Genomic DNA, 144,179 nt, shown 5'->3' with positions numbered 1-144,179 from the left:
ATTTGGAGTTAGTGGGCCACTAAAGGAATATAATAAACACATAGTGGGGCAGGTGTACATCCATTATCCAAGGCAGAAACTTCATCTTCTCCATTGTACCAAAGTTGCCGTGAATGAAGGGAGAGGAAACTCCATGGACATTTTCATGCAAGCTTGATCCATCCTTCCATTTCAACTCCAAACACTTGAGTTCCTTCATTAAAGTTTGTCTACTCATCACAAGGAAGAGTTTGATACCAAATTTAAGAAGTTTAAGAAAGGTTTAACAAGCTCCAACCATAAGGTAAGTTAGCATTTTTGAAGATTTCTTTGATAAACTTTGTATACATGTTATGGGTGTTGGTTTTGTGAAGGAAATTTTTAAGTTTGAAGAGTATTGAGATATCCATTTTTGGGCAGCCATGTAATCATGTATTGATGAAGTAATTGTACATATATTTGATGAGAATTATGTTAGTTATGATGATTTAATAAACCTAGTGAATTACTTCATATTTATATGGTGATTTTGGCACTTGGATGGGAATTGATGAATTGTAGGACAATTTGGTGTTGAAGAAGATTTTCGGCAGCTTGGGGACACTTGAATAAATGTATGTATTCATGGAAGTGTTGGCAGAATATTGACATAGAAGGATTGATGGATATGTATATGAACTTGTTGTGTAAAGTATATGCAAAAATTTGTAATGGTTAGGTGTGTATGTGATTGTACTTAGAACTTGTAAATTGAGTGTTAATTGGTGTATTGAGGATAATTGTAATCTGCCCAAAATGATGTTAATGTAAAGGGGAATGTGTTTTTGGTAATGTACCAAAACAGATTTGGTAGGGAAGTAAACATATTGCAAGGTAAATGTGTGTAATTGATGTGTGTTAAGCAAAGTAACCAAGGGCAGTGTACATTTTAGCTAATAAGTTTAAATGTGTAACCTCAATTGGTATGAGACCAATTGGAGGTGAAAATAGGCACAAAATGTGCCAACTTTCATTGAGAAAACATACCAAAATTCTGCTTGCAAGGTGACCTAAAAAAATGACCAATTCGGATTAGGTGCAATTAGGACCTGAAAAATGACCAATTGGGCAGCAGTGAGTGTTTAGGCCATAACTCACTCAAACCAGGTCCAATTGACCTGAAATTTTAACCATGAATAGTTAAGACCCATACCTACAAGTCTTATGAAGACACCAAAGCCCAGAAATGACCATAAGCAAGTCAAAAAGCTTGCACAAGTTCGGGTCAAAAAACTGGCCGAACCAGAATTGACCAATTTGACCTAAAATTGACCTAAAATGGTACCAATTGACCAGCAATAGTATAATGACCATAACTCGGTCTACTTAACTCGGATTGACCTGAAATTTTGCCCCGCGTGCAATAAGACCTAGATCTACAAGTTTGTAGTTTCGACCGAGACCCGAAAACCGAGGAAATTAGATCGTCCGGTTAGGTCAAACCAGTTGTCGGAATCCAAAGAATTTGCATTAAAATGCACTAAGCAAGGAAATGACTTTGGTAAAACATACCAAACCTAAAACCCTATCAAATGTGACATATTAACGACACTAAAACCTAATTTACCTAAAACGCAATGAGGGTCGGTATATTAGGTGATTAAGTGAAAAATTGAGTTCAGTGCATTATTTATCAAACATTATCGTTAGAGACAATTTAATTTAGTACTGAAACACTTCAAATTGTGTTTCTCAGTTACTAAAGACTCAGGAAAAGAGAAGGAAACACTGAGTCCAGACCAGGGAGACAGTCATCAGAGGTTTGTGCACAACAACTGTTTCTTTTGAATTATTTTCAATTGAAATAAATATTGACTATTTGTATATTATTGTTTTAAATTGTGTAAATGAGTTTGATGGACACTTATTGATTTAGAAATATTGTGAATGATTTGAAACTGTGAAAAATTGTTTGAATGACATTGATTGATACTTATTGATTAAAAAGCATTGTAAATGGTTTGAAATTGTGGGAAAATTAGTTTAGTGTGATTTGTGAAAATCGAAGTTAATTATGAATTGTGTTGCCATTTTGTGAATGAAATTATGACTTTGGAAATTTATTGGATTCTCACGAATCATTTGAATAAAATGTTTGGAATTGATTTTGTGTTCACACTTAGCATGACAGTATCGTATCATTCCTTCTCCAATTATGGGGTTGTGATCGTTTATTTCCTTCTCCATTTATGGAGTCGTGATCGTTTATTTTTCCTCTCTCGGTTTACGGTTGAGGTGATCGGATGAGTACTCATTATATAGCTAGCTCCCCTTCCTCATTGATTTCGATTAGTGAGGTTGTGATTGCTTTGTCGTGGTGTACAACACGGCATTGATCGGAAATTTGTGTCATGGCTTAAGTTGTGAATGAATTGGCAACACTGTATTCTTAAATTATTCGACTAAATTGCATTATTATGTATTGTGAGATTGTGAAATTGATTTAAACTCTCATTGACATATACTGTCTTTTGAATTCAAACATGATCTGACTTATGGAAAATTTTTGTGATATTGACAAATGGAGTTTAAATTCTTGTTGACATTTATTGTCTTGAATTTAACTATGATTTTAAGTATCCATTATTTACATGACTTATGAATTGTGATTTAAATTGTATTTGGTTAATGTTGCGCACCACTGAGACATTGTCTCAGCGATAGCTTTTAATTGTCGCCGCAGTAGAGAGACAGGCAGCAGACTAGGGCCGCATATACCTCCAATGAGAGATTTTTCTGTATAATGAGTATACCAATATTTTGCATTTTGTAATCAGAATGTATGACACTGTATGTACATATTGTTTTTGGTTTTGAGCAGTTGTAAATTAAATTGTACATTGAAGTTGTAAATTAATTATGAGTGTTTTGGATTGTAAAAGTTGTATTATATTTCCTTATCTCAGCTTTTGAAAAATCACTATGGAATTGAGTTGATAAATTGTTGTGTTGAGAAATGTGTTGGAATTGAGATTTGAAAATATATTGAAGTGCCTTTTACAGAGTTTTCTCAAGAACAGCTTTGTCCAAAATACGATGGCACTCTGCCAAAATTTTCTGAAAATTCCAAATAAATCAAATGAGTTAGTTGTTTCACTTCAATTCACCAAAGTTTTTAACACCTGTAAATAGTGCTCACCACGGTAAAAGAAGTAAGAAAAGTTTTTAAAATCCCTTGTAGTATATTTAATGGGTTATCAGTAGACGGAGTTGGTAATTCATTAGGTATACTACGGGATCATGTTATGCCTTACAGAGGGGTAGGGTGTGACAGAATAGGCGCTCGAAAAAAAATATTTTTGGAGTTTTAGTGCAATCAGACCTGACTTCCAGTTTGCCAACGAAAAAGTAGGAGCAGTGGTAAAGCATTTAGCAAACAAGAAAATTAGCAAACAGATTAGTATGCCACTGTGATCAAATTCTGCAGAATACTGTTCATATCTGATATGACCCAGAATTTTTCAAATTGCACCAGAAATATCAGAATGCATTTTTAACACTACAAATCAACATTTATCACTTCATTTTCATATAGAAACATGAGAATGCATCAAAACTTAATCAAGAGCATCAATCATACCAAGTTCTCTTCTTATTTTGCAGAAAATTTCCTCATTAAGTGGCTTTGTAAAAATATCAGCAAGCTGTTTTTCAGAAGGGACAAATTCAATTTGAATATCACCATTTTAAACATGATCCCTAATAAAATGATGTCTAATTTCAATATGCTTACTTCTAAAGTGTTGAACAGGATTTTTTGATAGGTTTATAGCACTAGTATTGTCACATCTTATGGGAATGTGATCAAATTTAATTTCAAAGTCTTCAAGCTATTGTTTCATCCACAAAATCTGTGCAACACAACTTCCAGTTGCAATATATTCAGCTTCTACAGTAGAAAGTGCAACAGAAGTTTGCTTTTTACTGTGCCATGAAACTAATGCATGACCTAGAAATTGACAAGTTCCAGAAGTGCTTTTTCTGTCCAATCTACTACCAGCAAAATCTGAATCACTATAACCAATAAGATCAAATGATTCACATTTTGGATACCATAAACCAATGTTGTGAGTGCCAATGAGGTATTTAAAAATTCTTTTAACAGCTATAAGATGAGATTCTTTTGGACATGATTGAAATCTTGCACATAAACATACACTAAAATGAATATCTGGTCTAGATGCTGTCAAGTAGAGTAAAGAACCAATCATACCTCTATAAAGTTTGTTATCTACCTCTTTACCTTTTTCGTCTTTCTCCAATTTAATTGTTGAGCTCATGGGAGTTCCAATACTTTTCATATCTTCCATTTTGAACTTCTTTAGCATATCCTTTATGTACTTGGACTGATTTATAAAAATTTCATCTCTCATTTGTTTAATTTGCAATCCAAGGAAGAAAGTAAGTTCACCCATCATACTCATTTCAAATTCACTTTTCATCATGTTGGAAAATTTCTTACAAAGAGAATGGTTAGTAGCACCAAAAATAATATCATCTACATAGATTTGCATAATAAGCATGTCTTTTTCTAGTTTTTAAATGAAAAGAGTAGTATCCACTTTTCCTCTTTTAAAATCATTTTGAAGCAAAAATTTACTAAGTCTCTCATACCATGCTCTAGGAGCTTGCTTTAATCCATAGAGAGCTTTAGTAAGCTTGTAAACATGATTTGGAAAGTGAGGGTCTTCAAAACCAGGACGTTGAGCTACATAAACTTCTTCATCAATATATCCATTTAAGAATGCACTTTTAACATCCATTTGATAAAGCATGAAATTCTTAAAACATGCAAATGCACACAACATTCTAATAGCTTCAATTCTAGCAACCGGAGTAAAGGTTTCATCAAAATCAATACCTTCCTCTTGGTTGTATCCTTGAGCTACTAGTCTAGCTTTATTTCTAATTACATGCCCTTTTTCATCCATCTTATTCCTAAATACCCATTTAGTTCCAATAACAGAATGCTTTTTAGGTTTAGGACCAAGTGTCCACACTTTGTTTCTTTCAAATTGATTTAATTCCTCTTGCATAGCAAAAAGCCAATTTTCATCATTTTGAGCATCATCATATGTTTTGGGTTCAAATTGAGAAACAAAAGCAACATTACTAAAATATCTTCTAAGTTGAGCTCTTGTCATCATTCTTTGTGATGGACTATCAAGAATGTCATCTTTGGAATGATTTCTATGGTACCTCCATTCTTGTGGAATATCTTGATGTTGAGGTTCCTCAATTTGTAGTTCTTCCACACTTGGTTGGGAGTCTTCTTGAATTTCAATATTTGTGGAGCAAGGGAGTTCTTCTTCTTTGTCATTTTGATCATCCTCCACTGGTTCTTTTGATTCAAGTTCATCATTATTCGAATTCTTTGAGTTTAGAATCTGCTCAATTTCATCATCACAAGAATCTTTCCTTTGCAAGGAAGTGTTAGCATCATCAAAAAGTATATGCATTGATTCTTCCATGGTCAATGTTTTTCTATTGAAAATCCTATATGCTTTGCTATTTGTTAAATAGCCTAGAAATATTCCTTCACAAGATTTAGCATCAAATTTCTTGAGATTGCTGTCTTTGTTATTCAAAATGTAACATTTGCAGCCAAAGACATGAAAATATGCAATATTGGGTTTTCTTCCTTTCGCATCAAATTTCTTGAGATTGCTGTCTTTGTTATTCAAAATGTAACATTTGCAGCCAAAGACATGAAAATATGCAATATTGGGTTTTCTTCCTTTCCATAGTTCATAAGGAGTTTTCTTTATAATAGCTCTAATAGAAACTCTGTTCAGAATATAGCATCTTTGTATTTACTGATTCACTTGAAATATTTTGGTAAACTGCTTTTCATTCAAAGATTGTTCTTGCCATTTCTTGCAAAGATCTATTTTTCCTTTCAACAACTCCATTTTGTTGTGGAGTTCTAAGAGCTGAAAATGTATGATAAATACCATTTTGAGAGCAGAAATTTTCAAACAAATTATTTTCAAATTCTTTTCCATGATCACTCCTCAAATATGTAATACAATATCCTTTTTCATTTTGAGTTCTTTTGCAAAAAGCTTCAAATATATCAAAGGTTTCATCTTTATGAGCAAGAAAGAAAGTCCATGTGAATCTTGAAAAATCATCAACAATAACAAATGTATATGCCTTGCCTCCTAGACTTCTAGGTGTGATTGGACCAAAAAGATCAAGATGTAATAATTCCAATGGTCTAGATGTAGTTACAACATTTTTGGATTTAAAAGATGATTTTGTTTGCTTACCAAGTGCACAAGCTTTACATTGAAATTCTTTTTCAAAACTTAGCTTTGGAAGTCCTCTAACAAGGTTCCTTCTAGAAAGTTTAGCAAGTGTACTCATGCTAGCATGTCCTAATTTTCTATGTCATAACCATGCACTATCATCTGAAGTCATAAAGCATGTTTCACAATTTTCTTCAAGACTTGTTAAATCAAGTAGGTAAATATTATCTATTCTAGCACCAGCAAACATAACATTATTTCCATGAATCTCACAATGTGTAGAAGTAAAAATGACTTTAAAACCATTATCACAAAGTTGACTAACACTTAAAAGATTGTACTTTAATCCTTGAACTAATGCAACATTCTCAATGCAAGGATTTTTACCAATAGTTCCACATCCAATAATTTTAGCTTTACTTTTATCACCAAATTTGACATAACCTTCTTCTCTTAACGTAAGAGAGAAAAACTTGCCTTTATTTCCTGTCATGTGCCTAGAGCAGCCACTATCAATGTACCAATGTTCTGTTTCTAACATACTCCTTAGGCAGACCTAAAATAAGTTAACTGTTCTTAGGTACCCAAGCAACTTTGGGTCCTTGAGTGTTAGTAACATTAGGTAGGGTTCCTTTAGGCACCCATACTTTCTTTGTCTTAAAGGTTCCTTTCCTAATAGGACAAGCATTGATCATATGACCATTATGATTACAATAAAAGCATGTAATACTTGGTTGAGAAAAGGATGTAGCTTTAACAAAAAATTGTTTGTATTTTCCATACTTCATAAATCCATCATAACCAATTCTAGATTTTTCATTTGTGGATCTTTGATTCCCAAGAAATATATCAAGTGTTTCTTTTCCTTTTGTAAATTTAGTTAAATCTCTTGTCAAAGATTCAACTTTTGCCTCAAGAATTCTGTTTTTCTCAAGAAGTTGTTCACACACTTCTTTTGATCTTTGTAGCTCATCATTAACTTCCTTAAATAATTTCATTTGAGATTTGTAAAATTCATTTTCCTTTGAAGCCATACTCAAGGAAATATTTTCTGATTTTAAAGCACTATTTTCATGAACCAAAATTTTGCATTTCTTTTTAAAAGTTCTATATTTATCATATGTCTTCACAAATGCAAGTTCTAATTCATCAACATTAGAAAGTTCAAGATTTACCTCATTTTCACTATCTTCAATGTGTGAGCTTTCACCTTTTTCTTCAATTGCCATCATACAAGTGTTTGCAGCTTCTTTGTCACTTGTTTCATCATTTGATGGAGAGTCACTATCACTCCATGTTGCCGCCATTGCCTTTTTGCTTTTGTCCTTTCTAAACTTGTTTTTCTTCTTCAATGTAGGACACTTTGGCTTAATGTGGCCTGGTTTGTTACACTTATAACAAACTATTTCACTTGGATGATTTGGAGTCTTTGGAGCATATTTCTTTGTGAACTTCTTGTATTTGCTTCCACCTTTTCTAAATGCTCTTTTGAATCTTTTGACTATCATAACCATATCTTCATCATCATCACTTGAAGCACTTAAATCATCACTTGAACTAACTTTAAGAGCAACACTTTTCTTTTTCTCATCTACCTTTTCGGATATAAAAGTTATACCTTTCTTTTTCTTTTGATCACCTTCTTTCTCATCTTTCTTATAGATCATCTCATGTGCAATGAGAGAACCAATTAGCTCATCATAGGTGTATTTTCTGAAATCCTTGGTGTCTTAAATAACAGTAGTCTTTGCTTCCCACGTCTTTGGAAGAGACCTCAGAATTTTCTTTATAAGCTCTTGTTCCTCAAATCTCTTTCCAAGAGCTTTAAGTAGATTGACAAGATCTCAGAACTGGTACTCATCTCAAAGAATAGTTTCACTGTGTTTCATCTCAAACAACTCATAATCACGGATGAGGAGGTTTGCTTTTGACTCTTTCACCACATCAGTTCCTTCATATGTGACTTCTAGTTTGTCCCAAATTTCTTTTGCAGTTTGACATCCTGAAATACGATTATACTCATTAATATCAAGAGCACAATGAAGAATGTTAATAGCCTTGGCATTTGTAGAAATTTTCTTCCAATCATTATCATCAAATTCAACTTCAGCTTTAGGAATTTGTACCGTTCCTTCACTGGTTTTGTCGACACTATATTTTGGCCGATCCCCAGAATCAATAAATCTTGAAACCGATCCCCAGAATTAATAAACTTTGAAACCGATTCCCAGCACTAAATTTTCCTTTGCCAGCCAACTACATTTCCGACCTCTCTTTGCCATATTACCGATCTCTCTTCACAGAGAATTGAATCAATGCTAAGCCCTCGTATCATCTAAAGTCTTGCCAAGTCGCTCACCAATCTCTCAAGCCAATTGTCAAATTTCCTAACCGGTCGATTACATTCCCGATCTCTCCTGTCAAACAAAATTGAATCAATACTAGATCTTTATGTCACTGGTCTTGTTGCCGATCTCTCATTTTAAGTTTAGGAATAATTAAGATTCCAATCCGATGTAATGATGATCTCGATTTTAAGTGGGTTCACCAAATTTCCAATTTTAATTAAGTCCCGATTAACGTTGATTCCCTATCGATCTCATGCTCATTATGTTTTCCGATCTCTCACACTTAGGTTAATAATCTCTTTCAGTTACTTCGATATACTCAGACAATCAAGTGTTAAGTAATTTAGAGATTTTCCGATTACAATCATTCATTGAACAAAAGAGGCATTCCATTTCATTTCAAAAAAAATTGTATAAGTCATTCAGCTGAAGGATCACCCCCAGTCTGATCTACATTTTGTCCGTCTTCTCCCTCACCCTCCTCCTCACTATCCTCACCCTCGCCTCCGAGAGCCAGGTCGGCCATCCAAGAGAAGTCCTCCTCTGGGTAACGCTTCTGGAGCTCGGCCAAGAGATCCTTGTGAGCATTCACGTAAGCACTGGCTATTCCTGTCACCATCTCTTCATCTTTTGCCTTAAGCTCCTCGGTAAGATGAGCGACTGAGCTTTCGTTGGCCGGAGCGCTGGACTTCTCCAAGAGCATGATCCTCTCACCGAACATGAGTCTGTTCGGCCAGCTTATCCTCATAGTACTTCATCCTCCCCTCAATTTGAGATATGTAATCTTGAGCGGATGAGAGTTGGGATCGGAGGGATGCCACTTCTTGACCCTTCTTCTCGACCTCCTTACCCAAGCGGTGCGCCTTTTCCCAAATTATGTGCTGGTTCACCAGGCACTCTACATTCAGACTCATGGATCGGGTCAGGATGTCGTCAAGATTGTCCGGAGACAGTCTGTCCCGATCCTCCCGAAGGCAGATGGAAGACCCCAAGACTTTGGCAAAATCGGGGTTCTCGAAACGATCTGGTTGTTCTCCAGAGAAGCGATCAACACTTGGGCGCCACGAGAAGGGGGCCTCGCAGGAGGTCGAGAACGACCCCCTTCTGTGCTTGGAGCAACTGGAGGAGGTGGAGGTGGCTCTTCCCGTTGAGGAGGAGATCGGTGGCCCCGAAGGTCGGGCGGGCCTCCTGCGTCTCCCGAGTTCATGGCCGGGTGTTTGAAGCGAAGGCGAACGCTTCATCTCTTTCACCTTCCGGGAAATCTCTCTTTCTTTCTTCCGCTTCCTGGAACCTTCACCACCCGCCATACCTGCACAAAAAAGAGGTCAGTGAGATCGCTAAGGTCCAAAGATCTGAGAAATAGAAAATACCGATGCCAAGATCAGAGAGCTGAAGCCCGCGATTTTCGCCCGTGATCAACTCCATCGTCCAATGATGCAGCTCGGCAGTCACCGCATCTAAACAGGAGTACTTTTGAGTGGCAGCTTGATTCTTCAGTTCCATCACTACTAGGCTCTCCTCCTTGTTCAGGGTAATACGCTTCGGAATCAAGGGCCCCTAGTGCCACCAGCTACGGGGGAAGTCCTCAAAGCAGGTCGGATTTTTGCTCCTCAGAATGAAGAAGCGATTCTTCCAATTCTTAAGGGAGGAGGGCAGATCGGTAAAGAGCCCACAATGAGGCTTCGCCTGAAAGAACCAGTGCTCGTTGTCCTTTCGACAAGTTAGCCTATGCAGTTCGGCGAACACCTTAGCCGTAGGTCTGATTCCCTTAGCTCGGCACAGGCCTCGGAAGGCTATCAAGATCCGCCACGAGTTAGGGTGAATTTGGGCAATGCACAGTCGGTGAAATTTTAGGACCTCCTTGAAGAAGTCGTCCAGAGGGAACCGAAGACCGGCCTTTAATTGTTCCTCGTATACCATCACCATGTCATTCTCTTCAAAGGAGTGATCGGCTCGGTGATCGCCGTGACACCGGATAAGCTCATATGAATCGGGCTCAATGTTGTACTCCTGGCTAAACGATTGCAGATCGGATTCTTGCAAGATCGACGACAGCTCGTCCATAGGAAGATTCTCCCTTCCCGAAGAAGGTGCATGCCTTGATGTGCGATCCGCGCCCAAGCTGGAACGGAGACCCTAGGAGGTTCTGGTTATGCGCTCGGCCCGACCACCTCTTCTTCATCCGACGACCACGAAAACTGAATGGAAGGAGGGCTCGTCGCTCTCTGACCTTCGGCGCCGCTCATTTTTAAGGAAAACAAAGAACTTAAAGCTAAAAGAAGGATTAAATCCCTTACCGGAGCTTGAACGGAGTCGGAAGAGCTTGAAAATCGGGAGAGTTTTGGAATTGCTTGCGAGAGACAGAAAATGGCATAAGTAAGAAACTGGCTAACCCCTACCCCTATTTATACTCGTCCGAGCATTTAATGCTCACGATGTCCCAGGCAATGCATCGGTTAACGGGATTCGCCAGCTGTTCTAACACTTCTCTCAAATTCCATAGAGAGAACGGCTAATTAGAGATCGGCATATTAAGATAAATGTTTCGAATTGCGGATCAGTTAAGGGTTGTTCAGTTGGGAACCAGATCGGATAAACACATCAGAGATCGGAAAATAATCGATGCAATAATAATAAGATGATAATTGACTTTTATTTCCAAAAGATCGGATTACATCATTTGGGCGATCTCTAGGGATCGGAATAATAGAGATCGGAAGATGGGAGATCAGCATAAGAGATTGGAATAGGAGCGTGGGAGAGATCGGAAGGCAAAAAGAATAAGACAAATCCCAAATAACCGTCGTCAGAATCAGAGCCGAGGTAGTTAAAGCGTGGCAGACGAGATCTCCACCGCACGCCTAAGAATCGCCCGCAATGCTGACAGGTGCCAGGGCATGTCATGACAGTCCTGTATATCCCAATCTCCACCGTTGATCTCACTTGTAAGGACGAACCCGGAGCCCTTGGATCAAGGGAGGAGACGACAAGACCAGCACCTTTTGCTCTTAGCCCTCAGATAGCTCCGGACAAAAGGATTTGAGAGCGTCAGATTGAAAGAAGAAAAGGACAAATATTATGAAGAATAATCTCAGCCGTTCATTTTTGGTTCTCTTTAATTCTCAAGCATCCGATCATGTCCTTCAAAATCCAGACCCTCCATCTCCCTCAAAATAAATCCTGACCCTTCATGGGGAGCACCCGATTCCTATAAATACCTGCCTGAAAACTGTTCAAAGGGACGGGCAAAAAAAAAGAGAGGTAGTTACTATAGCGGAAGAACTCTGAAACTTGATTCAGTTCGTTACTCTGCTACTTTGAAGTTTTGATTAGAAAGACTTTTGAAACTAGTTTTCGGAAGTGTTTTCTTGAAAAGGGATTCTGAATACTGGAACTCTATATTTCCAGTTTGTTCATTATCTTGTCACACTCTCACTTTCAGCCCTTTATCATCTCTGTTTTCATTCCCATTGTCCAAGCTCAACTTCATTCCACTCGGTTATTATTGCATTTTAGCTAAGCACCCTTCAGTTCACGACGAACATCAGCCCTCAGGCTAATCAATCCGCTGTCTTATCACTATTTGTCACCCCGTAGTTATTTCAATAGATTTGGCTCCTTACAGGTAAGAGCTCATATTGCCGTTTTATTAAGTGTTTACGTTTATTTTTCGCATTTTCTTTGTTCTTCTTATGTATGCGATTTTCTCTAAGTTCATTTTGTGCCAAAGAACCCCAAAGAATGTTACTCTCGAGTTATTTCTTTAGTGATCAGTCCATCATTTTATTAATCTTCATCATTTCTGAATGCAAGTTTTCTAGCTCCTAGCAGCGTGTAAATGGTTGGGTAAAACGTAGGTAACTGCAACTTAAGGGTCTCTTTTAAAAGAGAGAGCCTGAATAACACGTTAGGAAAATAGTCAAACTATTAGGCTGACGTAAATGGCAATTCGGCAAGATGCCATAAAGTGGAATAAAACCAAAGTAAACGAAACAGAATAGATCGGACATTAATAGGTATTGGTAAGGTGACTACATGGAAGGTTAGTAAATCAAGTCTAGTATCCCCCGTTTAGTCACAAGGTATCAAGAAGCCTTATCCCCAGCATCTTCGAATGCCAGAATCCTTAGCTTTAGGCTCTTATGACATGTAGCTGAAATTAAAATTCGGAAGATCGGAAAAGTCGCTTTCAGGCTCCTGTTAATCTAAAAGAGATCGGAGGAGAGTTCTTATCCGATTTTCAGTTCAAAATTTTAATAAGTACTTAAAAGAGATCGGAGGAGAGTTCTTATCCGTTTCTCGATCTAAAATTTCCATAAACATTTAAAAGAGATCGGAGGAGAGTTCTTATCCGATTCTCAGCTCAAAATTTTAATAAGTACTTAAAAGAGATCGGAGGAGAGTTCTTATCCGTTTCTCGATCTAAAATTTCCATAAACATTTAAAAAAGATCGGAGGAGAGTTCTTATCCGATCTCCGAGCTAAAATTTTAATAAATATTTAAAAGAGATCGGAGGAGAGTTCTTATCCGATTCTCACACCAGATCTTAACCTGTACGCAAAATAATCCCAAAACCAAAAATGATATGCGACATCAATTCACTGAGGTTGTCTCATTTACTTATGTATCTGGGTGATCCGAATTTAGTGAAAAATTAAAATTTCCTTTTGACAAAAGGATTAACATGTCCATTCTAGCCCTCCTAACTAACGCAAAGTTAAATCTACTTACCCTTATTAAGGGACGTGGTGGGGTGCCTAACACCTTCCCCACCCGTTTAAGGGCCCCGAACCTAGAATCTCTGTCTTGAAGTGGTTTCATTTCAATCTATTTTCACAAATGGTTTTCTTTAGTTTCCCTCAAAACTAAGGTGGCGACTCCTCACTCTTTCCCACTTCGGTGAGGGTTCGTTCAAGCGACCGTGAAACTCCTTGCGACAGGTTTTACAAGGAATATAAGCACCATCTTTAATTATTCTCCAAGCATCAATGTCAACAGATTGTATAAAGTTTCTCATTCTAGTTTTCTAAAAGGAGTAATTTGTGCCATTAAAAAGTGGTGGTCTAGTGATGGAATAACCTTCAGCTAAGGGGGCAGGTATACCAGCAGAGTTTCTAGATGAACTAGCCATGTGTATGGATCACTCTAAGGGTTTAATCCTCAAGCAAGAGAGACAAGCTCTGATACCAAATTGATGTCCCAAAATATACCCAAGAAGGGGGTGAATTGGACTTTAAAAAACAATTTTCGATTCTTGCTCAAAACCTTTGAAAATTGCAGCTAGGTTCAACTCAATTGACTAATGTGAAATATGAACAATACAGCTCTATTAACAAGTTGATTCAAAGATAGGCTATATGCAATCAGTATACTGATCTAACAAATTATATCAACATTCAGCAGAGATATCAGTAATCTGGATAAGTTTTTAACACAGCAACCAGAGCAGTATACCAGATATACTAACTGACAGCAGATTAAATAACAAGCTGATTAAATCAGATATCAGCAGATTTAGCAGTAAAAGCAGATTTAGCAGTAAACTGATTTTCTCAGATTGCAGCAATATTACCAGCAAACAATATCAACTTTCATATCAACAAAAGCATATCAATCATAAAGTTAAAATGCATAAATGTAAAGAGCAAGGGTTGAGAAAATGAACACTGAAATTTTTATAGTGGTTCGGCTTCAACTAGCCTACATCCACTCTCTCAAAGATCCCACTTTGAGTCTTCACTTCACTATTCTTCTCTTTTAAAGGCAAGAGACAAAAGCCCTTTACAAATCTTCTCACCAAAGCTTTTACAAGTAGCTTCACACTTCTACCAAGTGTTTTCCCAAACACTTTTCACAACCAAGATTCAATAGGTGCTTGAATGACCTCTCATAAATGATAATAAGGTGTTTAAAACTCACTCTCACTCAATACAACAGAATCTATAAAGAAGAGTTGAGTAAATAAGCCAATGAAGAGCAATAAAACACTTTGAGCACTTTGAATGAAAGCTTTTATGATTGTGAACAGTAGAGGGACTTTCATTAAGTGCAAAATGGCCAAAGGTAGGTGTATTTATAGCTTTGGAACGTTTTTTACCGTTGGAGAACTCATTTGAACGTTACATATACGAATTTCAAGAAAATAGCCGTTATTTTATCGTTTTCTGTGATGTTGTGCAGAGTTGAGACAGTTAGCATACTTGAGAAAATAGCAAACCAGTTAGCATACTAAAATAAGTAGCAAACCAGTTAGCATACCAGGAAAACTTTTCTGCATAGCTTTCAAAGCTATAAAACTTTACACCAAATCATAGTCAAATACTTTTTAGGCCAAAAATGATATTTAAAAGAAAAATCTTTTGAGGGATTGAAAATAAGCATCATTGACTTTTACTCCTCAATTCTTTTCACAAGTAATCCTAAAAATAAAACTTAACTTCTATACTATATGTACCTTCAATTCTGATTTTCAATGTAGCCTTGGAAGGTAACATTTTCTTCTTTTATCTCCTTTGATTCGTCCTGTGTTATCCTTAGAATGTCATCCTTTCTTCAGAAGCACAAATCCATCATGAAATCCTTGTGTCCTTTTTCTTTGAGATACACAACACTTAAAACAATGTTAGTTCGATTCTAGTTGAGTTTTGGTATCATCAAAATCTATGCTCCTTTGAGCTTGTGGGGTCAACATAAAACTTTTCTTACTTCTTTTTACAGTGGTGAGCACTATTGATAGGTGTTAAAAAAAATTTTAACTGAAGTGAAACCAAATAACACATTTGAAGTATTAATAATTTCTGTAAAAATTTTTGCAGAGTGTCATCTATATTTTAAATAAAACAGTTCTTCAAAAACCTGTAAAAAGCACTTCAAATATATAATTCCTCAATCCCAAACTCCAACAATTTGTTCAACACAATAAATTTCTCAAACATTATCAACACAGTTCAACAACCAATTTCCCAGTGTTTCCAAAAACCGAGATAAAAGAAATATATCACAATATTTACAAGCCAAATTAATTTACAAATTTAGTTTATAATTTTAATTTACAACTGCTCAAAACCAAGAATAATATATACATACAGTGAACATACATTACAATACAAAATGCAAAAATATGGTATACTCAATATACCTGATGAACTCTCAATATAGCATTAGCAGCCTAGTCTACTGCCTGTCAATCTGTCTACCTGCGACAACAATGAAAAGCTACCGCTGAGTTAAATTTACTCAGTGGTGCACAATAACAATTTGAAATGCGATATATAAATCTTTTATTAACAATTCACAAATCAAATAATTCACAATTTCATTTCATAATTTACAAAGTTCATATAACACAAATTTGATCAAATAACTGAATAACACAGTTTTGCCAATTAATAACACAATTTGATCAAATAACTGAATAACACAGTTTTGCCCATCAATAACACAATTTAATCAAATAACTGAATAACAAAGTGTTGCCAATTGATAACACAATTTAGGCCATGACATAATTTTTTCCGCAGATGTCGTGTTGTACACCACTACAAGACACACTCACCCCAATAATCGAAATCAATGAGGGAGGAAGCTAGATAATAATGAGTACTCATCCACACTCACCTCAGACTGGCAAGTCAAAGAGAGAGGAATATAATCACACTCACTCCATAAATGGAGGAGGAAATAGTAACATTGTCATGCCAAGTGTAAATCAAAATAATTCTAAATCATAATATTTCATACAAACCACAAATCACATTTTATCTCAAAATTTCCATTTGCAAAGTAGGCAACACAATATTTTCCAAATAATATTTCCAAAGCCAAAACAATAAAAAACTATTCATAACTCATTTCTCCAAATAAATTTTCTAGTAAAAGCAGTGAATATAAAAAGTATTGTGCACAGATACAATTTAAAACTATAATGTTCAAATAAATTTTTAAGTAGAAAATAAGAAATCAAAATTATTGTGCACAAACACAATTTAAAATAATAACATACAAATAATCATAGTTTATTTCAATTGAAAAATTCAAAAGAAATAACTATTATGCACAAACCTCTGATATATGCCTCTTGGCCCTGACTCAGTGTTCCTTATGCTTCTCAATATCATTTTCAATTGAAACACACAATTTAAAGTGTTTCAATACTCAATTAATTTGTTTCTAATAATAAAATCTAATATTTAAATTTTCTTGATACTATTCTCTTCAATTCATTTCATTAGTCAACCTATAATATTGACCCTTAATGCACTCTAAGTGAGTCAATTCTAATGTTACCAATATATCATATTTAATAGCCTTTTAGTGTTGGTACATGTTATCAAATTCATTTTCAAGTATATTGCATTTTATTGCAATTTGTCGAATTTCAATATACTAATTTGACCTAGTCGGATAACCTAGTTCCCTCGGTTTTTGGGTTTCGGTCCAAACTACAAACTTGTAGGTCTATGTCTTATTGCACGTGGGGCAAAATTTCTGGTCATTCTGAGTTATGTAGACCAAGTTATGGTCAATTTACCAATGCTGGACAGAATGTACTAAAATGGTAACTTTAGGTCATTTTTAGGTCACTTTTGGTTCGGCCAGTTTTGGTACCCAAACTTGTGCAAGCTATTTGACTTGCTTATGATCATTTCTGGGTGTTGGTGTTTTCATAAGAATTGTAGATATATGTCTAAACTATTCATGGTAAAAATTCAGGTCAATTGGACCTATTTTGAGTGAGTTATGGCCAAAATACCAACTGCTGCCCAAATGGTCAATTTTCAGGCTTTTAAAGTATTAATCCGGATTTGGTCATTTTTTAAGTCATCTTCTAGGCAGAATTTTGGTAAGCTTCCTTCATAAAAGTTGGCACATTTTGTGCCTAGTTTCACCTCCAATTGATCTCATACCAATTGGAGCCACACACTTAAGGTTCTAAGCTAAAACATACACTGCCCTATTACACATTGTTCATCATTCATCTATTACACATCTCATGCTTACTAAGTTAACTCTTCCATGTCATTTCTGTTTTGTACCTTACTATTAACACATTTAACAACACATTTTTGGTCATTTTGGCAGCTTATAACCATTCTCAATATGCATACTATAACCCAGAATTTTCCAAGTCCAATTACAATAATTAAACACATGAATGCACCTCATTTACATGTCCAAATTTAAACCTTTATACACACATACATGCTGTCATCCATAACAATATAATTCAACAATATAATTCCATAAACCAAACCATGAAACGATACATTTTGATTTTCTTCATAAGGCTGTCACAAGTTTACACATACCCATCAATTTCCACTTTTACTTTTCAAGCTTACAATTCAAACCTTACACATGGAATTCAACTTCAATACAATTAAACATTTAAATCATCATTCAAACCACTATTTACATGCAAGAATAAGCTGTTCTTATTGAGGTTCCATGGCTTCCAAAATGTACATTTCCACTAATTCATCAAACTTCAAAAATTTTTCCAAAAATCAACTACCCACAACATCCACTTAAAGTTTAATGAAGAAAGGGAGAGGAAATGAGCACTTACTTAATTTGAAGCTTGTTAAAAACTCATCAAAACCCTTCCTTCTTACTGCCAATCTCTTTACGAAGTTGTGTAGGCAAGCTTTAATGAAGAAGTTGAGGTGAAATGAGGGCTTGAATGGAGGTGTATGGTGGTTGTTCATGTTTCGGCCATGGAGTTTCCATGGAGTTCCATTCGGCCATTGTTTTGAGAGGTTGAAGATGAATTCATCTTCTGTCCCAAATGGCTTTTACATCTGTCCACTTAAAGGTTTATTTAATCCCATAGTGCTCCACTAATCATCCTAAGCATTATAATAATCAACTTTAGTTAATTTTAATTACATCCCTTAGATTTCCTTCATTTATTCTATGTAATTGACTTCTAATTTTTATGGCATTTCCTAAGTGCAATATCATTTATTTTTAATAGATATTTAGGTCAAAAGGCAACTCGGGCTGTCAATTGACCACAATGCCCCTATTCAGGTTGCATTCCCAATTTTTCGGTAACACCGAGTTTTGTCGTTTTCTCGATTTCTCGTTTTTCTTTGTACTAATTAATTAATTTTTCTTTGATATTTCTAATGATATTTATACTTCAATAGATGTTTATTTAAGTCTAAAAAATATTTTTCAGGGTTCCCCGCAGTCCAGGGCTAGTCAACGGTCCTCACCGTAACTTCTCGGTGCGGTCACCCATAGCTACAGTTTTTGGCTCATTTAACTTGGTTACATTTCATTGCTATTATTTTTCCTTTATTTTTTTTTGTATTTTCCTTTCTTATATTTCATTATTTTATGTCTCTTCACTAACATTTAGATGTAGTTCTAGGCATCTTAGCTGTCCGGATAGACACTGGTCACCGGAATAGTAGAACGCACTACCGAATATAGGGGTGTTACAATTTTGCACCTAGAGTTGACTTTTGACCTAAATGTCCATAAAAATGAATGATATTAAAATTTTAAAAATCCCATGAAAACATGAAACTATATGTAATTTAATTAAAGAAAAATGAGGGGAATTATTTAAAATCTTAAAATTTAATTATTATAATTAATAAATTAATGTTAGTGGGGGTATATAAAGGCATAAGTAGACAAAATCCATCCACTAACTCATCTTCTTCATTTCATTCTCTCTTGGTCGAAATCTTGTTCTCTCATTTCCTCCACGAATGTTCTTCATGCAAGCTCTAAATCCTTCCATTCTCACCCTAATCCTCAGAAGTTCCTTCATTAAAGTTAGTCCTCACACCTTGGGAAGTCTATAGGCAGCAAAAGAAAGGAGAAATCTTGAAGTTTTACAAGCTTGAGAAATTCTTGATTAAAGGTTAGTGCATAATTTCTCTTCCTTTCTTAGTTACATCTTGAATTGAAGTTGAATTGAGTTGATATGCTAAGAAAATTTAAGAAAATGATGAGGAATGGTGAACCCTAGAATTCAGCAGCCTTGAGAAGCATGGGATATTGATAATTTCATGCATGTAAAAGGTGATTTGTGACGTTGATGAATGAGTTATATGTTGAGGGATGAAGTTCATGCATTAGAAATTTGATTGAATATGTATTATTGACCTTGACAATTTGAATTACGGTTTTGAACTAATTATTGGAGACTTTGTGTAATTTGCTAGAATTTGATTGTATTGAGATGAATTGATGATGTTAGAAGTGCCATGAATGCCAAATTGTAGTTCAGGAGTTGGAGGAATGAAATTGGAATTGTAAATTTCTTTGTAGGTTGAGAATTGTTGAATCTAGTTTGTGTTTTGAGCCATAACCGAAATTGTGTTGCTCCAATTGGTATGAGGCTAATTGGAGATGAAACTAGACCTAAAATGCTCCATTTTTTATGCAAAAAGCATACCCAAATTCTATCCATAAAGTGACCTAACTGTTGCCCCAATTTGGCTGACCATATAAGGAACCCAGAAAATTGACCAAATGAATAGTTTGATCATAACTCCCACTAGACAGGTCCAAATGACCTGAATTTTATACCATTGGAAAGCTTAAACATAGGGTTTCAACTTTCATGAAGACCACAGAGCCCAGAAATGCCTTAAACCAAACTAAATTATTGGCCTAAGTTAGGTCATAAAACTATCCAGAACCATACTGCCCAGAAAATGCTAGAATTAGGCTTACTTAACCAGTTTTGGCAAAGAGGCCATAACTTGGTCTACAAAAATCCAAATGCAATGAAATAGTAGAAAAATGTCCACAAGACATCAATCTACAATAATGGTATTTTGACCAAAACCCAGAAATCAAGGGAACTAGGTCAATTGGCTAGATCAATTTAGTATGCAAATTTTAGAAATTGCCTAAGTGACCATTTGACTCTAAAACAGTCTTTTAGTCATATCTCTCACTAGGAAACTCTAATTGGGATGAGCCATATTGTTATGGTAACCTGAGAAATAGAGCTCCAGCTTTATTTTAGACACTATTCTCAAATTATAAATGTAAGAATCCCAAAAGTTGAGCCAAAGCTACGGACCTAAACTAGGATCCTATTGGTATAGGGTACTTGAGTCCAGGCTAGTGATTTGGCTATAAGTAATTCTACAAGACTTGAAAAATTGCAATCCAAAATTTTAAGTGACCATAAGATATAGGGCAACAAACTCTATGCAGAATACTAAGCCTAAAAGTGACTGCAACATGTCCATTTAAATTGGTAAAGTGTAACTCTAAAATCTTCCTAGTTAAGGAGCCAGAATTAGGAAATGAACCAGTTATGGTTAATTGACCATAACTTAAGTTTCAGAAATCCAAATGACATGATTTAAAAAGGGAAAACAAGATAAGACATAGAAGAACAACTTCCATGAAGGAAGTATGGCCAAACAGTGGCCACAAAGTGATCAAATTGGTAGGTAAAGTTAAGACATGAAAACTGAACCTAAAGAAAGGTTCACAAGACAAACTATTTTATGAAAGGGTTTTAACCCTAATATGTTGCTAAACACTGAATTACATGAAATAGATATGTGAGATCCACTTTCCCACTACAAAGTGAGATGAAATTTCTAATAAGTAATTATTAATGCTTAATTGTCCAAAATAAACATAGGCTTATATGTATAGTTTGGATTGATTGGTATACCAATTAGGGACTACAGATAGCAGTATTGCCTATATGAATAATCATTGACCGATAAAATATATCTGATATGATTGTTCTACAGGCTTTATGCCTGTCCGTTGGCCATTGTGCCTAATTTTATTTTTGGCTTTAAAAGCCTGGCCACTGGCCTTATGCCTGACATGATAGATGTATATTGGATAGACATACGGCTGTCTAACTAGTATACTCCCGTGTATCCAGCCTTATAGTCTATTATAGGTTACTTGGGTATTAATATGATTTTAAAAGACTGAGAATGAAACAAATGAATAGATAAGATACTGATAATTAATTTATTTTTAAAGTGCAATAAAAAGTGCAATAAAAATACAGTTGACGTAGAGTTATGAAATTCCGCCTAGAATTATTAATTTTAATTACTCATTTATTTTTCTTTAAAGTTATGCACCATTAAGCAATTTACTTAGTGCGTTAGTTTTTCTTCGCGTAGGTACTGGAGACCAGACACAAATACAGCAGCAGCCGCAGCTGTAACACCCCTATATGCATAGTCTTGTGCATTTCACTGTTTCGATGACTGGTGTCTGTCTAGACAATTAATAGGATTAGAACCACATTTAAGTCACTTAGAAAAATCCTGAATAAAAATTAATAGTGATTACCAAAAGGTAAAATACAAATAAGAAAAAAAAAGTATAAAAGATTAAATGAGCCGGGGGTCACAGCGATGGGTGACCGTACCGAGAAGTGACTGCGAGGCAATTGTAGCCCTAATTTCGTACAGGGCATTGTGACACTGCAGTCCTAAGAATTATTGTGAAGCTAGTGGAAATGAGAAAATTACAGAACAGAGTTGAGAAGTAGGTCAAATAATTAGATCAGAGTTCCGAAAGAAATACAGTATTATTGGTAAACTGGATTAGATCGGTGAGGGGCAAATTGGTCAATTCACTCTTAGAGGTGACTCATAGCCTAATTGTCCAATTTCTTTTGCTCTCACGTTACCCATCAGACCATACTACTCCTCTTCTTCTTTTTCCTCTCCTATTGCTCTTTTTCTTCTTCCTCTTAAATTTTTGCAGTCTGCCATTTCATCGTAGTCTACCATTTCGCACGAAAGCCCAAATCACTCACCAAATGACAAGAAAGCCACTCAACCCTATAGAGAGGAGACCAAGTCGATGAGCTACTTTGCTCTTGATGCAACCTGTGGCCATGCAAACCATCCCTAGCCATCATCGCATCACATCGTGGTATAAGCTGAGTATCTGGGGATGAACATCCATTTATTGGCTTAAAATTTAATCAATTGATTAATGGGTTTATGTAACTTTATTGATTTTCTTGTGGATTTTGTTCGTATATATGTTTATAGATTTTTTATGGATGGTTGATTCTGATTGAGGAACAATTTTTGGTTCTATGACTTTTAATTTTTGGCTCTGTGTTTTTTGTTGGATTTTATTTTTTTATTTTTGTACTTTTTATTTTTTGCCTTTTCCAACTCTCTGCATTACAAATTCAAATGAGTTTGAATTTGATTGAAGCTTTTTGTATTTGGAGCTTTATTTAGGCGTTGGATCCCATGGACGTAACTTGTAAACATTGAAGATTTTTAATTGGATTGAGTTAATCTACTTTGGAATATGGGAATGAGAATTCTCTCTTCTTTGTTGTGTTTGCTATATTTTTGGCTTTCATCAGCATGGTTGAGAAACTGCGTTAGGGTTGGGTATATAGATATGCTCCAGCCATGTGAAACCATAAATGGCTGAACAAAAATTGAGATTAGAAGAAGAGCCGATCTTCCAAACCAATTTGCTTCAATTCTTTTATAATTTGGTTCAGTTTAATTTTATTTTTTTAGTGAAGTTCAGTTTTTTACTTTTTTTCATTTCAGATGAATGCTCACATTAGATAAAAGTGAGGTGTTAAAATATGTTTTCAGCCAAAATAAATTTCTAATTCTATTATATTTAAAATGACTTAATATTCAATTAATATTTAATTTCAACGGTATACTTTGTTAAATTTGTTTTAGTGTTATTTTAACCTTTAAACTAAATTATCACAAAGTTTCCATTTAAACTCAAAATGGTCCTGCCCCTTTGTTGAGCAGCACACACCATCAACAAGAAACATTTAAAATATTTAAAATATTATTTTTATACTTCATACATTTAATTAAAATTGAAAAATTATAATTATAAAAATGTCATTTTTATTTTTTTATATAATTAATTAAAAAAATATAATTAATTAACATTAAAATGATATAAAAAAAACGCGCACTAATGTAATGCGTGATTTCAATTGCTTCATTTTTAGATTAAATTGAATTTAAATAAATTTTTTTACTCTAATTTAGTTTAAAAATTAAAAATAAGTTAAATTGAACGCTGTATCAAGGCAAAACCATTCAAATCTAATCCAGATGAATCTGCTTTTATCGTTTATTTTTTATGTTTTGTTTCTCAAAGTCAAAGCTAAATGCTTTCATTCTCACTACACAAATTGGTGGTATCAACACCACCATTAACCAACTACTGGAATTTGCATCCGCGCTCTCCAAGAAATGGCTCCTTTGCTTTCCCTGATGTTAGTAAATGTAGTGGAAGTGATCCCAATACAACATTTACTTTTCCTTTAATTACATCACCTCTCTCAAAACACAAGACTTGCTCAAATGTTCACTCTCTCCTGCCGGCTTTTTCCTCGGATTCTATCCAACAAGAAGCGGAAGAAGAAGATGAAGAATATCATGTGCTGACGGCAGTGAGAAGCAAGCATAATGACATCATAATCGTGGACACGCCTAAAGCCAGGATGTTGCTCCTTGATTCTACTCGTAAGTTTCTAATTTAGACCCTTTTGCTTTTCTTATCTTATTCAATCTTTTTTTGTATCGGTTCACACTTCCTTCTTCCTCCTATCTCTAATTTTGGTAAAAAAAGGCATTACTTTGCTTATATATGCTAATTATATTGCAGATAATGTTCATAGCATTCTTAATAAGGGTCAGAAATGGACTGGGTCGTATTGGGTATGTAAAATTTCTTCTTGTTTTCATTTTTAATTCTCGTTAGCATTTACTTTCTTTTTCTCATGTTTCTCTCTTTTCTTGTTATGCTTAGTGTCCTGATGTTTCTTGGAGATAACCCCCATCCATACAATTCCTCTATGTTGACATGGTTTTTGAGTGCAGTTTTGCTATCCCAATTGACAAAAACATTCTATAATAGTGAAGTTAATTGAGATCGGGTTAAAGACTTCTGTGTATTGGTTTTTCAGTTTTTCAAAAAATTCCGAAAACATACCTAGTTTTCTAGGTTCTCATTAAATTGGAATAGTGGAAATTAAAAAGGGTTTGTAGCAGTGGCTTGTAGGAGTCCTTGCAAAGGACTCTAATATCATTCTTCTAAAAGATGCTTATCCTTTTCTCAAACTTTCTCTATAAGTGCATAATGTTGCTTGAACATTTCTTTGCCATATCAGCTGCTAAATGAGTGGTAAATTTGGATGGATTAGTAACCTAGTTGCTGTCCAATTGACATAACACTGAAAAAAAAATACTAATGACTAACCAAATTACCCTGTGATTGCCATTACTTTGTCATCCCCATTTGTGTAAAAGGAAGGTTATGTTAGAGATTATATATCAATAGAGCTCTCCTCATGGATGACATTTTAAATATATGCCAAGGAGCAAATGTATGATTTATGCTGTGCCATCTGCTGTTGAAATCAAACATTTTCAAACTATTTCACTGCTTCTTGCTCCTTTTTCCCTTCTTCATGCAGGATGAATTTGCTAGTCTACCAGCTGTCATACCAAAAGGTCCTATTGCAATCTTGGGCCTGGTATTTCGCTTCATCTTGCTATAGTTTTGAGGTCTTCTTGAATTTATGATACAATTATAAACAAACCAAACAAATGAGCTCATGCAATTGAAATCTTTAATTATCTAGGGTGGTGGTACTGCTGCACATTTGATGCTTGACTTGTGGCCTTCATTACAGCTTGAAGGCTGGGAGATTGATCCAGTTGTAAGAGACATTAAATATCATTCTCTGACAAATCATTATTTAACTTTTGGATAGCTTTTTTTCTTTCATCATGATTTGCTGTGTTCCCGGTTAAGAATAAAGTTAACATTTTCCCTTAGTTCTCTCAGACTATTTGTTACCTTGCTCACAAACGTCTTGTTAGCTTTGGAAATTTGGTAGCCACAGAGGCCAATGCTGAAAAATCAGTAGTTAATGCATGCTTTAGCAGCAATGCAAGGTTACACTTCCTCAAATTCTGCTTGATTTATTTGGTCAAGCAGAACTAGTTTCCATCAACTTTTTCCCCTATGTTGCAAAAAATTTCCTCCAGATTATTTTCAGCAACACAACTGTTAGTTGTCTTTCAATCATATAATGACTTCTTTCTTATGAAAGCTCTGCATGATTTGTACATTTCAGTTGATTGATAAAGCAAGACAATATTTTGGGCTATCTGATCTTGAGAAGCATAATATGGCTGGTGGCATATTGGATATTCATATTGGGGATGCCCTTCGCCCCTCAGAAAATGATTCTGGAAGATATGCTGGTGAGTGGTCCATATGGTTTCATGTAGGAATGCCCTCTCCATTCATGTTTATAGAGGTTCTTATTTTTTTCAAAGATCATATGTGAAAGTAAACTTTCCTTCAGGCAAACTGCTCTTGGGAGTACCTAAGGGCAGGATTTGGGGGTGGGGCTGAGCTAACTGTAAGAGAATCAACTAATTAAGGAGGGTAAGAAAAATCCGGCATCAAATTTCAGACCTGGATTGCCGTATCTTCTGTTGAAGTTAGTTAGCCACTTAGCCTTTCAAAATGCTTAAACTAAATTCATTAAAAAAAGTTCGCTCTTTCCTCCCGTTTATCTATGTTTAATTTTATAAAAAAAATACATAAACTAATTGAAATTTCACAATTCTAGCATATGACTGGCTTGAATCATGGCAATCAGGAAGAGAGATGACGTGTCAATAAAATGAAAGAAAAAAAATGCAAAATGCTCCTCCAACTAATGTTCTTCCTCCGTTAAAACGATTACAAAACTCTACAACAAAATTCAGCCTTGTTTTTTCACTAGTCCCCCATTCTCCATCATCACTTGAAAACAACATCCTAATTCTAGCCCTCTGTAGTCTCTTCCCTGTCTTCTTCTTCATCTTCCCCAGCCACCAACTCTATCTCTCTTCTCTTTTTGTCTTCCTCTTGCATGGCCACCAGCCATTTAGTAAACACTGCCAACAAAAGCTGCTATTGCTCGATCCCAACACAAAACCCGGTCACAATTTTAATTTTTAAGAATCTAAACACAAACAAAATAAAAATTGAAGAAACTTAACTGATTGCAAAGGTAATTCCTCTATTCCTGAAGTCTAATTGTCAAAATGAAGATCCCATCAAACTTCTGAATATTAAATGGATGGTTGCAATTTCTGCAGACAATAGTATTTGCATATGTAAACAAAAATAGAAAAATGAAAATAGAAGAGGCAAGTTAAACCCATAAATCAAATAAGGTAAAAAAAAAAGAGCTAATCACCTTAAGATTAGCGTACAGCCATACGACCGGCTATATTATATGGTAGTGAGTGTTGGGCACTGAAAGAGTCGTATGCGTCTAAGATAAGAGTTGCAGAGATGAGAATGTTAAGGTGGATGAGTGGCCATACTAAACTAGATAAAGTCCGTAATGAGAGTATTACAGAGAAGGTAGGAGTGTTGCCAATTGAAGATAAGTTAAGAGAAGGGAGATTGAGGTGGTTTGGTCATGTGAAGCGTAGACATACGGAGGCTCCAGTTAGATAAGTAGAGCACATTAGGTTAGAGGATAGAAAGAAAAAAAGGGGTAGACCTAAATTGACTTGGAGGAGAGTAGTACAACATAATCTAGAAGTATTACACATTTCTGAGGATTTAACCTAAAATCGTTTAGAGTGGAGAAAGTGAATCCATATAGCCGACCCCAAATTTTTGGGATAAAGGCTTAGTTGAGTTGAGTTGAGTTGTGTTAGGGTCTCATTAGTAAGTGCTACAAGATCTCATACATTGGAACCTGTGGTTATGGACCCGAATCGATTAGTATGGAACATATTATTTTCCAAGTGAAATCCCCTAGTATATGAAAGAGTAAAACGGTTCTTTCATTATTGTGGAATAAGAAGCCTTCATATCTTAATGCATGTATTTAATTTATTTGGTGCTATTAGAGCGAGATCCACTTTTTGGAGAATATCAGTCAAAGCAATAATAAGAATATTTCTTGTGAAAAATCTTTCACAATCCCTGGAGAGATAGTTCACTAATAGTCTAAGGAATAAGTAATTCGACTCATTCACATCCAGATCATGAATGTGTGGAATTCATATTATGCAAGGAGATATTGCTTTTGCTAATTCAAATTGAAGGGTGATATAAAATCGGTTTATTTTCGGCATCATATTCATAGTTTGCACATTCATCCTAGCTAGAAACTCTAGCTTCGTATCAAAGTCATGGTTGATATCTGTAGAAATCTTAAATCTATTTTTCATTCATTTTAATTGAGTATACATAGGTATTTATATACAGAGTTCCTCTACACTAATTAGGAGACCTAACTCAATAGGAATTCTTATATGACTAGGTAAGCTCATTATATAAGACTCTACAAGGTTTACTCAAAATACTCCCTCTCATGTTGGAGTATAAATGTTAATCATGCCCAAGTTGTTACAAATGCAGTCAACCCAAGCTCTATTCAGAGCCTTTATAAAAATATCTTCTAATTGCTTTCTAGTTTTGACATGTCTTGTTAAGATGATTTTCTAGTGAATTTTTTTCACGATCAAAGTGACAATCAATTTCAATATGCGCAGTCCGTTCATGAAACACAAAATTCGATGCAATATAGAGAGAAGCTTGATTATCACACCATAGTTGTGCTGGCAAAGAAGTTTTAAGGCTAATTTCATTTAATAACTAAAGTATCCACATGATCTCACATACTGATGAAGGAGCGGAAGCATGAAAATTGTTAGATTAGAACATTGAATTCAAAAATTTTCTTCTAGGATCTCATGCATCATGCAATATTCATTATGTACTTAATTGATTTCGATGTTCAATTGCATATTAAAACATTTTTAATATGTATTAGGATCTACATTTGTCATTTAAGATTTTTGAATTAACAAATTAATTCATTAGAGCCCTAGATTAATACAAGAGTATGTGCACTAACATTTTGATGCACTGTAGATGCGATTGGTACCTTTGGGAAGCACCTAGAACCCCAAATGTTGTCCCTCTAGCTTGTCCACACCAAGATCACCAATGACAGCCCCTAAACTAGCTTCTCAAGCTTTGCCAACCAATTAGAAATTAGGGATTTGCCTTTAGAGAGGTTGTAGATGTATATAGGACACTAGAAACAATTTCTATCAATTTTAATTCAAGAGAATATGGGCAATTCTCTTTGAATTGATGAGAGAAGAAGAACAAGAAGAGAGGAGAGCTTTTGGGTGGCGGCACCTCTTTAGAAAAATCAGAATGTATTTCTTATTCTTTCATTCTTTCCCTTTTATAATTAGGTTATCACTTAAAACCCTTGCCTCATGTCATCACCTGATTGCATCTTAATTTTAATTGACCTAATCACATTAAGCCAACTGTCAAAGCTAGATTTAATTTTGACTTTGATCATCTTGCATGATAGGAAGACAAATGACAAACCAGATGCCACATGTCACCCTATGAAATGACCAAATTACCCTTGTGTTGTAATTTTGAGTTCTCAACCCAAAATAATTATTTCTCCTCTTCTAATCAATTTATATCAAATATAAATTAATTAATTAATCTCTATTAATTAATTTCTCATAATTAAATTCATATTTAAACATTTTAAATATAAATTTAACTTAAACTATACATCTAATAACCTAAATTTGGTTTCAAGCCATGCTAGGGACTTTGCAATCTAATTGCAAACTAAACCTATTTAATTAATCAATTTTTAACTAATTAATTAAATCACATTTAACTTGGTGATTACTTCTGTGTGTGTGTGACTCACTAGGTTCATCATTAATTGGCAATGAGATATGATATTAACTCTTAATATCATCAGAACTTTTTCTTACCATAAATAATTTCTCTAAATCATTTTAAGCATCTCATAGACTATGGTTAACAACTAGCATAGCATGCTATGGCCACCAAATCAGTAATAAGGAATACCTTAAATGAATCTATAATCATATGTTACCATGCACTAGAATCTCTCTGTTACAAAATCCCAATTCGAGCTGGAGTCATGGTTTATGTCAAACCCCATTTGTTATGAATATTATGTTCTCTTTTAATTTCAATTCTTGATTAAAAAGATTTTCTTATCAGAAATTCTTTTCTGATTAAATCTGTCTGTCCTGGCCAGAAACTTGAAATATCAAGAACAATTAAGTGAACATAGGATTTTATCCCTATTTACTTAGGATAACAGATTTCATCTTTATTAACACCTATCTCCATATATAATTAGTAGGAGCCAACACATGCCCATATACCCATACATAGTACAAGTATGAATCAAACTCAAACCACCTATATACAAGATAACTGTGTTATCTCAGGTCTAAAGATTATATGCACTGATATGATTTATGACAATGCATTGACAAGAGTAAACTCCATGTGCTTGTCATAAGTATCGCTGGTTCGGCCTGCTTATTATGCATAAGTGCCTATCATGTTTGTTATATGGCATGAGACTCACCATTCCATCTTATTTACATCTCATATAAATGAAAAAACATGATTACAATCTTTCTGGATAAGTCATGTCCTTATTGTGAAGTATCCTTGATTGTGAATTAATTTATGATATTTTGTACTAGAATTACTGTCACTCATATTCTTAACAACTTAAGAATAGAGTTTCTAATAAAATATCAATGGACTTTTTCTATTACACATAAATATGTTATGTAAACAGAAAAGTGAAAATGCCTTTTTATTAATAAAACATGTACAAGATACATACTGAATGTTATGCTCTAGGGTATACTACTAACAATTTTTCACTAGCACTAGAGCCATTCATTACAATATCTTAGACCCATCTTCTCAAGATGTCGGTCTAGCTGAGCTTGTGACATAGTCTTAGTAAATGGATCAGCTGGATTTTCAGCTGATGCTATTTTCTGCATGGCTACATCACCTTGCCCAACTATCTCTCTGATAATGTGGTAGCGCCTTTCTATGTGTTTGGATTTCTGGTGAGACCGGGGTTCCTTAGCTTGTATGACTGCTCCATTGTTGTCACAGTGGAGTGGAACTGCTGACTCAATGGAAGGAACTACTGCAAGTTCTGTCACAAACTTCTTTATCCAAACAGCTTCCTTTGCAGCATCTGATGCAGTAATATACTCAGCCTCTGTAGTGGAATCTGCAGTCATACTCTGTTTGCAAATCTTCTAACTGATTGCACCTCCATTACAAATGAACACATACCCAGAGGTAGACTTTCTATCATCGATATCTGATTGGAAATCAGAATCAGTATAACTATCCAATTGTAAGTCATCACCTCCATAAATCAAGAATAAATCCTTAATTCTTCTCAAGTACTTAAGGATATTTTTGACAGCTATCCAATGTTCCAAACCTGAATTGGATTGAAACCTGCTAGTCAAACTAATAGCATATGTGATATCCAGCTTAGCACACAACATTGCATACATCAAACTTTCAATAGCTGAAGTATATGGAATTCTGGCCATTTTATCTCTTTCTTCAGGTGTCTTTGGAGACATCTCTTTAGAAAGTTGGATACCATGTCTCACTGGTAACAATCCTCTCTTGGAATCAAGCATGTTAAACCTCTTTAACACCTTTTCCAAGTATAGACTTTGGGATAAACTAATTTTTGCTCTATCTCTATAAATGCGAATCCCAAGAATATAGGTTGTCTCCCCTAAGTCTTTCATGGAGAATGTATTTGACAACCATACCTTTACAGTTGTCAACATACCTATGTCATTACCCATAACAAAATGTCATCCACATATAAGACAAGGAATGTGATAGCACTATCAATAACATTCTTATATACACATGGCTCATCCTCATTTTTGATAAAACTAAATGACTTAATGGCTTCATCAAAACGGATGTTCTAACTCCTCGAAGCTTGTTTCAACTTATAAATGGATCGCTTTAGCTTTGCATACCTTGGAACCATTTTAGGATTCAAAACTCCTAGGTTGTTCCATGAAAATGTTTTCTTTAATGTATCCATTGAGAAAAGCTGTTTTGACATCCATCTGCCAAATCTCATAATCATAGTATGCAGCTATTCCTAATAGAATCCTAATTAATTTAAGCATGGCAACAGGCGAAAAAGTCTCCTCATAGTCGATTCCTTGCCTTTGGTGAAATCCTTTCGCTACTAGCCTTGCTTTATGGGTCTCTACCTTTCCATCAGAACCAATTTTCTTCTTGAAAACCCATTTATTTCCTATAGGTACAATACCTTCAGGTGCTTCAACAAGATCTTAAACTTGATTCTTATACATGAAATCAATTTCGAATTTCATATCATCAATCCATTTTGAAGAGTCTATATCTGATATAGCTTTTTCATAGGTAAGTGGATCATCCCCATGATCTACTTCTTCATAAGTAAACAACTCTTGTTCTTCTTCATGAAGGAAACCATATCTCACTGGTGGGTGAGATATCCTGGTTGATCTGTGAGGAATAGATGTAGATGTTTCATCAATAGGTGTAGGTTGACTAGATGGATCTATATTCATCTGATCTGTGGGTTGGTCAGAATTCTCCAATTCTAACTCTATTTGTCTTCCTTTGCCTCCTTCTTGAACAAACTGTTATTCAAGAAATGTGGCATCTCTACTTACCACAACCTTTTGTGATGTAGGCAAATAAAAATAATATCCAAAGCTCTCTTTTGGATATCCAACAAATCAACCTTTTTCTGATCTGGTTTCTAATTTATCAGTGTTTAGCCTTTTGATATAAGCTGGACAACCCCAAATCTTAACATGCTTAAGACTTGGTTTTCTTTCACGCTATATCTCATGAGGTGTGGAAGATATTGATTTTAATGGAATCCTATTCAGAATATGCAAAGCTGATTCTAATGCAAATCCCCAAAAGGAGATTGGCATATCAGTATAGCTCATCATACTACGTACCATATCTAATAGGGTACGATTTCTCCTTTCAGATATACCATTCAGCTGTGGTGTTCCTGGAGGAGTCAGCTGGGAAATAATGCCATGCTCTTTCAAGTATTCATCAAATTCAGTACTCAAGTATTCACCCCCATGATCTGATCGAAGAGCTTTAATACTTTTTCCTATTTGATTTTCTACTTCAAATTTAAATTCTTTGAACTTTTCAAAGCATTCATGTTTGTAGTTCATCAAATACAAATACCAAAACCTTGATTTATTATCAGTAAAGGTAATAAAGTAATGAAAACCACCTCTAGCCATTTCTTTAAATGGACCACATACATCACTATGTATTAGCTCCAAAATATTTTTAGCTCTTAGTCCTTGTCCAACAAAGGGTGATCTAGTCATTTTGCCTTGAAGGCAGGATTCACAAGTTGGAGTAGGTTCAGAACCCAATGATGATAAAATCTCCATTTTCTCCAGTTTTGCAATCCTATCTTCTGCAACATGACCTAATCTTAAGTGTCAAATTTATTTTGAACTTGAGTTGATTTTCACCATGGCATTGCATTCTTTTAGATTGCTTGCATTCATTCTGTGTTTATCATTATTATCCAAATAATAAAGACTATGATGCATATAATCTGAGCCAACATATTTATTTCTAAAATAAATATTGCAAACATCATCTGTGAACTGAAATTCATAGCCATTTATAGTCAAACTAGATATAGAAATGATATTCTTTGTAGAAAGAGATGATTCTTATTGATTTCAATTAATCTTTACATGGGTATATATATACAATTGATTCCTATAATTGTGTTCTACTAATTAGGAAGAAATCCTAAATAAGAAATCCTAAATAGGAATACAGAATACAAAATATACAGAAAAATAATATAGTGATTGACTTTCCATAACATAGTGATTGACTTTCCATAACACTCCCCCTCAAGTTGGAGCATAGATGTTAATCATGCCCAACTTGTTATAAATGTAGTCAATCCTAGCTCCATTCAGAGCTTTTGTGAAAATATCTCCTAACTGCTCTCTAGTTTTGATGTGTCCTGTTGAGATGATCTATTGTTGAATCTTTTCACGAATAAAGTGACAATCAATCTCAATATGTTTGGTTCGCTCATGAAACACCGGATTAGAAGCAATATGAAGAGCAGCTTGATTATCACACCACAATTTCACAGGCAGGGAGGTCTTAAAACCTATCTCATCTAGTAATTGAAGTATCCACATTACCTCACATACTGATTGTGCCATCGCTCTGTATTCGGATTCAGCACTAGATCGAGAAACTATACTCTGCTTCTTGCTTCTCCAAGACACCAAATTTCCTCCAATAAAAACGCAATATCCAGTAATTGACCTCCTGTCAACCTTAGATCCAGCCCAGTCGGCATCTGAAAAACATTCAACATTCAAATGCCCATGATTACTATATAGCAAACCTCTTCCTGGAGCGCCCTTCAGATAACACAAGATTTGTTCCAAGGCTTCCCAATGAGCAACAGTTAGGGAAGACATAAACTGACTTACCACACTAACGGCATAAGCAATGTCAGGACAAGTGACTGTAAGGTAGTTCAATTTTCCTACCAATCTCCTGTATCTCTCTGGATCTTCAAACAACTCACTATCCTCGCTACTTGATTGTAAAGTTAGAATCATTGGTGCGCTACAAGGCTTAGCACCTAATTTTCCTGTCTCTGTCAATAGATCGAGGACATATTTTCTTCGAGACAAGAAAATACCCTTCTTACTTCTCATAACTTCGATACCCAAGAAATACTTTAACAATCCCAAGTCTTTGGCCTGAAACTGAGTTTGGAGGAAGGTTTTAAGAGATGAAATACCTGCAGAGTCACTCCCAGTGATGACAATGTCATCCACATAGACTACCAAGAGAATTAGACCAGCCTCAGATTGCCTATAAAATACTGAGTGATCACACTTACTCTTTTGCATACCAAATTCTGCATCGCTTCACTGAATCTCCCAAACCATGCCCTAGGACTTTGTTTCAAGCCATAAAGAAACTTTCGAAGCCTACAAACTTTACCCAACTCCCCCTGAGCAACAAACCCAGGTGGTTACTCCATATACACCTCCTCCTGAAGATCACCATGAAGGAAAGCATTCTTAATATCCAATTGCTGCAGGGGCCAATCATATGTAGCTGCTAAAGAGATAAACAAGCGAATAGAAGTAAGTTTAGCTACAGGAGAAAAAGTATCAGAGTAATCAACCCCATATGTCTGAGCATATCCTTTTGCTACAAGGCGTGCTTTTAACCTAGCCACGTAACCATCAGATTTACTCATCAGATATACCCATTTACAACCAATAGCTTTCTTACCAGTGGGTAAAGGCAATAGTTCCCATGTACCATTAGCATCTAAAGCCTCCATTTCCTCTTTCATAGCATCACACCAGCCAGGATGAGACAGTGCCTCATTAATAGTATTAGGGATAGTGACAGAGTCTAAAGAAGTAACAAAACACCGAGAACAAGAAGACAATTGATTATAAGAAACAAAAGAAGAGATAGGGTAAGTACATGAACGTTTACCTTTACGAAGAGCAATGGGTAAGTCTAGATCAGAATCATGATCAGTATGAGGTACAGAATCTCCCAACGAAGTAGCTGGTGGAGGATCTGAGTCAGGAATCTCCAATCTCCTGGAATAAACATGAACAACGGGAGGTCGAGTAGGTCTAGAGACAGAAGGAACAGGCTGTGGGAGAGTACTAGACATTGGTTGGACAGTATATATTAAGAGATCATCCTCCTACCCCTGACTCTTATACACAGATGATGGAGGAAAAAATGGAGTGGACTAAAAAAATGTGACATCTGCAGAAACAAAATAACGATTAAGAGTAGGAGAGAAACAACGGTACCCTTTTTGGAGCCGGGAGTACCCAAGGAAGACACATTTGAGATTTTGGATCCAATTTAGTAACCTGTGGACGAACATCACGCACAAAACAGGTACAACAAAAAATACGGGGTTCAATAGGGAACAAAGATTTTGTAGGAAACAAAGTAGTATAAGGAATATCCCCATTAAGGACAGAAGACGGCATACGATTGATCAAAAAACATGCCGTGGAAACTGCATCCGCCCAAAAGTGTTTAGGTACTTTCATCTGAAAAAGAAGAGCATGAGTTACCTCAAGAAGATGACGATTTTTTCTTTCGGCCACGCCATTTTGGGATGGGGTATCCACACAGGAAGACTGATGAAGAATGCTATTTTGTGTCATATAAGGCTGAAATTGTGCTGAAAAGTATTCTTTGGCATTGTCACTTTCTTAATATGCGCACAGAAATATTAAATTGAGTTTTGATTTCATTACAAAAGGCACAAAAGATAGAAAATAACTCAGAACGATTTTTCATTAAATATAACCAGGTAACACGAGAGTAATCATCAACAAAAGTAACAAAATAACGAAATCCAGTTTTAGATGTAACAAAACAAGGACCCCAAACATCAGAATGAACTACCTCAAAAGGAGATGAAGCCTGTTTATTGACTCTAAACACAGAAGACAAACGATGATGTTTTGCAAACTGACACGATTCACATTCTAGTACTGATAAAGACTGAAATTGAGGACACAGCTTCTTCATGGTAGACAAAGAAGGATGACCCAATCTACAATGAGCTTCAAGAGGTGTTAAGGTACTGGAGCAAACAAGCGACCGCGGTACATAATTTTTCAGAATGTAGAGACCACCTGACTCGCGTCCTCTACCAATAATCTGCTTCGTCGTAAGATCCTGAAACAAACACTGGTCAAGAAAAAAGGAAACAGAACAATTTAAGGTACGAGTAAGTTTACTAACAGAAAGTAGATTAAAAGAGAATTTTGGTAGACACAAAACAGAAGACAAAGAAATTGACGAAGTCGTGTTCGTAGTTCCAGAACCCATGACACAAGAAGTAGAACCATCAGCTAAAGTAACAGTAGAGGAAGTGAGATTAGACTGAAAAACAGATAGAAGACTAGAATTACCTGTCATGTGATGCATCGTGCAGAATCAATAACCCATTTGGATGAAGAAGACACAAGGCATGTAGTAGATTTACCTGACTCAGCGATCGCAGTGACAGGGGAACTGGTAGGCTTTAGAGATGCCTGATATTGGAAAAATTGTGCAAAATCCTCTGCAGATACCAAAATAGTTTTCTCAGAGGAAGATACTGTAGAATTCTCTGCTACTATATTTGCCATCTGTGATCGCTGATTTTTTCTCTGAAGTTGCAGACAATTATATTTTGTATGGCCAGGCTCATGGCAATAATAACAAATGACTCCTCTTGAGTCCTGATTAGAACTAGCCTCTCCATTACGATTACTTACATTTGCTGTAATTCCTCTTCTACTTCCTCTTCTATTACCCTGTTGTCCATTTGGATTACGGCTAATAAGAGCACTACTGACAGGTTGTGAAGATTGAGTACTCTCTGTACGAAGGACCCGTGTGAACGTTTCATGCAAAGAGGAAATCTCAGTACTGGAGAGAATATGAGATTTAGTAGTCTCATACTCTGAAGGAAGGCCTGCAAGAAAACTCATAATAGCCAGTTGCTCCCGTTGGGCCTGCTGAACTTTCACATTGGGACTAAAAGGCAACAATACATTAAGTTCCTCATATACCCGTTTAAAATCCATAAAATAAGCCGTGAGAGACTTATCCTCTTTCTCAGCACGGTAGAATGCCTTACAAACATCATAAATACGGGAGATATTCCCTTTACGAATCTGAGAAAATCTAAGTAATCCATCAATTCCTTAACAAATTCACAGTGATTAATTAAACTAATTATCTCACTATGAATCGAGTTCCGAAGCTGCAAAAACAATCGAGCATTCTCCCTTAGCCAAGTTTGTCGTGTATCATCAGTGGGTGGATCTTTAGTAAGGTGATCATCCTTATCAATGCTACGCAAATAGACCCTAACAGTCTTATTCCACTCCAGGTAATTCGAACCATTAAGTTTGTGTTCCGTGATCTTAGTCATCACCGGAATCACATCAGAAATAATATTCTTATTGTCTGCCATTTGTTGAGACAAAGAAAACTAACCGAAACGCTAATCCAAAGTGCTTATAGCAGCAAAATAACCCAAAATCACAAATCAAGCAAATACCGAAATAGGATCTGAGAGCCAAACCTCAGAAGTCCTTTAATGGTTTCTTTGGATCGCAACAAAGACACGGTGGTGGAATGAGGGGGTTGAGACGACGCCGGCAATGTTGATCGGAGTTGAAACGGCCGGTCGGCGACCAAGGTCTCTCCTGAGCTGGGTAGTGAGAACAAATAGTCAGCCTAGATTGATGATTTGCTCTGATACCATGTAGAAAGAGATGATTCTTATTGATTTCAATTAATCTGTACATGGGTATATATATACAATTGATTCCTATAATTGTGTTCTACTAATTAGGAAGAAATCCTAAATAGGAATACAGAATACAAAATATACAGAAAAATAATATAGTAATTGACTTTCCATAACATAGTGATTGACTTTCCATAACATTCTTAAAGTATCAGGTATATATAAAATATTATTCAAACACAAAATATGTCCAGACAGTAAAAAGATTTAAATCCTATGGCTAAAGCTTCAACAGTTGAGCCATCGCCAATCCGGAGTCTAACATCTCGAGAACGTAAGCTGCTACTGTTTGCTAGTTCCTGCATATCATAAGAAATGTGAGAATTGGTACCAGTATCTAAAATCCAAGCTGTAGATAAACTATGAGCATCATCAACATCTAAATAACAAGATATAGACATACCTTCTGAAGGTGTATCCTTCTTGTCTTTCAGAGAAGCAAGATACTCTGGGCAGTTCCTTTTCCAGTGCCCATCATTCTGGCAATGGAAACACTTTCCTTTGCCTCCATCAGCTTTGGTCTTCCCTTTCTGTTTAGCTATCTTCTTGGAAGGACCAGGAATTTGAGGTTTCTTTTTCTTATTGCCCTTCTTCTTGTTGGACTTTCCAGCAGAAGAAGATGCAATCAAAGCTACCTCTTTTCCTTTATTGTCCGGTATATTCTTTTGGGCAATAACCAGCATGTTAAGTAGACCAGCCGAGGTGTATTTCTGCTCAGTCATATGGAAATTTATCACAAAATTTCCAAATGACTCAGAAAGGGACGAAAGGATCAAATCCGTCTGTGGTTGGAAATCCATGTTAAAGTCAAGATGTTCCAGCTGCTCAATAAGCCGAATCATCTTATGGACATGATCTCAACATTTGGTCCCTCGGACATCCTCATTCGAAATAGCTGCCTAGATATCTCATACCTGGCATTCTTGCTATGCTCACCATACAACTCTTGCAGGTGAAGGAGGATCTCACTTGCATATGTTGCTTTTGTAACTCATTACTCGTAGAAGCAAGCATGTAACACTTGGCTCTCATATCATGCTCCTTCCACTTGTCCAAAGTATCATGTTCCTCTTGAGTGGCCTCTGGAGGTAAGGGATCAGGAACGTTTGAGTCTAGAACATATCCTATATGTTCAAGGTTCAGGATAAGTTTCAAATTTCTTAGCCAATCAGAAAGATTAGGTCTTGTCAACCTATTGTGATCAAGTATGCTCGCAAGGATATTAAATGGTGGTGGTGGTGGTTGTGGTGTGCTCATTATTATCAGAAAATTAACTGCAGAAAATAACCAGATTAATTAGTAAATGTATCATGTATTTAATCAAAATGATTATAGTCTTTTAATCAAATTGGTTCTCCCACTAAGTTTGCGAATCCTACACTTCCAAAGTAGGAAACGGAAATCTTAATTGGATTGATTTCTAGTGGTGATTGAATTCTTATAGTCTTATTGATATCCTCAGGCACATTCATTATTGGAATTACAATAAACTGTAAGTGAGCAACTCTTTGACCATCACATCTCATGTGAGGTTCAATCATTTACCTAGCCTCTAATGTTCAAATTCTCAAGCACATCTATTATTGACTTATCTTGCATTAATTAAGTTGATCCCATTGAGCTAGTAAAAATGCAAATAATTTTAATTTCCTCAGACACATCCATTATTGGTCACCAAACCATTATGTATTTACAACATCTTATGCTTAACAATTATTCTTAAGAAAATCTCTTAAATTAATTGCATCATATGCAAGTATTTAAAATTTCTTAAAATAATTGCCTCAATGAAGGGCCCATGATATAATTATTTTAATTATACCATTTCCAACGTAATCATTTGTTTGGAAGATTTTGTGGTCAGTTTAATTACTATTATGGTCTCACTTTGCGCATTATCCAATTAGCATGCATATATCATATACTTGCATACAGTCCCATACATCTCATGCATACATAGATGAACAATAATTATGGTATGATCATGGTCTTTCTAAGGGATTCAATTCTGAGCCACCAAGAATTGAATCAGGGTATTCGTAGGTGCATTTCATTCATTCATTTTACAAGAGTTGCTGAAGAAGTACGTAATCAACACTTGATCTTGAATTTCTCCCACTGGTCCCACCAATGCTCTTGACCTCCTTGATCTTGATCTTGTTGCAATCCAATTACACAGTAATCCTTGGCATACCAAGGCAAATTTACAAGAATATGGACTTTAAAGTCCTCAAATAAATGAAATTACAATCCAAAAATATTACAACCTTTATAATACATGCCACCAAAATAAATTAATTAATTTACAACAAAAAAAAATAAAAGAAATAAATCCAATCACATTGGTCTTTTATTGTCTATGATCATCCATCATGCATATTACTATTTAACAATTAAATAAAACATACATACTAAAATTAAATTGAATATCTCATATTCAACTAAAAAATTCAGATTTGAATCTCATTCAACCAAATTTAAAAATTCAAATTTGAATCTCATTCAAAACAAAATTAAAAATTCAGATTTGAATCTCATTCAAACAAATTTAAAAATTCATATTTGAATCTCATTCAAACAAATTTAAAAATTCATATTTGAATCTCATTCAAACAAATTTAAAAATTCATATTTGAATCAAAATTTAATTGTGTGATGAAAACTCCTACTTAAACATTTTAGTTAGTCAGAGGATGGGCCTTAGATCATATAACAATTGCACATTCAATGCCCATATACCTTGCGCACCATTGTGGTGCTCAAACCATGCGCACCATGGAGCACATACATGTTGCCACCTCACTCTTCTATGCAATCAGCAATGAATCAATCAACTTTTGATCAAATCAGATATTAAACAATTTAAATGGCAAATATAGTGGCTCTGATACCAATTGAAGGAACGGAAGCATGAAAATTGTTAGATTAGAACATTGAATTTTAAAATTTTCTTCTAGGGTCTCATGCATCATGCAATATTCATTATGTACTTAATTGATTTCAATGTTCAATTGCATATTAAAACACTTTTAATATGTATTAGGATCTACATTTACCATTTAAGATTTTTGAATTAACAAATTAATTCATTAGAGCCCTAGATTAATATAAGAGTATGTGCATTAACCTTTTGATGCACTGTAGATGCGATTGGTACTTTGGGAAGCACCTAGGACCCCAAATGTTATCCCTCTAGCTTGTCCACACCAAGATCACCAATGACAGCCCCTAAACCAGCTTCTCAAGCCTTGCCAACCAATTAGAAATTAGGGATTTGCCTTTAGAAAGGTTGTTGATGTATAGAGGACACTAGAAATAATTTCTAGCAATTTTAATTCAAGAGAATATGGGCAATTCTCTTTGAATTGATGAGAGAAGAAGAATAAGAAGAGAGGAGAGCTTTTGGGTAGCGGCACCTCTTTAGAAAAATCAGAATGTATTTCTTATTCTTTTATTCTTTCCCTTTTATAATTAGGTTATCACTTAAAACCCTTGTCACATGTCATCATCTGATTGCATCTTAATTTTAATTGACCTAATCACATTAAGCCAAGTGTCAAAGCTAGATTTAATTTTGACTTTGATTATCTTGCATGATTGGAAGACAAATGACAAACCATGATGCCATGTGTCACCATCTCATGTGCCACATGTCACCCTATGAAATGACTAAATTACCCTTGTGTTGTAATTTTGAGTTTTCAACCCAAAATAATTATTTCTCATCTTCTAATTAATTTATATCAAATATAAATTAATTAATCTCTATTAATTAATTTCTCATAATTAAATTCATATTTAAACACTTTAAATATAAATTTAACTTATACTATACATCCAATAACCTAGATTTGATTTCAAGCCATGCTAGGGACTTTGCAATCTAATTGCAAACTAAACCTATTTAATTAATCAATTAAATTCTTTAACTAATTAATTAAATCACATTTAACTTGGTGATTAATTGTGTATGTGTGTGACTCACTAGACTCATCACTAATTGACAATGAGATATGATATCACTAATTGGCAATGAGATATGATATTAACTCTTAATATCATCAGAACTCTTTCTTACTATAAATGATTTCTCTAAGTCATTTTAGGCATCTCATAGGCCATGGTTAACACCTAACATAGCATGCTATGGCCACCCAATCAGTAATAAGGAATACGTTTAATGAACCTATAATCATATGCCATGCACTAGAATCTCTATGTTACAAAATCCCAATTCGAGCTGGAGTCATGGTTTATGTCAAACCCCATTTGCTATGAATATTATGTTCTCTTTTAATTCCAATTCTTGATTAAAAAGATTTTCTCATCAGAAACTCTTTTCTGATTAAATCTGTCTGTCCTGGCCAAGAACTTGAAATATCAAGAACAATTAAATGAACATAGGATTTTATTCTTATTTACTTAGGATAACAGATTCCATCTTGATCAACACCTACCTCCATATATAATTAGTAGGGGCCAACACATGCCCATATACCCATACACAGTACAAGTATGAAAGCAGTATCAAACTCAAACCACCTATATACAAGATAACTGTGCTATCTCAGGTCTAAAGATTATATGCACTGATATGATTTATGACAATGCATTGACAAGAGTAAACTCCATGTGCTTGTCATAAGTGTCGCTGGTTCGGCCTACTTATCATGCATAAGTGCTTATTATGTTTGTTATATGGCATGAGACTCACCATTCCATCTTATTTATGTCTCATATAAATAACTTGGGAACAAACATGATTACAATCTTTCTGAATAAGTCATGTCCTTATTGTGAAGTATCCTCGATTGTGAACCAATTTATGATACTTTGTGCTAGAAATACTGTCACTCATATTCTTAACAACTCAAGAATAGAATTTCTAACAAAATATCAATGGATCTTTTCTATTACACATAAATATATTATGTAAACAGAAAAGTGAAAATGCCTTTTTATTAATAAAACATGTACAAGATACATACTAAATGATATGTTCTAAGGCATAATACTAACAACTGATTGATCCATAGCTCTATATTTTGATTCAGCACTAGATTGACAAACTATGCTCTACTTCTTACTTCTCCAAGACACTAAATTACCTCCAACAAAGACAAAATACACGGGTAGTTGACGTTCTATCAGCCTTAGACCCTGCCCAGTTTGCATATGAAAAATACTCATCATCCAAATACTTATGATTACTATATAATAAGCCTTGCCCTTGAGCTCCCTTTAAATAACTCAATATTTGTCCTAAAGCTTCCTGATGAGCAACAGTTGGGGAAGACATAAACTGACTCACTACACTAACTAAATATGCAATATCAAGATGTGTTACTGTAAGGTAGTTTAATTTATCTACCAACCTTTTATAGTTTTCTGGATCTTCAAAAAACTTACCATCCTCTGTTACAAGTTGCAAATTTGGGGTCATCTGCAAGACTTAACACCTAATTTTTCCATTTCTGCTAAAAAGTCAAGAATATATTTTCGCTGAGATAGGAAGTTACCTTTCGTACTCTTCATAACTTTAATACCTAAGAAATATTTTAGTAGGCCCAAGTCTTTTGTTTGAAATTGGGTTTGAAGGAAGTTTTTAAGGGATTAAATACCTGTATAGTCACTCCTAGTGATGACAATATCATCCACATATACTGCCAGCAAAATTAGGCCAGCTTTAGGTTGCTTTTAGAATACTGAATGATCGCACTTACTCTATCGCATGCCAAACTCTTGTACTGCTTCACTGAATCTCCCAATCCAAGCTTGAGGGCTTTGTTTTAGGTCATAAAGAGATTCCAAAGTTTACTTTACCTAACTCCCTTTAAGCAATAAACTTAGGTGGTTGCTCCATATACACCTCATCCTGAAGATCACCATGAGGGAAATCATTCTTGATATCTAACCGGTACAAAGACCAATCATATGTGGCTGCTAGAGAGATAAACAATCAAACAGGAGTCAATTTAGCTATAAGAGAAAAAGTGACAGAGTAATCAACTCCATATAACTGAGCATATCTTTTGGCTATAAGACAGGCTTTTAATCTAGCAACAGAACCATTAGGATTCATTTTTATTATAAACACCCATTTGTAAACCAATAGCTTTCTTCCCAGTAGGCAAAGACACCAGTTTTCATCTACCATTAATATCTAAAGCTTCTATTTCTTTTTCATAGCAGCACACCAACCAAGATGAGCTAATATCTCAACAACAGTTTTAGGAATAGAGGTAGAGTCTAAATAGCTAATAAAACCTTGAAAAGAAGAAGACAAATGATCATTAGAAACAAAAGAGGAAATAGGGTAAGTGCATGTACGTTTACTTTTATGAAGAGTAATAGGAAGATCTGAGTCAGATTCAGGATCAGTGGTGGGATCAGGATCTTTGGACGAAGAAGCTAGTGGAGGGTCTGAGTTAGTATTCTCCACTCTCTTGGAATAAACATGAATAACTATAGGTCGAACTATTGTCCGTGCAGGAGGAACTTGAGACTGGGGAGACTGAGGAGAGCTAGACATTAGTTGAAAGGTATATATTAAGAGATAATCTTTCTCTCTCTGACTTCCATGCATAGAGGTTTTTAGAAAAAAATGAAGTAGACTCAAAAAACGTAATATCTTCAGACACAACATAATGATTAAGAGTTGGAGAAAAATACCTATACCATTTTTGGAGCTGAGAGTAACCAAGAAAGACACACTTAAGAGATTTTGGATCTAATTTGGTGATCTGTGTACAGGCATCTCACACAAAACAAGTATAACAAAAAAATACAGGGTTCAACAGGAAACAAAGATTTAGAAGGAAACAAAACAGTATAAGGAATGTCTCCATCAAGAACGGAAGATGGCATATGATTGACCTAAAAACATGCCGTATAAACCACATTAGCCTAAAACTGTTTAGGGACCTTCATTTGGAAAAGGAGAGCTCGAGTTGTCTCAAGAAGATGCTGATTTTTTTTTTCAGCCACACCATTTTGAGATAGTGTATCAATACAAGAGGATTGATAAAAATGCCATTTTGTGTTATATAAGACTAAAAGCTTCCTGAAAAATACTCTGGCATTATCACTTCTCAAACATGCAAAAACATTAAACTGGGTTTGAATTTTAGTATAAAAAGCACAAAAGATAGAAAATAATTCAGAACGATTCTTCATTAAATATAATCAAGTAACACGAGAGTAATCATCAATACAAGTGACAAAATACCTAAATCCAGTTTTAGAAGTAATGGAATAAGGATCTCAGAAATCAAAATGAACTAACTCAAAAGGGCACGAAGCCCATTTATTGACTCTAGATATAGAAGGTAAGTGATGGTGCTTAGCAAATTAACATGACTCACACTCTAGGATTGACAAAGGCCAAAATTGAGGCATAACTTCTTCAAGATAGCCAAAGAGGAATGGCCCAGTCAACAATGAACTTTGGCAGGAGTTAAGACACTAGAGCAAGCAAGAGTTCGTGGTACATGTTTATCTAGGATGTAGAGACCTCCAAACTCATATTTTCATTACCAATAATCTGCTTCGTTATAAGATTTTAAAAAAAACAATAATCAGGAACAAAAAAAACAAAAAATGTAAAGCACGAGCAAGTTTACTAACAGAACGCAAATTAAAAGAAAATTTATGTAGACATAAAACAGATGACAGAAATAGATGATGTTAGGTTTACAGTACCAGAACCCATGACACAAGAAGTAGAACCAAAAGCTAAAGTGACAATAGAGATAGAGGTGGGATGAGACTGAAAAGCAGATAAAAGACTAGAATTACCTGCTATATAATCTGTAGCACTAGAATCAATGACCCATTTGGATGAGAGAAACACAAGGCATTTAATAGATTTACCTGACTCAACAATAGCAGTGATAAGAGAACTGGAGGACTTTAGAGATGTTTGATATTGGGAAACTGCGCATATTCTTCTACAGATTTTAAGACAGTTTTCTCAGAGGGGTAAGAAATTGTAGACTCATCTACTGCCACATTTGCCATCTGAGACCGCTGATTTTTCCTCTGAAGTTTCAGATAATTGTATTTTGTATGACCAGGTTTATGGCAGTAATAACAAACCCTTTGAGTCCTAATTAGAACTAACTTCACCATTACGCTAATTACTTCTATTGCTTGGATTTCCTCCTTTGCTACTCTGTTGTTCATTTGTATTTCGACTAGTAGTTTGTGGAGATTGGGTACTTTTTGTATGAAGGACAAGTGTAAATGTATCATACAAAGAGGAAATCTCAGAACTATATAGGGTTTGAGATTTAATAGTCTCATATTCTGAAGGGAGATCTGAAGAAAACTTATAATAGCTATTTGCTACTGTTGAGCTTGCTAAACTTTCACATCAGCATTAAAAGGCAACAAAATATTAAGCTCTTCATATACGCTCTTAAACTCCATAAAATAAGCCGTGAAAGACCTATCCTGTTTCTCAGTACAGTATAATGCCTTGCACACATCTTAAATACATAAAATATTTTCTTTACCAAAATACAAAAAATCTAAGTAATGCATCAATTCATTAACGAATTTACAATGATTAATTAAATTGATTACTTCACTATGAATCGAATTCCAAAGTTGTAAAAACAATCGAGCATCCTCTCTGAGCCAAGCTTGCCTTGTATCATCAGTAGGAGGATCATTAGTAAGGTGATCATCCTTATCAGTGCTTACAAATAAACTCTAACAGTCTTACTCCAATCTAGATTTTAATTTGATCCATTAAGTTTGTTTTCCGTAATTTTAGTCATTACCGGAATCATGTAAGAAATAATAGCCTTAGAGTTCGCCATTGGATGAAATTAATAAAACTCTATCAATAGAAAAGAAAGGCACAACCAAATACGCCCAACTCCAGCCAATAACACAAGTATCACTGCGCAATCTTTACTCAAGGTAAATCAGTACTTAGAAAATAAAGAAAAGCTTGGAAATGGAACCTAGAATTGTTCAAACAAAGGCTGCCCGAAAGTAGTTCTTGGAAACAAACCTTGGAGCACCTAAAAATGCCCCAGATCAAGCAATAACCCTCTGAATACAATAAAGGCGATGCTAGAAGGAGTTGGAGTCCCAAATGACGGCAGACGCATCATCACTCACTGATGCGTGGAATAATGGCAAAAAAGTAGGATTCGCGCATGTGGGCCACAGGCGACACTTCTGGTCACTGAACTTGGTGGGTGGAGTCGCTGACGGCTTCTCGTCCTTCCTGGGTAGGCGGTGTGATCTAGAAGTCACCCTAATGTTGTGACCTAATACCACAGTCGTGACATTTAAGAAACAAACTCTCAAAGTTTTCTTAAAACAAAGAACTAATCTATAAATTCAATTTTCTTTTAACCTACAAGGCTCTGATACCATGTAGAAATCTTAAATCTATTGTTCATTCCTTTTAATTGAGTGTACACAAGTATTTATATACCGAGTTCTTCTACACTAATTTGGAGACTTAACTCAATAAGAATCCTTATATGACTAGGTAAACTCATTATATAGGACTCTACAAGGTTGACTTATAGCAATATCGTTACTCACATCAATATCTTCACTATGTTCAATCTTGTCACTATTATCAATAAGAAAACCCTTAAGCTTGTTATCTGTGAACTTGTTTAGAAATACTGTAATTAAAGGAAGATATGAGTGTGTCACTAGATATTTAGCTAAATAGGATCATCCAGTTCCTATAGAACCTATCACTAAAGTATCCTTAGAGGAGGGATAGAGCTAAGTAGCAAAAAGGGTTGTCCACAAGATGGGAAATAAAAACTATTTAGCCCACATAAGGTTATATTGGGAGGCGATTCAAAATCATTTTGCCTTTTTAGTTAGTTTAGGTAGTTCTTGAAAAAAAGATAGTGAAAAATATTTACCAAAGTTGAGACTAGAAGGAATGTATAAATGAATGCTTCCACAAATTCAATCATTGTTTATAATTATAGCTTTCATGCCTATTTATTTTGAATCATCTTTTGAATAAAAAAAGAACAAGATTAAAAGCGGCGATTCAATTAAGATGTCTCCACTACCTTATATCAAATTGCAAAAAGAAAATAGAGGTTGTTATGGAAAGTCAATCACTATATTATTTCTTTGTATATTCTGTATTCCTATTTAGGATTTCTTATTTAGGATTTCTTCCTAATTAGTAGAATACAATTATAGGAATCAATTGTATATATATACCCATGTACAGATTAATTGAAATTAAGGAGAATCATCTCTTTCTACATGGTATTAAAGCAGGTCATCTATTTAGGGTGACTATTTGTTCTCACCACCCAGCACAGGAGAGACCTTGGCCTCCGATCGGCCGTTTCGACTCCGATCAACATCTCCGGCATCGCCTCAACCCCCTCATTCCACCACTGTGTGCTGTTGCCTGATCCAGTATACCATTAAAGGACTTCTGAGGTTTGGCTCTCAGATCCTATTTTGGTATTTGTTTGATTTGTGATTTTGGGTTATTTTGCTGCTGTAAACACTTTGGATTAGCATTTCGGTTAGTTTTCTTTGTCTCAACAAATGACAGACAATAAGAATGTTATTTCTGATGTGATTCCGGTGATGACTAAGATCACGGAATACAAACTTAATGGTTTGAATTACCTGGAGTGGAATAAGACTGTTAGGGTCTATTTCCGTAGCATTGATAAGGATGATCACCTTACTAAAGATCCACCTACGGATGATACACGACAAACTTGGCAAAGGGAAGATGCTCGGTTGTTTTTGCAGTTTCGGAACTTGATTCACAGTGAGGTAATTAGTTTAATTAATCACTGTGAATTTGTTAAGGAATTGATGGATTACTTAGATTTTCTGTATTTTGGTAAAAGGAATATCTCCCGTATTTATGATATTTGTAAGGTATTCTACCGAGTTGAGAAAGAGGATAAGTTTCTCACGGCTTATTTTATGGATTTTAAAGGGGTATATGAGGAATTTAATGTATTGTTGCCTTTTAATCCTGATGTGAAAGTTCAGCAAGCCCAACGGGAGCAACTGGCTGTTATAAATTTTCTTGCAGGCCTTCCTTCAGAGTATGAGACTGCTAAATCTCAGATTCTCTCCAGTTCTGAGATTTTCTCTTTGCATGAAACGTTCACACGGGTTCTTCGTACAGAGAGTACCCAATCTTCACAGCCTGCCAGTAGTGCTCTTATTAGCCGTAATCCAAATGGACAACAGGATAATAGAAGAGGAAGTAGAGTAGGAATTACAGGCAACAGAAGTAATCAGCGTAATGGAGAGGCTAGTTCTAATCAGGACTCAAGAGGAGTCATTTGTTATTATTGCCATGAGCCTGGCCATACAAAATATAATTGTCTGCAACTTCAGATGAAAAATCAACGATCACAGATGACAAATATGGCAGCAGAGGATTCTACAATATCTTCCTCTGAGAAAACTAATTTGGTATCTGCAGAGGATTTTGCACAGTTTTCTCAGTATCAGGCATCTCTAAAGCCTACTAGTTCCCCTGTCACTGCGATCGCCGAGTCAGGTAAATCCACTACATGCCTTGTGTCATCCTTATCCAAATGGGTTATTGATTCTGGTGCGACAATCACATGATAGGTAATTCTAGTCTTCTATCTGCTTTTCAGTCTAATCTCACTTCCTCTACTGTTATTTTAGTTGATGGTTCTACTTTTTGTGTCATGGGTTCTGGAACTGCGAATCCGACTTCGTCAATTTCTTTGTTATCTGTTTTGTGTCTATCAAAATTCTCTTTTTATCTATTTTCTATTAGTAAACTTACTCGTACCTTAAATTGCTCTGTTTCCTTTTTTTTCCTTACTAGTGTTTATTTCAGGATCTTACGACGAAGTAGATTATTGGTAGAGGACGTGAGTCAGGTGGTCACTACATTCTGGAAAATCATGTACTGCAGTCGCTTGTTTGCTCCAGTACCTTAGCACCTCTTGAAGCTCATTGTAGATTGGGTCATCCTTCTTTGTCTACTATGAAAAAGCAATGTCCTCAGTTTCAGTCTTTATCAGTACTAGAATGTGAGTCGTGTTAGTTTGCAAAACATCATCGTTTGCCTTCTGTGTCTAGAGTCAATAAACGGACTTCATCCCCTTTTGAGTTAGTTCATTCTGATGTTTGGGGTCCTTGTTCTGTTACTTCTAAAACTGGATTTCGTTATTTTGTTACTTTTGTTGATGATTACTCTCATGTTACCTGGTTATATTTAATGAAGAATCGTTCTGAGTTATTTTCTATCTTTTGTGCCTTTTGTAATGAAATCAAAACTCAATTTAATATTTCTGTGCGCATATTAAGAAGTGACAATGCCAAAGAATACTTTTCAGCACAATTTCAGTCTTATATGATACAAAATGGCATTCTTCATCAGTCTTCCTGTGTGGATACCCCATCCCAAAATGGCGCGGCCGAAAGAAAAAATCGGTATCTTCTTGAGGTAACTCGTGTTCTTCTTTTTCAGATGAAAGTTCCTAAACACTTTTGGGCGGATGCAGTTTCTACTGCATGTTTTTTGATCAATCGTATGCCGTCTTATGTCCTTAATGGGGATATTCCTTATGCTGCTTTGTTTCCTACGAAATCTTTGTTCCCTGTTGAACCCCATATTTTTTGTTGTACCTGTTTTGTGCGTGATGTTCGTCCACAGGCTACTATAATGGATCTAAAGTCTCTCAAATGTGTCTTCCTTGGGTACTCCAGGCTGCAAAAAGGGTACCGCTGTTTCTCTCCTACTCTTAATCGTTATCTTGTTTCTGCAGACGTCACATTTTTTGAGTTCACTCCATTTTTTCCTCAATCATCTGTGTATGAGAGTCAGGGGGAGGAGGATGATCTCTTAATATATATTGTCCAACCAATGTCTAGTCCTCTCGAAAAGCCTATTCCTTCTGTCTCTAGACCTACTCGACCTCCCGTTGTTCATGTTTATTCCAGGAGATTGGAGATTCCTGACTCAGATTCTCCACCAGCTACTTCGCTGGGAGATCTTGTTCTTGGTGTTTGATTACTTCTTTAAACTATCTTCCTATCCCTAATACTGTTGGTGAGGCACTGTCTCATCTTGGCTGGTGTGCTGCTATGAAAGAGGAAATTGAGGCTTTAGATGCTAATGGTACATGGGAACTTTTGCCTTTGCTTACTGGTAAGAAAGCTATTAGTTACAAATGGATATTTATAGTAAAGGTAAATCCTGATGGTTCTGTGGCTAGGTTAAAAGTACGCATTGTAGCAAAAGGATATGCTCAGACATATGGGGTTGATTACTCTGACACTTTTTCCCCTGCAGCTAAACTTACTTCTATTTGCTTGTTTATCTCTTTAGCAGCTACATATGATTGCCCCTGCATCAATTGGATATCAAGAATGCTTTCCTTCATGGTGATCTTCAGGAGGAGGTGTATATGGAGCAATCACCTGGGTTTATTGCTCAGGGGGAGTTGGGTAAAGTTTGTAGGCTTCGGAAGTCTCTTTATGGCTTGAAACAAAGTCCTAGGGCCTGGTTTGGGAGATTCAGTAAAGCAGTAGAGGAATTTGGTATGCAAAAGAGTAAGTGTGATCACTCAGTATTTTATAGGCAATCTGAGGCTGGTCTAATTCTTCTGGCAGTCTATGTGGATGACATTGTCATAACTGGGAGTGACTCTACAGGTATTTCATCTCTTAAAACCTTCCTCCAAACCCAGTTTCGAACCAAAGACTTGGGATTGTTAAAGTATCTCTTGGGTATTGTAGAAAGAGATGATTCTCATTGATATCAATTAATCTGTACATGGGTATTTATATACAATTGATTCCTATAATTGTGTTATACTAATTAGGAAGAAATCCTAAATAAGAAATCCTAAATAGGAATACAGAATACAAAATATACACAGAAATAATATAATGATTGACTTTCCATAACACTCCCCCTCAAGTTGGAGCATAGATGTTAATCATGCCCAACTTGTTACAAATGTAGTCAATCCTAGCTCCATTCAGAGCTTTTGTGAAAATATCTCCTAATCGCTCTCCGCTTTGATATGTCTGTTGAGATGATCTGTTGTTGAATCTTTTCACGAACAAAGTGACAATCAATCTCAATATGTTTGGTCCGCTCATGAAATACCGGATTAGAAGCAATATGGAGAGACTTGATTATCACACCACAATTTCGCAGTGGAGGGTCTTAAAACTGTCTCATCTAGTAATTGAAATATCCACATTACCTCACATACCGATTGTGCCATGGCTCAGATTCGGATTCAGCACTAGATCGAGAAACTACACTCGCTTCTTGCTTTTCCAAGACACCAAATTTCTCCAACAAAACGCAATATCCAAAGAGTTGACCTCCTATCAACCTTAGATCCAAATTTCGGCATCGAAAAACATTCAACATTCAAATGCCCATGATTACCATATAACAAACCTCTTCCCCGAGCTCCTTCGATAGCACAAGATTTGTCCCAAGGCTTCCCAATGAGCAACAGCTTGGGGAAGACATAAACCGACTTACCACACTAACGGCATAAGCAATGTCGACGAGTGACAAGAAGGTAGTTCAATTTTCCTACCAATCTCAGATTCTCTGGATCTTCAAACAACTCACTATCCTCGCTAACATTTGTAAATTTGGAGTCATTGGTGCACTACAAGGCTTAGCACCTAATTTTCCTGTCACAATAGATCGATGACATATTTTCTTTGAGACAAGAAAATACCCTTCTTACTTCTCATAACTTCAATACCTAAAAATACTTTAATAATCCCAAGTCTTTGGTCCAAACTGGTTTGGAGGAAGGTTTTAAGAGATGAAATACTGCAGAGTCACTCCGTGATGATAATGTCATCCACATAGACTACCAGAGAATTAAACCACCTCGATTGCTTATAAAATACCGAGTGATCACACTTACTCTTTTGCATACCAAATTCTGCATCGCTTCACCGAATCTCCCAAACCAGGCCCTAGGACTTTGTTTCAAGCCATAAAGAGACTTTCAAGCCTACAAACTTTACCCAACTCCCCGAGCAACAAACCTGTGGTTGCTCCATATACACCTCCTCCGAAGATCACCATGAAGGAAAGCATTCTTGATATCCAATTTGTGCAGGCCAATCATATGTAGTCTAAAGAGATAAACAAGCGAATGTAGTAAGTTTAGCTACAGGAGAAAAAGTGTCGAGTAATCAACCCCATATGTCCGAGCATATCCTTTTGCTACAAGGCGTGCTTTTAACCTAGCCACGTAACCATCAGATTTACTCATCAGAAATACCCATTTGCAACCAATAGCTTTCTTACCAAGGCAAGGCAACAGCTCCCATGTACCATTAGCATCTAAAGCCTCCATTTCTCTTTCATAGCAAAGACACCACCAGGATGAGACAAAGGCCTCACCAATGATTAGGGATAGAAACAGAGTCTAAAGAAGTAACAAAACACCGAGAACAAGAAGACAATTGATTATAAGAAACAAAAAAGAGATAGGGTAAGTACATGAACGTTTACCTTTACGAAGAGCAATGGGTAAATCTAGATCGAATCATGATCGATGAGGTATAGGATCTCCCAACGAAGTAGCCGTGGAGGATCCGAGTCGAATCTCCAATCTCCTGGAATAAACATGAACAACGGAGGCCGAGTAGGTCTAGAGACGTAAGAAACAGCCGTGAGAGAGGACTAGATATTGGTTGGACAAGATATATTAAGATATCATCCTCCTCCCCGACTCTCATACACAGATGATTGAGAAAAAATGGAGTGGACTCAAAAATGTGACATCTGCAGAAACAAGATAACGATTAAGAGTAGAAGAGAAACAATGTACCCTTTTGAATCGGAGTACCCAAGGAAGACACATTTGAGAGACTTTGATCCAATTTAGTAACTGTGACGAACATCACGCATAAAACAAGTACAACCAAAAATACGGGGTTCAACAGAAACAAATATTTTGTAGGGAACAAAGCAAGATAAGGAATATCCCCATTAAGGACAGAAGACGGCATACGATTGATCAAAAAACATGCCGTAGAAACTGCATCCGCCCAAAAGTGTTTAGGAACTTTCATCTGAAAAAGAAGAGCACGAGTTACCTCAAGAAGATGCCGATTTTTTCTTTCGGCCACGCCATTTTGGGATGGGGTATCCACACAGGAAGACTGATGAAGAATGCCATTTTGTGTCATGTAAGACAAATTGTCTTTGAAAAATATTCTTTAGCATTGTCACTTCTTAATATGCGCACAGAAATATTAAATTGAGTTTTGATTTCATTACAAAAGGCACAAAAGATAGAAAACAACTCAGAACGATTCTTCATTAAATATAACCAAGTAACACGAGAGTAATCATCAACAAAAGTAACAAAATAACGAAATCCAGTTTTAGAAGTAATGAACAAGGACCCCAAACATCGAATGAACTAACTCAAAAGGATGAAGCCCGTTTATTGACTCTAGACACGTAAGGCAAACGATGATGTTTTGCAAACCGACACGACTCACATTCTAGTAATCGATAAAGATCAAATCGAGGACACAACTTCTTCATGGTAGACAAAGAAGGATGACCCAATCTACAATGAGCTTCAAGAGGTGTTACTGATCGAGCAAACAAGCGATCATGTACATGATTTTCCGAATGTAGAGACCACGACTCACGCCCTCTACCAATAATCCGCCGTCGTAAGATCCTCAAACAAACAATGATCGGAAAAAGGAAATAGAACAATTTAAGGTATGAGTAAGTTTACTAATGTAAAGTAGATTAAAAGAGAAATTTGGTAGACACAAAATGATGACAAAGAAATTGACGAAGTCGGATTCGCAGCCTAACCCATGACACAAGAAGTAGAACCATCAGCTAAAGTAATGAGAGGAAGTGGGATTAGATGAAAAGAAGATAGAAGACTAGAATTACTCGTCATGTGATCTGCTGCACCGTAATCAATAACCCATTTGGATGAGGAAGACACAAGGCATGTAGTGGATTTACTCGACTCTGATCGCAGTGATAGGGAACCGGTAGGCTTTAGAGATGCTCGACGATCTTGGAAAACTGCAAAATCCTCTGCAGATACCAAAACAGTTTTCTCAGAGGAAGATACTGTAGAATCCTCTGCTGTCATATTTGCCATATGTGATCGCTGATTTTTCCTTTGAAGTTGCGGACAATTATATTTTGTATGGCTGTGCTCATGACAATAATAACAAATGACTCCTCTTGAGTCCTCGATTAGAACTAACCTCTCCATTACGCTGACATTGCTGTTCGTAATTCCTCCTCTACTTCCTCTTCTATTACCACGTTGTCCATTTGGATTACGGCTAATAAGAGCACTACTTGTGTTTGTGAAGATTGGGTACTCTGCACGAAGGACCCGTGTGAATGTTTCATGCAAAGAGGAAATCTCGTAATCGAAAGAATCGAGATTTAGTAGTCTCATACTCAAGGAAGGCACGCAAGAAAACTCATAACAACGCTTGCTCGTTGGGCTCACTGAACTTTCACATCGTAATCGAAAGGCAACAATACATTAAGTTCCTCATATACCCGTTTAAAATCCATAAAATAATCCTTGAGAGACTTATTCTCTTTCTCAAAGACTAGAATGCCTTACAAACATCATAAATACGAGATATTCCCTTTACCAGAATACAGAAAATCTAAGTAATCCATCAATTCCTTAACAAATTCACAGTGATTAATTAAACTAATTACCTCACTGTGAATCGAGTTCCGAAGCTGCAAAAACAACCGAGCATCCTCCCTTAGCCAAGTTAGATATGTATCATCAGTAGGTGGATCTTTAGTAAGGTGATCATCCTTTTCAATGCTACGCAAATAGACCCTAACAGTCTTACTCCACTCCAGGTAATTCGAACCATTAAGTTTGTGTTCCGTGATCTTAGTCATCATCGGAATCACATCAGAAATAACATTCTTATTGTCTGCCATTTGTTGAGACAAAGAAAACTAACCGAAACGCTAATCCAAAGTGCTAACAGCAACAAAATAATCCAAAATCACAAATCAAGTAAATACCGAAATAGGATCTGAGAGCCAAACCTCAGAAGCCCTTTAATGGTGTACTGAATCAGGCAACAGCACACAGTGGTGGAATGAGGGGATTGAGGCGACGCTGGCAATATTGATCGGAGTCGAAACGGCCGGTCGGCGGCCAAGGTCTCTCCTGAGCTGGGTGGTGAGAACAAATAGTCACCCTAGATGGCCTGCTCTGATACCATGTAGAAAGAGATGATTCTCATTGATATCAATTAATCTGTACATGGGTATTTATATACAATTGATTCCTATAATTGTGTTATACTAATTAGGAAGAAATCCTAAATAAGAAATCCTAAATAGGAATACAGAATACAAAATATACACAGAAATAATATAATGATTGACTTTCCATAACAGGTATTAAAGTTATGAGAAGTAAGAATGGTATTTTCTTGTCTCAAAGAAAATATGTCCTCGATTTATTGACAGAGACTGGAAAATTAGGTGTTAAGCCTTGTAGTGCACCAATGACTCCAAATTTACAACTGTTAGCAGGAGATAGTGAGTTGTTTGAAGATCCAGAGAGATACAGGAGATTGGTAAGAAAATTGAACTACCTTACAGTCACTCGTCCCGACATTGCTTATACCGTTAGTGTGGTAAGTCAGTTTATATCTTCCCCAACTATTGCCCATTGGAAAGCCTTGGGACAAATCTTGTGATTTCCGAAGGGCGCTCTAGGAAGAGGTTTGTTATATGGTAATCATGGGCATTTAAATGTTGAATTTTTTTCAGATGCTGATTGGGCTGAATCTAAGGTTGATAAGAGGTCAACTACTGGATATTGTGTTTTTGTTGGAGGAAATTTGGTGTCTTGGAGAAGCAAGAAGCAGAGTGTAGTTTCTCAATCTAGTGCTAAATACAGAGCCATGGCACAATCAGTATGTGAGGTAATGTGGATACTTTAATTACTAGATGAGACAGGTTTTAAGACCTCCCTACCTGCGAAATTGTGGTGTGATAATCAAGCTGCTCTCCATATTGCTTCTAATCCAGTGTTTCATGAGCGGACCAAACATATTGAGATTGATTGTCACTTTGTTCGTGAAAAGATTCAACAACAGATCATCTCAATAGGATACATCAAAACTGGAGAGCAGTTAGGAGATATTTTCACAAAAGCTCTGAATGGAGCTAGAATTGACTACATTTGTAACAAGTTGGGCATGATTAACATCTATGCTCCAACTTGAGGAGGAGTGTTATGGAAAGTCAATCACTCTATTATTTATTTGTATATTCTGTATTCCTATTTAGGATTTCTTCCTAATTAGTAGAACACAATTATAGAAATCAATTGTATATATATACCCATATACAAATTAATTGAATTAAGGAGAATCATCTCTTTCTACAGAGGTAAAAAATAAGAAATGAAATATTGTATATGACTACTTGTCTTCTTGTAATTGGATCTCCAAGTTCTTGGGATACTTAAGAAGGTAGGGCATTTCCCGTTTTTATAGGAACTTCTGTACAAAAAATAATGGTATTTCTAATTATAGCTCCTCTACCATATGTATATGCTTTTCAATTAGGGTCGTATTTTATGTTTACGATAGTGTGTGCCTCTCACTTGAGGAAGCAAAGGCAATCAGACTAGGCAGCAGAGGTTGCCAACCATCCTTATAAGTCTCTCAATATTTTGGTAGGTGTAAGCAAAAATCATAATGGCCTTAGCCATATTGGATCATGTATATGTAATCCATAATCATAGTTATTAAAGGCTCAAGGCACACCAAGGTGCCAAGGACTTTGGAGCCTAGGCGCAAGGAACGCGTTTGAGCGAGGCAATGCACAAAAGTAAAAAAAATCATAAAAATAAATTATATATACACTATAAATTTAATTTATATGATGTTTTATGTGTAATTAATATTTGTTTCATTATTTATTTTTATTTTATTATTAAACCACAATTAAATTATATATATGAATGAAAATTATCATTAAAATGCATTACATTAATTTATTTTTTATTCAAAAAAAAATTAAAATGATCATTTTAATTTTCAATTGCATTATAATTTTACTTTTTACTATATATTTAATTCAATAATACCTTACTAAATATAAATTAATATTATTTAAATTGAATTCATTATTTAAATTGAATTCTATAAATTTGTTATGAATAATTATGTATTCAATAGAAAAGTAATTTATATTTAATATTTAATTTTTGAAAAATAAAATTAAAAATACATGCAAAAATAACTAGTAACCATTAGCCCTTTTAAAGTAATATCAATCCATTTAAACCATACGCCTATTAAAAAAGCCCATGCCCATTACCATCTAACCTGTTATTACTAATAATAAGTTGCAATGAAAGACACCCAACATCACTTTATTGGGAGAAGAGAAACTGGGTATGTCTCTTCTTCTCCTCGTGCATCTTCTTCTTCTTCTTCTTCTTCTAATTTTTTTTTCCCGTTGCTCTTTGTTGCAAAGGAGCTAATTTCACTAGGGTGCACCTAGCCCCTTGATGCGCCTGGGTGCACCTTTGCAACATCACCTGCCTAGAGGGGTTTCTAGGTGCAACCCCCTGAGCCTTGAGTGCCTAGCGCCAAAGGTGCCTTTAACAATTATGTCCATAACTAACCTTGTATCACTATTCTATATTTAATCACATGTTATTCACGAATTAAACATAAAAACCGCAGTCTAGATGTACCTAGAATGCAGAAATTTTTCATAGAAAATATTGAGAAAGGAATCAACAAGAAATATACCTCGATTGCACCAAGATCATACCACATATTTGCACCATTTTTCTATTGCCGTAAATCTCAAGAGTTAAACCAGCCGAAAACCAATCCAAAACACTGCTGAATTTCCATTCCAATGCTGCCAAGCAGTCAAGGTTGATGATAACTCATTATCTTTTTGTATATATATGTGACGTGTAGGAAAGTTTCTTTTAACTTCCTGCACACTTCTACTTTTAAGAGAATTCTTATTCTCTTTTAGGAGGCAGCTGGATCATAATTCTTAAGAATTACGGGTTTGGGACTAATGCACAATGTGGGCTCTAAGCCCATCTTTGGAGGCCCATTTTATTTCCTTCAGTAGGAAACAACATCCCTAATATGTCTTTTGTTTTGGCGGGATACACCTTAATTCCATACCAATAAATTGAAGGGAAACAAAGAAGTAAAACTCACTTGACTATCCATAAAGCTTAAAGAGGAGATTAGAATTTTAGAGAGAGAATTGAGACGGAAAATTAGAAAACAAGAAAAGAATTTGAAAAGGAGAACAAATCAATCAAAAAGCTCATAGAAGTGGAAATGGTTATGTATGAGAGGATGTGTTATGGAAAGTCAATCACTATATTATTTCTCTGTATATTCTGTATTCTGTATTCCTATTTAAGATTTCTTATTTAGGATTTTTTCCTAATTAGTAGAACACAATTATAGGAATCAATTGTACATATATACCCATGTACAGATTAATTGAAATTAAGGAGAATCATCTCTTTCTACATGGTATCAGAGTAGGTCATCTATATAGGGTGACTATTTGTTCTCACCACCTAGCTCAGGAGAGACCTTGGCCGCCGACCGGCCGTCCCCTCTGATCCAGTCGTCGGAATTCAAGCGCGTGAGGCTCACGCGCCGAACTCAGGTTCTCGCCGTTTCTTCAATTGTCGGCCCGTGGAGGCGCGTCTGCCAGCCGTTTTGACTCCAATCAGCATCACCGGCGTCACCTCAACCCCCTCATTCCCCCACTGTGCTCTGTTGCCTGATCCAGTACACCATTAAAGGACTTCTGAGGTTTGGCTCTCAGATCCTATTTCGGTATTTGCTTGATTTGTGATTTTGGGTTATTTTGCAGCTGTAAGCACTTTGGATTAGCGTTTCGGTTAGTTTTCTTTGTCTTAACAAATGGCAGACAATAAGAATGTTTATTTTTGATGTGATTCCAGTGATGACTAAGATCACGGAACACAAACTTAATAGTTCGAATTACCTAGAGTGGAGTAAGACTGTTAGGTCTATTTGCGTAGCATTGATAAGGATGATCACCTTAATAAAGATCCACTTACTGATGATACACGACAAACTTGGCTAAGGGAGGATGTTCGGTTGTTTTTGCAGCTTCGGAACTCGATTCACAGTGAGGTAATTAGTTTAATTAATTACTGTGAATTTGTTACGGAATTGATGGATTACTTAGATTTTTTGTATTCTGGTGAAGGGAATATCTCCCGTATTTATGATGTTTGTAAGGCATTCTACCGTGCTGAGAAAGAGCATAAGTCTCTCACGGCTTATTTTATGGATTTGAAAGGGGTATATGAGGAACTTAATGTATTGTTACCTTTTAGTTCTGATGTGAAAGTTCAGCAGGCTCAACGGGAGCAAATGACTGTTATGAGTTTTATTGCAAGCCTTCCTTTAGAGTATGAGACTGCTAAATCACAGATTTTCTCCAGTTTTGAGATTTCCTTTTTGCATGAAATGTTCACACGGGTCATTCGTACTCTTATTACCCGTAATCCAAATGGACAACAGGGTAATAGAAGAGGAAGTAGAGGAGGAATTACAGGTAATAGAGGTAATCAGCGTAATGGGGAGGCTAGTTCTAATTAGGACTCAAGAGGAGTCATTTGTTATTATTGCTATGAGCTTGGCCATACAAAATATAATTGTCCGTAACTTCAGAGGAAAAATCAGCGATCACAGATGGCAAATATGGCAGCAGAGGATTCTACAGTATCTTCCTCTGAGAAAACTGTTTTGGTATCTGTAGAGGATTTTGCATAGTTTTCCCAGTATCAGGCATCTCTAAAGCCTACCAGTTCCCTTGTCATTGCGATCGCTGAGTCAGGTAAATCCACTACATGCCTTGTGTCTTCCTCATCCAAATGAGTTATTGATTCTGGTGCGACAGATCGCATGATAGATAATTCTAGTCTTCTATCTGCTTTTTAGTCTAATCTGGTGCGACAGATCACATAACAGGTAATTCTAGTCTTCTATCTGCTTTTTAGTCTAATCTCATTTCCTTTACTGTTACTTTAGCTAATGGTTCTACTTCTTGTGTCATGGGTTCTGGAACTACGAACCCGACTTCGTCAATTTCTTTGTTATCTGTTTTGTGTCTACCAAAATTCTCTTTTAATCTACTTTCTGTTAGTAAACTTACTCGTACCTTAAATTGTTCTGTTTCCTTTTTTCCTGATCAGTATTTGTTTCAGGATCTTACGATGAAGCAGGTTATTGGTAGAGGAGTCAGGTGGTCTCTACATTCTGGAAAATCATGTACCACAATCGCTTGTTTGCTTCAGTACCTTAACACCTCTTGAAGCTCATTGTAGATTGGGCCATCCTTTTTTGTCTACCATGAAGAAGCTGTGTCCCCAGTTTTAGTCTTTATCAGTACTAGAATGTGAGTCGTGTTAGTTTGCAAAATTTCATCGTTTGTCTTCTATGTCTAGAGTCAATAAACGGGCTTCATCCCCTTTTGAGTTAGTTCATTCTAATGTTTGGGGTCCCAGTTCTGTTATTTCTAAAGCTGGATTTCGTTATTTTGTTACTTTTGTTGATGATTATTCTCGTGTTACCTGGTTATATTTAATGAAGAATCGTTCTGAGTTATTTTCAATCATTTGTCCCTTTTGTAATGATATCAAAACTCAATTTAATATTTCTGTGCGCATATTAAGAAGTAACAATGCCAAAGAATATTTTTCAGCACAATTTCAGTCTTATATGACACAAAATGGCATTCTTTATCAGTCTTCCTGTATTGATACCCCATCCCAAAATGGCGTGGCCGAAAGAAAAAATCGGCATCTTCTTAAGGTAACTCGTGCTCTTCTTTTTTATATGAAAGTTCCTAAACACTTTTGGACGGATCTAGTTTCTACGGTATATTTTTTTATCAATCGTATGCCGTCTTCTGTCCTTAATGGGGATATTCCTTATACTGCTTTGTTTTCTACAAAATCTTTATTCCTTGCTGAACCTCGTTTTTTTTGTTGTACCTGTTTTGTGCGTGATGTTCGTCCACAGGTTACTAAATTAGATCCGAAGTCTCTCAAATGTGTCTTCTTGGGTACTCTCAGCTCCAAAAAGGGTACCGCTGTTTCTTGTTATCTTATTTCTACAGATGTCACATTTTTTGAGTCCACTCCATTCTTTCCTCAATCATCTGTGTATGAGAGTCAAAGGGAGGAGGATGATCTCTTAATATATACTGTCCAACCAATGTCTAGTCCTCTCCTACAGCCTGTTCCTTCTGTCTCTAGACCTACTTGACCTTCCGTTGTTCATGTTTATTCCAGGAGATTGGAGATTCCGGACTCAGATCCTCCACTAGCTACTTCGTTGGGAGATCCTGTACCTCATACTGATCATAATTCTGACCTAGACTTACCCATTGCTTTTCGTAAAGGTAAGCGTTCATGCACTTACCCTATCTCTTCTTTTATTTCTTATAATAAATTGTCTTCTTGTTCTCGGGTATTTTGTTACTTCTTTTGACTCTGTTCCTATCCCTAATACTGTTGGTAAGATACTGTTTCATCCTGGCTGGTGTGCTGCTATGAAAGAGGAAATGAAGGCTTTAGATGCTAATGGTACGAGGGAACTGTTGCCTTTGCCCATTGGTAAGAAAGCTATTGGTTGCAAATGGGTATTTACAGTAAAGGTAAATCTTGATAGTTCTGTGGCTAGGTTAAAAGCACGCCTTGTGGCAAAAGGATATGCTCAGACATATGGGATTGATTACTCTGACACTTTTTTTCTTGTAGCTAAACTTACTTCTGGTTGCTTGTTTATTTCTTTAGCAGCTACATATGATTGGCCCCTGCAGCAATTGGATATCAAGAATGCTTTCCTTCATGGTGATCTTCAGGAGGAGGTGTATATGGAGTAACCACTTGGGTTTGTTGCTCAGGGGGAGTTGGGTAAGGTTTTTAGGCTTCGGAAGTTTCTTTATGGCTTGAAACAAAGTCTTGGGGTATGGTTTGGGAGATTCAGTAAAGCAGTACAGGAATTTGGTATGTACAGGAGTAAGTGTGATCACTCAGTATTTTATAGGCAATCTGAGGCTAATCTAATTCTCCTGGTAATTTATGTGGATGACATTGTCATCACTGGAAGTTACGCTGCAGGTATTTCATCTTTTAAAACCTTCCTCCAAACCCAGTTTCAGACCAAAGACTTGGGATTGTTAAAGTATTTCTTAGGTATTGAAGCTATGAGAAGTAAGAAGGGTATTTTCTTAACTCAAAGAAAATATGTCCTTGATCTATTGACAGAGACAGGAAAATTAGGTGCTAAGCCTTGCAGTGCACTAATGACTCTAAATTTACAACTGTTAGCAGGGGATAGTGAGTTATTTGAAGATCTAGAGAGATACAGAAGATTGGTAGGAAAATTGAACTACCTTACTGTCACTCTTCCTGACATTACTTATGCCGTTAGTGTGGTAAGTCAGTTTATGTCTTCCCCAACTGTTACTCATTGGGAAGTCTTGGGACAAATCTTGTGTTATCTGAAGGGCGCTCCAAGAAGAGGATTGTTATATAGTAATCATGGGCATTTGAATGTTGAATGTTTTTCAAATGCCGACTGGGCTGGATCCAAAGGTTGACAGGAGGTTAACTACTGGATATTGCGTTTTTGTTGGAGGAAATTTGGTGTCTTGGAAAAGCAAGAAGCAGAGTGTAATTTCTCGATCTAGTGTTGAATCAGAATACAGAGCCATGGCACAATCAGTATGTGAGGTAATGTGGATACTTCAATTACTAGATGAGACAGGTTTTAAGACCTCCTTGCCTACGAAATTGTGGTGTGATAATCAAGCTGCTCTCTATATTGTTTCTAATCTGGTGTTTCATGAACAGACCAAACATATTGAGATTGATTGTCACTTTGTTCGTAAAAAGATTCAACAATAGATCATCTCAACAGGGCACATCGAAATTGGAGAGCAATTAGGAGATATTTTCACAAAAGCTCTGAATGGAGCTAGGATTGACTACATTTGTAACAAGTTGGGCATGATTAACATATATGCTCCAACTTGAGGGGGAGTGTTATGGAAAGTCAATCACTATATTATTTCTCTGTATATTCTGTATTCTGTATTCTTATTTAGGATTTCTTATTTAGGATTTCTGTCTAATTAGTAGAACACAATTATAGAAATCAATTGTATGTATATACCCATGTACAGATTAATTGAAATTAAAGAGAATTATCTCTTTCTACAGGATGGAAATTGAAAACAAGGCGGAAAAATTGAGTAAAGAAGCAAGAGGAGGGAGGGAAAGGTGAGATGTTGAAATCGAAAGGAAAAAGAAAGGAGAGGAAAAATTGTGTTTTGTTTATGCTAGTGTTCACAAGGATGGCCACCACCACCACCACCACCATGGACATAATTGATAAGGAAGCCATTTTCTTTCCCTTGAAGGAGGGAGAGTTGCAGAGAAGTGGGGTTTGGCTATGTTCCCAGTCCCCCTGTCCTGTATGGCTCTACCCAGCCAGATGCACAACCCTAGCAACGCCCATCAAAAACTCAACAAAATTTCAACAAAACCCAACAAACGTTCAACCAAACAAACCGTAAAACAAATTATAGGAGAACAGGAGAATTGAAACTAAAGAAAAAATCCCAACAAATCAGGGAATGGAAACAAATGTTCAAATAAAACCAAAAATAGATGAGTTGCAAATTACCTATAAATAACAAATCACAAATCCTAAGAATATTTCAACAAACTTTAAACATATTCGATGAGCACAACGGCATTAGGGAGATGTGGAAACATCAAAGTTCAACAAATTTAAATATCCTTCCGACGATTAGGAGATTTGGAAACATCGGATTTTACCTCTTCGTTGATTGGAAACATCGATGATTGGAGACTAGAGAGAAGAACTCAATGCAAGGAGCCAACAATGAAGAAGAATTTGGTGCAAGGAACCAACGATGGCGAGATTTGGTGCATTTGGAAACATCAAGTTAAAGAAAGAGTTGAAGAACTCTGTGAGCACAAGAAAGAGGAGGCATAGTGGTGAAGAAGTAGCAGCATTAGGGAAGACATCTGAGCTCTAAGAGGTTAAAAAAAATAGAGAGGAATATATAAGAGCTCAAAATGACATAGCATAGGAATTTCAATTCGTTGTGTTTTTCTTTGATTTTTATGAAAATAATCAAACCGAACCGAATTGAATAACTGAATTTTTATGAAATCATTAATTGAACCGAACCAATTGGCCTGAATAACCAAACAATATCATTTCGATTTTTTGGTTAAGCCATAAAGTGCTCGCTCATCAGTACCATTCTAGGTTGCAATGATCTTACCCGGTCATGCTAGGATTGTAAAATTTCTGTTAATTCATGTACTTTATTGATAAAATTTAAAGTTCAAGATAAAATTTTGAATAGCGCTAAAGTTTTTTCTTTTTTTTTTTTTGGACATTAGGCCTATAAAGAATTAGATACATGAATTCTCTTAGTTTCTTATTACAAAAAATTTTAAAAATTTCTAATTTATTTTACTAACTTCGGTTAACAATTACTTTCCAGGCATTGTCATTGACTTGTTCTATGAAGGAAAGGTTTTGGCACAGTTACAAGAGGTATCTTCTTAGTTAAAGTACTAGTGCCAATATTTGCAACTTAATTTTTGCACTTTAATAATTTAGTTTATGATTTTTATCCTTTTTTAAAAAAAAAATTGTTCTTGAAAAGGTCTTGCTTTTGAATTCATATCTTTAATTGCCTGTGAGTATACTAGATTTTTCTAGTCAAGTTTTTATTGGTTCTTAGTGGTATGTGCTTTTGTAATATGACTTAAAATATGGCCCTTAAAATATAAAAATGAATAAAATTTATTGCATAAAATATTTCTTACCATGTGAAACTTGAAGTTGTATTTCATTGAGAAGTATGCTTTCCCACCATATGTTTGTATATTGAGGATTAACAAGTGTCTTAACCTATAATGCCAATTGGATCTTCTCTTGTTTTCTTCTTTAGAAAGAGAAAAACAAGGATTTCTAGTATGTGTTGATGGCATTGAAAGAGAAGAATGGATAGGTTGCCAACATGAAGTGGTTGAAATGTAAGTGTGGAAACATGTATTTGGAGAGAATTTTTGCGTGTATTTCATTATGAATTAATCCTTTACACATCTCCTACTTATCTAAATATATTAGTCCTAGAATAGGAAAATAATTACAATAGGTAATTAAAATACGAAACAAAACTGTGCACAATCATTCCCTAATTGTCTGGGATTCCAACATTTTCTCCAAAGTTGGTTCATAAATATTGCACATACTCAACTTGCATACTAGAATATGAAACAATTTGCTACTTATACACTTAGCAAACACGTCAGCTAACTGTTCCTTTGAAGTCAAATGTGAAACACTTAAAGAACCTTCCATTATTTTCTCCTTTATGAAATGTTGATCAATCTCTATACGTTTGGTCCAATCATGCTAAGTTGGATTGTACACTATGCTAAAGAAGAAGAGAAGAACAGAAAATAGAAAACAATTGGAGAATTGTAGAGCTTGATTTTTCCCTTCAAGTTGATTGGGGTATATACTTGTGTACAAGAAACTAAAAAGGTAGAAATAAAGATTATAGCCCTTAATTACAGCCATAATTACTGTGCATGATTCTAGCCCTAATTATACACAATCACTACAAATCTGGTCTATTTACAGTAAGTATCTCAACACTCCCCTCAAGCTGAAGCGTATATATCATATGCTTCAAGCTTGCTACAAATGTATTCAATTCGAGGATTTCTAAGAGATTTAGTTAGAATATTTGCCAACTGATCATTTGAATTGACAAAACTGTTGACAATACATCCAAACTCAATCTTCTGTCTAATGAAGTGACAATCCACCTCTATATGTTTAGCTCTTTTGTGGAAAAATGGGTTAGAGGCAATATGCAGGGTAGCTTGATTGTCACATATCATTTTCATTTGTTTAACCTCCCTATACTTCAATTGTTGAAGGAGTTTCTTCAACCAGATGAGTTCACATGTTGCTAAAGCTATGTCCCGATATTTTACTTCTACACTTGATATGGCACTACATCCTGCTTTTTTACTTTTTCAGGATATTAGATTTGCGCCAATTATTATACAATATCCAGAAGTAGATCGTCTATCTGATGAGGAACTTGCCCAGTCTGCATCTGAATATCCAACAATTTGTGAGCGACCTTTATCTTCATATAACAAACCTTGTCCTGGAGCTCTGTTGATGTAGTTGAGAATACGAATAACTGCATCCCAATGGCTACTGCATGGTGCCTGGAGAAACTGACTAACCACACTCACAGCAAAAGAAATGTTTGGTTGTGTGATTATAAGATAGTTGATTTTACCAACCAGTCTTCTATATCTTTCAAGATCTTCTAATGGCTTCCCCTGTCCAGGAACAAGTTTGACACTTAGGTCCATGGGAGTGTCTACATGTCTACAGTCTAACATCCTTGTCTCCTCCAATATATCCAAAGCATATTTTCTTTTAGAAATAGCAATACTTGTCTTTGATTGTGCCACTTCTATTCCCAAAAAATATTTCAACTTCCTAAGTCTTTAGTCTAAAAGTTACAAAACAAATGCTGTTTGAGTTGGGAAATTCCATCATGATTATTTCCTATGATGAAAATATCGTCAACATAAACCACCAAATAAATACATTTGCCATGACCATCATGCTGGAAAAATACTGAATGATCGGCATCACTCCGAGTCATTCCAAACTGTTTAACCACAACACTAAACCAACCAAACCATGCTCTCAGAAACTATTTTAGACCATATAGAGACCGTTTAAGATGACATACCAGGCCAGACTCCCCCTGAGCAACAAATCCTGGTGGTTGCTCCATGTATACTTCTTCAGCTACCTTACCATGTAAAAAAGCAATCTTAATGTCTAGCTGATGAAGGGTCCAGTGTTGGATTGCAGCTAAGGAAATGAGAAAACGAGCAGATGCAATCTTGGCTACTAGAGAGAAGGTATCACGATAATCAAGCCCATATATCTGTGTCTACCCTTTAGTAACTAACTTGTCAATTTTGCTATCAAGTCCCACCTTAACTGTATAAACCCATTTACATCCAACAGTAGATTTGCCCTGTGTTAGTGGCACCAAATCCTAAGTTCCATTATTATGGAGAGCAGTTATCTCCTCAACCATTGTAGCACTACCCTAGATGGTCCAATGCTTCTCTAATAGTCTTTGGGATAGGAGCATTAGGCACATTGGAGATAAAAGCATAGCAGGAGGGAGACAAATGGTGATACCGCAAAATATTATAAATTGAAGAAGGATTACTAGATGATCTAAGAAATTTTTTGAAGGGCAATAAGAGGGATTCTTGCTTTTACTAGTGGCATGACCGGTGTTGGCAATGGTGGAACAAGAGATGAACCACCAGGAGCTGCTTCTGTACCTGTATCATATGAAGGAATATTGGGGATATTAGCAGCAGGATGAGGATGACGAGAGTAGACTTGGAGAGGAGGTGGGTTGACTTGAGGTGGTGGAATAGTAGGAATTGGCAAGGCATTAGGAATGAGATTTCTGTCTGCTATGTTGAATGAAAAGTAGGGAGACATTTCAAAGAATGTTACATCTGTTGAGACAAAATATCTGTTTGTAGTTGGATCATAACATTTATAACCTTTTTGAAGATGAGAATATCCTAAAAAGATACACTTCACTGATTTATGTTGGAGTTTGTCTTTTTCAGGAGTGCGATCATGAACAAAACACATACATCCAAACACACGCAGGATCAGTTGATGGGAATTCTAGTATGCAAACTACACTGAGTGAGGACTTTGATGTTGCAAAACAAGAGAGGGCATTATGTTAATCAAATAACAAGCAATAAGAATAGCATCCCCCAAAAACGTAGAGAAACATTATGATGTACGAATAAAGTTCCAGTAGTTTCAGTAAGATACCTATTTTTTCGCCTGGCGACCCCATTTTGTTGAGGGGTATAAGTACAAGAAGTTTGATGAGAAATGCCCTGAGAAGACAAGAAATGAGTAAAACGAGAAGAGAGATATCCTCTTGCATTGTTACTACGTAAAACTTTTATTTAAACACCAAACTGATTACGAATTTTAAAACAAAAATTTTGAAAGATAGAGAATAATTCATAATGATTATTTATTAAAAATAACCAAGTACAATGAGAATAATCATCAATAAATGTAACAAAATAATGAAATCCCAAAGTTGAACTGACATGACCTGGACTCCAAATGTCTAAATAAACAATGTCAAACATAGAGGTAGTCCTATTATTAACTCGCTTTGGAAAGGAAGCACAAATTTGTTTTCCAAGTTGACACGACTTACATTCTAAAGAAGACAAAGTAGAAAAACTAGGAGTTATTTTCTATAACTTACCAAGACTTGGATGGCCTAGACGACTGTGAATAAGATTAGGAGAAGTGGAAGCAAAAGCAGCTGGAGGATTTTGAGTTGAGAGATGGTACAGTCCTTGTGACTCATGTCCTGCTTCAATCATCTTCCCCGAACCTCGGTCCTATACAACAATAGTGTCAGCAGTAAAGGTAATAGAACAATTAAGGTTTTTACCAATAATGCAGGGATTGGACCAACACTCTCTCTCAAGTTGGTTCATGTATATCACTCATGCCCAACTTGTACATTAGAGGATGAAACATTTTATTGCTCAATCCTTTAGTGAACATGTTGGCCAATTGTTCCTTAGAGGCCACATGAGAGACATTCAATGATCCCTCTATAATTTTTTTCTTTTATGAGTTGTCGGTAAATTTTTCTATGCTTTGTCCGATCATGCTTTACTGGATTATGAACAATACTGGTAGGAGCTTTGTTATCACAAAACAAAAATAAACCATTTGTTTCTAACAGTTTCATCTCTTCCATTAACTTTCGTAACATAATAATTCACAGATGCCTTGAACCATGGCTCTGTATGCAGCTTTTGCACTGGATCTAGCGGTCATATTTTGTTTCGTGCTTCTCTAAGTGATCAGGTTACTACTAATAAAAGTAAAATAACTTGTAGTTGACCTCCTATCATCAACTAATTCAGCCTAATATGCATTTGTAAATACCTTTATCTAAAGGTGTCCATGTTTAGAGAAAAGAAGTCCTTTTCCAATGACATATTTCAGATATCTCAAAATGCGAAGAACAACATCTAGATGAGATTAAGGGTCATGAATATATTGACTTACCAGACTTGCTACATAATCTATGTCTGGTCTAGTGTGTGAAAGGTAGATCAATCTGCCAACCAATCTCTGATATCTCCCTAAATCCACTGACTCTCCAACTCCAGCTTGCAATCTATGATTTGCTTAAATAGGGGACTCTATTGGTTTACAGCCTAGCATACCCTTTTCTTCCAGAAGATCCAATATATATTTTCTTTGAGAAAAAGATCTCTTTATCTGATCTGATAGCCTCTATTCTAGGAAAGTACCTGTTGAGATTTAGAGAAAATTGAAGAATTTCTTGATGTATTTCAATGTGTTACAATGATTCAAATTTATTCACAAAGGCTAGAGCCTTAATAGGAAATAAAATAAAAGCTAATAAATATAAATATCCCTAATATTACTAATTTACATTCTAATTTATAGCTAATGCACTAATTAAGGGATTCTAACACTCCCCCTCAAGTTGATTCATGTATGTTACACATGCCCAACTTGCAAACTAGGGTATGAAACACCTTACAACTTAACCCTCTGGTCTTCTCATCCTCAAACCCTGGAGGAATTTCTATGTACACTTCTTCTTCCAAGTCACCATGTAGAAAGGCATTTTTAACATCAAACTGCTGCAAATCTCACTCAAGATTTGCTGCTCATGACAATAGAATTCTGATGGTATTCATTTTTGCAACAGGAGCAAAAGTCTCTCAGTAATCTACTCCGTACATCTGTGTGAAGCCTTTTGCCACCAGTCTGGCCTTATACCTCTCAATTGAACCATCTGCTCTATGTTTCACATTAAACACCCACTTGCATCCAACTGGCTTCTTTTGCAGTGGGAGAGTAACCATTTTCTATGTCTCATTCTTTGCCAAATCTTTCATCTCCTCCACCATAGTTGCCTTCCATTTTGGATCGAAACAAGCTTTCTTCCAATCCTGTGGGATAGAGACAAAGGAAACAGATAGTAGAAAGGCTCTGTAGGATGGAGACAGAGAATTATAGGAGATGAAATTAGAAATGGGATGTTTAGTACAGGTCCTAACACCTTTTCGAAGAGCAATAGGAATATTAAGATCATTATCAGAAGAAGGAAGAACAGACAGAGAATCAAAATTAGACTCATCAAGAGCCAAAGGAGATTCATCACATACCTCAAGATGTCCAGGAATTGAATCCAAGGATTCTGGTAGATCAACAATCTCCTGCTCGATAGCTATATCTGTCTTGTTTCGCCAAGTATATGTTCTCAAATCTAGCCGTTTTAGTCTTTCTCGAGATTTAGGTGATTCTCCCTGAGTATCATTGTTAGGTATAGGCTCTAAACCCAGATTCTCCCCTTGAAATTGAAGGTTAGGAGAGGATGAGGATAAAGGAAAATACACCTCTTCCTTCTTATGCTCTCCTTGAAGAGGTGGATGGAAATAAGATTCAGATTTCTAAACGTAATGTCCATACTCACAAAATATTTCCGTGAAGGACGATGATAACACCTATAGTCATTCTGAGGACTAGAATAACCAACAAAAAGACATTTCAGGGCTCGAGGTTCTAATTTCCCACTATTAAGCTTATGAACTGTTATGGAAAGTCAATCACTATGTTATGGAAAGTCAATCACTATATTATTTCTCTGTATATTTTGTATTCTGTATTCCTATTTATGATTTCTTATTTATGATTTCTTCCTAATTAGTAGAACACAATTATAGGAATCAATTGTATATATATACCCATGTACAGATTAATTGATATCAATGAGAATCATCTCTTTCTACATGGTATCAGAGCAGGTCATCAATCTAGGGTGACTATTTGTTCTCACTACCCAGCTCAGGAGAGACCTTGGCCGCCGACCGGCCGTTTCAACCCCGATCAACATCGCCGGTGTCATCTCAACCACCTCAAGTATAACCATTAAAGGACTTCTGAGGTTTGGCTCTCAGATCCTATTTCGGTATTTTCTTGATTTATGATTTTGGGTTATTTTGCTGCTATAAGCACTTTGGATTAGCGTTTCGGTTAGTTTTCTTTGTCTCAACAAATGGCAGACAATAAGTATGTTATTTCTGATGTGATTCCGGTGATGACTAAGATCACGGAACACAAACTTAATGGTTCGAATTACCTGGAGTGGAGTAAAACTGTTAGGGTCTATTTGCGTAGCATTGATAAGGATGATTACCTTACTAAAGATCCACCCACTGATAATACACGACAAACTTGGCTAAGGGAGGATGCTCGGTTATTTTTGCAGCTTCGGAACTCGATTCATAGTGAGGTAATTAGTTTAATTAATCACTGTGAATTTGTTAAGGAATTGATGGATTACTTAGATTTTCTCAGATTCAGTAAAGGGAATATCTCCGTATTTATGATGTTTGTAAGGCATTCTACCGTCTTTGAGAAAGAGGATAAGTCTCTCACGGCTTATTTTATGGATTTTAAACGTATATGAGGAACTTAATGTATTGTTGCCTTTTAGTCACGATGTGAAAGTTCAAAGAGCCCAACGGGAGCAACGGTCGTTATGAGTTTTCTTGCGTGTCTTCCTTGAGTATGAGATCGCTAAATCTCGATTCTCTCCGCTCGAGATTTCCTCTTTGCATAAAACGTTCACACGGGTTCTTCGAACAGAGAGTACTCAATCTTCACAGCCTGCCAGTAGTGCTCTTATTAGTCGTAATCCAAATGGACAACAGGGTAATAGAAGAGGAAGTAGAGGAGGAATTACAGGCAACAGAAGTAATCAGCGTAATGGAGAGGCTAGTTCTAATCAGGACTCAAGAGGAGTCATTTGTTATTATTGCCATGAGCCTGGCCATACAAAATATAATTGTCCGCAACTTCAGAGAAAAAATCAGCGATCATAGATGGCAAATATGGCAGCAGAGAATTCTACAGTATCTTCTTCTGAGAAAACTATTTTGGTATCTGCAGAGGATTTTGCACAATTTTCCCAGTATCAGGCATCTCTAAAGCCTACGGTTCACATCGCGATCACGAGTCGTAAATCCACAACATGCCTTGAGTCTTCTTCATCCAAATGGGTTATTGATTCAGTGCATGCATCACATGACAGGTAATTCTAGTATTCTATCTGCTTTTCAGTCTAATCTCACTTCCTCTACTGTTACTTTAGCTGATGGTTCTACTTCTTGTGTCATGGGTTCTGGAACTGCGAACCCGACTTCGTCAATTTCTTTGTCTTCTGTTTTGTGTCTACCAAAATTCTCTTTTAATCTACTTTCTGTTAGTAAACTTACTCGTACCTTAAATTGTTCTGTTTCCTTTTTTCCTGACCAGTGTTTGTTTCAGGATCTTACGACGAAGCAGATTATTGGTAGAGGATGCGAGTCAGGTGGTCTCTACATTCTGGAAAATCATGTACCGCGGTCGCTTGTTTGCTCTAGTACCTTAACACCTCTTGAAGCTCATTGTAGATTGGGTCATCCTTCTTTGTCTACCATGAAGAAGTTGTGTCCTCAATTTCAGTCTTTATCAGTACTAGAATGTGAGTCGTGTCAGTTTGCAAAACATCATCGTTTGCCTTCTGTGTCTAGAGTCAATAAATGGGCTTCATCTCCTTTTGAGTTAGTTCATTCTGATGTTTGGGGTCCTTGTTCTGTTACATCTAAAACTGGATTTCGTTATTTTGTTACTTTTGTTGATGATTACTCTCGTGTTATCTGGTTATATTTAATGAAGAATCGTTCTGAGTTGTTTTCTATCTTTTGTGCCTTTTGTAATGAAATCAAAACTCAATTTAATATTTCTGTGCGCATATTAAGAAGTGACAATGCCAAAGAATACTTTTCAGCACAATTTCAGCCTTATATGACACAAAATGGCATTCTTCATCAGTCTTCCTGTGTGGATACCCCATCCCAAAATGGCGTAGCCGAAAGAAAAAATCATCATCTTCTTGAGGTAACTCGTGCTCTTCTTTTTCAGATGAAAGTACCTAAACACTTTTGGGCGGATGCAGTTTCTACGGCATGTTTTTTGATCAATCGTATGCCGTCTTCTGTCCTTAATGGGGATATTCCTTATACTGCTTTGTTTCCTACAAAATCTTTGTTCCCTATTGAACTCCGTATTTTTGGTTGTACCTGTTTTGTGTGTGATGTTCGTCCACAGGTTACTAAATTGGATCCAAAATCTCTCAAATGTGTCTTTCTTGGGTACTCCCGGCTTCAAAAAGGGTACCGTTGTTTCTCTCCTACTCTTAATCGTTATCTTATTTCTGCAGATGTCACATTTTTTGAGTCCACTCCATTTTTTCCTCCATCATCTGTGTATGAGAATCAGGGGGAGGAGGATGATCTCTTAATATATACTGTCCAACCAATGTCTAGTCCTCTCCCACAGCCTGTTCCTTCTGTCTCTAGACCTACTCGACCTCCCGTTGTTCATGTTTATTCCAGGAGATTGGAGATTCCTGACTCAGATCCTCCACCAGCTACTTCGTTGGGAGATCCTATACCTCATACTAATCATGATTCTGATCTAGACTTACCCATTGCTCTTCGTAAAGGTAAACGTTCATGTACTTACCCTATCTCTTCTTTTGTTTCTTATAATCAATTGTCTCCTTGTTCTCGGTGTTTTGTTACTTCTTTAGACTCTGTTCCTATCCCTAATACTGTTGATGAGGCACCTGTCTCATCCCGGGCCGGTGTGATGCTATGAAAGAGGAAATGGAGGCTTTAGATGCTAATGGTACATGGGAACTATTGCCTTTGCCCACTGGTAAGAAAGCTATTGGTTGCAAATGGGTATATACAGTAAAGGTAAATCCCGATGGTTCTGTGGCTAGGTTAAAAGCACGCCTTGTAGCAAAAGGATATGCTCAGACATATGGGGTTAATTACTCTGATACTTTTTCTCCTGTAGCTAAACTTACTTCTATTCGCTTGTTTATCTCTTTAGCAGCTACATATGATTGGCCCCTGCATCAATTGGATATCAAGAATGCTTTCCTTCATGGTGATCTTCAGGAGGAGGTGTATATGGAGCAACCACCTGGGTTTGTTGCTCAGGGGGAGTTGGATAAAGTTTGTAGGCTTCGGAAGTCTCTTTATGGCTTGAAACAAAGTCCTAGGGCATGGTTTGGGAGATTCAGTGAAGCAGTACAGGAATTTGGTATGCAAAAGAGTAAGTGTGATCACTCAGTATTTTATAGGCAATCTGAGGCTGGTCTAATTCTCTTGGCAGTCTATGTGAATGACATTGTCATCACTGGGAGTGACTCTGCAGGTATTTCATCTCTTAAAACCTTCCTCCAAACTCAGTTTCAGACCAAAGATTTGGGATTGTTAAAGTATTTCTTGGGTATCGAAGTTATGAGAAGTAAGAAGGGTATTTTCTTGTCTCAAAGAAAATATGTCCTCGATCTATTGACATAGACAGGAAAATTAGGTGCTAAGCCTTGTAGCGCATCAATGACTCCAACTTTACAATTGTTAGTAGGGGATAGTGAGTTGTTTGAAGATCCAGAGAGATACAGGAGATTGGTAGGAAAATTGAACTACCTTACTGTCACTCGTCCTGACATTGCTTATGCCGTTAGTGTGGTAAGTCAGTTTATGTCTTCCCCAACTGTTGCTCATTGGGAAGCCTTGGAACAAATCTTGTGTTATCGAGGAAGAGGTTTGCTATATAGTAATCATGGGCATTTGAATGTTGAATGTTTTTCAGATGCCGATTGGGCTGGATCTAAGGTTGACAGGAGGTCAACTATTGGATATTGCGTTTTTATTGGAGGAAATTTGGTGTCTTGGAGAAGCAAGAAGCAAAGTGTAGTTTCTCGTTCTAGTGCTGAATCCGAATACAGAGCCATGGCACAATCAGTATGTGAGGTAATGTGGATACTTCAATTACTAGATGAGACAGGTTTTAAGACCTCCCTGCCTGTGAAATTGTGGTGTGATAATCAAGCTGCTCTTCATATTGCTTCTAATCCGGTGTTTCATGAGTGGACCAAACATATTGAGATTGATTGTCACTTTATTCGTGAAAAGATTCAACAACAGATTATCTCAACAGGACACATCAAAACTGGAGAGCAGTTAGGAGATATTTTCACAAAATCTCTGAATGGAGCTAGGATTGACTACATTTGTAACAAGTTTGGCATGATTAACATCTATGCTCCAATTTGAGGGGGAGTGTTATGGAAAGTCAATCACTATGTTATGGAAAGTCAATCACTATATTATTTCTCTGTATATTTTGTATTCTGTATTCCTATTTAGGATTTCTTATTTAGGATTTCTTCCTAATTAGTAGAACACAATTATAGGAATCAATTGTATATATATACCCATGTACAGATTAATTGATATCAATGAGAATCATCTCTTTCTACATGAACAAAGCAAACACAACCAAATACCTTTGGAGGAACGGTATATGAATTTTTACGCTGTAAAACCTCTAAAGGACTCTTAAACTCCAATATCCGAAGAGGCATCCTGTTAATAAGATATGCAGCAGAAAGAATAGCATCCCCTCAGTAAGGTTTAGGAACATTCATGGTAAACAAAAGAGACCTAGCAACCTCAAGTAAGTGTTTATTTTTTCTCTCAGATACCACTTTTTGTGAACTAGTATTAACACAAGTCTGATATAAAATCCCATGTGTCTTCAAATACTCCTGAACGACTCTATTCATATATTCTGTACCATTATCAGTTTTCAATATTTTAACATGAGTATCAAAATGTGTTCTAATCATTTTATGGGACTGCTGGAAACAAGAGAAAACTTCATTTTTCCCTCTCATCAAATATACCCAAGTTAACCTACTTCAACAATCAATAAAGGTCACAAACCATCTGTAACTCGATAAAGACACAGTATGAGTAGGCCCCCATACATCAGAATGGATAGTCATAAAAGGAACTGAAGCCTTATATTTATTGCAGGATAAGACTGTCTAGTATGTTTAGCAAACGCACAGGCATCACATACTAACAATTCAATTTTACATTATTTAAACAAAAAATGATGAAGTTTTTCTAACACAGTAAATGAAGAATTTCCTAGTCTCCTATGCCACATGATAATTTGTTCCTCAGCACCCATAGATTGCCCTAACATGGCCTAGCCAACATAATCATTAAAAAAAAATAGCCCATCTTGCAGTCTACCACTGTCAATTATTCTCCCTATCGTCAATTCCTGAAATACACGGTGAGTTGGGAAAAATTTAATTTTGTAGTTTAGAGCTTTTGTGATTGAACTGACAGACAAGAGGTTAATAGGAAAGCTAAGCACATGTAAAACAAAACTAAGATTTACATTAGGAGTGCATTTAAGAGAACCTGTTTCAAAAATACTAGATAAGGATCCATCCGCAGTGCGGACTTTTTCTTTTCCTGAACATGGAGAATAGGATATGAATTTATTTGAAGAGCTTGTCATATGCTTGTTTGCTCCAAAATCTATAACCCAAAAGGAATTATTAAGATTGGCAAGAAAAACATTACCTGAATTGACGAAGTTAGAAGAGGCAACTGTGGTGGATTGTGATTCAAGTTGTGATAGCAAACGCCTTAAGAGTATGTATCTCTTCATTGGAAAACATCCCAATGGTGGTAGTATCTTTAAATAGATTCACAGCCTCGGATTTATTAGTTTGTGGTCTAGTAGGGCTCATTCTTTTTCCTCCATGCCCTTTAGTGGGGCATCCATGTAATTTCCAACGGTGTTCCTTAGTATGTTGGTTTTAGTCACAATGTAGTTGATCCTTATCTAATGAACTCTGTGAATGTTCACGTGAGGAATTAGCAACTAGCCCTGCCTTATTAACAGATATAGAATGAATCATTGCACTTCTCCTACTCTCTTCCTGCTGAATATAAGAGTATGTCTGTCTTAAGGTAGGTAAAGGATCCTTCCCAAGCACTTGAACCCTAATTTGATCATATTCCACATTCAACCCAGCAAGAAAATCATAGATCCGCTCTTTCTCTACCAACTTTTGAAATTTAACTGCATCATCAGGATATGAGGCCTGAAAGTCCTGGTAAAAATCCAATTTCTGCCATAGACCACTCAATTCTGCATAATATTAAGCAATAGTTAGCTCACCCTGTTTCATATCATGAACTTTATTTCGAAACTCATACACTTGTGCATCGTTCCCAACTTGAGAATAGGTCTGAGAAACTGCACTCCAAATAGCCACTGCACTATTCAACAGTAAATATCCATGAGCTATATGTGGTTGCATGGAATTGATAAGCCATGACATGATAAAAGAATTTTCTGACTCCCACTGACTGTAGGTAAAAGCAAACTTTTCTGGTTTTTGCTTATTTTTAGTAAGATAACCCTGCAACCCTATAGTTTGAATAAAAAGGAGACACGATCTAGACCATGCAAGGTAATTTGTCCCATCAAGCTTTACGGGGCTAATAATTAATGAGGGATTTTTAGTTATAGTAGTCATTTTCTCTTCAACTATTAAATTTTTTGCATTAGACATGATTCAGAGAACTGATTAAAAGAAATAGTAGGGAAAAAAACAAATACCCAAAAACAAAATTGCAAACCAATAGATAGGAAGGGGTTGAGCAGAGGCGCGGTACATTAGGAATGTTGTCGGAAACAAGTGCAACCGAAAAATTGACAAGAAACAAGCTCACGAGCCGGCGCGTATACATGAGGCGAAAACCTTCTGTCAGTGCGTGAGATCACGCGCCTCACCGGATGGCTGCGAGACTCCAGGCAAGGACCCACGATGAGGTTCTCTTCCTTCTTAGAGGGGCGGTGATAACTACCTTTCTTGACAGACCCGGTTTCAAGGCTTACCTACACAAACTCTAACTATTTCTCACTGTTCTCTCTCTGCGAAAAAAAAAAATTTGCCAGATAAAATGGCTAAGGCTCTAATACCATGTTGAGATTTAGAGAGAATTAAAGAATTTCTTGATGTATTTCAATGTGTTACAATGATTCAAATTTATACACAAAGACTTGAGTCTTAATAGGAAAGAAAATAAAAGCTAATAAATACAAATATTCCTAATATCACTAATTTACATTCTAATTTACAGCTAATGCACTAATTAAGGGATTCTAATAGTACCTTAGTCTCCTCAAGTTTTTAATTTCAAATCTTGTGCTAGGCATTTCTTTAACTGGGCAATTTCTTCTTTATCATCCCCTGTCACTACTATATCATCTACATAAAAAATAAGTAATGTGATCTTACCTCTACAATGTTTTATAAACAGAGTGTGATCAACATTACTCTGATAGAATTCAAAGGAGATCATTGCTTTGGTGAATCTATTAAACCATGCCTTAGGAGACTACTTTAGACCATACAGGGCCTTTTTTAATCTGCAAAACCTTCCCTCTAGTTTTCTCATCATCAAACCTTGGAGGTATCTCCATATATACTTCTTCCTTTAAGTCTCCATGTAAGAAAACATTCTTGACATCAAATTGTTGTAAATCCCAGTTAAGATTTGCTGCACACAATAATAGAATCCTGATGGTATTCATTTTTGTAACAGGAACAAAGGTTTCCTGATAGTCCATCCCATATGTCTGTATGAAACACTTTGCTATCAATCTAGCTTTATATCTCTCAATTGAGTCATTTGCTTTATGCTTTACAATGAACACCCATTTGCATTAACAAGATCTCATGTCCCATTTTTTGCCAAAGCCTTCATCTTCTCAATTATTGCAGACTTCCATTTTGAATCAAGGTATGCTTTCTTCTAATCCTGTGGGATAGAAACAGAAGAAACATACAAGATAAAGGCTTTATACAATGGGGATAATGAGTTATAAGACATAAAATTAGAGATGGGATGTTTGGTACAAGCTCTGACCCCTTTTCTTAGGGCAATAAAAATATCAAGATCATAATTAGAATTATCAAGAAAAGGAGAAGACTCATTACATATCTCAGGATGTCCAAGCTCTGAATCCAAGGTTTCTGATTGATTAGGAGTATTATGCTCAATGGCCTCATCCATTTTATTCCCGATGAGTGTAGGTTCTCAGATCCAACCTATTCAATCTCTTTATAGGTTGAGGTGATTTTTTTTGAAACATACTAAGGTGAATCCTCTTGAACATCATTATTCTCTTCTTGAGGGATTAGGAGGAAAGAAGATGAGGCTGGAAGAAACACCTCTTCTCTCTTAGTCTCCTACTGTAAAGGTGTTTGAAAATATGGTTCAGATTCCCTAAAAATGACATCCATGCTCACAAAATATTTCCTGAAAGGTGGGTGATAACATTTGTACTCTTTTTGAGTACTAGAATACCTCACAAAAACACACTAAAGAGTCTAATTTCCCAACATTTGTCTTATGAACAAAACACACACAACCAAATACTTTGGGTGGAACAGTATAAGAGTTTTTTTCCTAGCAAAACTTTCAAAGGACTTTTAAAATTTACGGTTCTAAGAGGCATCCCATTAATCAAATATGCTACAAACAGAATAGCATCTCCCCAATAAGATGTAGGAAGGGTCATAGTGAATATAAGAGCCTGAGGTACCTCAAGTAAATGTCTATTTTTCCTTTCAAATACTCCATTTTGTATACTAGTATTAACATCACTAGTATGATATAAGATGCCATGTGATTCCAAATAATCTTGAAACACTATATTCATATATTTTGTACCATTATTAGTTCTTAGAATTTTTACTTGGGCAAATTGAGTACAAATTATCTTATGGAATTGTTGGAAACAATAAAACACCTCGCCTTTTGTTTTTATTAAGTAAACCCATGTTAATCTAGTGCAACAATCAATGAAAGTAACAAACCATCGATACCTGGATAAAGATACAATTTGGGTAGCTCCCCACACATCAAATAAATAGTCATAAACGAATCAAGGCTTTATTACTTATTGAAGGATAAGACTGTCTTGTGTGTTTAGCTAGTTCGCAAGCATCACAAACTAAAATTCTGACTTGCATTGTTTGTACAAAATGGGATATAACCTCTCTAAAGTTTGAAAAGAAGGATTTCCCAATCTCATGCCACTGGAGAATCTCTTGGTCAGCACTCATGGATTGTCCTAACAAAGCTTGGTTTGTTTTAGGATTTGAGGAACCGCCACAGTCATCCAGTACTTATAAGACATTTTGCAGTGTACAACTACTAATCATTCTCCTTCTTTTCAGTTTCTGAAATATATAATGAGTAGGGAAAAATGAGATCTTACAATTAAGGGTCTTTGTGATGGATCTAAATAAGGTTAATAGGAAAGTTAGGCATATGCAATACTGATGTGAGATTCAAATTAGGAGTGCATTTAACAGAATCTGTTTCGAAGATACTGGTTAGGGATCTGTCTGCTATTCAAACTTTTTCTTTTCCTAATCATGGTGAATATATTTTGAATTTGTTTGAAGAGCCGGTCATGTGTTTGTTTGCTATACAATCTATAACAAAAAAAGTTTTTTCAAGATTGGCAAGAAGAGTATTACTTGATTTGATAAAGTTGGAAGAAGCAACAATAGGCTGAGATTCTAACTATAACAGCAAATGTCTTAGGGATTGTACTTCCTCATTAGAAAGAATTCCAAATGTAGTTGTATCCCTAAAAAACTCCATTGTTTTAGATGCATTGGCTTGTGGTCTTGCTGAGCCCCCTGCTCTTTTTCCTTCTTGCCCCTTGGTTGGGCAGCCATGGAGTTTCCAGCAATGTTCCTAAGTGTGGCGGGATTTCCCATGATAGGCATAATGCAAATGATCCTTATTTGATGAACCAGAGCTAAGTGACTGTTCTTTAGAGACAGTAGCAATAAGCCTTGGCTTGTCAATAGGCGTAGGATGAACCATAATACTTCTTCTGCTTTCCTTCTGCTGAACATAAGAATAAGTTTGCCTTATTGAGGGTAAAGAATCCTTACCAAATATCTAGACCTTAATCTGGTCATATTCTATGTTTAGCCTAGCAATAAAATCATAGATAAGCTCCTCAACCGATTTCTAGAACTTAATAGTGTCAATGGCACATGTGGCCTGGAAGTCTTGGCAGTAATCCAATTATTGCTAGAGACCACTTAATTCAGTAAGGTATTAAGCAACTATCATCTCACCTTGTTTCGTACTGGGAACTTTGTTTCGTAATTCGTAAAATTGTGCATCATTATGCATTTGAGAGTAAGTTTGGGACATTGCACTCTAAATGGAAGCTGTACCATTCAACGGCAAATATCCACAAGCTATCTGAGGCTGCATGGAATTGATAAGCCAAGATATTACAACAAAGTTCTCTGATTCCCGCTGGCTATAGATTGAGCTAGTAGTTTCAAGTTTTTGTGTATCTCTAGTAATATACCCCTATAGTCCTCTAACTAGAATAAACAAAAGACAGGATTTGGACCATGCCAGATAATTGGTTCCATTAAGTTTTACAGGACTAATTTGTAAACAGGGATTATTACCTAAAACACGAATTTGTCCCTCAGCCATCACCTTTTTTCCGTCAAAAAAATTTTAGGACAGGAAAAATTTCATGGCATGAGACTTAAACCAAAAAGAAAAGAACTACCAGGAAACAAACCAAATCATGGTAAGAACCAAGGTTGGGCAAAGGTGCGCTGCACTAGGTGGGTTGCTGGAAGAAGAATGGCTGAAAAAAAAAAAGGCTGGAAGACATCTTATGTGCCGGCTGCCACGACCTGGCCAAGGAGTCATAACCAGCACTAGGGAATGGGTTGACGTAAAGCTGTTGGAACCCGTAACAAGCCTAAAACTATATATTGTGACCTTCTAAGGGCCCACATAACTGCTTTAGAACTTTTCATAAAGTCTAAGGGAGGTTCTTTCCTTCCTAAGACTCAAACTCATTAGAAAGGCTTAAACTTTAAGTGTATCATGCAGAAATTTCTTTTTTTGTTTCTGTCTTTTATTATTATTATTGTACTAAATTTCATTTGTACAAAACTGAGCTCTTTCTGTAACTTTTACATGACTGTTATAAACTACATAGCTTTCTTTCAATTGTTTTCCTAGGAAGAGCATACTTTAGACCTTTACTTTCTTATCTCTTTCATGGCTATTTATCATTTCCATACATAAGTTTTAGAAAAGTTCCCCTTAAGGAACATTTTTTTCTTAGACAAGGTATTTTAAGTTTAACTACATTCTATTAATCACACTATCTTCACTTCTTTGTGAACATTCGGTCTACCCTTGGTATTGAAATGCACAAGAGGATCATTGATTACTCCAATAGACTTTTATTAAATTTCTCAAATGTGTGACTAATAGGACATTACTTGACTTTTTCATCATTACTTAATTATGCAACATAAGGTTGTTAATTCTGGAGAGGACCTAACCTTTGGTCTTACTCTTCTAACATTTTCACTTTCCTATTTATAACTAATTCTACTCTTCTAACATTTTCACTTTCTTATTTATAACTAATTCTTTTAGGGGACTCTACATTCCTTTCTTGTACTTATTTAGATACATCTTATGCATTCAAATTTTATCATACTCTTCCATGGGAACAACTCACTGCATACGCATTTAAACAACCTACTGGCAAGCACATTTTTATGATTTCATCATACATTAGACATATATGCCCACAACACAGACATAACATACAACCATAATACATCAAATACATTCACTTACATGATATAAATATATACTTCTATTCTGTTAATACATTTGTGCATTCATGATGATTGATAATAATTATTCTAACATGCCATAACCACTCGTAGAATCTTGTGCACCTGCTGCCTGCAAAACTATTTTAGATTGGGGGAGAGAGTGAGTTGGGAGGCTCTGTAAGCAAAAACTTCTTAAAGCAATTACATACACATGGTTGTCAATCACATGAATGCATTAATCATCAAATATATGCAAACATGGTTGTCATGTCACTAGTGTCACACCTTACCCTTTTGTAAGGTATGATATGATCCCGTAGTATACCTAATGAATTGCCGAACTGCATCTACCGATAACCCATTAAATATACTACAAGGGATTTTAAACAAAATATATCATTTTATTTAATCTTTATTTTGCAGAAAGCTGCATAGTGATAGTTAAAACTTTAACAAAATCCAAAGTATAACCTGTTGAAACCACGAAATAAATCAAGTAAAAGATTTTTTTTCAATCCATTTCACAAGCATAATATTATTACATTCACATTTCAAGTAAACATTTGATTTCAAAAGTTTCATTCATTAGAGACAATAAACTTAATATTATGAAAGTTACATTTACATAAGTCTTAAAATAAAGTTACAAATATTTACAATCCCAAAATGCTTTAGCAATGTAATGCTTTTTAATACAAACTGCTCAATGTCCGTTCATCCATATATATAGTTACAAAATACATTAAAAGGAAATTACAAGGGTATACCTACTATATATATATCCACAGTCAAAACAAAATGCTACTCCCAAGTTTCTCACTCGACAGCCTTCTCCTTTCCCTTACCTGCGACAACATAAATAAGCTATCGCTGAGTATATCACTCAGTGGTGCACAACTAATAACTTTAAAACTTAAAATAAAGCACAACTTGTCAAAACATGATAAATCATATTTTCCATAAGTATGAAAACATCACAATAATTTTCAAGTCTGTAGAAAGAGATGATTTTCATTGATTTCAATTAATCTGTACATGGGTATATATATACAATTGATTCCTACAATTGTGTTCTACTAATTAGGAAGAAATCCTAAATAGGAATACAGAATACAGAATATATAGAGAAATAATATAGTGATTGACTTTCCATAACATAGTGATTGACTTTCCATAACACTCCCCCTCAAGTTGGAGCATAGATGTTAATCATGCCCAACTTGTTACAAATGTAGTCAATCCTAGCTCCATTCAGAGCTTTTGTGAAAATATCTCCTAACTGCTCTCCAGTTTTGATGTGTGCTATTGAGATGATCTGTTGTTGAATCTTTTCACGAATAAAGTGACAATCAATCTCAATATGTTTGGTCCGCTCATGAAACACCGGATTAGAAGCAATATGAAGAGCAGCTTGATTATCACACCACAATTTCACAGGCAGAGAGGTCTTAAAACTTGTCTCATCTAGTAATTGAAGTATCCACATTACCTCACATACTGATTGTGCCATGGCTCTGTATTCGGATTCAGCACTAGATCGAGAAATTACACTCTGCTTCTTGCTTCTCCAAGACACCAAATTTCCTCCAATAAAAACGCAATATCCAGTAGTTGACCTCCTGTCAACCTTAGATCCAGCCCAGTCGGCATCTGAAAAACATTCAAATGCCTATGATTACCATATAGCAAACCTCTTCCTGGAGCGCCCTTCAGATAACACAAGATTTGTTCTAAGGCTTCCCAATGAGCAACAGTTGGGGAAGACATAAACTGACTTACCACACTAACGGCATAAGCAATGTCAGGACGAGTGACTGTAAAGTAGTTCAATTTTCCTACCAATCTCCTGTATCTCTCTGGATCTTCAAACAACTCACTATCCCCTGCTAACAGTTGTAAAGTTGGAGTCATTGGTGCGCTACAAGGCTTAGCACATAATTTTCCTGTCTCTGTCAATAGATCGAGGACATAACTTCGATACCCAAGAAATACTTTAACAATCCCAAGTCTTTGGTCTGAAACTTAGTTTGGAGGAAGGTTTTAAGAGATGAAATACCTGCAGAGTCACTCCCAGTGATGACAATGTCATCCACATAGACTACCAAGAGAATTAGACCATCCTCAGATTGCCTATAAAATACTAAGTGATCACACTTACTCTTTTGCATACCAAATTCCTGTACTGCTTCACTGAATCTCCCAAACCATGCTCTAGGACTTTGTTTCAAGCCATAAAGAGACTTACGAAGCCTACAAGTTTTACCCAACTCCCCCTGAGCAACAAACCCAGGTGGTTGCTCCATATATACCTCTTCCTGAAGATCACCATGAAGGAAAGCATTCTTGATATTCAATTGATGCAGGGGCCAATCATATGTAGCTGTTAAAGAGATAAACAAGCGAATAGAAGTAAGTTTAGCTACAGGAGAAAAAGTATCAGAGTAATCAACCTCATATGTCTGAGCATATCCTTTTGCTACAAGGCGTGCTTTTAACCTAGCCACAGAACCATCAGGATTTACCTTTACTGTAAATACCCATTTGTAACCAATAGCTTTCTTACCAGTGGGCAAAGGCAATAGTTCCCATGTACCATTAGCATCTAAAGCCTCTATTTCCTTTTTCATAGCATCACACCAGCCAGGATGAGACAGTGCCTCATCAATAGTATTAGGGATAGGAACAGAGTCTAAAGAAGTAACAAAACACCTAGAACAAGAAGACAATTGATTATAAGAAACAAAAGAAGAGATAGGGTAAGTACATGAACGTTTACCTTTACGAAGAGCAATGGGTAAGTCTATATCAGAATCATGGTCAGTATGAGGTACAGGATCTCCCAGCAAGTAGGCGGTGGAGGATCTGAGTCAGGAATCTCCAATCTCCTGGAATAAACATGAACAACGGGAGGTCGAGTAGGTCTAGAGACAGAAGGAACAGGCTGTGGGAGAGGACTAGACATTGGTTGGACAGTATATATTAAGAGATCATCCTCCTCCTCCTGACTCTTATACACAGATGATGGAGGTAAAAATAGAGTGGGCTCAAAAAATGTGACATCTGCAGAAACAAGATAACGATTAAGAGTAGGAGAGAAACAACGGTACCCTTTTTGGAGCCGCGAGTACCCAAGGAAGACACATTTGAGAGATTTTGGATCCAATTTAGTAACCTGTGGACGAACATCACGCACAAAACAGGTACAACCAAAAATACGGGGTTCAATAGGGAACAAAGATTTTGTAGGAAACAAAGTAGTATAAGGAATATCCCTATTAAGGACAGAAGACGGCATACGATTGATCAAAAAACATGCCGTAGAAACTGCATCCGCCCAAAAGTGTTTAGGTACTTTCATCTGAAAAAGAAGAGCACGAGTTACCTCAAGAAGATGACGATTTTTTCTTTCGGCCACGCCATTTTGGGATGGGGTATCCACACAGGAAGACTGATGAAGAATGCTATTTTGTGTCATATAAGGCTGAAATTGTGCTGAAAAGTATTCTATGGCATTGTCACTTCTTAATATGCACACAGAAATATTAAATTGAGTTTTGATTTCATTACAAAAGGCATAAAAGATAGAAAACAACTCAGAACGATTCTTCATTAAATATAACCAGGTAACACGAGAGTAATCATCAACAAAAGTAACAAAATAACGAAATCCAGTTTTAGATGTAACAAAACAAGGACCCCAAACATCAGAATGAACTAACTCAAAAGGGATGAAGCCCGTTTATTGACTCTAGACACAGAAGGCAAACGATGATGCTTTGCAAACTGACACGACTCATATTCTAGTACTGATAAAGACTGAAATTGAGGACACAGCTTCTTCATGATAGACAAAGAAGGATGACCCAATCTACAATGAGCTTCAAGAGGTATTAAGGTACTGGAGCAAACAAGCGACCGCGGTACATAATTTTCCAGAATGTAGAGACCATCTGACTCGCGTCCTCTACCAATAATCTGCTTCGTCGTAAGATCCTGAAACAAACACTGGTCAGGAAAAAAGGAAATAGAACAATTTAAGGCACGAGTAAGTTTACTAACAGAAAGTAGATTAAAAGAGAATTTTGGTAGACACAAAACAGAAGACAAAGAAATTGATGAAGTTGGGTTCGCAGTTCCAGAACCCATGACACAAGAAGTAGAACCATCAGCTAAAGTAACAGTAGAGGAAGTGAGATTAGACTGAAAAGCAAATAGAAGACTAGAATTACCTGTCATGTGATCTGTCGCACCAGAATCAATAACCCATTTGGATGAAGAAGACACAAGGCATGTAGTGGATTTACCTGACTCAGCAATCGCAGTGACAGGGGAACTGGTAGGCTTTAGACATGCCTGATACTAGGAAAATTGTGCAAAATCCTCTGCAGATACCAAAATAATTTTCTCAGAGGAAGATACTGTAGAATTCTCTGTTGCCATATTTGTCATCTGTGATCGCTGATTTTTTCTCTGAAGTTGCAGACAATTATATTTTGTATGGCCAGGCTTATGGCAATAATAACAAATGACTCCTCTTGAGTCCTGATTAGAACTAGCCTCTCCATTACGCTGATTACTTCTGTTGCTTGTAATTCCTCCTCTACTTCCTCTTCTATTACCCTGTTGTCCATTTGGATTACGGTTAATAAGAGCACTACTGGCAGGCTGTGAAGATTGAGTACTCTCTGTACGAAGGACCCGTGTGAACGTTTCATGCAAAGAGGAAATCTCAGAACTGGAGAAAATCTGAGATTTAGCAATCTCATACTCTGAAGGAAGGCCTGCAAGAAAACTCATAACAGCCAGTTGCTCCCGTTGGGCCTGCTGAACTTTCACATCAGGACTAAAAGGCAACAATACATTAAGTTCCTCATATACCCGTTTAAAATCCATAAAATAAGCCGTGAAAGACTTATCCTTTTTCTCAGCACGGTAGAATGCCTTACAAACATCATAAATACGGGAGATATTCCCTTTACCAGAATACAGAAAATTTAAGTAATTCATCAATTCCTTAACAAATTCACAGTGATTAATTAAACTAATTACCTCACTATGAATCGAGTTCCGAAGCTACCAAAACAACCGAGCATCCTCCCTTAGCCAAGTTTGTCGTGTATCATTAGTGGGTGGATCTTTAGTAAGGTGATCATCCTTATCAATGCTACGCAAATAGACCCTAACAGTCTTACTCCACTCCAGGTAATTCGAACCATTAAGTTTGTGTTCTGTGATCTTAGTCATCACCGGAATCACATCAGAAATAACACTCTTATTGTCTGCCATTTGTTGAGACAAAGAAAACTAACCGAAATGCTAATCCAAAGTGCTTATAGCAGCAAAATAACCCAAAATCATAAATCAAGCAAATACCGAAATAGGATCTGAGAGCCAAACCTCAGAAGTCCTTTAATGGTATCTTTGGATCGCAACAAAGACACAGTGGTGGAATGAGGGGGTTGAGGTGACGCCGGCGATGTTGATCGGGGTTGAAACGGCCGGTCGGCAACCAAGGTCTCTCCTGAGCTGGGTAGTGAGAACAAATAGTCACCCTAGATTGATGACCTGCTCTGATACCATGTAGAAAGAGATGATTCTCATTGATTTCAATTAATCTATACATGGGTATATATATACAATTGATTCCTATAATTGTGTTCTACTAATTAGGAAGAAATCCTAAATAAGAAATCCTAAATAGGAATACAGAATACAGAATATACAGAGAAATAATATAGTGATTGACTTTCCATAACATAGTGATTGACTTTCCATAACAAAGTCCATAACAACTCTTTATTGAAATCAACCTTCAATTAAGAAATCATAATTCCCAAATCACAAAGCATAAGTGTTGCCAACATCAACACACAGTTTAGACCATAACACAAAATTTCATGATCAATGCCGTGTTGTACACCACGACAAAGCAAATCAACCTCACTAACCGTTATTAATGAGGGAAAGGCTAGCTAGCTAATGAGTACTCATATAGTCTTGGGGATATAATCAAAATCAATTATCAAACCCCAAATAGCCGTTACTATTGGGTAATTCCAAAAGAGACTGTCATGCTAACTGTAGTTTTAAAACAAATTCTTAAGAGTTTCTTAATCAATAATCACATTAGCAAAATAATAAACACATTCAAATCATTTAGCAACACACAATTATCTCCAATGCAAGGGAAAAACCTTATCTCATTCATATAAAGCTCATTCAAAACAATTTCAAGTTAAAAACAAAGAAGGAAGTTAGTTGTGCACAAACTTTCAATGACCCTTTCTCTTTACTCACTTCTCCTTGTCCGTTCCAACCTCTTTTTCTACTGAAAATACACAAGTAGAATGTCTCAATACTCACCTCAATTATTGCCAAATATTTATTACATGAATATCTAATGCATCCTTAAGTTAGCTTTGTAACTTCAATAAGTTTTGGAATTCTGGACAGCTTGGTACTCTAATCTTTGAACTCAAATTTTTACTTAGTTCCAATTACAATTTGGTGAAGTGTCTTTATGAAAATTGTTCCTCTAGGTCTCATCTTTATTTCCCATTTTGAATCACCTCATTTGGAGTTTTGTAGCCCAAGTTATAGTCGAATTAATTTTATTGTTCACATGGACAGATTCTGCAGATTTCAGGATTTTCAGAATTTTACCCAATTTTACATCTAACATTCCAGCCTCTTACGTTCATAATTTGATCCAGTCCTTAAAATAATATTGTAGGTCTCTGTCTTAGGTTTCCAACCCATTTTAAATCACTCCAATTGGAGTTTTGTAGAGAAAGTTATGACCTGTTGACCATGCTGGGGTCATAAGGCCATTTAGCTAAATTGCAGGAATCTAGCTTAGGCATTCTAACTTTTCCTAACAATTTCTCTAAGTTGCCCTAAGATCTAGGTTCTGGTCAAAACATAAAAGTTGTAGTTCTATATGTTATAAAAATTTTGTCTTTGAAATCATTGTATTTGTAGTTTTGTAAACCAAGTTATGGCAAATTTCCCAAAACTAGTCGGATGGCCATTTTCCAGAATTTCAAGACTGGTCCAAGTTCTGGCAGATTTGTTGACCCAACTTTGCCCAACAACTTAGTTAGATTAAGTTCATAATTTGGCCTTAAGTTCTTCATATGAAATGTTCTACTATGTTTCAGGTTTCCATCAATTCAAGAATCACCTAATTTGAAGTTTACTAGAGTGAGTTATGACAATTTTAATATTACTATTCACGTGGTCACTCTGTCAGGTCCAGAATTCCTATATCCGGATTCAAGGCTCATTTAGGGCAGCTTAAGGTCATTTTCTGGGTAGGTTATCTTCATGAAAGTTCTAGCCCTTTGTCTTAAGTTTCATTTCCAATTGGTTTCACACCAATTGGAGTTGTGTAGCTCAACTTATAGGCTGCCAAGCACACTGGACTCAGTGTCTAGAATTTCAGCTCTAAAGTTCAATTTTCATTTCCTTCAATTACTTCCACTAACCAACCTCAATTCACATTTAATTCACCCCAAATGACCATAATTTAACATTAAACACATCAATGGCACTTCCTAACACAAAACCCCCAATTTTCCAAAATCCTATTTTGCAATTTCCCCAATCCATACAACTCCATCAATTCCTTTCGTCCAATTAATGCCAATTCACACTCAAGGCACCTCAAATGACCACAATTTGTCATTATAAACACTAATTACACTTCATACAATAAAAGCCCTAATTTCACATGACCCATTATCTTTAATTTTTCAATTTATGCAAATTCAATGCAATCTCACTACCCCAATCATGCATACTACTTCAATTAAACTTGAATTCATTCTTAATTAAATAAAACACATCAAACCCTAAGTTTTTCCCAAGTTGGCCAAAAATTCCCCTCTCCATAAATGCATGATTCTCATACTTTCTCATGTAATTTCATCACAATCTAACTTTATTCAAAGCTTGTATAACTAATTAAGCATGAAAGAAACTTACCTCTTAATGATTTTTCCCAATTTCAAATTTTCTTCCAATTCTCTTATTCTTCTTGCTTCAATCCCTCAATTAAAGATTTCTTTGATGTTTTCTTCTAGTGGTCTCTGGAATTTATGGAGGAAATTCAAGGGAATCAAAAGCTTGGAAGGGAATCAATGGTGGAAGAAGGAAGGAGAAGAAGAGAGAGAGGGAGAGAGAGGGGTAGCGGCACAATGGGGAAGAGAAGAGGTTTCATTTGCTTTTTATATTTATCCCTAATCTTAATTCATTTAATTAAGTTGTCCAAAGCCCATTGGTCATAAATTTTTAATTAAGTCATAATGGGATTAAAATTTTAAGTTTTCACTTCTTTTATTTCCTTTACACATTTTTATTTGAAATTTTTCCTCAAAGATTACTTCATAATTTAATTCATTAATTTCATTTAATTTAATTGACATTTTGGTCAAAAATCAATTCTTGAAGTGAATTAGCCAAAATGCCTCTCATCGGGTTATAATTCATCTTTTCATAAATCCTCGACGAGTCCTTAGGTCTTTAGTTCACTTGAATTTTTATTGTGTCTATCTCAATTAATTTTCCCTTAATTTTTGGTCTCCAAGGTAGCATTGAATAATACTAGTCACAGATAAAAAATGGTACTATTCAAAGCTTGTAAGTTCGGGGTGTTACTACCAGTGACTTCCCTATAATCCAATGTGGCCAGCTCATATAGAGACTCCTTAGGACTTTCACTTAATATATCTGATGTGCTCGGCTCATACGGAAGCTCCTCAAGACTTCCGCTTAAAACATGACATGTGCCATATACTAAAGACCTCGTAGGGACCTCACTTGGATTTTGGATCCATAACATGCATAATGTAATACCATGTACCATCTGAGAGTCAGTGAGTCATCCATAATCTACTTCACGTCATAAACATATGTGCAATTACATTAAGTATGGTTCTAATGTATTACACCCTAATATCAATGCATTTCATGATGCATGATTATGCTTAAAATAGAAATTAAAATAATCAAAAAGTATTTGAAATTAATTTAAGCAGCTTATTCTTATCTCTTGTAGTACTTATTTATTTACTCTTACCCCTTAGATCTAGCAGGTAGGGTTGATTTCGTGTGCTTCCTAGGATGTTCTGACATCAAACCCAGTCAGGGCCCGACTTCCTTGAACCTTGATCACTCACTCTAATCAAGTGGTAAAATACAATTATATCAATTCTATATCCTAGACTTCCTAAAAACATATAATAGACCTTTAATGTACATCATCTAGGTCCTTTTAGATAGCAAAATCGTGTTTTGGAGCCTTAGAACTAAAGGAGAAATAAGGCTGACAAAATCAAGTTTAGCTGTCGAAGTCTTGGACTTCGACTACCGAAACCTTGAACATCAGCTACCCTTTTCGGGCAGTAGCTACTACGGCTGTTGAAGTTTTGGACTTCGACTGCTGAATCTGGAGATTTTTCAGATTTTCTCGAGAAACTGCATGCTTTGGCTGCTAAACTAATGGTTTTAAATAGTCGAACTTGGGAATTTCTAAAATTCCCAAATTGAAAACCTGCAGAACATCACTTCCCACAACACCAAATCACAATCCAAGCTCCCAAAACATGATGCAAACATCCCATCACATACTTAAGGCCTAAAACAACTTGAATTCAAGCTCAAGTTACACATGCAACCAATGTGAACCTGAATTCAAGGTTCTATCAAGCTTTAAACATCACATTTACAAGAAATTCTTAGGTTCAACTAAGATCACTAACCATTTAAGGCTTCTAAACTTTAAACATAACAAAAATCATGAACAAAACCTCAAAACTTGACAAATTTCAAAACAAAACATACAATTCATCAAAACCCTAATATGCAAGAACTCTTCTAATCTTCACACAATGAAAACTAACTCAAACTCTTCAACCCAAATATGCAATTAGAGCCAAACAATCTAACATTCATAAACATGCTTGGATCCTTCTAAAAGATCAAAAGAAAAGAAGAATTATCTTTTTTTTCCTTTGAGCTTGAGAAAAGGGAGAAGTCATGATCCAAGATTCAAATTACTGTCTCTAAACTTCCCAAAAGAAGAATCAAGCAAGAAATCTTGGAATTCTTCTTCAAATGCCCCTTTTGCATGCTACAACAACTCAGAAAAAGAAAAGAGAGAAAAAAAATCACTTTTCTTTGAAATTTAAATTGAAATGGGTTATTTATACCCCTGCTATTGGGAGGACGTTCGGCTACCGAAGGCCATTCTGTCCAAAAGAACATTTGAACAGTAAAAAGACTTCGACTGTCAAAATTTCTTTTACTCAAAAACGAAACTTAAAAATTGTTTTGGTCAAAACAATTAAAACATCTTTTTTTTTCTTTTTTAAATATATCTTTTATCACACCACATCATACATATAGAAATTACTATTTTCCTTGTCCGTAAAACCCTAAGTTTTATGAGAATTTTCCATCCACGTCAGAAATTCCGATGACGAAAAGTGGATACTCCACCAACGTGTGAAAAAATGCCAAAACTAGAAGTGGTGCATGAGAACATGCACTTTATTGGAGGACGAGGATTCTTCTAGGAAAGGGCTGATCGGCGACAGGATTTCCTTAGAGATGGGTGGTGACCAACAACTCCCATTATAGGTAGACATTTAGAAGCTTGACCTAAGAACCCTAAAAATCCATAATCCCTAGATCAGATTTGAAGAGCAATTTATGCCAAAAAAAAAGTTGACTTAGCTTTGATACCATGTTGAAATAATAGGTTTTGGAGAGATTTTCCGTGTATTTCACAATGTATAATTTCTTTGTACGTCTTTATTTGTACATAAGAATCCTCACTATAGGAAACCTAAACATTAGGAAACTAATAGAAAATAGGAAATACTAAATACAATGAAGGAAAGAAATAACAATCTCTGTAATGCAAGGATTAGTTCCGAAGTTCCAACAATCACGTTGCTTATTATTTATATTGATGATATAGTTGTAACAAGAGATGATAAGGAAAAGATTGCTTGTCTGAAAGAACTATTGGCCCAGGAGTTTGAGATTGAAGACTTAGGTAGATTAAGGTACTTCCCTGGGATAGAGGTTGCCAAATTATACAGAGGAATCTTTATTTCTCAAAAGAAGTATATTTTAGACCTCCTATAAGAAACAATCATGTTGGGTTGTAAACCTGCAAAATCTTCTATTGAAACTAATCATAACCTACAAGTAAGAGTTGGGGAATCAATTGACTTAGGAATATATCAAAGGTTAGTTGGGAGAACAATTTATCTCTCGCACACTAGGCCAGACACAGCTTATGCAGTGAATCTAGTGAGTCAATATATGATGATTCTCGAGCACCTCACTTAGAAGCTATTTTCTGCATTTTGAGGTATCTAAAATTTGCACCTAGAAAAGGACTTCTTTTTTCAAAGCATGGTCATCTCCAGATAAAAGCCTTTATAAATACAGATTGAGCTGGATCTCTTAATGATAGGAGGTCTACATTAGGTTATTGCACCTTCATTGTTAATAACCTAGTTACTTGGAGAAGCAAGAAATAAAATGTGATAGCTAGATCAAGTGCAAAAACAGAATTATATTATAGGGCTATAGCACAAAGCATTTGTGGGCTATTGCGATTGCAGAAATTGATGGAGGAGTTGAGGTTGTCAGGGACAAATAGTTTATCTTTATTTTGTGATGACAAAGTTGTTATTAATATTGTCCGCAATCCAGTTCAACTTGATAGGACTAAGCACATAAAGATTGGTCGGCACTTCATAGAGGTAGATGGTTCTTTGACTAATGCTTATGTGACTTCAAAAGTGCAGTTTATTGATATATTTACAAATGGTATAAGCATCAAAGCATTTCACATTTTAGTTTGTAAGTTAGGCATGTGTAATGTAACAACCCAACTAGAGGCCGTTACCAACACTATAAAACGAGTTAGCTTAAGGCTGCTGGAACCCGTAGCAAGCCTAAAACGTGATAAACATAACCCGTTCCACATAAACCAAAACCTAAGCAACTAATAAACAATCACACTTTAGCATTTACATTGGAACATAAATCATTTTCCTTTAAAACAGTTCAGAATTTGAACCTTTTTATTTCATTCATAAACGCTAAAGTGAAATTTTTACATACATTCATAAATACTCAATGAGTATGCTTTAAAGGTTTAGGTAAGCATACATACATATCTTAAACTTAAAAAATACATATTACAACTTTTCTGAAACCGAACACAGTGTCTAATATTTTATCAATTGCATGTCCATTCTAAAACTTAATCGTACATAAAAGCTTGCTAAACCTCTTCCTCCTGATAGTTCTTCCAAAAGACAGCTCTAGTTCTGGAACTCTGCACCTGGGGGTTAGGAGAAAGGGTAAGCTTTAAAAAGCTTAGTGAGTAAACCAACCATTATATTTATTATATTAATCACCTTATACATATGCAATGCATCAGTTACATAAGTTTTTCACATCATAAATAATTCACATAAGATGGACTTTTCACTAGTGATTTCCCATAACTAATTTGCTAGGCTCGTATAGATGCTCCTCAGGACTTCCTTTTAAATACATAACATAACCAAAGTGTCCGATTCATAAAGAAGCTCCTTGGGTCTTTCTCTTTCATAATAATGAGTCAGGGGCTTTTTAAACCTCTTTTAGTTTTACCACCTCATATCATGCATGATCATAACATATAACATATTATATTCACATCGTGGAAGAAATCAGTGGGTCATCCAAAATCTATCGTACATCAATAATAAATATGCAATAATATAACATATTCATGTTCTAGTTACATACAACTTAATAGATCATGAAATGATGCATGAGAATGAATTTGAGTTTAATTAAATAAGTTTCTATTCATTAAGGTTATGTTACTCACCTCTTATGGCCTATCAACCACTAGACACAAATGGTTGTTATCCTCTTAACCTTGGATTCCCGAGTCTCTCAAATTTGATCTTATAAAAGTTAGACCTTAATAAATTATTCAAAACTCTAAAACACTATACACATAACAAACAACTTAATCTAGGTCCTTTTGGGTCATAAAAATAAGTTTTGGAGCCTTAGAATAAAAGGGAAAATAAGGCTGACAGAACCAACTTTAGCTGTCAAAGTAAGAAACTTTGGCTGCCGAAGCCTTAACCTTAAATACCCCCTTTTTAGGCAGTAATGATTGCGACTGCTGAAGTACTGAGCTTCTCTACTCCGACTACCAAAGTTAGGAACTCCGGCTACCCAAGTTGGGAACTTTGGCTGCGAAAGTCTTGAACTAAAAAAAAAAAAAAAACTATCGAGAAGCTTCAGCTGTTCTGGCTGTCAAAACTATGGTTTTCGGCAGCCAAAAATGAAAATTTTTAGAATTCCCAATTTGAATTCTGCAAAATCCGATTTGCCCAAAACTCATTTATACTGCGTAATCATGTTCCAAAACTTCCTATGATCAACTCAATTTACATCCAAAACATGCAATAACTTAAAAAATCATTCATGGATGCTACATGCATCCATCCAACAACAAACCACCCAAGATTTTCTCAATTCATTAAAAAATGCTATAAAGGAGAAACTACATAAAAAAATCTAACTCAAACAACTTTAACATAGTTCAAACCCAAACTCCATCATCATTATACATATTCTGAACTTATACTAGAACTCCAAAACCAACATGCATTTAAAGATTCCTTAAAACCATCAACATGCAAAAACCCTCAAAATATCAAAATTGATTCAAAAAGCTAAAACCACTCTTTTCTTACATGCAACCCAAACTACTCAAAATAACTCATGAAAACATTCTTAAGAATAATTTTGATGGTTAAAAAAGGAAAGGGAAGTACTGTTAGAATCCCTTAATTAGTGCATTAGCTGTAAATTAGAACATAAATTAGTGATATTAGGGATATTTGTATTTATTAGCTTTTATTTTCTTTCTTATTAAGGCTCTAGCCTTTGTGTATAATTTTGAATCATTGTAACACATTGAAATACATCAAGAAATTCTTCAATTCTCTCTAATCTCAACATGGTATCAGAGCCTTAGCCATTTTATTTGGCAATTTTTTTTTTTCACAGAGAGAGAACAGTGAGAAATAGTTAGGGTTTGTGTGGATAAGACTTGAAAGTGGGTCTCTCAAGGGAGGTAGTTGTCACTGCCCCTCTAGGAAGGAAGAGAACCTCATCGCCGGTCCTCGCCTAGAGTCTCGTCGCCATCCGGTGATGCGCGTAACGCGCCAACAGAAGATTTTCACCTTGTGTACACGCACCGACGTGTGAGCCTGATCCTGGTCAATTTTTCCCGCTGCATTTTTTTCCGATGACATCCCTAGTGTATCGCGCCTCTGCCTAGTCCATTCCTATATCTTGGTTTGCAATTTTGTTTTTAGGCATTTGTTTTTTGCCTACTGTTTCTTCTAATAAGTTCTCTAAATCATGTCTTATGCAAAAAGTTCAGTAGTTAAAGGGAAAATAACTACTATAACTGAAAATCCCTCATTAATTATTAGCCCCATAAGGCTTAATGGGACAAAATACCTTGCATGGTCTAGATCGTGTCTCCTTTTTATTCAAGCTAGAAGGTTGCAGGGTTATCTTACTGGAGATAAGCAAAAACTAGAAAAGTCTGCTTCTACCTACAGTCAATGGGAGTCAGAAAATTCTCTTATCATGTCATGGCTTATCAATTTCATGCAACCACATATAGCTCATGGGTATTTACTGTTGAATAGTGCAGCTACTATTTGGAGTACAATTTCTCAGACCTATTCTCAAGTTGGGAGCGATGCACAAGTGTATGAGTTTCGAAACAAGGTTCATGGTGTGAAACAGGGTGAGCTAACTATTGCTAAATATTATGCAAAATTGAGTGGTCTGTAGCAGGAACTGGACTTTTACCAGGACTTTCAGGCCTCATGTTAAATTTCAAAAGTTGATTGAGAAAGAGCATATCTATGATTTTCTTGCTGGGGTGAACGTGGAATATGATCAAATTATGGTCCAAGTGCTTGGGAAGGATCCTTTACCTACCTTAAGACATACTCTTATGTTCAATAGGAAGAGAGCAGGAGGAGTGCCATGATTCATTCTATTTCTGTTGATAAGACAGGGCTAGTTGCTAATTCCTCACGTGAACAGTCACATGGTTCATCAAATAAGGATCAACTACATTGTGACTATTGTGGAAAAAACTGGCATACTAAGGAACACTGTTGGAAACTGCATGGATGCCCCACCAAAGGGCGTGGAGGAAAAAGGATGGGCCCTAGTAGACCACAAGCTAATGTATCCGAGGCTGTGAATCTGTCTGAATATACTACCACCACTGGGATGTTTTCCAATGAAGAGGTACAAACTCTAAGGCATTTGCTATCACAACTTGAATTGTAATCCACCACAGTTACCTCTTCTAACTTCGTCAACTTAGTTAATGCTTTTCTTGCCAATCTTAATAATTCTTTTTGGGTTATAGATTCTGGAGCAAACAAGCATATGACAAGCTTTTCAAATAAATTCATATCCTATTCTCCATATTCAGGAAAAGAAAAAGTTCGCATTGCGGATGGATCCTTATTTAGTGTTTCTGGAACAGGTTCTGTTAAATGCACTCCTAATATAAGTCCTAGTTTTGTTTTACATGTGCCTAGCTTTCCTATTAAACTCTTGTCTGTTAGTTCAATTACAAAAGTTCTAAACTGCAAAATTGAATTTTTCCCAACTCATTGTGTATTTCAGGAATTGACGACAGGGAGAACGATTGGCAGTAGTAGACTGCAAGATGGGCTATATCTCTTGAATGATTATATTGGCCAGGCCATGTTGGGGCAATCTATGGGTGCTGAGGAACAAATTATCATGTGGCATAGGAGACTAGGACATCCTTCATTACTGTGTTAGAAAAACTTTATCCTTTTCTGTTTAAACAATGCAAAACTTAATTGTTAGTATGTAATCCTTGTGAGTTTGCTAAACATAGTAGACAATCTTATCCTGCAATAAATAATAAGGCTTTAGTTCCTTTTATGACTATCCATTCTGATGTATGGGGGCCTACTCAAACTGTGTCTTTATCGGGCTACAGATGGTTTGTGACCTTTATTGATTGTTGCAGTAGGTTAACTTGGGTATATTTGATGAAAGGGAAAAATAAAGTTTTCTCTTATTTCCAGTAGTTCCATAAAATGATTAGTACACAGTTTGATGCTCGTGTTAAAATATTAAGAACTGATAATGGTACAGAATATATGAATGGAGTCTTTTAGGAGTATTTGAAGGCACAAGGGATTTTACATCAGACTTGTTGCGTTAATACTAGTTCACAAAATGGGATATCTGAGAGAAAAAAATAGATACTTAAAGTTGCTAGGTCTCTTATGTTTACCATGAATGTTCCTAAACCTTACTGGAGAGATGCTATTCTTTCTGCTGCGTATCTTATTAAATGAATGCCAAAGCTTGCCTCAATCCAAAATGGAGGGCAGCTATGGTGGAGGAGATGAAAGCTTTGGCAAAGAATGAGATATGGGAACTGGTTACTCTCCCACTGGAAAAGAAGCCAGTTGGATGCAAGTGGGTATTCACTGTGAAGCATAGAGCAGATGGTTCAATGAAAGGTATAAGGCTAGGCTGGTAGCAAAAGGCTTCACACAGATATACGGAGTAGATTACTAGGAGATCTTTGCTCCTGTTGCTAAAATGAATACCATCAGAATTCTATTGTCATGTGCAACGAATCTTGAGTGGGACTTGTAACAGTTTAATGTTAAAAATGTCTTTCTACATGGTGACTTTGAAGAAGAAGTGTATGTGGAAATTCCTCCAGGGTTTGATGATGAGAAGACCCGAAGGAAAGTTTGCAGATTGAAAAAGGCTTTGTATGGTCTAAAACAGTCACCTAGAGCATGGTTTGATACGTTCAATAAAACGATGATCTCCTTTGGATATTGCCAAAGCAATGCTGATCATACCTTGTTTATGAGGCATCATAGAGGCAAAATCACACTACTTATTATCTATGTGGATGATATTGTGGTAACTGGTGATGATAAGGAAGAAATGACTCTTTTAAAAGAGCACCTAGCATAGGAGTTTGAAATCAAAGATTTGGGAAGGCTCAAGTACTTTCTTGGAATAGAGGTTGCCAGATCAGATAAGGGAATCTTTATTTCTCAAAGAAAGTATATTTTGGATATGTTGGAAGAAACAGGAATGCTGGGTTGTAAACCGGTGAAGTCTCCTATTGAGGCCAATTATAAATTGCAAGCTGGAGTTGGAAAATCAGTGGATTTAGGGAGATATCAGAGGTTGGTTGGCAAACTAATTTATCTTTCGCACACTGGACCAGATATAGCATATGCAGTTGGTCTAGTGAGCCAATATATGCCCCCGTGAATCTCATTTGGAGGTTGTTTTCCGCATCTTGCGATACCTAAAATCAACACCTGGGAAAGGACTTCTTTTCTCAAAGCATGGTCACCTTCAGATTAAAGACTTTACAGATGCAGATTGGGCTGGGTCTCTTGATGATAGGAGATCAACATCAGGATACTGTACTTTTGTTGGTGGTAATCTAGTCACCTGGAGAAGTAAGAAGCAAAATGTGACAGCTAGATCCAGTGCAGAAGCCAAATTCAGGGCAACGGCTCAAGGTATCTGTGAGTTATTGTGGTTACGGAAGTTGATGGAAGAATTAAAATTATTTGAAGCTAATGGTTTGTTTTTGTTTTGTGATAACAAAGCTGCAATCAGTATAGTTCATAATCCAGTTCAACATGATCGGACCAAGCATATAGAGATTGACAGACACTTTATAAAAGAAAAAATTGTGGATGGTTCCTTAAGTGTCTCTTACGTAGGTTCGAAAGATCAGTTAGCTAATGTGTTCACTAAGGGGTTAAATTGTAAGGTGTTTCATACCCTAGTTTGCAAGTTGGGCGTGTGCAACTTGAGGGGGAGTGTTAGAATCCCTTAATTAATGCATTAGCTGTAAATTAGTGATATTAGGGATATTTGTATTTATTTGCTTTTGTTTTCTTTCCTATTAAGGCTCTAGCCTTTATGTATAAATTTGAATCATTGTAACACATTGAAATTCATCAAGAAATTCTTCAATTCTCTCTATTCTCAACAAGTACCTTTCTCCCTTGAATTTGAGAGGGATGGAGTTGGTAGAGAAACTTCAATTAACTCTAAAAACTTGAGTTTTCCAACGAAAATTCAAGCATCCAAGCTCACAAAACAGCAAATTAGCAAAGAAAACTTCAAAATTGGAATTCTTTGCATGTAATAGATACAAGGAAAGAGAAAAAAAAATACTTTCTTTGAAAAATAATTAAAATGAGCTATTTATACCCCTGCTATTGAGGGGACTTTTGGCTGTCGAAGTCCATATTGTCCAAAAGGACACCTCAACAGTAAAAAGGGGACTTCGGCTACTGAAAGTCCTACCTTCAGCTGCCAAAGTACCTTCTGCCCAAAAACATCATTTAAACTTTTTACTTGGCCAAAACAAACAAAACATATTCATTCTTATATACATCTTTAACACATCATAACACATATATAGAACTTACCATTATTTCTTTTGTCTGTGAAACCCTAGGTTTCACTAGAATTTCCCATCAATGAAAGAAATTCGACATCAAAAAGTGGTGGGTGTTACATGTAATATCCATGAACCAACTTGAGGGGTAGTGTTGGAATCCCTTGATTTTAGGAATACAATTTATTAGGCATTAATTTTATTTTTCTATTGTAATTAGCTTCCTATTTTTTAGTTTCCCATTTAGGTTTGGTTCTTTGTCCATAAATAGGAGTCTTGTATACCATTTTTATCATTAAGAAATATGCAAAAAATTTCCTCAAATATCAGTTTCTTTCAATAGCTATGTTAGGCCTGGTGTGTGAGAGGTAAATCAATCTCCCAACCAATCTATGATATCATATAAGGTCGACTGACTCCCCAACTCCTACTTGCAATCTATGATTAACTAAAATAAGAGTTATGCAGGTTTACATCCAAATATATCGGTTTCTTCTAGGAGACCCCTCATATATTTTTCTTTTAGAAATAAATATTCTTTTATCTGATCCGGTAATTTCTATTTTAAGAAAATATCGTAATTTACCTACATCTTTAATTTCAAACTCCTAAGCTAAGAGTCCCTTTAAACGAGCAATCTCCTTCTTATCATCTCTGTTATGGAAAGTCAATCATTATATTATTTCTGTGTATATTCTGTATTCTGTATTCCTATTTAGGATTTCTTCCTAATTAGTATAACACAATTATAGGAATCAATTGTATATAAATACCCATGTACAGATTAGTTGAAATATATGAGAATCATCTCTTTCTACATGGTATCAGAGCAGGTCATCTATCTAGGGTGATTATTTGTTCTCACCACCCACCAGAGAGACCTTGGCCACGACCACTGCTTCGACTCCGATCAACATTGCCAGCGTCGCCTCAATCCCCTCATTTCACCACTGTGTGTTGTTGCCTGATCCAGTACACCATTAAAGGACTTCTGAGGTTTGGCTCTTAGATCCTATTTCGGTATTTGCTTGATTTGTGATTTTGGATTATTTTGTTGCTGTCAGCACTTTGGATTAGCGTTTCGGTTAGTTTTCTTTGTCTCAACAAATGGCAGACAATAAGAATGTTATTTCTGATGTGATTCCGATGATGACTAAGATCACGGAACACAAACTTAATGGTTCGAATTATCTGGAGTGGAGTAAGATCATAGGGTCTATTTGCGTAGCATTGATAAGGATGATCACCTTACTAAAGATCCACCTACTGATGATACACAACAAACTTGGCTAAGGGAGGATGCTCGGTTGTTTTTGCAGCTTCGGAACTCGATTCACAGTGAGGTAATTAGTTTAATTAATCACGTGGAATTTGTTAAGGAATTGATGGATTACTTAGATTTTTGTATTCAGTAAAGGAATATCTCCGTATTTATGATGTTTGTAAGGCATTCTACTGCGTCGAGAAAGAGGATAAATCTCTCACGGCTTATTTTATAGATTTTAAACGGGTATATGAGGAACTTAATGTATTGTTGGCTTTTAGTTCTGATGTGAAAGTTCAGCACGCCCAACGGGAGCAACTGGCTGTTATGAGTTTTCTTGTAGGCCTTCCTTCAGAGTATGAGACTGCTAAATCTCGATTCTTTCCAGCTCGAGATTTCCTCTTGCATGAAACATTCACACGGGTCCTTCGCATGCAGAGTACCCAATCTTCACACCGCCAAGAGTGCTCTTATTAGCCGTAATCCAAATGGACAACAGGTAATAGAAGAGGAAGTAGAGGAGGAATTACAGCAAATGTAAGTAATCAGCGTAATGGAGAGGCAAGTTCTAATCAGGACTCAAGAGGAGTCATTTATTATTATTTCCATTATCCTGGCCAAACAAAATATAATTGTCCACAACTTCAGAGGAAAAATCAGCGATCACAGATAGCAAATATGGCAGCAGAGGATTCTACAGTATCTTCCTCTGAGAAAACTGTTTTGGTATCCGCAGAGGATTTTGCACAGTTTTTCCAGTATCAGGCATCTCTAAAGCCTACCCGTTCCCTATCATCGCGATCACGAGTCGTAAATCCACTTCATGCATTGTGTCTTCCTGATACAAATGGGTTATTGATTACGTGCAATGCATCACATGACAGTAATTCTAGTCTTCTATCTACTTTTCGTCTAATCCCACTTCCTCATTACTTTTAATGATGGTTCTACTTCTTGTGTCATGGGTTCTGGAACTGCGAATCCGACTTCGTCAATTTCTTTGTCATCTGTTTTGTGTCTACCAAATTTCTCTTTTAATTTACTTTCTGTTAGTAAACTTACTCGTACCTTAAATTGCTCTATTTCCTTTTTTCCGATCGGTGTTTGTTTCAGATCTTACGACGGCAGATTATTGGTAGAGGACGTGAGTCGTGTGGTCTCTACATTCGAAAATCATGTACCGCGATCGCTTGTTTGCTCCAGACCTTAACACCTCTTGAAGCTCATTGTAGATTGGGTCATCCTTCTTTGTCTACCATGAAGAAGTTGTGTCCTCGCCATCTTTATCAAGACTAAAATGTGAGTCGTGTCGCTTGCAAAACATCATCGCTTGCCTTCTCGTGTCTAGAGTCAATAAACGGGCTTCATCCCCTTTGAGTTAGTTCATTCGATGTTTGGGGTCCTTGTTCTACATTTCTAAAGCTGGATTTCGTTATTTTGTTACTTTTGTTGATGAATACTCTCGTGTTACCTGGTTATATTTAATGAAGAATCGTTCTGAGTTGTTTTCTATCTTTTGTGCATTTTGTAATGAAATCAAAACTCAATTTAATATTTCTGTGCGCATATTAAGAAGTGACAATGCTAAAGAATATTTTTCAGACAATTTCTCTTATATGACACAAAATGGCATTCTTCATCGCTTCTGTGTGGATACCCCATCCCAAAATGGCGTGGCGAAAGAAAAATCGGCATCTTCTTGAGGTAACTCGTGCTCTTCTTTTTCAGATGAAAGTTCCTAAACACTTTTGGGCGGATGCAGTTTCTACGGCATGTTTTTTGATCAATCGTATGCCTTCTTCTGTCCTTAATGGGGATATTCCTTATACTGCTTTGTTCCCTACAAAATCTTTGTTTCCCGTTGAACCCCGTATTTTTTGTTGTACTTGTTTTGTACGTGATGTTCGTCCGCAGGTTACTAAATTGGATCCAAAGTCTCTCAAATGTGTCTTCCTTGGGTACTCCCGGATCCAAAAAGGGTACCGTTGTTTCTCTCCTACTCTTAATCGTTATCTTGTTTCTGCAGATGTCACATTTTTTGAGTCCACTCCATTTTTTTCTCAATCATCCGTATGAGAGTCGTGGGGAGGAAGATGATATCTTAATATATACCGCCCAACCAATGTCTAGTCCTCTCTCACACCTATTTCTACCGTCTCTAGACAAACTCGGCATCCCTTTGTTCATGTTTATTCCAGAGATTGAGATTCCCGACTCGGATCCTCCACCGCCTACTTCGTTGGGAGATCCTGCACTCATCGATCATGATTCTGATCTAGACTTACCCATTGCTCTTCGTAAAGGTAAACGTTCATGTACTTACCCTATCTCTTCTTTTGTTTCTTATAATCAATTGTCTTCTTGTTCTCGGTGTTTTGTTACTTCTTTAGACTCTATTCCCATCCCTAATACTGTTGGTGAGGCACTGTCTCATCCTGGCTGGTGTGCTGCTATGAAAGAGGAAATGGAGGCTTTAGATGCTAATGGTACATGGGAACTGTTTTGCCCACTGGTAAGAAAGCTATTGGTTGCAAATGGGTATTTACAGTAAAGGTAAATCCTGATGGTTCTGTGGCTAGATTAAAAGCACGCCTTGTAGCAAAAGGATATGCTCAGATATATGGGGTTGATTACTATGACACTTTTTCTCCTGTAGCTAAACTTACTTCTGTTCGCTTGTTTATCTCTTTAGCAGCTACATATGATTGGCCCCTGCACCAATTGGATATCAAGAATGTCTTCCTTCATGGTGATCTTCAGGAGGAGGTGTATATGGAGCAACCACCTGGGTTTGTTGCTCAGGGGGAGTTGGGTAAAGTTTGTAGGCTTCGGAAGTCTCTTTATGGCTTGAAACAAAGTCCTAGGGCCTGGTTTGGGAGATTCAGTGAAGCAGTACAGGAATTTGGTATGCAAAAGAGTAAGTGTGATCACTCGATTTTATAAGCAACTGAGGTCGGTCTAATTCTCCTGGTAGTCTATGTGGATGACATTATCATCACTGGGAGTGACTCTGCAGGTATTTCATCTCTTAAAACCTTCCTCCAAACCCAGTTTCAGACCAAAGACTTGGGATTATTAAAGTATTTTTTGGGTATTGAAGTTATGAGAAGTAAGAAGGGTATTTTCTTGTCTCAAAGAAAATATGTCCTTGATCTATTGACAGAGACAGGAAAATTAGGTGCTAAGCCTTGTAGTGCACCAATGACTCCAAATTTACAACTGTTAGCAGGGGATAGTGAGTTGTTTGAAGATCCAGAGAGATACAGGAGATTGGTAGGAAAATTGAACTACCTTACTGTCACTCGTCCTGACATTGCTTATGCCGTTAGTGTGGTAAGTCAGTTTATGTCTTCCCCAATTGTTGCTCATTGGGAAGCCTTGGGACAAATCTTGTGCTATCTGAAGGGAGCTCCAGGAAGAGGTTTGTTATATGGTAATCATGGGCATTTAAATGTTGAATGTTTTTCAGATGCCGACTGGGCTGGATCTAAGGTTGATAGGAGGTCAACTACCATAGTTATTAAAAGCGCGCCTCAGGCTCAAGGCTCACCAGGCTCGAACCCTAGCGCCTTATGCGCCTAGGTGTGCGCCTTTGTTCCAGGCACAAGATTCTAGAAAGGCATACTTTCTTTATTTTTATCTTTAGCGAGCACTTTTATTGGCAAAAAGGACAACCACTTAAACTCAAACCAGCAAACCCAATTCAATATATATGCCAAAGGAAAAAAAAGAAAAGCATCACATTTATTTGATTTTTATGAACTTTTTAAATATTTTACTTTTGCGCCTCACCTCGCTCAGGCGCGCGCCTGAGCCTTGGGCCTTGCACCTATGCTCTAGGACTCCTTGGCGCCTTAATGCGCCTTGAGCCTTTAATATCTATGTCAACTACTGGATATTGCGTTTTTGTTGGAGGAAATTTGGTGTCTTGGAAAAGCAAGAAGCAGAGTGTAGTTTCTCGATCTAGTGCTGAATCCGAATACAGAGCCATGGCACAATCAGTATGTGAGGTAATGTGGATATTTCAATTACTAGATGAGACAGGTTTTAAGACCCCCCTGCCTGCGAAATTGTGGTGTGATAATCAAGCTGCTCTCCATATTGCTTCTAATCCGGTATTTCATGAGCGGACCAAACATATTGAGATTGATTGTCACTTTGTTCGTGAAAAGATTCAACAACAGATCATCTCAACAGGACATATCAAAACTGGAGAGCAGTTAGGAGATATTTTCACAAAAGCTCTGAATGGAGCTAGGATTGACTACATTTGTAACAAGTTGGGCATGATTAACATCTATGCTCCAACTTGAGGGGGAGTGTTATGGAAAGTCAATCATTATATTATTTCTGTGTATATTCTGTATTCTGTATTCCTATTTAGGATTTCTTATTTAGGATTTCTTCCTAATTAGTATAACACAATTATAGGAATCAATTGTATATAAATACCCATGTACAGATTAGTTGAAATATATGAGAATCATCTCTTTCTACAATCTCCAATCACAATTATATCATTAACATAAACAATGAGTAATGTGATTATCCTTACAAGGCTTGATAAACAAGGTATGGTTAGCACTGCTTTGACAGTAGCCAAAAGAGATCACAGCCCTCCTAAACCTTTCTGCTATAGGAGCCAATCTTGTAAGATCTTTCCTAGTTATGTAAGGATTCCTAATTAGCATAGGTTTCCTATCTAGTGTAATATAATTATGTATATAAATACCTATGTATTCTCACTTGAAATCAATGAGAAAAAAAATCACCTTTTTTTTCATAGTATCAAGGTAATAACTTTGGAGAAGAAACAACCTTAGAAACTTTTTTCCTTCTTGGTTCTTTGGAGAAGTTGGGAGCTAGAAAAAGTGAAGCAAGCTCCTCCACAAACCAGCGCATAGGGGAGAGGTTAAAAACAAAAAACTGTGCAACAAGGTAAGAATTTCCAAGCTTTCCTATACCCATAAACAGCATAAATGAATAGTATTTGTGATCAGTACTGAAGCCTTAATGAATCACGAGCTCTTATACTATGTTAATTTTGAATTAGAAATCCTTAAGTTTATTCATTCATAACATACACATATGCATACAATTCAAATCCCTAAACAGGATAAGAATGAAATCCCTAAAATTATGCTAACCAATATAGGAATATATGCATATTCGCTTCCTATATTATAACACTTATCCTCAAGTTGGAGTATGGAATTTCATCAATTCCAACAATTTCATTATGAATGAATTATTTACACAACTCCTATTTATTTACATTTATTAGTGCTAGAATAGGAAACCAATTACAATAGGTAATTAAAATACAAAAGGAAACTTTACGCAATCAATCCCTAATAAACTAGGATTCCAACAATAAGTCTTATTCCAATGGTAAGTCTTTGTTTTGTTTGGTTTGAGTTCCAAAATTAGAAATGGAATCCAATAAAGTGGTAAATGAAATGTCCATTTCTTGAATATGTTTGGTATGACAAGTAAACAAAACCTATTCCTCTGCAATTGTTTGGTTTATATCAATAAAAGAATTGAAATCTGAAGTGAATATTTTTCTGTGTGTTTTATTGAATGAGATATAAGGTATTTATATACAAAGAATCATATAATTAAGCATTCTAATTGGGAAGATATCCCAATAATTATGCTAACTAATTAGTTAACTAATTAAGAAAGAATATTATTTACATAATTATATGATTAACTTCCTATAACACTCTCCCTCAAGTTGGAGCATAGTTATTAATCATGCCCAACTTGTTACAAATGTAGTCAACCCGAGCCCTATTTAGAGCCTTTGTGTAGATATCTCCTAACTACTCCCCGATTTTGACATGCCCTGTTGAGATGATCTTCTGTTTAATCTTTTCTCGAAAGAAGTGATAATATATTTCAATATACTTAGTACGCTCATGAAACACTGGATTTGAGGCGATATGGAGAGCGGCTTGATGTCACACCATAGTTTGGCAGAAGATGATGTCTCAAGACCCACTTCTTCTAATAACTGACGTGTCCACATTACTTTACACACAGCTTGAGCCATAGCTCGATATTCTGATTCAACACTCGAACAAGAAACTACAGTCTGTTTCTTACTTCTCCAAGATACAAAGTTTCCTTTAACAAAGATACAATATCCTGTAATGGATCTCCTATCAATCTTTGAACCTGCCCAATCTACATCTGAAAAGCACTCAATATTTAAGTGCTCATGATTGCTATATAAAAGACCACGACCTGGAGCACCCGTTAAGTAATGTAAAATTTGCCCTAAAGCTTCCCAATGGTTAACAGTGGGAGAGGACATAAATTGACTTGCAACACTAACTGAATATGCAATATCTAGATGAGTCATTGTGAGATAATTAAGTTTGCCAACCAATCTCATATATATCTCAGGGTCCTCAATAATTCACCATCTCCTGCTATGAGCTAAAGATTGGGAGTCATTGGTGTACTGCATGGTTTGGCACCTAATTTTCCTGTTTCTACCAATAAATCAAGGACATACTTCATCTGAGATAAGAAGATGCCTTTCTTACACCTTGAAACTTCAATGCCTAAAAAATATTTCAACAAACCCAAATCCTTTGTTTGATATTGAGTCTAAAGGAATGACTTAAGTGATGAAATGCCTGTAGAGTCATTTCTAGTAACGATAATATCATCAACATATACTATAAGTAAGATTAGTCCAACTTTAGAATGTCTATAAAACACCGAATGATTAGACTTGCTCTTCTGCATACCAAACTGCCGAACTACCTCACTGAATCTATCAAACCAAGCTCAAGGACTCTGTTTCAAGCCATAAAGGGATTTTCGAAGCCTATAAACTTTGCCTAACTCCTCTTGAGCAACAAAACCTGGTGGTTGCTCCATATAAACTTTCTCCTGGAGATCACTATGAAGGAAAGCATTTTTGATATCTAACTGATATAAATGCCAATCATATCTAGCTGCCAAGAAAACAAACAAGCGAAAAGCTAGTTTAGCAATAGGAGAGAAAGCATCAGAGTAATCAGTCCCGTAAGTCTGAGCATATCCTTCAGCAACAAGGTGAGCCTTGAGATGAGCCACAGTACCATTAGGATTCACTTTGACTGTAAAAACTCATTTACATCCAATAGCTTTCTTTTCCAGAGGCAAATGTGAGATAATACAGTTATCTTGTATATAGCTGGTTTGAGTTTGATACTGCTTTCATACTTGTACTGTGTCTGGGTATATGGGCATGTGTTGGCTCCTACTAGTTATATATGGAGATAGGTGTTGATCAAGATGGAATCCGTTACCCTAAGTAAATAGGGATAAAATCCTACATTCATTTAATTGTTCTTGATGTTTTAAGTTCTTGGCCAGGACAGACAGATTTAGTCAGAAAAGAATTTCTGATAAGAAAATCTAATTAATTAAGAACTAGAATTAAAAGAGAACATAATGCTCATAGCAAATGGGGTTTGACATTAACCATGACTCCAGCTCGAATAGGGATTTTGTAACGGAGAGATTCTAGTGCATGGTAACATATAATTAAAGGTTCATTTAAAGTATTCCTTATTATTGATGGGGTGGCCAAGGCATACTATGCTAGGTGTCAACCATGGTCTATGAGATGCCTGAAATGATTTAGAGAAATCATTTACGGTAAGAAAGAGTTCTAATGATATTAAGAGTTAATATCATTTCACATTGCCAATAAGTAATAAGCCTAGTAAGTCACACATCTACACAAGCTAATCACCATTTAAAATGTGATTTAATTGATTAATTAAAGAGTTTAATTAATTAATTAAAGAGGTTTGGTTTGCAATAAGATTGCAAAATCCCTAGCATGATTTGAAACCAAATTTAGGTTATTGTATGTATAGTATAAATTAAATTTATATTTAATTTTATTAAATATGAATTTAATTATGAGAAATTAATTAATGGAGATTAATTAATTTATATTTGATATAAATTGATTTAAAGAGGAGAAATTATAATTTTGGATTGAGAACTCAAATTAAAAAGTAAGGGCAAATTAGTCTTTTCACATCTTGTCACTTGTCTTCCTATGATGGAAGACTATATGTCATGATTTAAATGGAGCTTGACACTTGGCTTCATAGAATTACATCAAACAATAACAAGATGGGATCTTATGATGACATGTGGCAAGGGAGTTAGTGAGGGTTTGACCTAAGTATATAAAAAAAAGTAATAAAGAAAAAATGACTCCTCTACCTTTTCTCTCAAGTTGCCATCACTTTTGGCGTCTCCTTCTCCTCTTCAATTTCTCAATTGATCAAGGGAAAAAACTTGATTTCCTTTTGAATTAAAATTATTAGAAAGTGTTTCTAACTCCTAATGCATTCATTCAACCTTCACAAAGCATAAACCCCATCTCAAAATTGATTGACAAGGCTTGAGAAGCCAATCTAGAGGCTGCCATTGCAACTTTGGTGTGTGCTTGTGGTGAATAAACTAGAGGGACAACATTTGGGGTCCTAAGTACATCCTAAGAGTCGGATTTGCATCAATTGTGCATCAAGAGGTTAGTACCTAAAAATCCCTCTTTTAGTTAGGATTTAATTGAATTAAATGTTAATTCATAATGTTTAATGGTAAATGAAATTTTAATGAATGCTAAAATATGTTTTGGTTTGCAATTGGGCATTGGAAATTGATTAGGATTATAAGACACTTGGTATGGTGTATGTAACCTTAGAAATAATTTTAAAATTCAAGGTTCTAATGCCCTTTAATCCACGCTTCCACTTCTTCAAGATGCACCAATTCCCAAGTATCATTACTATCTAAAGCCACCATTTTCTCTTCTATTGTAGCACGCTAGCTAGGATAAGACAATGCCTCAGCAATAGTTTTAGGAATAAAAATATTGTCTAGAGAACTGACAAAACAACGAGATGAAGGAGACAAGTGATCATAACATACAAAGGAAGAGATAGGATAAGTACATTGACGCTTACCTTTGCGAAGAGCAATGGGAAGATCTAAGTCAGACTGAGGAGCAGTGGATGAAACTGGATCTTCTAACGAAGAAGCTAGTGGAGGATCTGAGTCAAGGGTCTTCAATCTCCTGGAATAAACATGAATAACAGGCGGGCGAGGGGGTCGAGCAGGTGCTGGTGCAGGAGAATTCTGAGGACTTGGCTGAGGACATGACACTGAATGGACAAAATAGACTAAGAGATCATCTTCCTCTCCCTGACTCTCATAAATAGGTAAGGGAGGAAAGAATTAAGTAGATTAAAAAAAGATAACATTAGCAGACACAATATAACGATTAAGGGTTAGAGAAAAACATCTGTACCCTTTTTGAAGTCGAGTATATCCAAGGAAGAGACAACTAAGAGACTTGAGATCCAGTTTAGTAACCTGTGGATAAATATCTCGCACAAAACAAGCACTACTAAAGATACGAGGTTCAATAGGAAACAAAGATTTAGAAAGAAACAAAATGGTGTAAGGAATGTCACCGTTAAGGACAAACGATGGCATACGATTAATCAGGAAACAAGCTGTAGAAACTGCATCAGCCCAAAACTGTTTATAGACTTCATTTGAAAAAGGAGTGCCCGTGACTACCTTAAGAAGATGTCTATTTTTCCTTTCAGCAACCCCATTTTGGGATGGAGTATCAACACAAGATATATGATGAAGAATGTCATTTTGTGACATATAGGTTTGGAAATTGCTAGAAAGATATTTCTTAGCATTATCACTTCTCAATATATGCACAAAGGTATTAAATTGAGTTTGAATCTCATCACAAAAGACACAAAAAATGAAAAACAATTCAGAACGATTCTTCATTAAAAATAATCAAGTAACATAAGAATAATCATCAACAAATGCAACAAAATACTTGAATCCAGAGTTTGAAATAACATGTCTCATATATCAGAATGAACCAACTCAAAAGGGGACGAAGCCCATTTATTGACTCGAGACACTTTAGGCAAACAATGATATTTGGCAAACTGACATGACTCACAATCTAAAACTGATAAACACTGAAACTGTGGACATAACTTCTTCAAGACAGATAAAGACACAAAACAGATGACTCAAAAATGGATGGTGTGAGATTTGCAATGCCAGAACCAATTGCACAAGACTTGGACCCATCGGTCAAAACTACAGAGGATGAATGATGATGAGGTTAAAAGTTAGACAAAAGGCTAGAATTACCTGTCATGTGATCTGTAACACTATAATCAATGACCCATTTGGAGGAGACAAGGCATGTAGTAGATTTACCTGATTCAGCTATTGCATTGACTGGGGAAGTAGAAGACTCTAGAGATGCCTGATACTGGGAGAACTGTGCATATTTTTCAGCTGACACCAAAACTGCTTTCTCAGAAAGAGTTAATGAAGAGTCATCAACTACCATATTGGCCATCCGAGATCGTGGGTTCTTATTCTGAAGTTTCAGACAATATCTTTTTGTAGGACTTGGCTTATGGCAATAATAACATTTAATTGCTCCTGAGTCACGATTAAGGGCAACCTCCCCACCGCGCTAGTGATCAGGGGCAACCTCTCCACTACGCTGGTTATTCTTAGTGCCACTATACCCTCCTTTACTGCCTCCTCTACAACTTTGCCTTCCACTGTCAGTACGACTAACAAGAGTATTATTAACAGATTGGGAAAATTGGGGCACTTCAGTATAGAGTACTCTTGAGAAAGTATCATGCAAAAATGAAATTTCAGAACCAAAAAGAATTCGAGATTTAGCAGTCTCAAACTCTGGGGGAAGACCTGCCAAAAAACTAATGACAGCCATTTGTTCTCGTTGAACTTGCTGAACTTTCACATCAGGACTAAGCGGCATTAAGACATTAAATTCCTCATAGATTCTTTTAAAATCTATAAAATAGGTTGTGAGAGACCTATCTTGTTTCTCTGCACAATAAAATGCCTTACATACCTCATAAATACGAGAGATATTTCCTTTATCCGAATATAAGAATTCTAAATAATCCATTGATTCTTTAACAAACTTACAGTGATTAATTAAGCTAATTACCTCACTGTTAATGGATTTTCGAATTTGCAAGAACAAACGAGCATCTTCCCTCATCCAAGTTTGCTTTGTATCATCAGCAGGTGGATCTTGGGTGAGATGATTATCCTTAGCAATACTCCGCCAATGAACCCTAACAGTCTTACTCCAATCTAGATAATTAAAACCATTAAGTTTGTGTTCCGTGATTTTAGTCATCATAGAAATCACATCAGCTACTACACTTTTACTTTTCGCCATTAAAAAAAAAAATTCACAGCAGCAAGTCACGAAAATCTCCTTTCCCAAACCAATAAACACAGTGTAAACACACCTCAAGACACAATTTTAAAGCAGTTCAATGAAACAGAAGCCAGAAACATACCCAACAGTAGGTGGACCAAGACAAATCACCTCCACAAGAGCACCCTATGACAAAATAGCTAACAGGGATGCAGTATACACCCAAGGCGATGCCAGCGAGAGCAATCAAATCGGCAGAGGATGGCAGACGCCCCTCCACGCACCAGCGAGTGGGACAGCGACAGGAACTTGTGCCGGCTCGTGAGACTCACTTGCCAGCCTTCTGGTGATTGAATTTTTTGGGTGAGGTCGCCGGCAAGGGGTCTTCCTTCCTGGGTGGGCGATGAGACATAAATGTCAGACCTAACTCCACAGTAATGATTCTAATGGTTTTCTCAAAAAAAATTTCTTCTCCAACATGGCTCTGATACCATGAAGTGAATATTTTTCTATGTGTTTTATTGAATGAGATACAAGGTATTTATAGGCAAAGAATCCTATAATTAAGTATTCTAATTGGAAAGATATCCCAATAATTATGCTTACTAATTAGCTAACTAATTAAGAAAGAATATTATTTACATAATTATAGGATTGACTTCCTATAACAAAATCAATTCAACCTTTCACGATGTAAATCATTTAAAATTCACAAAATAAAATGGACTTGCTCAAAAATTCAAAATTTCTATTTTTGTAATATTTTTTAAGTTTAATATTGTTTAAAATTCTCTAGTATTTTTTCACTTCTAAAAATCAATCGTTTTATTTCTAAAATTATTGTTTCAAATTAGATGATAGATGGTAGTATAATTCGTAGAAAATCCGTTGTATTGTAAAAGTTGATGGAACAAAGAATCAAAACTTTCTTTCGTTTTTAATTGGCAAAAGGCCTATTTAGGCCTTTTAAGTTCAAATAGTCATATAAGTCTTAAAATATTTTGGGATCCAATTAAGCCTTTCAACTTTTAAAAAAGATCAAATAAGTCTTTTAAATTTTTAAAAATAGATTAAATAAGCTCTTGGAGACAAATAAGTCCTTTTAACTTTTAAAAATAGATAAAAAAAATTAAACTATAATTTGCGTCTAAGATAATCTAGTGCACAGGGTCTTCATCGGCATTTTGCGTATCTGATTTGCAGCATCACAATGGATATCTCCTTTATCATATAGTAGATTGATAAGTTTTTTTTTTTTACCGAATAGTTCAAGAAACTTCTCTACAGAAACTATGACGAAGATGATGAACCAATATAGAAATTTTTTGAATCATTCGGCAAAAAATAATTTATCAATCTGCTATAGGATGCAATAAATACTTATTGGGTTGTTGCCGATGAGAACCTCATGCACTAGAAGATTTTTGTGCATAGCCTTAGCTAGATTTATATTAGAGGCAAATTATAATTCAGTCTTTTTTAATATATTTTTAAAAGTTAAAAGGCTTATTTGTCTTCAAAATAGTAAGATGACTTAATGACTTATTTGATTTTCTTTTTTTTAATTTAAAAGGCTTGTTTAGATTCCGAAACACTTTAAAGACTTATATGACTATTGACTCGTACTTTAAGGGCCAAGATAGGCCTTTTGCTTTTTTAATTTTAAGAATCTCTACAACATAAAAAGGGCATTATAATTATCTTGAATAATAAATATAGGCCAAAAACCTTTTGAGAATTGACAATATCGACACCCTATAAATTATGCATTGATGAGGGGTAAGTGGATGAAACCCATTCCCCCATCTAATGGTAACAGAAGGAGATTTCTTTTCACCAATTACCAATAACATTAAGAAAAAGAAATCTCATTCTTTTTAGCTAAACCAAAAAGATAAAACAGAAATCTCATATTTTTAGCTGGACCAAACACTTCCTAGATGTATTATTAAATCTGGTTCTGTGATCAGTTGCATGTGAGAGACGCTTGTTAAAAGTATTAATGAACTACTGTCTATTTGATAGGTTTAACTTGTAAACAGCAATCATTATCCTGTGTAATCCAATCCACTTCCAAGACTGGATTGTGGTCTGAATTTTTTTTTTCTTTAAATGTTAAAGATGAGAATTTGTTTGGGAATCAAATGCCCCAGTACAAAAATGTGATAGTTTAGTAGAGGAAGAAGGGAGAAGGGGAAGGGGAGACCTAAAATGACGTGCAGAGTAGTATTAAAGGATATACAAGTTTTAGATATTGAAGCGGACCTGGTGTCTAATAGAGCTAAATAGTGAAAAATGATCTATGTAGCCGACCTCAATTAGTTTAGAATTAAAGTTTTGTTCTTATTGTTGTTGTTGTTGTTATTGTTGTTAAATATGAGAAATGAAGATGGTGGCTTTGGTGTAACTGTGAAGTTACTCCACTTATAACCTCGAAGAAATGGGTTTGAGCCACAGAAACATCCTTTCTGCAAAGCAAATATAAGATTTCATAAATCAACCCTCCCTAGATACTTCACGCACTAGGTGACCTTTTTTAAGATTAGAAGTGAAGTGAAAATTCTTAGGGTATTGGCTATTGATTGATCGAGCTGAATGACGAAAAGGATCCATATAGTCAAGTCGAACTAGTTTGGGATTAAGGTTTAGTAGTATATTGACTATTGAGTGACCCTAGTGCTGTTTATGCATTACATTTTACATGTTATTTACATATTTTACACTGCATTTGACAGGTTGCAACTTGGTTGAATTTGAAAGATAGATTGATGCCCAATGGTCGTTTTATGGTGAATTGTGGTGGCATACATGAAAAATCAGATACTATAGGTGGAATAATCCACCCGAAATTAGTGGATGGTACTTGGGTTGAAAATTCTACCATCAAGGCATTATTTGAAGCCTTCCCTGGACAAGTATGGCATTTCCTCAATTTCTCAAAATTTTAAGTTATTTGATTATTTTTCTGATTCATATTCTTGCAACATGACTTAGAAGCATTAAACATTTCTGAGGATTTAACCCAAAATCGTTCAGAGTGGAAAAAGCGAATCCATATAGCCGACCCCAAATTTTTGGGATAAAGGCTTAGTTGAGTTGAGTTGAGTTGAGTATATTCTTGCACCTGAAGAATGAGCTGTGAATTATGATATCTTTTGTACCTTGAAATAATTGCAGGATCATGTTGCCAAATATAAAACTTGGGTTTGGTACCAAGTTGGCAAATGTAAAAATGTACGTAAATAAACCTTTATTCAACCAAATATATGCTAATGGAGGCTATAATAATATAGAGAAATAAAATAGAAAATTACTATGCAATCCAACAAAAACATTAATTAAGAAATTGATTATAAATTTCCCATTTCTAAAATGTTTAAAAAAATTACAAGGTTTGCATTCTTTCAAGGGGAAAATTGTATTAGTGGACTGCACCAGAAGGAGCCACAGTTTTTCGGTTCTCCATCATTTATGTTTGCATTATTTTAGATCAATCTCAGGAACCTATCCTACTTATGAGCATAGCCATCAAACTACCAAGTATTTCTGATAAATGTTTCAATTATTTTGTGGATTCATCCAAAACAATGTTTATGAGTTAGAATAGTATGCTGACAAGTGATGAGACTCCAACCAACTTGCCAAGCTCTATTAATGGCCTAAAACTTCCAGATGATATATGAAGCACACTTGTGCACTGATTTAGTTATTAGGCATGCATATCTGTTATCACGAGCTTAAAAAGTTTGTCTTTCTGCATGTGATGACTTATTAGATGTTCCTGATACAGGAATAAGTTAACAGTTCGACATTTGGAAACAGGTAAGCTGGAAGAGAATGCCAGAAACACAAGGTGCAAATTTTCTTGCATTGACAGGACCTTTTCCAGATTTAACATTTTGGTCTTCTAAGGTCCCAGATCCTTTAAGTGAAACTGTGAGGCAATGGAGGCCTTATGACTCTATTCCATGAGGGACTATTTGCTCTGACTTGGTTATATTGTAGCGAATAACTATGATTTTTTTAATGACTACTTAATCAAAGGTGAAATTCTCATTAACCAACTGATTCAAATTTACTCTAAATAGCCATGAAGGATATACCATTTAAGATACTGTATTCTCTCAAGTTATTGTCTAAAAAATTTGTCATCTTTTCCTCATTTGTATTTGGCACTTCTGTTGAATCTTTTATTCTCACTAAGGATATGTAAGATCATTGTGATTTCTAGAAAGGATTGTAGCTGTGTCGAGATATTTTAGTCTTTGCCTTGCATATTAAATGATTAATTTTATATGTGAAAAATATAACTAATTTCCACCAATTTAAACCAAGGACGAGCCAGTGCTTTGTATAAAAGAAGAAAAAAAATGAAAGAAAGAAATCTCTTGAACAAATAGGGGCTAATTTCTTGGCAATGAACAAATATTTGCTAGAAATGGTCGTCCTTTAATGTGAAGAATGATTAATCCCTCAGTCTTAGATTGATCGATCTATTACTCTACATTGTTTTTCTTTCCAGCACAGTGGAAGTTTGATCTCCTCTTTAATATGTCCTGTGTTGTTGCTTGCCTCATCATTTTGCAAAAGGATAAGAAAACTGAAAATGCAATCAAAGTTGGGAGACTCAAAACACTACAGAATACTTGTTATATTCATTTTAAGAACTTGTTCTATTCTTATATATTTTGAATGTGGATGTTTATTACCAGAAGTATGCTTATTCATAATTCCCATCAGAACATTGTGACTGTAGTCCATCCTGTCTTCATTGCTCAGAAAAGCAAGTACTCTGATTAATATAATTTCAGGACTTGTTCATTAATCACTGCTCTATTCATGTAGCAAAAGTTTTATGAATATTTCAATTTGATTAAGTTAATTTAAGAGCCATGAGGGAACAATTAGGTTATCAAACCAACCACAGTTCATGCATTTTTCAGGATGATTCTTGAATTTGAAAATACCCCTTTGATTCTTTGCTTTATTTCTTTTATAATGCTATCTCATTTACTTCTCAAGTAAGACCTTAATTCAGATGAAATGGTGATGAACAGGAATGAATAACCAGTGTGTTCTTCCTAAAGACAAAAAAAAAAAAAAAAAAAAAAAAAGGAAGGGATTCTCATTGCAGAACAACGGTAGAAGTGCGATCTTCGCAAAAACACCAGCAGAAAGTATGGTGGCACAAGTGTAAATTACAACAGAGCTGTCCTGTTTAAAAGACCAGGAACTATCTCTCTGTTCAATCCAGTAGCCATTTCTCTCTCTCTCTCTCTCTTTCAGAAAATGACTCCTACCCATACTCAACTCACTATACAAGGCAATCCTAAGATACTTCCAAAAGTATCAGAAGAACACTCCAGATAAAAGAAGAAGAAAAAAGGCCCTGCAACAAATACAGAGGCAGCAACAGACTACTAGTGCGCACCATTGCAGTTGCTATATATGCCATCGGATGCGATTTTTGCAAACTTTGCAACATTTCCATTTTGGTAAACATTTACTTTTTGTATTTGAATTCCATTGCCTATTCCAGTGGGAACCTTGTGGCCTTGCAATAGAGCATCTAATTGCCCACATGCTGCTGATATTAGCCCTGTATTTGGATGAAAATACATTATAAGCATGCATGTTCAAAATGAGAAATCTAAGAGACAAACAGCAGTCCATATCAAGTTAGGTTCTCCAAATTTCAAATAGGACAAAAAAAGACTCAAACAAACATGAATTTTTAGGTTATTTCACCCTTTTAACCAGTCGAGAAAAAAGATGCAAATGATATGAGGCCATCTTCAAGTCCTGGGCATATATCCTGTCACTAAGAAGAAAACACCAACTAGGACGCCAGTTTTCTGCATTGTTGTATTTTTCATTATAACTTATAAAATCTCAGAATTCAGAAGCAAGAATTGTCTACCTTAATTGCTCGAAAAAACCCTTTACATCCAAATAAACCAAAAAATGAAATGAAATAGTTTTCTGCATAATCCCCTTCTCAAAAATTGCAGTACAGAATCAGTTTATACGGGAGATGAAGAAACAGCAGATTTCTAATAGATGCAACTAGCAGAACACTCAATATAGGGATGAATGAGAGAGGTACCTAAGAATAATGCAGAAGGTTTTCCTGGTCTTGATTTAAATTCAGGATGGAATTGAACACCGATATAGTAAGGATGATTAGGCAGCTCAACAATCTGTCATATCAGAATGCCAAAATTAACTCGGAAACACCAGCAGATACAAAAACCAGTATTCAATTTGGCAGGCAAAAAAATGAGTGTATATGTATGTATGTGTGAGTTTGCACACAAAGCCATACCTCCATTCGCTGACCAGTTTCATCTTTGCCCGTGAATGAGAGTCCAGCATCCTCCAGGCGAGATACCATATCAGGATTCACCTGCATAGGAATACTTTATTACTTCTGAGCTACTACAGCTACTTGCAAGATAAACATGGACATCTTCATGCTGCATACCTCATATCTATGCCGATGTCTCTCATCAATAAAACTTCTATTACCACATCTGATAGAATCCATATAACAAGGGTTAGCAGCCATAGAGTTTAGACACATATTCATAAAGATACCAGTAATATTATTGTTATTTGCTCACATTCAGAAGTTCTGATTCATACATGTTAACGAAAATTTTCGTTCTGTTGTAGACAAATATATGGATAGAAGAACCTTGCATTCTTATCTTGTATGAATATAAATATTTCCTTCAGCCACTCCATAGTACTTACAATTTAGCAGATTTGCATTCCATGACTTGGAAATATGTCCTCCTTGACCCAAGACGCATGGTGCCTCCCATATGGGTTTTAGAGCCCTGTCATAACGGTAGGAACATAAGACTAACAGCAAAAAAAAGAGGAGGGGAGGGGAGGGGGGACGTGGGAAGAGAACTGATACAAAACCTCAGGCATAAAGATGACACAGGGATTCTTAGTGTTAGCATCAAATTCCGTGCTGTTAGCATCTAGCAAACCAAGAATAGATCGTGCAAATTCAATGACTGCAATTTGCATTCCCAGGCAAATGCCAAGGAATGGAACTCTATTCTCTCTTGCATACTTGGCTGCCAGAATTTTCCCTTGCACACCTCTGTCACCAAATCCTCCTGGAACAAGAATGCCATCTGCACCCTGAAGATAGGAACTAGTCAGATAGGCCACCCAAAAGAGTTAGCACAACTTAAGAGGGAGCAAGATCAAAAGAAAGCAGTTAAAACCAACTATACAAGAGCCATCAAGCACCAACACAAACCTTTAACAATTTCCATGCAACCTTATAAGCATCAGGATTCTGCAAGGAAAGCATTCATATCAAATTGCAGAACATCATAAAAGATAAATTCATATAAAATGTCAAGGCTCTGAATTATAACCTCTTTTTCCATTTCATCCTCAAGATCACAAGCTGGAACCCAATCCACAACAAGTTTCTTAAAGCAAGCAACAGATGCATGCAGAAGAGCCTGCAGACCAAATAACAACTTCTAATAATTGACAAAACACCATAACCTTGTGTTCTTCGCTTCTTCTAGGGCCATAGCTAACCATGATGTCTTTACTATACATGTGAGCACACACAATTACATACACACAAATGCAGCTAGATTGAAATACAAAATTAAAAGTCATTGTCAAAATGAAGAAACTTAGTATTGTATATTTGTATTGCACTATTAGAAGACTGGGACCTTACTGGAAGCTATTAAAATCTCAGGTTAAAGTTAGAATTCAACTGGCTACTAGATTTATAGGTTCCAAAGAAGTAAATATCAAAATTTTTTAATTATTATGTAATTAAAATTGATAATTCAGAAACTATGGATGACAAAACATTTAGCAATACATAATAACTCCAGTTCTGGTAGAAACGTTTCTATAAGTAAAATTACAAGAAAAGCAACTTAGACTCTGTTTGGTTCAATTTTATAATAAATTTCATTTCATTTGCAAATGAATTCCATGATAGAATTCATTTACAAATGAATTTTTTTTTGGTATATTTTTTAATAAATATAGAATTCATTTCAAATGAAATGAATTTTGTGTTTGGAATAAATAAAATAAAATAAAATAAAATTATATATAATAAAAAGATAATTTTGTCACTTGAAATACATATGATTTTAAGTTTGGAATTTATTTGCAAATTCTATCAATTTTGATGGAATTTGGTTTAATTATAATAAATTCCATGAAATTGATTATTAAGAATTTCAAATGAATTTTCATTTAAACTAAACACTAAAATTAAGCTTAGGTACATATAGAATCAAATTTTTTTCTTAAAGCTTGTGTACATATAGAATCAAACATAGTAAACATATTTTAACAACAGAAATTGAAGTCATGCCCTGTCATTAGAAATTCAAATTTTCAAAGTAATAACTGCAAGTATAAACTCAAGACGCAACTGTCACGACAAACTCTGATACATGGATACATGTAGCTTCCTTCTGAATAATAATTGAAAATTTTTCAAGGAATGATAGATGATCACACCTTTATTACTGATAAATAGGAATCTGTAAGACCTGTATACTTCCCAACCATGGCAATTCTCACCTGTCAATTCATGGTTTAAAAAGATAATCTTAGGCAACAAACATTGAGAAATTTGGGAATATTCATCATTTTAAATTTTCTTAAGACCCACCGGTATGTGCAACATATCACAGATATCAGCCCTAGAAGTCCACTCCTTTAAGCTAGGCTCCCTTGTAGAACTGCACATTATAATAGATAATCACATAACCATGCCATTCAACAGAAGATACCACTGAATATGTAGTGCCTATGCAGCACAAAGAAGAAAAACAATGAGAATACAAACCCTTGAAGATTCAGCACTCTCAAAATTGCTTCGTGAGCCTTCTGATCCTAATTGAGAAGAAACATATCCACACACTAATTGTAAGAATTGGAAGCTACACGCTAAAATAAAGTTCAAAATTCCTCAAAAGAGTGCTTACTCTTAAAAGTAAAGGAATGCGCCAGATGTTGGGAACATCATAGAGAGTAATGATATTTTCTGCCTGAAAGCATATGATCTTAATAATCTTACAAACTAGATGAGTAGAAGCTCAAGCATATTCATTAAAAAAATAAAATAAACAGGTCTGTGCTTCTAATCTATGTACCGGGACATGGCAAAACTGAGAGATTTTCATCTTTACATTCTCATCAAGTGGCTGCAAAATGAATTCATATTTAAAATATGAGGCAACCATAAGTATTCATCTGTGTGTGTGAGTGTGTGCGTGTGTGTTTGAGAGAGAGAAAGAGATACCAATGTGCTGCGACAAGCTAAGATATTTGGCGTCAATCCTAAACCTCTCAGTCCACGAACACTATGCTGAGTTGGTTTGGTTTTCTGTAAAAGAATACATATTCCATTGTGCTCATTAGACTAACTAAAATTCATTCACATAAGCAATAAGATACACACAGACAATAACCCTCTGATACAAATTTCTAAAAGAGTACCTGTTCACCAACAACATTTAAAACAGGTACAAGGCTAACATGAATCAAGCAAAAGTTACTAGATCCTGAAACCAAAAATTGTTTTATGAGAAGAAATAGATCAACTACAAAATGTAAAAGCTAGAGCACCTAAATTGCATCATTATATAAAGTTATATAGGCAACTGTTCTTACCCACTCGATATGAGAACTGTCCTAGAGCCTCAATAAATGGCATGGACTCGATATCTCCTGCAAGCATAAAAGTTGGTTGTAACAGAAAGAAAACAATGAAAACAGATGTTGCTGTCATTCATCAAGAATGTTGTTACGTAAGTGTACCTATAGTGCCACCCAATTCGATGACGCAAACATCAGCAGGACCAGGCATGCCATCTACCGGTATCATAGCTACACGTTCAATCCATTCTTGAATGGCATCTGTAACATGAGGTACAACCTACAGGTTGCAACAATAAACAAAGGAGATGGATAAGGCTACTGCAAGCAACAGTTGAGGGTGGGTTCAGCAATAGAGGAATACCTGGACAGTCTTTCCCAGATAATCTCCCCTTCTTTCCTTATCAATAACAGCCTACCATGCAAAAAGAAAAGAAACACAAGATTTCAATAACAAGAAGTCGGCTGGCTAATGATCCTTTCTGGCCTCTCTTAGCAGCAGACACAAAAAATAATCAAATGAGATTTGCAAGTTAACCAACTTACCTGGTAAATTTTTCCAGTAGTAATATTATTGTCTCTTGTCAACTTGATATCTAGAAACCGTTCATAATTTCCAAGGTCCAAGTCCACCTTTCAAACAACGAAAAAAGGTCATTTTCTTCCCAACTTTTAGAAATTTCAACACTTTTAGCTCCTGTTTCTGTTTTTTTCCTCCTTCCTCTTCTGCCTTGAATTATGACCAATTCTTATTCTTTAGTCTTACCCTCTCATAGTGAAGAAGAAGAAGAAGAAGAAGAAGAAGAAGAAGAAGAAGAATATATTAGCTTACTGCTATCATCTATTATGTTCAAGGTAGCTAATCAGAGAGAGAACAGGTGAACATGAGATTCATAAGGTTAAGATCTGATAGAGATCATGCTACCTTATGGACGACCTCCTTAAAAAATCATCTTTTTGAAAAAAAAAATAAAAAAGCAAAGTTGGATTAGAAAGAAGAATATATACCTCTCCACCATCATCTAAGACAAAAACTTCCCCATGTTCAAAAGGTGACATTGTTCCAGCATCACTGTTTAAGTAAGGATCTGAGCTCACAAATTTAAGGAAACATTTGTAAGCTATGAAGCTTTGGAAACAAGAATAAAAAAGGATGGGGAAAAAAATCAATGATAGTCGGAGATGACACTCAGTTTTAGGAATCATATATAAAGGATAGAAATCAGAAAGACCCTCATCTATAGAATGAAATCAACAAAGAAAAAAGAAAAGAAAAGAAAAGAAAATCTTTGTTAAAAATAAAACATAAATATTCCAAATATACCTCTTGTTCATATTCATTTAGCCAAAAAAAAAAAAAAGAAGAAGAGAGAGAGAGAAGAGGGAGAGGAGGAAGGACAAAGGTGGTGATTGATGTGAAAACTCTTGCAATTATTTTTCCCCCCATCTAAAAGAAACATACGGGAAAACAAGTTATAAACATGAATTGCAAAACCCACCACTGGTATCTGGATTTCTATCAAAAGAGTGCCATTATTTCTTATAACATCAAAAGAAAAAAAAAAATCTTTGTCTGAAAAGAAGAAGAAAGGAAGAGGAAGAGACCTATCTTGATGGAAGTAACACGAAGACCACAAGCCTTAAGAAGCACTCCAATACTACTAGCCGTAACTCCTTTGCCCAGTCCGCTTACTACTCCGCCAGTCACCAACAAGTACTTCATTTTCTTCATTATTTCCGTATTTACACCACCTACTTTTTTTTCCACATATTGACACCCAAGAAAAAGAAAAATGAGATGACCATTTTACCCAACAGAGCAAAGCAGAACAAAAACAGAATACAAAAGATCCTGAAACACAAGAAGAAGAAGTAGCAGAAAGTCCAAGAATGAAAAAGAAAATCTATTAATGCTAATGTTATTTTCCAATTAGACCACCTGAATAAGATCAGGAAGAAGATTTGATAGTTGCAGTCTTTGTAGGCTGTGCAGAGTCTACAATCTAGCTAACTTTATCTATTTTAGCGGCTAAATATGAAAGAGTAGACACCATGAAAAGAAAAACTTGCTTAAATCAAGAATCTGAAAGAACAAAGAAAGCAACACTGGAGAAGGAAAACTACGGCGATAATTCAGATGGAGGAAAAGGGGAAGATGGGTGATAAAAGAAAATTAATGAATGAGATTGGCTACTCTTTGCGGCCTTTTATATACACTTGCCAACCCCCCAAGCGCCCTCTCTCTCTCTCTCTCTCTCTCTCTCTCTCTCTCTTAAGTAGATAAATTTGCTTATTAAAAAAAAGTCCTTTTTCTTTTCTGAAATGGGATTTTTTTAACTTGTTTTAAACATAAATTCGAATAAATTAATAAAGAGAAGAGCTGAAGGCAACATGTTAGCTAGTGTGAGAATACATTTCTTTTGCCTGTTTGGGAGAACAGAAAAGAAAATAAAACTGCGAGCCCTGTCAATCTCTGACGACGGCACCACTTGCGCCCTTTTAAATTTTTTATATTGGCTAACCAAGTAACCAACTGCGCATTTAATTAAAAATCAGTCGCAGAGTCTTTTCAATTTTTTGAAAATTTGCCTATTAAAGCAATTGAATCATATTGCTTATCCACGAATAATTTATGAAAAAATTATTATTTAATTTACACATTTATGAAATTTTATTTTAAAAATATATTATTTAATTTTTTATTTTTAATTTATTAATTTTTTTAAATATATATTACATGTTATTATATTCATTATAAAAATTTAATAATTTAATTTTTTTATATAATTTTTTATTAATTATTATATATTTTATAATATTATCATAATATTATAAATATTATACTTAATTATTTAAATTAAAATATTAATTTTAATATCATTTTAATTAATTATATAAATAAAAATATTTATCATTTTTTTAAAAAAAATATTTATCAATTTAAATTTTATTTTTTATTCAATTTTTATGAAAGTTAAGTATTGGGTTATTAACATATAAAATTAACTTAATTATAAATTTAAATATAATATAATAAAAAAATATAATAACAAGTTTTAAAAATATAAATAGGAAAAAAATTTTAATAAATATAAATTAGCACATTAAATTTAATTACTTTAAATTTTGTTATTTACTTTTTAAAAAAAAGTTTAATTTACATGTATTTTATTTTATATTTTTATAATTTAAAATAATATTAACTTGTGTAATAAAATTATATATTTAGATTAATATAAAAGAAAATTATCTGTAAGATTAGAAAATAAAATAATTTCTTAAATAATTTTTTATTACTTTAGTACATTGCTATTATAAAATTTTTCATTTTATTATATTGATATCTTAAAATTTTTATATTATCATATTGTTTAATACAAAAAATTTTAAAAATTTATTTAATATATTAATTATTTAATATATTTAATAAGTATTTTTATTTTTCTTAAATTATAGATTATATTAAATATATTATTAATTAAAATATAAATATACATTTAATCATGTATGTTGTAATTAAAATTATATATATATATATATATATATATATATATATATAGAGAGAGAGAGAGAGAGAGAGAGAGAGAGAGAGAGAGAGAGAGAGAGAGGTTTCTAATTCTAAATTAAAAGTATAACAAAATTTTTGTAAAGTAATTTTAAAAAATAACATTTAAAAAAAATATAAATTTATAATATTAATATTTATAAGAATATTTTTATTAGTTCAAAATTTTAGTTCCTTATTTGTACTTGTATATATATTGTAGTATATATAATTTGTTATTATAAGTATAACGTATGTATAATGTGTTTAGATTTTAATTATATTAAAATTATATTATTTTTCTAAAAACTCATAAAAAATTATTTTTATAAGATTGGTTTCAATTTTAATTATTTATTTATTTAGTATTTAGTATGATTGAGTATGATATGATTTTCGATTCAATTATTAATAGAAAAGTAGAATTATATCAATAAAATAAAATAAATTTAATACAATGTGGTTTGGTTATCATAATTTTTTTTTATTTCAATTCTTATTAAATTTTTGTTTCCTTTAAAAAAATAAGAACTATGAATACTACTATTTTCAATGCCCAAAAAAATAAAAAAAAATGATAACGTAATAATATAAATATAAATCTAATTAATTAATATATTATTAATATTACTCATTTATTTATTATTAATGTAAGGGATAATATTTTATAAGTGATGTGATACTAACTCTATAATAACAATTTTTAGGAAATCATATTTGCAATTATATAGATATACATAGGAATAAATTAATTAAGTTTAAATTTAATTGTCTTTAATGATTTTTTTTTGTTAATATTGATGTTTAATTAAAATTAAATAAAATTCCTTTTAAATTGTTCATTTAACAACATTTTAAGAATTTATTTGATTTAATTCTATGATAAAATTCATTTTATATGTAAATAAATTCCATGATAGAATTCATTTATAAATGAATTTCTTTGTTTGATATATTTTATATTAAATATGGAATTCATTTCAAATGAAATAAATTTTGTATTTGGAATAAATAAAATAAAATGATATATAATAAAAGGATAATTTTGCTACTTGAAATATATTTGATTTTAAATTTGAAATTTATTTATAAATTCTATCAATTTTGATGGCATTTGGTTTAGTTATAATAAATTTCATAGAATTATTTATTAAGAATTTCAAATGAATTTTTATTTAAACCAAATACTAAAAATTTAGATTTACAAATGAATTCCATAAAATTTTGTAGAATTCATTTATACAAAACAATACTTAAAATTAATAATAATATGTAGATGATTTATATTTTTGTTTTTATTATAGTCATTAAAATATTTAATTTTAATTAATATTCATAATTTTATAAATATTAATATATTGTTTCATTGCAATAAAAAAATATTAGATGGAAATTAACTTAAAAAATAATATACAACTAATAAAATATTTTTAAATATATATAATAAATAACTTATTGTAAATATAAATTTAAAACTTAAGTACTAATAAAGTTTTTTACTTAATATTGTAATACGATCAAATTATATTTTTTATTGTTAATTTCTTATCTTAGTTAATTATTTCTTATAAAATTTTATATTTAATTAAAATTAAGTATAAATAGGATTAAGAATTTTAAATTTATGTTATCTTTAAAAGTAAGAATTTTAAATTTATACAAATTTTAAAATTAATGTAAATAATAAGAATATAATTGTAATTATTTTAAGAATGAAGGGTAATTTGGGTAAAACTAATGTTCTCTCCCTCCTTTGTACATTTATACATAATATAGATTAAACTGTTTAGTCATTCTGTCAATTTTTTTGTTAGTCAACGAATTATGATCCAGTCAAACTACTATTTAGTTAAGTGAAACTAATCAGTTGGTCCTTATATTTTAAAAAATACTACTATTTAGTTCCTTTATTTTATTAAAACTAATTAGTTGATCTCTATATTTTGAAAAATATATTCATATATGAAAAATAAAATTTTGTTATATGGAAACTAAATCTATATTTATATTTTTTTAAATTATTCAAATACTTTTATTTAATTCGTTGGACATTATTTTTATGTTTTCTAAAACAATACTTGATCAAGTATTACTTGATCTAGATCTTCAAGTAATGAAGGTGATAATCCAAGAAAATTGATTTCCAATAGAGAAAATACAAAGATGATGATTAGGGAATTGAATGAAATTATGCTTGAAATATTTTTTATTTTTTATTTTTAAATGTAAATTCATATTTATTCTCTATACAACAATATTTCTATTTTCATATAGAAATATGTTTTTCAAGATGTAAGGATTAAGTAATTAGTTTTGCTAAGCTAAAAGGACTAAATATTAGTATTTTTCAAAATAAGAAACTAACTAATTAATTTCACTAAAGTAAAAGGACTAAATAATAGTTTAAATAGAATTAACTAACAGAAAATTTGACGAAATGACTAAATAGTTTAACGAAAGTAAAATGTAGGAACTAAATAATATATTTTCAAAATATGAGAATCAAGTGGTTATTTTCATTAAAATATAAATACTAAATAATAATTTTTTTCATAATTTTATCATCCACTTAGCTCCTCCAATATCATCATTGGCTAAAAAAAATGAAAAAAAAAAAAAAAAACTCCTCCAATCATAATGGACTCATTCTTAATTCAGCATAACTTGTAATTAGATATCATTCACTTTCTCTTGTTATCTTACCTAGATTTCAACTATGGAAATTTATTATTTAGTCACTATTTTAATAAAATTAATTATTTAATTCCTATATATTAAAAAATACAATATATAGTTACTATATTTAGTCTCTCTATCAAAGTTTTTATTAGTTAATGAATTTTGATGCCAATCGAACTACTATTTAGCTTCTCCAATCATAATTAAATCAATTGAAATAATCTTCTATTGAGCTTTATCTTTAAATCTCTCGTATATTATTATGATTACTTATACTTGCTATTGTTTTATGTAGAGTTGTTTTCTAATCTTTTTATTATATTTATGACTCATAATTCTATTAGAATTTGGAGAGGCCGTTACCTATATTAGAGTAAAACTTTAATAATAGTGTTATTCCTAATTGGAATGGGATTTCTAATTAAATTAGGATTGTGATGACTAATACTATAAATAGGAGTATTGTGAAAAGACTTTTTGGCTTTTGCCCATTGCAGAGATGGACTCTTGTCCATTGAGAGAGCCTTGGCCTTATGGAAAAGGATATAATCTAAGAGAAAAAGACTATTGTGCATTGTAGTTGAAAACACACTTTGTGGTGTATAACGTAGTTAAAGTAGTAAATATATTAAGTTAATGTGTAATACTCCCTACCTGATCTACAGTGAAACAGAGCAGAGGAATGTCATATTCTGTGCACAGAGTACCTAAACTTGTATTAGAATAATTTTCTTTCTTAATGTTTACTTTTTAATTTTAATCGTAAATTTCAAATGGAAAAACTGCAAGAATTTTCCCTAAATATTTAATATCCACCTGTTAATAACAATATTTATAATTTTCAATTTCAACAATATTGACATTCAATTCTCATCATATTTGTAATCAAATTCAATCCTTCATCATTTGCAGATATTATCATAACATATATTCAGACATAAACCTGTAAATGTAATAAAATATGTTTATTCTTAAATTTACAATAATCCAAAATAAATTTACATCATGTGTTTTTAGTACATGACAAATGGGCATATAAAAAAGAGTGACAAAATGTATCTGATGTTGATAGTGCATCTACCACAAAGTCCAAGTATGAGGTGACTTTGGACTTTTCTACAGATCCACTCTCTCCTCTCCTGTCTAACTATCTACTCTTACTTTTTGTACCTGCGTGAGGAAAAACCTGCATGCTAAGTTTTACAGCTTAGTGGTGCACTCTTAATTTAAAAAAAAATAAAAGCAAAACTTGTATACATACTGTAAGAGATTTTATAAATAATGTTAAAAAATAAAGGTTCCAGATCCTGTGCCCTATCTTTTAACCAATTTTAAGGTCATTTACACCCAATTTTTGGGTAGCATTCCTTCATGAAAGTTTTAGACTTGTGTCTTAACTTTCATTTGCCATGAATTTCATGTCATTTGGAATTATAGAATGCAAATTATAAGCCTATGAATCATTATTGTCCTAAATTTTCAGTCAATTCAGGTAAACAAAGCAGCAAAGTTAAAATTCCATAAAAAATTCTCATGGCATCTTTTTCAGAATTGAACTTTCATATGTCTTTTTCATTCTTCAATTTGAATCATATCAAAATCAGGGCTACAACTCAAGTTATGAATGAAAATATACAAACTATTCTAGACGCCAATCACAGTCAGAGTAATAACAGGAAATGCGAGAATTTCATCATGAAGCCAACAAAATCAATTTTCAGTCATAACTACAAAGTTTTAGAGTATTCATTTAGCTTTCCAATGATTCAAGAATCATACTATTTCAAGTTCTAGATTATTAATTTTCAAAGTTGGGTGATCTGCTTCTGGAAACCATCAAGTCAGTTTTCTAGATTTAAGCAATAAAAAGTTTTTCCCTCAAACATTAACTTAGCTGGGGAATTAGGTCTAGCACAAAACTATAAAGTTTTAGAGCATTCATCAAGATTTTCATAGATATAAAGATCATAGAAATCCAACTTTCTTAGCTCAAGTTATGAATTTTTAAAAATGACTGATCCTGCAAGCCTACTGGCAGAACTAGGGTTCCATCATCCCTACTAGCTATTCTTTCTCACTATCTTATATTTCCCCCTTATCCCTAGTAATATCCTTACTCAAACTTGATCAAAAATAAAGATTTTAGCACTAACCCTGGTTGTGAACCAGCTGCTACTTCCCTTTTTCTTCCAAATCTCCTTTAAACTTTTTAAGGAGTTAGGGTTCTTCAAGCTTGAAACACTAAGTTCTTTTGCTCCCTCTTGCTTAGGCCTCCAAAATTGGTTGATTTTGGGCTTTAGGCTTGGTTTCTCTCCTTCAAATTTGAGAGAAAATGGCTGTTAAAAGAAAGAAAAAGAAAAGAAAAGAGAGATGGATGAGTAGCTGTGACACCCCTCACCCGTCTAAAGTATAGCCGAGCAAGGCATATCACACAGTGTGCCGAAGCACCTTATCTTATCCTATTTCAATTTATTATCTTATCATTTTTTCCAGATCCTAATTTATTTGTTTAAAAGCTTTCATCTGAAGTTTATGCCATTTATTGAAATTTTGAATTAATTTGATATCCTGAAAAATTTTACAAAAAATCCGGCAGAGTGCTGGCTAAAAATTGGGAAAACTGTTCTTCAGAAACTGTTAAAAACACTCCCAATATATGCATTATCCATCCCTCCAATAAAACTCAACACAATCTCATCAATTTTCAATATTTCATCTTAACTCATAATTTTATATGTAAATAATTTCATGCTCAATTTTTGTAAATAAAATATGAAAATCTCATTAATTACATAATTTACAATTACTTACAGGAGTTTACAATTTACATAGCAAAAAAAAGTTTGAGTACAAAATACAAAATATCTTATGAAACCTAACAGTCCTACCCAAAATATTGCAGAAGTGGTGACAATGCGCACTATACAGATCAGGACGCTCACCCAGTCTGGGTTCTGCTGGGCTCTCTATCTGTCTCATCAGTACCTACGCGTGGCAAAAAACAATGGCAAAAAGCAATGCACTAAGCAATATAGCTTAGTAGTGCCAATATAAAATGAAAATAAACTAAAATAAAAAAATGCGCACAAATTTCGTTGTTATTTCATGCAGAATGAATTTATGGTAATTATTCGTAATATTATAAATTTTAATACTTTGTGTTTATTATTTAGTTATAATTTATTAAGACTTGTTCTGGTTGCCCAGTAACCTATACTAGTTGACTGGACTGGATAAATGGGTAAACTAGCATGGTAACCAAGTATCTCGGCCTGTCACACTATCAGTCACAAAGTATCTCCAGGTGTGCAATAGAACAGTTAACAAACCATAATCATCATCTGGCACAAGGCCAAGTATGTTAAACGTATCAAAATGGTTAAAAGCCACAATATCACAAATTGGCACTATAGGCCATAACTCAAGGAATGGCAGGAAGCCATATGCAGTACTGTTATCAGAACCCTATTAGTATGCCAACCTATCCAAACCAATCATACTAGGCATACTAGGACATATTACAAAGTTAATTATTTGATTCTTTGCACTTAATGTTTGGTGGTTACTATTCACCTTACTATTCACGCATAAAAGTTAAATTTTCATACATAATAGATATGTTAATTCTAATTATACCAAAATCCTACATTTTGAATTTTACACTTATTGGCATTAATTACCAAGCTCAATTCAAAGTTCATTAAAAGTTATTTCAAATTTTCAAATTTCATGACCAATGTTTACTATTCCATTGGACTAATCTACAGTGGGAGTTTGGTTAAACTTCCTTCATCAAAGTTGTTTCTTAATGTGTCTTCTTTAATTCTCTTTTTGAATCACTTTATTTAGAGTTTTGTAGCTCAAGTTATGGTCTTTTTACCATAACTGGCCAGATTGGCTTATTGGCTAGAATTTCTAGACAAAATTAATTCTAACAGTTTTGGTGACCTAACTTTGGCTAGCAATTTCAATTAGTTAAGGTTAGAATTTGGGTTTCTGTTCTTCATAAAAGTTGTTCTAAATTGTCTTAGATTTCCATAGGTTTAAAAATCAGGTCATTTGGACCTCTCTATATAAAGTTATGACCGAATGAACAAACACTGTTCATTTGGTCAATTTTCCAGGTTCAGAATTGTATTACCCTGAATTAGGCAAATTTTAGATCATCTTAAGTTGGTTTTCTTGGTAGGGTCTCTTCATAAAAAAATTTGACATTATGTGCCTAGTTTCACCTCTAATTGACCTTACACCAATTAAAGCTACACAAGTCAAATTAGAGATGTTCAAACCCACTGGACTTAGAGGTCCAGCATTCCCTGCATGAAGACAACACTTCTAATACCCCAATTCAATCATCAACCAGCTTTAAAATCCAATCAATTCTCATCAAATAGTCAATATTTGCCCTCCACAATCTCAATTAGACATTCTAACACCTTAGCCCCAAATTTCCCCTAAAAACCCTAACCTCCACACTTCACATCTCACATAACTCATACAATCTTCAATTATAACTTAAGTATACATTGCAATTGATTCTAATAGACAAAGTTTAATCAAAAGAAATCATCAAGGTTATCAACTTCCCTTGCTGGCCAAAATTTGGGTCTTACCATTCATGCATGAATTTCAATCTTTCTTATGTAATTCATTCTTAATAACCCTTGATTTTAAGAATAAAGAAGATAGGAAAGGAGGGATGAGCACTAACCTTACTTAGGAGATTCCAAGCTTCCCTAACTTCAATTTCTTATCTTTTTTCTACTCTCAAATTCTTAATCAAGGTGAATAAGCAAGATTTAATGTTGAGACTTAGGGTTTATATGGTGAAAAGAGGGAAAAAATCAAGCTTGAAATGAGTGAAAATGGTGGATGGCTATGGAGCTTAGGATTCAGCCAAGGAGAGAGGAAAAGGAAGATGAAGACTTTTATTTTTGTTTTTCTTTTAATTTGTCCCATATATATGTATATTTAATTTTTATTTGTTAAAATTTTTAATTTAATAAATATATATATATATATAATTATAATCATATTAATTAATTTAACACCCTTTAGATCCCTTTTTAAATTTTTCCATAAACACTTCCTATTTTTCATGCATTTTTAACATTGTGATATCACTCATTTTAATGGATATTTTGGTCAAAAGTCATCTCTAGGGATGAAATGACTAAAATGTCATTCTTTGGGTTTATTTGAGTTAAGATTACCTTTATCGATTGGCTTAATTCTTCTTGTATTTTCTTGGCATTTTTATTATCATCTAAGCCTCTATAATTATTCACTAGAGTCTCAAAAATTATTTCACAGGGTTTCCTTCGGTCTAGGGTTGCTAACTATCTTTACAGCTGCTTCCCGTTAGGTCACCCATCACAGGAGCTTTGGATCATTTAACCTTAGTGCATTTCATTGCTTAAATTTTTTTTTAATTTTTCTTACCATTATTTATTTTATTTATGACTCCTTACTCTAGTTTAAATATTATTTTAGACATTCTGGCTGTCCGGACAAACATTAGTCACCGAAATAGTAGAATATATGGACTATCTAAAGTGAGGGCATTACAGTGGCTGGCTGGATGGGAGAGGAAGATAAGGTGGATATTTTGGTTTTTACCCATTGGTCCTTAGTGAGGTTTCAACTTCCTATTGGTTGACCACTTTATCATTTCTAATTTTTTCCTTCAACTTTATAATTCATTCAAGTTAGTCCTCTAATCTTTGATTTGCCCCTTAACTTATTGATTAATTCATTTTAGTCCTCTAACTCTTGGTGGCCAACTTCCCAGGGGAGTTACTCATCGCTGGGACTTGCACACGTTTAATTGATTTCTAATTCATTTCTTTTATATTCCTTCAATCTTACTTGATCTTTATTAAATTCAATTATGACTCCTTACTTTAATTTAAGGGTGGTTCCAGACATTTCAACCTTCCGAATAGACGTTAGTCACCGGAACAGAAGAATGTATAGAACTACTTAAAGTAAGGGCGTTATATAATGTCTAAAATAGAATGAGAGGGACTAATTGATGCATTTACTATGAGCAAATTTTTTGATGATTCTCTTGAGTGTAATTGGGATGGGCAGTGAGCTTTGAGCTTGTACTTATATGATTTATTTATTGATAGTAGAAGATGACATGCTTGTAGATGTAACCTTATGTGAAGAGGGTAAACCATGTAAATTTATTATTATAGTTTGTTTGCTTTGTTTCTTTGTAGTATACACATTTTCACGATGCATAACAAATGGTATCAGAGCTTGCAGGCGATCTTTAGTAAGTTTAGTTAAAGGTGGAGCTACAGCAACAAGTTTGTATTGATGTCGAGACAAGATGATGTGAACTCAAGGTGGTGGATAGTTAAAATTAGAGTAGAGCTCTTGATACAAAATCAAGATAGTTTATGATGTGAAGATTTTAAAGAAAGAATCAAGTTACATTCAAGATGGAGATTGAGAAGTTGAAGATTTGAAGAATTCAAGTGCAAGCATGAAAATTTGATGATTGAAAACACCTAAGAATTTGAAGTACGCAATGATTGATGAACTTTGAATCAAGGTAGAGATTGTTATATTTATGATTTATAATCCTAATAGGACATAGAGACGACTTTCCTATATTAGAATAGAACTCCAATTACAACATTATTCATAAACTGAGTTGAGTTTCTAATTAGATTAAGATTGATGGGACTAACACTATAAATAGAAGTATTGTGGAAAGATTTTTTCAATTTTCGCCCATTACAGAGAGAGGCTCTTGTCTATTAAGAGAAGTTTCAACCTAAGGTGGAAACGGATATAGTCCAAGAGGAAGAAACTATTGTCTCTCATAATTGAAGACAGTCTTTGTGGTGCATAAGGTAACTAAAGTAGTAGTAAATATATTGATTTATATCTAGAAGAGAATGAGAATGACTAATTAATGTATTTACTATGAGTAATTTTTGTAATGATTCTCTTGGATGTAATTAGGATAATGGATAATTAGCTTTGAGCTTGTAATTCTATGATTTATTTATTAATATTAGGAAATGACATATTCGTAAAATGTAATACTATGTAAAGAGGGTGAACTATGTAAATTTCATTGTTGTGATTTGTTTATTTTATTATAATTATTATTATTATTGAGATTTACAAGCAATGTGATAATTTCTAGTTTTAAGTTCACATTTTTAATACAAAAGAGAAGAGCTCACAATTTTTTTAAAAGCCAAAGAGTCTGATTTGCCAACAAGATTGTAGGTGAGGACTAGACAAGGAAATTGAACAATTAATACTGGAAATTGGGACAGTAGAAGGTGAAATCTATACTATACAAAAGTAGATTTGTGTTTGTTTTTGGAAGTAATAGACAAAGGAAAAGTTAATTACTTTTAAATTAAAACAGGCAAAGGGAGTGAGTAGATACTCAATTAACATTTATTTCATTTGATAAAGTGGGACAATGTAGTAACTAGCTAGATTGGAATGTGCTTAAGAACAAGAGAGGAAAAAAAGGGACCAAAAAATGCAATAAAAGATCAAATTGGCAAGGCCGTGTAGCAACTGGCTAAAGCAAGCTAATAAAAAGAGATAGGCATGGCTTTTGGCTATAGATAGCAAAAAAAATAATATTCATAGTAAATGCAATTAATTGCTTCTCTTATTTTATATTAATATTAATTTGAGGTTTGCTAGTTGCTAGTTAGTTCCTTATTTTCTATTATATTTATATTAATATTTTATTAATTTGAGGGTAATTCTTTTTTTTTTTTAATTAGTTCTATTAGATATTCTAACTCCAATGATTTATTATCTATTTAACAAGTTAGCTTTTATTTCATTTACTCTATTTATGCCTTGGTTTTACAAAACACATCTTGCATATCAATTATAATATGAGTGCAGCTTGAATTTTATATAAGAATAAATTTAATATTTATATTTAAATTTATATATTTATTTTATATTTTTTTTATTTAATTTTATATAAATCTTAAATTTAATTATTATTAAATTTGTTTTCGAATAAAATCAAGTTTATATTAGATATAGAGGTAAATTTTATATCAATTAAATTAATTATAAAATTTGTATACTAATAATATTATAATAATAAAAAATATTACTATTTTTTTTTGTAAACTTGTTGTTTGGAATATAAATATTTCATTTTTAAATAATTTTAATATAATTTATAAAAATTAACATATAATACTGTATAATGATGATAATAATTAAAAAAAGAAGTGTTAGCATAAAATTTGAATGATCTGAAAAATAGAAATAAAATTGAAAAAAAAAAAAGAGAGAGATGGGAAAGACAGCCTTTGTGCTAGTTCAGAAGCAAAGGATATTCCAACAAGAAGAGCACTTTTAGTCCTTGACATGATTTGATTGGCTCACTTTTCCGAAAGCACAGAATTTAGAAAATTAAAATTTGTGGTCAAAAATCTAATTTTAATGAACCAACCGAAAAGAAAAAGGAAACCCTGCAAGTGCAAGAGAGTATCCTTTTATTTCAAGAAAACCACCTAGCAGCCAACTAACTTCTATTTCAACAACGACCAATCAAACTTTTAAATAAAATAAAATTCAACTCATAATTATGATAATGTAAAGCAATATATACAAATATCTAATGCACGGGAACCCATTCCTCTGCAAACATATCTTTTAGTCAAAATTAAATCACAGTTTGGATAATGGCAAGCGCCTTTCATCAACTACAGTGAGCGTTTAGTTAATGTAATTAATTAATGAAACTAAATTGAAATTTTAGTTAATTTTAAAATATTAATAAAAGTACATTGATATTAAAAAAATAAATTTAATCAAAATTAAAAATATTTATTTTGTTATTAGTTTTACTGAACTAACTAAAAAAATTATAATATAAATTTTATATTTTTAAGAAAATATTAATGAAAATATGTTTATGATATTTTTAATTAAAATAATAATAATTATTTATTTTACTAAAACAATAATTATAAATTAAATATTATTAATAAAAATAAAAAAATAATTATAAATAATGTATCATCAATAAAATTATAATGAATATATTAATTAATAAAAAATAAATTATTTTAATTAGATCAATTATCAAATTAAAAGTAATCAAACTAATAATTGAAAATCAAAATTTTTAGGAATTATTAACCGGTAATTAAATTGAATTGAAGGTACTCCTATTAAAATAACTAATTTTATTATTATTTGGCTATAACTAAATAGTGCACACTTCTATCACTAGCCTAGGATACGATATGATTTTAAATCAAACCGGAAATAGACCGATGGTTTTGGTTTTAAGGCTTGAATGACTGAAATAATATTTAAGGGATTTCCTTTTTAATTTTTTTTTTACTTTTAATTTTAATTCAATTTGATTTGATTTGATTTAAATTAAATTTAAAATAAATTTTTTAAAATAAAATTTTCTTTGATTTAAAATGGATTAATTTTTAATTTAATTAATTTTAATTTGATTTTAATTTTAAATTAAATTAGTTCAATTTTAAATCTAATTTGACTGTAAACATTTCTACCCCTCACATGACAAAATATCATTAACATATATTATTTACATGATAAACTAAAATTTTCCAATTAATTAAAAATCATAAAAAGCAATAATTTTTTGAAAAACAATCTAGAGAAATAGTTTTTAATATTTGAGCTTCCAACAATCAATTTTAAGTGTCTAATAAGTATGATAATTTAAAAATGTTTCAAAATTATAATTAAAATATTTAAAATTGAGACTTTTAATTCTTATGATTAATTTTCAAGCACTAGCATATAACCATTGGCAATTAATCATTAACCATCAACAATCCAACACAACCACGTTAGTTAGCAATATCAATAGATAAGCAAATGCCACATGTATTCATACCAAAATCATCAATTTGTTACAACCAAGCTAATGATAAGATTTGTCCCCTAAAAATAGAGAGTGTGGGGCTAAATCTAAGTTGAGAAATTGTGAAATTCCTGTTATCGCAAGATGAGTTGTGTAAATCTACCCAAATAGATTTATGTCCACTTAAATACAAATTAAATAGCACTCAAGTTTCATAGGCACAGATGGTCCCTCTCCCTAAATGAAACATCACACTTTCTAAAGAGAATATTTGGATGTAGAAAATATATGAGTACCCTTTTAATTCTATTAATTTATCAATCTTTGTTATTATAAATCTAAATCTAAAAGAGATTTCTCTAATTAAATTCATAGGCTATGCCCATTGAGATGCAATAATGAAGAGTTGACTGTTTAGTTCTTTACACTTCCACTTGCTAATGGTACCCAAAGGAAGGGAAGGGGTAAGTGTCCGTTAAAAATGTGATTCAAAATTAATTATACATGTTATTTAATTTGTCTAACCATCAATCATATGGGACAAAATCCTAATAAAATGATAAGTTGGATTGGATGATCTTTTAAGGGAAAATAAAAAAAAATTTCGACAAAAAAAGGAAAATAAAATAAAATAAAAATTTCACACATTTTCAAGTCACAGCCCGAGATTAAATTTATGATAAAATCATAGTTTATAATGATTTAATTAAATCTGAATCCTTACTGGTGTTAGAGCATTAGATAAAGCCATCAAAACTCGTTGTGAGTCTAAATTTTTTTTCTTTCCTTATTTCTTTTATATTATCTTTATAATCACACGAAGAGGATCAATTTACATATTAACATTAAAATATCATTTTCTTTAGATTCTCCTAATTTACTAATAGATTCCACTTACTTTTTAATTTTGCTCATTTCATAAGATCAGGGTAATCTTTCATCATAATCATTCTTATTCTTTCATTTGAAAATGAAATATGTGTAAATGGAACTTTCTAATCACTTTTATTCGTATAATCACCTTGAAAATATATTATCTCCTAAAATTAACAGTAGCAAGCACATGTCAAAACAATCAAAATTTATACAAGTCTCAAAATAGCTACACAAAAAAATGAAAGAAGGAAAATACAAATTAGACTATATCAAATCTTAGAGTTTACATAACCAAAATCTACTGACCGCATCTCTTACTATCGTCCTTAAAGGGGATATAGAGAAGGTGAAAGAATATATAAACTTATTGAGTAGAAAATTACATAAGGAGATAGAATATACAATTCAAATATTATTCAAGCATATGAATGCAAAAATCACATGAAATTTCCATAGCATAAACATTTCACAACATGGTAGCTATATCACCATCCTTTTGTATTTCATTAGTCCAATGTGGTCGGCCTTTTATGGGAGCTCTTCGGCACTTCCTCTTAACATTCATATCATATATGGCAAAGACAAAATAATTGTCTTGTCCGGACACCTTACATTCATTGAATCTCATATTACATGCATGCTACCATTTCCTTTTCGTTTCGTTCCCATTTAGGAACTAATGGAATATCCATAGCTACACACACACAAACATATAATGCAACACCTTTGTGATCAAAATATGTAGTGAAAATTACTATTTAGTCTCTATATTTTAATGAAACTACTACTTGGTCCCTATATTTTGAAAAATACACTATTTAGTCCATATATTTTGCTTTTGTTAAACTATTTAGTCCTTCAATCAAATTTTCCGTTAGTCAAAGATTTTAATATTAGTCAAAGTACTATTAAGTCCCTTTATTTTAATAAAACTAATTAGTTGGACTCTATATTTTGAAAACACATTAGTTAGTCCCTATAATTTAGTTCCATTAACTCTTTAGTCTCTCTTATTATTTTTTTTTATTACCCAAACTATCACTCCCCGTTATTTATCTTTCTCCATATCTCTCTTCCCATAATTCTTTTCTTCTACATCCACACCCTTCTCCCCTCACTCTCTCTTTATTTTTCATCATTTGATAGAACTTGGAATGAGAATTTCCCTAGATATCTAAGCAATCATGACATTAATATAAGAAAATTGTTTTCCAATAAAGGAAAAAATGTTGTCTAGAGAATCAAATGAAAATACTTGAACAAGTTAAAAGAAAAATGTAAATTCATATATAGTCTCCGCATAGCAAAATTTTTATTTTCATTTAGAAATATGTTTTTCAAAATAATATGTTTTCAAAATATAGAGACTAATTAATTAGTTTCATTAAAATAGACTAAATAGTAGTATTTTCAAAATACATGAATCAATCAATTAATTTCACTAAGACTAAATAGTAGTTTGATAGGAATTGACTAACAAAAAAGTTAACGGAGGGATTAAATAGTTTAATGGAAGAAAATATAGAGACTAAATAATGTATTTTTCAAAATACAGAGACTAAGTAGTTAGTTTCATTAAAATGTATGGACTAAATAGTAATTTCCCCAAATACATGTATAGTTGTACATGTGTCCTTAAATGCAATATATCTAAATAAAATAATTAAATGATTCATGAATGTACATGAGAGGTAAAACATTAATTTAAAATAATATTTTGTAATTTCTACTTACCACAAAATCATGGTTATTGTCTTTAAAGTCTTGGTTTCTTATCTACAAGGAAGTGGTGGAATAAGTTGTTATTTTACAGTTTAAATACATTTACTTTGTATTATATTTAAAAAGGCAAGGAATCTCCGAAGGTGGAGCTTTCAATAAGTGAAGTTTGCATGCATTGTTTACATTACTGTTTACATAATTCAGCTGCGAAAGATTGATGCTTCAACTACTAAACTTGAGTTTTCTAGAACTACCATTTCACTTCCAATTCTTGATTCTATTTACTTAACCATTCCAACTCCTCCTTAAGCTTATCTTTATCATCATTTTTAATTCAATTTAAAACTTTATTCATACAACTCAACACAATTTATTTTAATTCATTATCTGTGACACCCCTTACCCGTCCACAGTGTAGCCGAGCAAGTTATGCCACTCAGTGTGCCGAAGCACCAATTTATGTTTCTATTACAATTTATCCCTTTTAATTCATTTATTTTCAATTTTGATAAATCTGAATTTTTTCGTAAATTTTATAGAAAATCCGGCAGAGTGCCGGCTGTAAATTGGAAAAACAGTTTTTCTGAACCTGTTTAAAAACACTTCTAATATAATTTCCAAATTCAACTCCATTATACATATTTTAAGTCAATCTCAAAATCTCAATCTCAAATCACAATACTATTTTCAAAACTTTTTTGTTCACTTCATCACTTAAAGCATATTCATAATTATTTCTCAACAAACATTATACAGAAAATTTCAATAATATGAAATTTCATATATTTACATTAATACATAATTACAAGGGTTGATAGTTACAATCCCAAAACTAATACATAATACAAAATGCTACCCAA

At 34.6% G+C, this 144,179-nt stretch overlaps 2 protein-coding genes across 8 annotated transcripts; one reads left to right on the top strand and one right to left on the bottom strand.

The window, feature by feature from the left end:
* The first annotated feature begins 23,680 nt into the window (after positions 1–23,680).
* Positions 23,681–119,201, top strand: LOC110656125 (uncharacterized). Of its 4 annotated transcripts, none has more exons than XM_058145722.1 (8): positions 23,681–24,109; positions 24,252–24,304; positions 25,063–25,122; positions 25,231–25,308; positions 25,729–25,858; positions 65,558–65,610; positions 99,620–99,776; positions 117,703–117,876. In XM_058145722.1, exons 1-8 carry the CDS (start codon positions 23,752–23,754, stop codon positions 117,729–117,731), a joined length of 918 nt encoding a protein of 305 aa, XP_058001705.1. In that variant the 5' UTR covers positions 23,681–23,751; the 3' UTR covers positions 117,732–117,876. The 4 variants fall into 4 exon arrangements, with proteins under 4 accessions (XP_058001705.1, XP_021668422.2, XP_021668420.2 ...); XM_021812730.2 differs by lacking the exon at positions 99,620–99,776 and adding an exon at positions 118,758–118,898 and having other exon boundaries at positions 23,684–24,109; positions 117,703–117,882; XM_021812727.2 differs by lacking the exon at positions 99,620–99,776 and adding an exon at positions 118,790–119,201 and having other exon boundaries at positions 23,686–24,109; positions 117,703–117,882.
* An 871-nt stretch (positions 119,202–120,072) lies between these two features.
* On the bottom strand, positions 120,073–126,888 carry LOC110656124 (uncharacterized). Of its 4 annotated transcripts, none has more exons than XM_021812723.2 (22): positions 126,576–126,888; positions 126,242–126,388; positions 125,645–125,724; positions 125,183–125,269; positions 125,001–125,051; positions 124,799–124,916; positions 124,652–124,708; positions 124,478–124,542; positions 124,281–124,364; positions 124,132–124,182; positions 123,964–124,026; positions 123,825–123,871; positions 123,648–123,717; positions 123,494–123,556; positions 122,368–122,457; positions 122,247–122,285; positions 121,898–122,125; positions 121,724–121,809; positions 121,452–121,500; positions 121,293–121,373; positions 121,074–121,167; positions 120,073–120,566 (listed from the first exon to the last, which is right to left on the bottom strand). In XM_021812723.2, exons 2-22 carry the CDS (start codon positions 126,366–126,368, stop codon positions 120,388–120,390), a joined length of 1,809 nt encoding a protein of 602 aa, XP_021668415.2. In that variant the 5' UTR covers positions 126,369–126,388; positions 126,576–126,888; the 3' UTR covers positions 120,073–120,387. The 4 variants fall into 4 exon arrangements, with proteins under 4 accessions (XP_021668415.2, XP_021668416.2, XP_021668418.2 ...); XM_021812724.2 differs by having other exon boundaries at positions 126,242–126,391; positions 126,576–126,881; XM_021812726.2 differs by lacking the exons at positions 126,242–126,388; positions 126,576–126,888 and adding an exon at positions 126,136–126,209.
* Positions 126,889–144,179: the final 17,291 nt, after the last annotated feature.

The sequence above is a fragment of the Hevea brasiliensis genome, chromosome 4 (genome assembly GCF_030052815.1).
Source record: "Hevea brasiliensis isolate MT/VB/25A 57/8 chromosome 4, ASM3005281v1, whole genome shotgun sequence".
Classification (NCBI taxonomy): domain Eukaryota; kingdom Viridiplantae; phylum Streptophyta; class Magnoliopsida; order Malpighiales; family Euphorbiaceae; genus Hevea; species Hevea brasiliensis.
Note: the sequence above shows the minus strand (reverse complement) of the source record. Positions and strands in the feature narration are given on the sequence as shown.

Bases quoted from the DNA above. Each gene is read 5' to 3' on its own strand.
- LOC110656124 (XM_021812723.2), bottom strand. From the start codon at position 126,368: ATGAAGAAAATGAAGTACTTGTTGGTGACTGGCGGAGTAGTAAGCGGA. The intron at 123,718-123,824 runs GTTTGTATTCTC...TATAATGTGCAG, and splicing joins AGAGTGCTGAATCTTCAAGG to TTCTACAAGGGAGCCTAGCT. The intron at 121,374-121,451 runs GTATGCAGCATG...ATTCCTATGCAG, and splicing joins GACATCGGCATAGATATGAG to GTGAATCCTGATATGGTATC.
- LOC110656125 (XM_021812727.2), top strand. From the start codon at position 23,752: ATGCTTTCATTCTCACTACACAAATTGGTGGTATCAACACCACCATTA. The intron at 25,123-25,230 runs GTATTTCGCTTC...TTAATTATCTAG, and splicing joins CTATTGCAATCTTGGGCCTG to GGTGGTGGTACTGCTGCACA. The intron at 65,611-117,702 runs GTATCTTCTTAG...TGCATTTGACAG, and splicing joins TTTTGGCACAGTTACAAGAG to GTTGCAACTTGGTTGAATTT.